At 49.5% G+C, this 122,727-nt stretch overlaps 2 protein-coding genes across 3 annotated transcripts; both read left to right on the top strand.

Annotated features, from left to right (window-relative positions):
* The first annotated feature begins 26,110 nt into the window (after nt 1–26,110).
* On the top strand, nt 26,111–30,893 carry AGRP (agouti related neuropeptide). The gene is made up of 3 exons (XM_073308439.2): nt 26,111–26,285; nt 27,800–27,894; nt 30,416–30,893. Exons 1-3 carry the CDS (start codon nt 26,111–26,113, stop codon nt 30,605–30,607), a joined length of 462 nt encoding a protein of 153 aa, XP_073164540.1. The 3' UTR covers nt 30,608–30,893.
* Nucleotides 30,894–34,899: 4,006 nt separating this feature from the next.
* On the top strand, nt 34,900–117,870 carry ATP6V0D1 (ATPase H+ transporting V0 subunit d1). Of its 2 annotated transcripts, XM_073307281.2 has the most exons (8): nt 34,920–35,151; nt 67,933–68,104; nt 103,317–103,495; nt 105,766–105,845; nt 112,237–112,314; nt 113,521–113,697; nt 115,010–115,087; nt 115,685–117,870. In XM_073307281.2, the coding sequence occupies exons 1-8, from the start codon at nt 35,022–35,024 to the stop codon at nt 115,844–115,846; spliced, it is 1,056 nt and encodes a 351-aa protein (XP_073163382.1). In that variant the 5' UTR covers nt 34,920–35,021; the 3' UTR covers nt 115,847–117,870. The 2 variants fall into 2 exon arrangements, with proteins under 2 accessions (XP_073163383.2, XP_073163382.1); XM_073307282.2 differs by lacking the exons at nt 112,237–112,314; nt 113,521–113,697; nt 115,010–115,087; nt 115,685–117,870 and adding an exon at nt 110,759–112,230 and having other exon boundaries at nt 34,900–35,151.
* The last annotated feature ends 4,857 nt before the right edge of the window (nt 117,871–122,727 follow it).

Genomic DNA, 122,727 nt, shown 5'->3' on the forward strand with positions numbered 1-122,727 from the left:
GCTGTCTTCACACCCTTCTCTCAGGGCTCTCTGTCGTCCTTGCTCCCTTCTCTGGACTCATGCCACCTTGCCAGCGGCTAGGGGAACCCAGGCCCTCCCACTACACTGGGTTCCAGCCCAGTGACCCTATAACCAGCCTGCAAGGCCTGCTCAGTACAACTCCCTGCTGCTGCTTCCCTGGGCTTCTTCCTGCTGTGGCCTTCTCACGCTTGTCCATGGCATCTCCAGCCTTCCCCTTCGTGCAGGGCTCTCCCCTGGAAACTGCCCGCTCTCCTGAACAACTTTTCCCCTCCCATTTTCTTCCCACGGGACCTTATCTACCAGGTCTCCGAGTTTGTTAAAGAATGGGGGGCTGTATCCTGGAAAGCAGTGACTCTGAAAAAGTTTTAGGGCTCCTAGTGGACAAAGAAACTCAGCACGAGCTCCTCGTATGATTGTACAATCCATCGGTGATCTTCCTGAAAACACCATCCTGGCCACTACGGATGCAGAAGCCCTCTACACCAACATTCCACACAAAGATGGACTACAAGCCGTCAGGAACAGTATCCCCAATAATGTCACGGCAAACCTGGTGGCTTAACTTTGTGACTTTGTCCTCACCCACAACTATTTCACATTTGGGGACAATGTATACCTTCAAATCAGCGGCACTGCAATGGGTACCCGCATGGCCCCACAGTATGCCAACATTTTTATGGCTGACTTAGAACAACGCTTCCTCAGCACTCGTCCCCTAGTGCCCCTACTCTACTTGCGCTCTATTGATGACATCTTCATCATCTGGACCCATGGAAAAGAAGCCCTTGAGGAATTCCACCATGATTTCAACAATTTCCATCCCACCATCAACCTCAGCCTGGACCAGTCCACACAAGCGGTACATTTCCTGGACACTACTGTGCTAATAAGTGATGGTCACATAAACACCACCCTATACCAGAAACCTACTGACCGCTATTCCAACCTACATGCCTCCAGCTTTCATCCAGACCACACCACACGATCCATTGTCTACAGCCCAGCTCTATGATACAACCGCATTTGCTCCAACCCCTCAGACAGAGACAAACACCTACAAGATATCTATCAAGCATTCTTACAACTACAATACCCATCTGCTGAAGTGAAGAAACAAATTGACAGGGCCAGAAGAGTACCCAGAAGTCACCTACATGCCCTGGACAGGCCCAACAAAGAAAATAACAGAACGCCACTAGCCATCACCTTCAGCCCCCATCTAAAACCTCTCCAGAGCATCATCAAGGATCTACAACCTATCCTGAAGGATGACCCATCACTCTCACAAATCTTGGGAGACAGGCCAGTCCTTGCCTACAGACAGCCCCCCAACCTGAAGCACACACTCACCAGCAACCACACACCACACAACAGAATCACTAACCCAGGAACCTATCCTTGCAACAAAGCCCGTTGCCAACTGTGTCCACATATCTATTCAGGGGACACCATCACAGGGCCTAATCACATCAGCCACACTATCAGAGGCTCGTTCACCTGCACATCTACCAATGTGATATATGCCATCATGTGCCAGCAATGCCCCTCTGCCATGTACATTGGTCAAACTGGACAGTCTCTACGTAAAAGAATAAATGGACACAAATCAGACGTCAAGAATTATAACATTCATAAACCAGTCGGAGAACACTTCAATCTCTTTGGTCACTTGATTACAGACCTAAAAGTTGCAATTCTTCAACAAAAAAACTTCAAAAACAGATTCCAACGAGAGACTCTGGATTGGAATTAATTTGAAAACTGGATACAATTAACTTAGGCTTGAATAGAGACTGGGAATGGATGGGTCATTACACAAAGTAAAACTATTTCCCTATGTTTATTTCCCCCCCACATCCCCCACTGTTCCTCAGCCATTCTTGTCAACTGCTAGAAATGGCCCACCTTGATTATCACTACAAAAGGTTCCCCCCCGCCCCCCAAGCTCTCCTGCTGGTAATAGCTCACCTTAAGTGATCATTCTTGTTACAGTGTGTATGGTAACACCCATTGTTTCACGTTCTCTATGTATATAAATCTCCCCACTGTATTTTCCACTGAATGCATCCGATGAAGTGAGCTGTAGCTCACAAAAGCTTATGCTCAAATAAATTTGTTAGTCTCTAAGATTTGTTAGTCTCTAAGATGTCTCTAAGTCTCACAAGTACTCCTGTTCTTTTTGCAAATACAGACTAACACGGCTGCTACTCTGAAACCTGTCGTATGATTCTGTGGCAAAAAAGCCTCACGTGGACATATGACTGGCCATACTGGTCAGACCAAAGGTCCATCTAGCCCAGTATCTTGTCTTCTGACAGTGGCCAATACCAGGTGCCTCAGAGGAAATGAACAGAACAGGTAATCACCAAGTGATCCATCCCCTGTCACCCATTCCCAGCTTCTGGCAAACAGAGGCTGGGAACACCATCTCTGCCCATCCTGGCTAACAGCCATTGATGGACCTGTGATGGTTGGATCCACCTATTGATGGATCCTTGGCTGTATAGACAGGGGAGCAGTCAGTAGGGCTAGGGAGGTCATTTGACCTCTGTATACTGCATTGGTAAGACCCGTATTGGAATACGGTGTCCAGTCTGGGGGTCTGTGTTTTACAAAGGATGTTGAAAATGGGAGAGAGTGCAGAAAACAAACACAAAAATCATTCAAGGGCTGGAGAAAATACCTCAGAGTAAGAGACTTAAAATGTACAGCAAAGAACTGATTTTTTTTCAGGAGCTAAACTGAAAAATCGGGGGCGGGGGGGGGGGGGGAACGGTTTTGATTGAACCGAAACTGGAAAATTTTCTTACCAAAACCAGACCCCCTCCCCGCAGTTTAATTTTGGAAACATCACCACATGGTGCTTAGAAAATGAAATTTGCTCAACAACACAAGCATCTGCCTTGGGTTTTCTGAAAGTTCACCAAACCAAGATATTTCAGGTGAAATATTTCAGGCTTGATAAATCGGCATTTTCCAACTAAACTTTCCAAGCACCTCTATTAAAGTGCTCTGCCTGTTTAGTTTATTACAGAGGTAAGCAGAGTCAGGATGAGCTCCACCCTGACATCTGGTGGCGAGGTGTGGCAAGTTGTGGAAAAGACCTTCAGGGGCCGATCTCATTTGCATAGGCACACCCACCCTGCCTAGCATGAGCCCATAGCTGCCCAAATGGTCACTTTGGCTGCTGTAGTATCCCCAGTTTCTCTGTTATTGGGGCAGGAAGAATAAATTGTTATTATCCTGATTATGTGAATCAAGGACAGTGGAACTATACTTGGCCTTTTGTTATGATGGAGGGACTCGCCATCAACTAAGTAGCACTCGCTAGGCAAGGGACATGGGTTCCAAAACTCAGTGAATAGACAGGGTGATAGGGCTTTTGTTTTTACATGTTAATTCTGCTACCATTGTGGAATAGCAGACCTAATATTGGTTCTATTAGGAGTCTAGTTACAGGCGCCTGAGCTGAATTCACTTTGTGCTAATGGTGTACCAGCCCTGAGGCTCCCCTACTATAAGCTGAAATCACTGAGTGTTGTGTTAAGTAGAGGGGGGGCCTGAAGAGATAGTGCAGAGCAGTTTGTGGGATGGCTCGTGGGATGCGGAGCGGAGTGGCTGGTGGAGTGGAACAGTTTGTGGGATGGCTGGAGTGGCTCACAGGGAGGTGCTGGCAGAGCAGAGTGATTTGTGGGACAGCTGGTAGAGTGGAGCAGAGCCCCACGGAGAGGTGGGGCAATTAGCTTTGGACCATGGAAAGTGCCCCTTAACCCTCCCATTTCCACCCAGGTTGGGAGGTAAAGCTCTGGAGATAAACTTTCAAACTCTGCACTAACAGAGATTTTTGGGTCATTGGACTTTTGGGACTTTGGGTGACTATTGGGTTGCTGGACTCAAGAACCAAAGGGAAAGAACATGCCCCAATTTGCTTGGGATGGGTTTTGCTCATGGGTTGTGATATGAATCCTGTTGGTGGTGTTTCCCCAACGTAATGCCACATTGTTTCTATCTGTTATTAAAAGGCTTTTGCTACACTCAGACCCTGTGCTTGCGAGAGGGGAAGTATCGCCTCTTGGAGGCGCCCGCGGGGGTGGTATATATTTGTCCCAGGTCACTGGGTGGGGGCTCGAGCCGGTTTTGCATTGTGTTATTGGAATGGATCCCCTAGATACTGATCCCAGCCCTTGTTGCTGCCAACTCTGACGGGCAGAAGGGTTACACATAGACCAGGGGTGGCCAACCAGGGGCTCCAGAGCCACATGGGGCTCTTCAGAAGTTAATCTGCAGCTCCTTGTACAGGCACCGACTCTGGGGCTGGAGCTCCAGGTGCCAACTTTCCAATGTGCCGGGGGGGTCCTCACTGCTCAACCCCTGGCTCTGCCCCCACTCCACCCCTTCCTGCCCCCTCCCCTGAGCCTGCCGTGCCCTCGCTCCTCCTCTTCCCCCTTCCCCCCTAGAGCCTCCTGCACACCAGGGAAGAGCTGATCGGAAGGCGCGATTGGGCAGGGAGGGGGGGAGAGGGCTGATCAGGTGAGTGGGGGGTGGCAGGGGAGTTGATGGGGGGCTGCTGACATATTACTGTGGCTCTTTGGCAATTTACATTGGTAAATTCTGGCTCGTTCTCAGGCTCAGGCTGGCCACCCCTGACATAGCCGATTGAGAGATGACTGGTTACAGTGTATAAGTACTTTCCCAGGGAGAAAACGGTGGGTACTAAAGGGCTCTTTAATCTAGCAGAGAAAGGCATAAGAAGAACCATAAGAAGAAGGCCAGACAAATTCAAGTTAAAAATAAGGCAAAGATTTTTAACAGTGAGGGTGATTAACCCTTGAAAGAAATCAAACTACCAAGGGAAGTAGTGGATTCTCCATCTCTTGATGCCTTCAGATCAAGAAGGGATGCCTTCCGGAAGACACTTTAATTGAACACATGTTATTAGGCTCAATACCTGGGTAACTGGGTGAAATTCTCAGGCCTCTGCTAGACAGCGGGTCAGAGTAGATGATCTAACGGGCCGCACTGGTCTGAAATTCTCTGAATCGAGGGAGGTGTGATGTGCGATGTGGGGTTGGTGTTCAGTGACGACGCACTGCTGATTCCTGTAGTATTTCTGCAGTGTCGGGTGAGGGGCACCGCAGGAGATGGGCCGGGGGATGCTGAGAAGGGAGAGGCGATGCATGGCGGGAGAGCGGGCTAAGAGGACGATGCTGAACAGTGTCAAGATCCCCAGCCCCAGGAGGGAGGGAGGGCATGAGAGAGTCAGCGCAGCCTGGAGCCGGCGTCCGAGAGAAGAACTCCCAAGGGAGGCCGGTGGTGACGGGGCCGTGAAGCTACCGGGGGCAGGGGGAGTATGTCAACCAGCCCTGGCACTCAGCTGCCCGGTTGTGGGGCTGGTGTGAGTCAGGGGGACCTCCCAGCTGTGCCTGCAATGGGGGCGGCTCCCGCCTGGTGCTCGGCTCCTTGCAGCTGCTGAGTGAGCGGCAGCCGGAGGCCGCGGGTCAGAGGGCCCTGCCGGCACAGCAGGGCCCTGCGAGGAGCCCTGGGGACACAGCTGGGAGCAGAGGCCCGGGGGAAGCGTTGCTGCGGGGGGTCAGCACGGGCCTCCCCTCCCCTTCCACTGGCTGTCAGAAAAACAGGCTGTGTTGACAAAGCCGGCGCTGTCCGGGGCTCTTCCTGGAAGCGGCGGTGGAGAGCAGGCCGAGGCTCATTTAGCTCGTTACCGATGCTGGGGAAGTGCATCGAGCGGACGTTTCTCCCGCAGATTAAAAAGCTTTCAGTGAAGTCCGAGGCCGCCTCCCTCGTTACTGCATTAATGTCTTCCCCGAACCCACTCCTCCCCACAGAACATCTGCAGCACGGGCCGAAAACATCCCTAATGAGCCCGGGACGCCGGGGCCACGCAGGGCGGAGCGGGAATTAGCCGTGCCCTGGGCTGCAGGCAAACTGTGGAAGTCGCAGGCATTCTGCATTCCTGGACAATGATCGCTGGCTCTTGCTCATCGACCCACAGTGTTAAGGCCAGATCACATGGTCTGGGCCCCAGAACACAGAGGCCTGAGTCCACCCAGCAATTCCCGCTTTGGGGAACTCCCCAGGGACACAGCAGGCCCAGTAGCTGGCACTCCAGCGAGGGACTATTTGCACTAGGAGGGCAAGGGCTTTTCAGTGGGCATGTGGGGTTCCAAGAAATCCCTCGTCTCTCCTGGGGGCACAGCCCTTAGTCCTCCTACCTACCTCCTGAATCCTGTTTCTTCACACAAACAACTGCCCCGGCACATCACCAGGTTGTTACGTCGGAGCAGAGGGGCCCCTGTCATGATTCGGGGAATCTCTGTCCTTGGTCATAGACTATCAGGGTTGGAAGGGGCCTCAGGAGGTCATCTAGTCCAACCCCCTGCTCAAAGCAGGACCCATCCCCAATTTTTGCCCCAGATCCCTAAACGGCCCCCTCAAGGATTGAACTCACAACCCTGGGTTTAGGAGGCCAATGCTCAAACCACTGAGCTACCGCTCCCCCCCACCCCCAAATCACACAGCGTTTAGTAAGGAACCAGCCAACACAAACAGGCTTCTGCCCCACTTGGGATTTAGCAGGGCTAGCATTGCCATCCTTCTAATTGCTGCTAACTGGACCCCTGAGGCCCTGCCCCCTGCCCCACCTCTTCCCCCAAGGCCTCACCCCTGTCGCTCCCTCCTCTCTCCCCCTCTCCCCATCGCTCGCTGGATCATCTCAAGGAGCCTGCCTGGAGGTAGGAGGTGGCCCTGGCTGAGCAGGAGCCGGTGCATGTTAATGACCTGGCACCTCCCCCAGCTCCGCGGTAACTGGGCTTTTGGGTTGGGTGCCATTTAGGGTTGCTCAGTCCCCAAAACCAGACATCTGGCCCGCTTAGGAACTCAATGCAGCAAACCAAGACGTGCAAGCCGCGATTTCCCACCCTATGGAAGGAATTCAGCTGCCTAATTTTTATCAAAGTGGAAGCAGAGTCAGGATGAGCTCTACCCTGACATCCGGTGGCGAGTCATGGTGGGTTGTGGAAAAGAACTTCAGGGGCTGATCTCATTTGCATAGGCACACCCACCCCGCCTAGATGGTCACTTTGGCTGCTGTCGGAGCCCCAGTTTCTCTGTTACTGGGGCAGGAAGAATAAACGGTTATTATCCTGATTATGTGAATCAAGGACAGTGGAACTGTACTCGGCCTTTTGTTATGATGGAGGGACTTGCTGTCAACGAAGCAGCACTTGCTAGGCAAGGGTCATGGGTTCCAAAACTCAGTGAATTGAGAGAGGTTGGGGACGAGTATTAATACTTGGGGGTGCCTGGTGAGGGACTCACATACCAGTTGCACCTTTCTCTCTATCCACTGTGGACTATCAGAGCTAGTTTGGGTTCTATTAAGAGTCTAATTATGGGCTGCTGAGCTGAATTCACTTTGGGTCAATGGCGTACCAGCACTGAGGCTCTCCTGCTACAAGCTGAAATCAGTGAGTGCTGTGTTAAGTAGTGGATGGGCCTGAAGATATATTGTGGAGTAGCTCATGGGAGAGCTGGTGGAGTGGAGCAGTTTGCAGAGTGGCTGGTGGAATGGAGTGGTGGGGCAGTCAGATTCTGACCGTGTAAGGTGCCTCTTAACCCCCCCCCCCCCCCCGCCATTTCCACCCAGGCTGGGAGGTAAACCTCTGCAGATAAACTTTTGAACTCTGGGGCTGCCCTGACCAGGGACAGAGACTTTTGGGTTGTTGGACTTTTGGGACTTTGGTTCTTGAGTCCAGCAACCCAAAAGTCACCCAAAGGGAAGGGGCACGGCCCAATTTGCTTGGGGTGGGTTTTTGCTCATGGGTTTTGTTATGAATCCTGTTGGTGGTATTTCCCCAGCATAATGCCACATTGTTTCTCTCTGTTATTAAAAGGCTTTTGCTACACTCAGACTCTGTTGTTGCAAGAGGGGAAGTATTGCCTCTTAGAGGCGCCCGTGGGGGTGGTATATATTTGTTCCAGGTCACTGGGTGGGGGCTCGAGCCGGTTTTGCATTGTGTTAGTGGAATGGATCCCCTAGATACTGAACCTGGCCCTTGTTGCTGCCAACTCTGAGGGGCAGAAGGGTTACAAATAGATTCATAGATTTTTAAGGCCCATTTAGACTATCTAGACTGACCTCCTGCATGACGCAGGCCAGATAATTTCATCAAGGGATTCCTGCAGTGAGCCCATAGCTTTTAATATATTAAGATCAGATCTTTTAGAAAGGAATATTTCATCTCAATTTTAAAAGACGTCACATGATGCAGAATTCTCTGCGTCCCAGGTCACTTGGTCTAAAGGTTAATTGCTCTTATTGTTAAAAATGTGCACCTTGTTTCCAGTTTGAATATATCCAGCATAAGCTTCCAGCCATTGGCTCTCCTTTTGCCTTAGCTAGATTTGAGAGCCATCTGTTCTCAGAAATCTTCTCTCCAGGTAAGTACTAATAGACTGTGGTCAAGTCATTTCTTAAACTTCTGTTACGTAAGTTGAACGGATAAAACTTCTTACATCCCGCACCGTAAGGCAGGTTTTCCAGACCTCAGATCATTCTTGTCGGGTTTCTCTGAGCCCTTTCTGATTTTTAACATCTTTTTTGAAGTGTGGACACCCGAAGTGTGGACACTTCAGTAACTGTCTCACCAACGCTGCGTACCGAGGTAACACTACCTCCCTCCTCCTACTCGATATTCCCATGTGAATACATGTAAAGATTGCGTTTGCCCTCTTAGCTACCGTGTCGCCTTGGGAGTTCCCGTTTAGTGCTTCTGCACCGTGCCCTTACCAGAATCACTGCGTTGCAGGATATAGCACCCCCCTCCTGTGTATATGTGTACGTGACTGAACTACATTCTTTGTTCTTCGTTGTATGACTTTGCATTTGGCTGTATTAAAATCCACAGATTGTGAATAAGCCCAGTTAATCAAATGATCCACATTGCTCTGTAGAACAGACTGATTCATTATCATTATTTACCACTCCGCTGGTTTTGATGTCATCTGCAAATGTTACTAGCAGTAATTGTATATTTGCTTCCAAATAATTGATAAAGGTGTTGAATAGCTTTGTAGGGACCCTTCTCAAACCCTCCCCTCCCTGAATGGTGATCCCTATTAAACAGTTACTTTCTAGCTCTCAGTTACCCAATCTCTAATCCATTTCATATGGGCTACACTGATTTTGTATAGGGCTAATTTTTAAAACCGTATTTTAATGGCATTTCTTCATTTTAATCCCCTGTGTAGCTTTGAAAAGACCCACCTTACTGGCTCAGTAAAATACTAAGATCAAAGACATCATATCTTCCTCCTTTGGGATTTGAACTCACTACAGATGCTAGGGAGATGGATGGACCTTAGTGAGAGAGACAAGGTAGGTGAGGAATATATTTTATTGCATTAACTTCTGCTGGTGGTAGATACAAGCTTTCAAGCCACACAGAGCTCGTCTTCAGGTCTGGGGAAGGAAGCGAAGTGTCTGAACTGCATACAAGTTGGGACCAATTGTTAAGCAGAAGGGGTAACACATGTGGAGGCAGTCACTTGAAATGAAGTGGGCAATTGCGGGTAGATTGTTATACTTAAAGGGCTAAAAATGGGCAATCAAGGGTAGCAGGCTGTGGAGCATGCTACAAATTGTTGTCATGAGCCATAAAACCAGCGTCTTTGTTAAGTCCACGGCTTTTGGTGTCTAGCAGAGTTATTAACTGATGTTCCCAAGCTCAACTTTTGAAGGTGTTGTGCAGGTTTCCCTTGAAGACAAGTATTGAAAGATCAGATATGGAGTGATCACTCTGTGAAAAGTGTCTGTGCACAGGTGGTAGGGTGTTTTTGTCTTTTATCATTTTTCTGTGTGAGTTCATTCAAAAGCATAGTAACTGTCTGGTTTCACCCATGTAGTTGTTGTTGGGGCAGCTGATGTACTGGATGAGGTACCCCACACATTGTGATAAGCATCTGTAGGACCGTGGGACTTGACAGGTGTGTTGTGGGGGATCATTGTAGCAGTGGAGATATGTCTTCAGGTTTTGCATCTTTTGGACTTAAGAGGGACACTGGTTTCATGGCTCATGACAACTTGTAACACGCCCCACAGCTTGCTACCCTTAACTGCCCACTTCAAACCCTTTATGCATAACAATCTAACCCCCAGTTGCCCACTTCATTTCAAGTGACCATCTCCCATGTGTTACCCCTTCTGCTTAACAATTGGTTCCAACTTGTATTTAGCTCAGACACTCTGCTTCCTTCCCCAGCAGTGGTGGATTAGCGACTGGGCCAATGACCAATTGGGGGGGCCCCTGGAAAAATGGGTACCCCTGCACCCTGACCTGGTCTTCCCACCCAGCGCTCCTGCTGAGGAGCAGGGGAAGCCCCTGCGCCATGAACCCACTCCCCAGCACAAGCACTGGGCAAGTGGGACAGGGCAAGCCCCTGCCCTCTAACGCCGCTTCCCAACAGGAGCGTGAGGGTGGACTGCAGGCTGAAGGGGTGGGGAGGGGCCCCCACTTGCTCTGGCCCAGGGCCCCACAAATGCCTAGTCCGCCTCTGTTCCCCAGACCTGAAGAAGAGCTCTGTGTAACTCAAAAACTTGCATCCGATGAAGTGAGCTGTAGCTCACGAAAGCTCATGCTCAAATAAATTGGTTAGTCTCTAAGGTGCCCAAGTACTCCTGTTCTTTTTTCAAAAACTTGTATGTCTCATCAACTGAAGTTGGTCCAATATAAGATATTACCTCACCCACCTTGCCTCTCTCATATCCTGGGAGCAACAACACTGCAAACCACGTGCCTTAGTAACAGCCTTGGGATCACTTACCCTTATCACTGTCCTATGTGACCCAGTTGCTTCTGTGCCATTCAAGTGTGCCTTACAATCCTTCCATGTGCAATTTCTACAGTAGGGTCAGAGGTTGCACAGTCACAAATGCTCTCTGGCTGCTGGGATCCAGCCCCGCCGGGTCTAGGCACCGGGCGAGCAGATTGTCGCCGGGTGTAGGCACCGGGTGAGCAGACTATCACCAGGGCAGGGGGAGTTTTTGCTCATTGCTCAGTGGATATTTTCAGTATCCCCATGCAAAAGAAGCCTTGCGTATCTCCAATCCCTCTTTACCGTGCTCTGGTCAGTCTGTGTCCAGCAGGATCTCAATTAAATGCTCTTCTCTCTCACTGCAGCTGAACTCACCCATCCCTTCTCTCCACCCAGTTCAGTTTTTACTGCCTCTTCCAGATGCCAACTTCCCTCCAGTGCAGTAACTGGAGCCCTCAGCTGCCTGCCCCGAAATGGGGCTGTGTTATCCAGCACAGTCAGAATAGCTCTGCTGCTTAATAAAGCTAAGGCACAGTCTTCCTGACACAGGGTTCCCTTTCTTGCCTGCCCAGCTCTTTCAGCATCTCCCCATGCTTGAGGGCAGTGCGGGAGCTGTGATGTGACCGTATCTTATCAGGAAAGCTTCACAATCCTGTGTGAGGTGCGGGGCAGCTTCTGTGATGAGCTCCACCCGGACCTCTCAAGGAACGAAGGACTGCTTTGGAACCCTTGCCAGCCCCGCCTGTGGGTGCTGGGCGGGACCACAGCCTGACAGAGGGCCCTTGAAAGAAGGGAGGGAGTCCCCCAGTGGACTCGCATAAGTTTGTTTGTTTTCAGGTGGCTCCTGCTGGACTCAGCTGAAGGGCTGAGTCTCCCCAGCCGGGACCTGCTCTCTGTCTGCCCAGACACTGAGGACTGAAGGCAGGGTGAGTACAGGACACTGCCGTATCAGAAACCGGCGCTGTGGGAGACCATGCCCCGGCAGTCCTGCTATCCCAGGGTGCTCCAGGGGGCCAGCAGGACATGGACGGACATACTCTCCGGGTAGCTCTGCTTATTCCTGGCCAGCATCCAGTCAGCCTAGCTCATTCATTGCACTGGCTAATTCCCTGCATACTACTCAAATGCTGACCCTTGGTGCTGAAGGCATTATTGTCCTGTTCACCACAGTGACAAGCCCCCAGACTCGCTTAACCAGTCTCTTGATTGGGCTCCAAGTTGCAGTGAGGAGACAAGTAGCAGGGTTGGGCTGAGACGGGTCAGGATACCAAGGAGTCAGGGTCAGGCACCAGGTTACAGACAGTAGGCAAGTTGCAGAGTTGGGGACAAACCAGAGTCAGGAGCCTGAGTCTAGGGGCCACAGCAAGACGAGGTCTGGAGCAGAAGCAAGCAGCCATGTGCATCATTGGTCAGACAGCTCCCCAGGCTGGCTTCCTGGTTTATACGGCAGTATGAGTCAATCAATGGGTTGCAGGGGGCTACCACTCAAGCACTGCTGGGCGGTACTTCCTGCAGTGCCTAGCTTCACAGGGCCCTCCAGCAGAACCCCAGCCTAAGCTTCCATTGGTGATGTGGAAGTGTTTGTGGTGCACAAGCCCCATGGTCCCAGGTTCCAGTCCTGCAGGTTCTTACATTGTTCTGCCCGTCAGGGTGGTGCTGGTCCAGACTTGTCTGGGTGAGTCTGGTGGAATTCCCCCAGCACGGCAGGGGCATGGGAAGTAGGTTCCCAAGTGTGCTTCTTGGGGCTGTAGCCTTCCCAGTCCACCAGACATTACAGGTGCCCATTGGGAATTGAGGACAGCATGCACTTTGTACTCCTCGTTACCCCTTAATTGAGGGGATGGTGTGGTTCAATCAGGGAAGGGGTTCTCAGCTTAGGGCTTCAGAAGAGAATTCTGAAAAAAACTGGGTGTGTTTGGAGCCTGGGGAAGCTGTGGTTTAAAGGTAACCAGGATGATCTGCTGGTGTATTGGACTGATAGTCCAATTTCCGGGAGGGCTGACTGCTCTGGAGGTGCTTGTCAGCAAACCACAACCTCTGCCCTACTGTGAACACAGAAGCTTCTTGTCCCTGATGGTCTGCATGCTTCTTATAAGCCTTCTTCACTTCTTCTAGGCTCTGTTGGACTCAGTTGTGGCGGCTGGGTTTGGGAAGGCTGCTGGTAATGCCAGGTGAAAACTAGGCTGGAACCCATAATTAGCGAAGGGGCTCTGACCTGTAGAGGCATGGTCAGTATTATTATATGAAAACTCTGCATATGGCAGGAGCATGGACAAGTTATCTTGGTGCTAATTTCCAAAACACTTCAAGGTCTGCTCCCGTGTTAGGTTCACCCTTTTGGCTTCCCTATCTGTTTGGGGGTGAGGTGTGTGGTGGTGGTGGATATGTGGATGTCCAGTAATCTGAATGCTTCATGCCAAAAACAAGAGGTGTACTGCAGGCATGGGTCCAAAACTTTGTGGTCTGCAAGTCTGTGGAGCTGGACCAGGTTTTGCACCAGGAGTTGGGCAGTAGTCTCAGCAGGGGGCAGGTGGTTGCAGGGATGAAGTGGGCCATTTTAGTTACATGATCCATGATTGTTATGACTGTGGTGTGGCCATCAGACAGTGGCAGTTCCACAATGAAGTCTAGGCTGATGGCAAACCCAGCCTAGCTGGGTCCTCCAGGGGTACTAGGCTGCCAAGCAGTCTGTTCTGGGGTGACTTGGTACATGCACAGCACTTGAGGAATCCACATAAGCTTGGACCTCAGCCTATGTGCAGGACCACCAGAAAACACAGGCGACCATGTGGGAGCTCTTCTGGCAGCCAAAGTGACCCAGGTATCATGACACAGCCATAGCTCCTCCAGTCTGGGGCATCAAGATGGACATATGTGTGCTCCAAGTGTGTTATACACACAGAAAGGTGCATCTCAGGCCCTAAGGGCACAGACTGTGTTCCTTGGGCAAGTGGGTCTTCTTTCAGGACAGACAGGGTGAGGGAGAGCAGGTCTTGCTGGACTGTGGCATTGACACAATTACTAGGCTTGAGGAGATAGGGGAGCTTGGAAGAAGGTTCCTTGTTTTCCCAGTAATAACCCCCCTTTAGCAATAGCATGTTGGCTTTCCCATTTTCCTTTCCTGTGTGGTAGGTAATTGTAAACTTGAATTGAGAAAGAAACAGGGCCCACTTTACCTGCCTCTGGCTCAGGGCTTGGGCCTTGTGGAGGTACTCAAGGCTTTATGTCAGTGAAAACCTGTACTGGAAGCCAAGCTCCCCCAAGGCGGTGATGCTATTCTTCAAATTCAGTTTTGATGGTGAGCATCTCCTTGTCCAGTATTCCATCGTGCATCTCTTCAGTGGTGAGATTCCAAAAGTAGAATACATGAGGGTGCAGAATGGACTGAGGTCACTGTGAGAGTACTGCCTTGCAGCCCAGGCTGGATGCATCTGCTTCCATTACAAATGGGTGAGTCGGGTCAGGATGTGCCAGAATCAGGGCTGTGGTGAAGGTGGCCTTTAGCTGATCAAAAGCGATCTGGGCTTCAGGCAACCAAATTAATCAAATTGCTTTACGAAGAAGGGAAGACCGCAGGCTGCTTGTTCAGAGAATTGGTGATGAATCGCCTATAAAAATTTACAAAGTCCAGGAAGCTCTGAAGTTCTCAGAAGGTCCAGGGCACTGTTCAGTTGCAGATGGCTCCCATCTTCTGCAGGTCCATCCAAATGCCCTTTGGGGAGAAGATGTAACCTAAAAATTCAATGGTGGATAGTGTACTACTCTAGTTTGGTGAACAAACCATGCTTCCGTAGTCTCCCTAGGCCTGACTAGACATGATGACAGTGCTGCTCAGAGTTCTCAGAACACCAGTATATCATCAAGGTAGATGATCGCGTACTGCTCCAGGATGTCCTTGAACACATCATTTATGAAATGTTGAAATGTTGTGGGGGCATTTGTTACGCCAAATGGCATTACTGTGTATTCAAAGTGCCAATATCAGGTACGAAAAGTGGTCTTTCATTCATTCCTTGGCCTTATGTGCACTAGATTGTATGCCCCCCAAAGAGCTAGTCTAGTGAAGATCCTGGCAGTCCTCAGATGTCCAACAAATCCAGGATGAGGGGTAGGGGGTACTGGTTATGAAAAGTCACTTAGTTCAATGCGCGATAGTCTTCACCGAGACATAGTGGACATAGACATAGACATAGTCTACACCGAGACCTTTTTTCACACAAAGAGGAATGGTGCCCCCACTGGCGAGGTAGATCTTCAAATGAAGCCCTTTGATAGATTTTCCTGGTTATACACACATAGTGCCTCCAGCTCTGGTTCAGACATGGTGTTTATCTGACCACTGGGTGCCTTTGCCCGGACTGTAGGTTTATTGAACAGTCATAGTCCCTGTGTGGCGGTAGTGAATCTATGTTTTTCTTTTCTAATACATTCAGGTAGTCTCAGTACCTGTTGAGAAGCCGAGGTTTTGGTCTGGAGCTGCTTCCTTCTGGCTAGTCCCCCTGTCTGGGGTCTCATTTCCAAGCATCTTATCCAATCCTGGGGCCTGTGGTGCAGATCACCAGGTTGGTTTGTTCGTTTGTTTGAGGCAATCTTTCTGGCAATATTTGGAGGGGAAGCTAATGCTCCTCCACCACCAAGAGAAAATAGGTCATGCTGCTCCAACCAAGCAATGCCAAGAATTATTGGGAAGAACGGAGAGTGGATCACATCAAAGCATATTGTTTCCTAGTGCCTTCCGCTACGGTCTCTAGGGGGATGGTTTCTTTGGTCACTAGTCCTGATGATACGGGTGACCCCATCAATCGCCTCCACCAGGTCTGGGATGGTTTTTGGCCAGATTGGGATTGGGAGGGTTTGGACTGCCTTAGACTCTGGGGCTACTGCCAACTTTATGGATGCTATCATCACCATTTACAGGGGGATCTACCACACCTGCCCCAAGACCCACAATCATAGCAGCAATTGGGAATGCAGACAGACCCCCTGGTTCCTGGGTTGGATTCTGCTTGGGGGTGGTGGTTCCAAAGCATGGAGCTCTGGTGATGCCCAGACTCTACCCCGCCACTGGGACAGGGCTGGTCCATTTCCCAAGCTCTTTTGAGGTGGGCAGGAGGCAAGATCATGTCCTCATGCTTCCGGAGAGCAGCCTCTGCACACCATATGTGATGTAGGTCATCAAAGATGGTTGAGAAGGCTTGCAGGAAGGCGTCCCAGTCATGGGGAAGCCCAATTGAGTGCTTTGTTGGTGAGAAGGCTGACGACTGCCCCCACCTTAGTTTAGACTATGGGGTACGCTTGAAGGTGGAGTGGGAAGAGCAATCTGCATTAGTTCAGGAGCCCCCAGAATTTCCCCAGAGGACTAGAAAAGGGCAAACACAGCACCCGTCTTTAAAAAGGGGAACAAAGAGGACTGGGGAATTATAGGCCAGTCAGCCTTACTTCAGTTACTGGGTAGATACTGGCATAAATTATTAAACAATCAATTGGCGAGCACCTAAAGGATAATAGGGTTATAAGGAATAGTCAGCATGGATTTGTCAGGAATAAATCATGCAGAACCTAATTTCCTTCTTTGACAGGGTTTCTAGCCTCGTGGCTAGGGGGAAGCAGTAGACATGTATAGGCCTTTTGGAAGGGGTGCTCCTGAAATACCATATGGATCATCTAGGGGAATCATCCCTGGACTACAGCAGCAATGGTAGCCAAGGTTCAGGACTCCATTTCCCAGATTGCCTAGGGTTCAGGGCAGAGACAGAACTACCAAAACCAATCATGAGCCAGAACTCAGAGATAAATGGGTTTGATTTTACTTTCGGTTTTGGCTGTGTTTGGAGCATAGCAAGGCAAGAAGCATCACAGCCAGAGAGGACCCTTCTCCCCTCCACATTCCTACCCCAAGGAAGACTTTGGGTCCTTTTGGGATTTCTGGGACATTGAACAGTGTCATCTTAGCGGAGACCAGAACCTCAGGAGGCTGAGGAGAGTAATAGTCAGGCTACCATGAGCCCGCCTAACTACACATTGGACTCCAGACCAGAGAGCCCCAAGGATGACCTCACAATCCTTGGTGGGAATACTTTGTAAGAACACCCTTGTTTATTCTGATATTTTGTTTTAAGCCCACCATCAACTTCAGTGCTGCACCACCCACCAAAACCTGAGCCTAAGTTTACTATTTGCCTGGAGAGGTGTGAGGAGGGAGCACAGCATGGTTGGTACTGGCTGTAAATGTTGGGAGGGGTAGAGTTTATGTATTGTTGTTTTTATCTTTTCTTATCCGGATTCTTTTTCCCCCATTGTCCTGTATCCCTGAATTCCCCAGACCTAATAAAGCTCTGGATACTGTTTTATTACTCTGGAGATTGTGATAGCTGTTTTATTCATGTGTGCTCTGGCTGACACATGACAAATCATGGAGCAGGTCCTCAAAGAATCAATCCTGAAGCACTTGCATGAGAGGAAAGTGATCAGGAACAGCCAGCATGGATTCACCAAGGGAAGGTCATGCCTGACTAATCTAATCGCCTTTTATGATGAGATTACTGGTTCTGTGGATGAAGGGAAAGCGGTGGATGTATTGTTTCTTGACTTTAGCAAAGCTTTTGACACGGTCTCCCACAGTATTCTTGTCAGCAAGTTAAGGAAGTATGGGCTGGATGAATGCACTATAAGGTGGGTAGAAAGCTGGCTAGATTGTCGGGCTCAACGGGTAGTGATCAATGGCTCCATGTCTAGTTGGCAGCCGGTATCAAGTGGAGTGCCCCAAGGGTCGGTCCTGGGGCCGGTTTTGTTCAATATCTTCATAAATGATCTGGAGGATAGTGTAGATTGCACTCTCAGCAAATTTGCGGATGATACTAAACTGGGAGGAGTGGTAGATACGCTGGAGGGGAGGGATAGGATACAGAAGGACCTAGACAAATTGGAGGATTGGGCCAAAAGAAATCTGATGAGGTTCAATAAGGATAAGTGCAGGGTCCTGCACTTAGGATGGAAGAATCCAATGCACCGCTACAGACTAGGGACCGAATGGCTAGGCAGCAGTTCTGCGGAAAAGGACCTAGGGGTGACAGTGGACGAGAAGCTGGATATGAGTCAGCAGTGTGCCCTTGTTGCCAAGAAGGCCAATGGCATTTTGGGATGTATAAGTAGGGGCATAGCGAGCAGATCGAGGGACGTGATCGTCCCCCTCTATTCGACATTGGTGAGGCCTCATCTGGAGTACTGTGTCCAGTTTTGGGCCCCACACTACAAGAAGGATGTGGATAAATTGGAGAGAGTCCAGCGAAGGGCAACAAAAATGATTAGGGGTCTAGAACACATGACTTATGAGGAGAGGCTGAGGGAGCTGGGATTGTTTAGCTTGCAGAAGAGAAGAATGAGGGGGGATTTGATAGCTGCTTTCAACTACCTGAAAGGGGGTTCCAAAGAGGATGGCTCTAGACTGTTCTCAATGGTAGCAGATGACAGAACGAGGAGTAATGGTCTCAAGTTGCAGTGGGGGAGGTTTAGATTGGATATTAGGAAAAACTTTTTCACTAAGAGGGTGGTGAAACACTGGAATGCGTTACCTAGGGAGGTGGTAGAATCTCCTTCCTTAGAGGTTTTTAAGATCAGGCTTGACAAAGCCCTGGCTGGGATGATTTAACTGGGAATTGGTCCTGCTTCGAGCAGGGGGTTGGACTAGATGACCTTCTGGGGTCCCTTCCAACCCTGATATTCTATGATTCTATGATTCCTCTGTATGAGATTGTATGTTAAATATTTTCTCCAGGGACAAGCCCTTTGTGTTCTATGCATTAGGAGGGGGTTCCTTGGGTGGAGGCACCAGGTGCCTTTACATATGAACTCAGGACCCATACCCCTGAGGAGAAAAGGGATAAGGCTGCAGCCATGATTCAGGGCTGGGTTACATGTGATTTTAGTAAGGCTCGTGACACAGTTCCACATGACATTCTCATAAACAAACCAGGGAAAAGTGGTCTGGATGCAATTACTATAAGGTGGGTGCACTGAACACAAAGAGTAGTTATCAATCGTTCAGTGTCAGACTGGGAGGGTGTATCTAGTGGGGTCCCACAGGGGTCTGTCCTGGGTCTGGTACTATTCAATATTTTCATTAATGACTTGGATAATGGAGTGGAGAGTGTGCTTAAAAAATTTGTGGATGACATCAAGCTGGGAGGAATTGAAAGTACTTTGGAAGACAGGATTAGAATTCAAAATGACTCTGACAAATGGAAGAAGTGGACTGAAACCAACAAGATAAAATTCAATAAAGACAAACTGGAACTAGTGCAGAGAAGGGCTACTAGGATGATCAGAGGAATGGAAAACCTGTCTTATGAAAGGAGACTTAAGGATCTTGGTTTGTTTAACCCACAAAATGGGAGGGGGAGATACGATTGCTCTCTATAAATACATCACAGGGATAAACACCAGGCAGAGAGATAAGCTATTTAAGTTAAGGGCCAGCGTTGACACAAAAGCAAATGGATATAAACTGGCCACCAACAGGTTTAGGCTTGAAATTAGACGAAGGTGTCTAACCATCAGAGGAGTGAAGTTCTGGAACAGCCTTCCAAGGGAAGTGGTGGGGCAAAAAGCCTATCTTGTTTCAAGACTGGGCTTGATACATTTATGGAGGGGATGGGATGATGAGGTTGCCTACCATGGCATATGGCCTACAGTGTGACTGTTTTTAGCAAATATCTCCAACAGCCAGAAATGAACCACTAGCTGGGGAAGGCTCTGAGTTACTGCAGATAATTTTTCCCAGGTGTTTGGATCTTGCCTGCATGCTCAGGGCCTAACTGATCGCCATATTTGGGATTGGGAAAGAACTTCCTGCTGGTCAGATTGGCAGAGGCCCTGGCCATTTTTTGCCTTCCTCTGCAGGGTGGGGCAAGGGTCACTTGCTGGTCTGAAACTAAAGTAAATGGATTCCCTGTAATTTGAAGTCTTTAAATCAAGATTTGAGGACTTCAGTATCTCAGCCAGAGGTTAGGGGTCTATTATAGGAATGAACAGGTGAGGTTCTGTGGCTTGCAATGTGCAGGAGATCACACTAGCTCAGTGGTTTTCAAACTTTTTGTTCACGGACCACTTGAAAATTGCTGAGGGTTCGCGGACCACTTAATACTCTTTCAAAATGTTGTTTGTACCGTTAGCTAACTATTGTGAAGCGCCTTGGATAAAAGCGCTATATAAAAAACTCAATAATAATTAACGTTTTTTTGTTCTATAAATAAAAGCACATGACTCATCTTTTAATATCAGTAGTCTTACCCGCCCCGGCAGCCCCCGAGCTGGGGCTGGGAAGGAGGGGGTCTCTCCTCACCACGGCAGCCCCCGAGCTGGGGCTGGGAAGGAGGGCTGTTTCTCCCCGGCAGCCGCAGCCCTGGAGCTGGGGAAAGTCTCTGGCTGCTACAGCCCTGCACATCCCAAATTCCCCCCAACCCCTCTTCTCACCCCACTGCCCCCTCCCACCTACCCCCTATTCCCCCCCAAGGCTACCACCTCATCTTACATGTGGGTCTTCTCCAGGGTCCAGGCACCTAATTAGCACAGGTGTGGCCCCACTAATTAGGGGGGTGGCCCTTCATTGTCTCATGTGCGGCCGCCCAGGTGCACACCCTAGAAGGGACTATCCACAGACCACCTGAATGGAGCTCACAGACCACTGGTGGTCCATGGACCACGGTTTGAGAACCTCTGCACTAGATGATCATAATGGTCCCTTCTGGCCTTAAAGTCTAGGAGTCTATGAGTCTAAGGGCCAGATCCCTAGTTGGTGTAAATTGAGGTCTCTCCTTTGGAGTCAATGGGGCCAGTCACCATTGGAGTTAGTGGAGCACCACTGATTATACCAATTGGGGTCTGGCCCTTAGCTCCTTAGATGTTCCTTCACACTGCCAATTTCTGTTGCTCTTTTCTTAACTCCCTCTGGATGACTCTGTATTTCTGGTTAGGTGGTGCCCAGAAACAAATGCAGGATTCCCAACAGGGTCATGGCAGGGATAATGCCTGCCTTTGGCATCATGAGGACCATGCTTCTGAGACTGCAGTATATCCATACATGTAGTAGCTGGTGCCGAGACGGGGCTTGTTTGAAGCAATGTGAGTCTGTGGTTGAATTTGATGCGTATGGCAGTGAGGGAGCCAGTCACCCTTCTTGGAGCCAGAGCTTGGCAGGGTGTAGAGAAGCAAATTCTCTCCCCCCCCCGGCCCCGGACTTCCCTCAGTTGGGGAAGGATATGTTCATAGATCTAATTGCAGAGAAGCCCACCTACTTGGTAGGTTAGCACAGTCATGTGGCTGAAGTACTTAATTACAGAAAGCCAATATAAACCCCACTCAGCTAGCAGAGGGGAAATCTAGACACAAAGGCACAGCATCTTTCCCAGAGAGATCAGCAGAGCAGAGCCTGGTAAGCCCCGTGACCATGTTAAGAAAGCTGTGTTGTGCTCTGTCTAGGACTTGTGGCATGTGAGGGTTATGTGGGAAGGTGTATGCAAACTCATGGTGACCGGGCTGTGGGTGCGGTGGTGTTACACTCCTGGGGAGATGGAGTGCGGGTGTGCATATGCATTTCACAGGGCTTTGCATGCTGCTCTCAGATGGTGACTTTCCTCAGACGCTCTCTATTGTGGAGGTTTCCTGGAAGCAGGGCAGAGCTCTGGGAGTTCTACAGTGAACGGGGTGGGGAAATTCTGCTGGGAATGGAAACGCTACAAGAGAACAGGTGAATTTGCTCTGAGACAGCTGGACTGCAGAGAGCCGGGGGCTCCGTGTGATTCCCACTCCAGTGCTGATTACATGGCTTTTCAAACCACCCCGATGTGCCGCAGCAAGGGAGAGTTAGTTCCATGATACCTGGGTGCAGGGGTCAAAGAAGTGAAAGAAAGGTGGAGTCAGCCCTGCGTGGAACCCTTTAATCCACCCAGGGGCAGCCGGGCGTTCTGCCACCTGAGGGACTTTGTAGTGTTCTCTTTGCAGTGCAGTCGTGCCCAAAAGGACTGGTCCAGGAGCTGGAGCCCATTGTGCCAGGTGCTGCACAGACAGACAGGGAAAAGCCAGTTCCTGCCCAAAGAGCTCCTGGTCCAGATCACAACAAGAGGCAACAGGTGACTGAGATGCACCCACAGGTGGTGGGTGGGAATGGGAGCTGGAGGGCTTTGCCTAGGCTTGTTTTACATATGCCAAGGAACTAGTCTCCCAATGCTTCCCTGAGGAGACAATTCACTGGCTCAGTACGATGCCCTGGCAGGAAGGTCCCCCCATATTCGGTGTCTATTTTGTTCCATCCCATTTTCTTCACCTCACTTCCTGGGTTCTTCCCTCACTTCCAATCTTAGAAATTCCTCCTCCACCTCTGGCCTGATTTATCTGCTTGGGAAACCGCCCCGTCCCGAGTGCTCTGTTACCCACGCTGCCAACGTTTCCTCGGTTTCCTCTTTAAGTAACTCCGTTCTGGCCCCCCATTATTGCTTTGCTCCCCTAGGAGCTTTCCCCACGTTGTTTGTGACACTCAGGCGCAGAGGCAAGCTGAGCCTCATCTGCACCTGCAGGGAGAGAAGCAGATGGGAGCCTTTTACCCTGCCTTGCCTTGGAGTAGGTGAGACGTGAGAGACCCAGGGACAATGTGAGGGGCTGGCCCTGGGGAATCCTGGACCACATGAAGGGCAGGGCACGGGGTATGGGGACGCTGTGGAGGGAAGGCCGCGGGGAATCAGGGATGATCTGAGTGGTGGGCTGTGTGGAATCAAAGATGACGTGAGGGGTGGGACAGGCTGCCGGGAATCACCCCATAGTCTGCCCCATGCCCCCTCCACAGCCTGCCCCCTCCCTCTCCCTGCCCAGTCCCAGAGCTTATCCTCTACCCCTCCTTGTCTGGTCCCACAGCCTGCCCCATGCCCCGTCTGCCCTGACCCACATCCTGCCCCATCCCCCTCCCTGCCCAGTACCACAGCTTATCCTACATCCCTCCTTGTCTGGTCCCACAGCCTGCCCCATGCCCCCTCTCTGCCCTGCCCCATACCCTTCTCTGCCCTGCCCCACAGCCTGCCCACTCCCTGTCCCTGCCCTGCCCCACAGCCTGCCCCTGGAAGAGAATGTGTCTAATTTATGGGAGTCTGAGGTGTCTCTGAGGGGTCAGCACTGAGCTTGGGGGCTGGGGCAATTGCACCATGGAGTCCTCTCTCAGGAGGGGGTGCAAGATGGGTAGTGAGAGGGACAAAGGCCGTGAAGCAGCACACGCACTCTCCCCGGCTCCACTCCTCTTAGGGATGGGATGAATGCCCCCATACTGAACCAGCTGTGCCCTCTGGAGAAAAGCAAGACACTTGTCTGGGAAGGGCGAGAACCCACTTGTGAAACAGCCGAAGTGGGCAAGAACTCTAGGGACTGCCCCAGATGAGCGCCCCCCCCCCCAAGCATTTACCGGCATTAGAACAGACCCGATGGGAGGACACCACCTCGACCAAATCCCCTGGGGAGAGGCAACTTTCACTGTGACGTGGTGCAAACAGGCAGAGAGGAGGCCTGTCACTGGCTGGCCACCCAGTCACTGTGGCTGCTCGAGGAAGGGGTGCTTGCAGCCTGCCCTGCAGTTGTACCTTAGCAGGAAACAACCCCCTTGCGTTTCCTCACTGAGCAACTGGAGGCTGCCAAGATCAGTTCCCTAACGGAAGGCTGCTGCTCGGGGTCTCCCACTGAATGGAGCTGTGAGGTCCTGGGTACAGGACTTGCAGTCCATATCCCAGGTATGGAGCTGAGTCTTTCTCTTCACAGCATCTGGGGAGAGCAGCATGACACACAGGGGACATCACACGAGATGTCCTAAAAAAGAGGCACCAAGAACCAGAGCGGTCTCTACTGTGAGTGAGTCGAGGTGTCTGCATTTGTCTTATTGACTCAAGTCAATGCCTGGTGACCCCAGTTTGTCAGGAAAATTGGGAAGAAAGGGTGCCTAGCCCAAGGCAACTCCAGGGAGAGTGGCCTTAGAAGTGATCACACCAATGGAATGGCTCTGAGAGCTGGATCGGAGGCCTCATAATCCCTCTTCACCAGCAGGTCTGTTTGCTTGTCCCATGGAGCTTTCTGGCCCACCAGGACAATAGCTTTCCTAATGAGGCAGGCAGTGGACACCAGCAAACATCTCAGATGTATCCTGTGACAACACGATGTGACTGAATGCTCCCCTGTATTCACACCTGACACACTAACCTTTGCACAAAGTATGCCTTGTAAGGTACCCTTTGAAAACTTGTAACTTGCTGGTCAGTATCGTCCTGGGAAAATATGTGTGGCAAGATTGTAAGTGAAGCTGTGAGCTTCCACTGTATGGTGTTATTAATACATGGGGTTGGCAAACGGGTCTGTTGCAAATAAAGGAACGTGTGCTCTGCTTAGTGTGCATTTAAGCAGTAAACTGAGTCATCAAGCAGGAAGGGGAGACAAAGGAAGTGCAAACAGGTGAGAACAAAGCTGCAGGGAACATCCTTCCACACAGACGTTTTGTCTCCTGGTTCTCAGCTGAAAATATTTTTCAAAATGGGTACTGAAACTATAAATAAGAGGGACCAACACCCCAAGGGACACCCCGCTTTCCCCCTGCCCATTGATTCACTGCACCTAAAGGGATATAAAGGAAGCAGCTGTTGGACTAGGGGTGGGCTCCTGCCATAAGAAGTTTGGTCAGTCAGACTGCTGAAAGCAGGTGGTGAGAAAACTTTGCTTTGAATTTAACATAGTTTGTTGAGTTAGGCACCAGTAGAGTTTTATCTTTATTTTCTTTATAACCATTTCTGACTTTTATGCCTCATTCCTTGTGCTCACTTAAAATCTCTCTCTCTAATTAACACACTTGTTTTATTGTTTTATCTAATCCAGTGCGTTTAAATTGAAGGGTCTGGGAAACTCCATTTGGGGTGGCAAGTTGTGTGCATAGTGTTCCTTTTAAAGAAATAACGGACCTAACATAGCTTGTATTGTCCAGGAGAGGGCTGGGTGGTACAGGACATACATTTCTGGAGGAAGATCTAAGACTGGGGTGTATTGGGGTAACCCTGCAGTATAACCAAGGCCACTGAGAGCCGGAATGTAACCCAAGTGTGGCTGTCAGGCTGCAGTCACACATGGACACTCGGGGCGTGGCTTGCATGCTAGAAGGCTGTTGGTGAGTTGCTATTACAGCAAGGCATTGTGGGGCACCCAAGGCTGCAGGGCACGGGTGCCACAGCGGCTCATTAGTCTGGATTGTATCCTGGTATGTTACACATGCGGGGTGAGCGGCACATCTTCACAGACACGGCTCAGGTGGCATGGTTCTCAGAGAGGATGAACGGTTTCCAGTGAAGAAATAGAGGGCTTCAGGAGTCCCCTACGCCAATGCTTGTTTTCTTTAGCGAGTCAGGGCTGGGGTGCCCAGGCCCTCTATTTCCTAGATTTGGGGATCCCTTCATTGGAAACTGTTCATCCTCTCAGAGAACAATGTGGCCTGAGCTGCATCTGTGAAGCTGTGCAGCTCACCCAGGCCAAAGGCTGCCTTCCATCAGCAGTGTGTGAATCACAAGGCAGGACTGGCGGGCAGCTGGCAAAGTCATGGAACCTGGAAGTAGCAGCTAGGCCAGGTGCCCCCCGCCAGAGTGGACTCCTCTCTAAGCCATGGCAGGCCTGTCTGGGTATTCAGGCAAACCAGAGAAATGGGATCTTCTCAGCCTGAAAACACCAGCCAGGTTCTTTTTATCTGTCTTCTAGTTCCTGAGCCTTTAGGGGAGTCACTTCATGGTTCCAAGGTTTTCTTTGCAACCAGGAAGGCTGGAAGCTTACTTTTCTTTTTTTGATGAAAGCTAAGATTCTCATGCGATCAGCTGACTCCAGCAGCTGGGGCTTTAAGAAATACAACACAAATCATGAGACTCATGATGAAATCAGGAGAGTTGCCACCACCGAGTGCAGGTACCGTATCCAGAGTCCATTCCCAGTGCTCAGGCTCTTCGTCTTTCGTTCAAGTGAATAAACATGGTGAGCGACTCTAGGCCTTGCCTGTTTGCCGTGCAGCCAGCCAGGCAGGCAGGCACCCTCCCTCTTAGTACAGTGTCCACCTGAGATGATCAGTTCAGTGATTAATTTACCAGGGAATGGAGCTTGTGTTTAAGCCATGTCCTATCATTCAGCCCGCAGAGCGGACTTTTTGAACTTCGGCCTTTGTGCCCAGCTCCTGATCCTCCTCCTGTTGTGCAGGTTCTGGGGGATCATGCTGAATATGCTGTTGCTGGGTTGGGGAGTGCTGCAGGGAATCCAGGCCATCCTCACCTCTGACCTCAGCAGCAGCCACCTGTCAGAGTTGCGCCCCATTCTGGATGGGGCAGAGAAGTCCAGCTACCCCAGCCTTCTGCAGAAATTCAAGGAGGCACCCGTGGGGCCCGCAGGTGAGTGTTGAGCTGCCTTGCCTCCCCGATGAGAGCAATGAGCAGTGAGCTAATTGGCACATGGCAGTGGCCACAAGCAGTGCTGCTGCTTCGTTCCAGTTCACTGGCAGGACGTCAGACTAGATGATCCTGACGGTCCTGTCTGGCTGTAAAGTCTATGAGCCTAGGAAAAGCGGAACCATTTAAAGAAACGCAGCCCCTTGTCCTGGGAGAGCCCAGCTTCCCTCGAGGGGTGTGATGTTCAGAACCACACCCAGGGTCTGGTGTGTCAGGAGAAATGGCTCACCCTTCTGTTCCTGCCCCAGCTCACTCACACAAGGCAGGAACACAGTCGGTCCCTGGTTGGCACAGCATCCCTCACAAGCTTAGTCATTTCCATGGCAACATTGCATCCCCTAATTAGCATAGCCACGCCCAGACTTGTAACTTGATACCTGGCTGACTCTGCAAATTACTGCATGTTATCCTATGAGGTAAATAGAGATCCTCCTGCCCTGCAGGATCCCCCCTTTTCCCCACGCACAGGCATCTACAGGGAAGACTGGGCAGTGATGGAGATCCCCTCCTGCCCTGCAAGATCCCCCCATCCCCTGTGCATGGGGATCTGCAGGCAGTACTGGGCAGTGATGGAGATCCCCTCCTGCTGCAGGATCTTCTCGATCCCCTGTGCACGGGGATCTACAGGCAGCTCTGGGCAGTGATGGAGATCCCCTCCTGCCCTGCAGGATCCTACCATCCCCTGTATGTGGGTATCTGCAGGAAGCACCGGGGGTGATGGAGATCCCCTCCTGCCCTGCAGAAATCCCCCCTATCCCCTGAGCATGGGGATCTGCGTGGGAAGCACCGGGCGGTGATGGAGATCCCCTCTTGCCCTGCAGGATCTCCCCTATCCTCCATGCATGGGGATCTGCAGGAAGTACCAGGCGGTGATGGAGATTCCCTCCTGCTGCAGGATCTTCTCGATCCCCTGTGCACGGGGATCTGCAGGAAGCACTGGGCGGTGATGGAGATCCCCTCCTGCCCTGCAGGATCTCCTTACTGCGTCTGTGACTGACAATAACTAAGAGTGTAACAATATTGGACTTTTTCTCCCTTGTTTGGCTCTGTCACTCCTGAGCCTGGGTTCTGAGTTGTTGGACAGGAGAAGTGCAACCGGCTCCCAGCTAACACAGGAAGGGCATGATCGAGATCTTGGGGGCTTCTTTCCCATGGGACTCAGCCTGGGGCATTGAGATCTGCAGGCCGCACCCAGTGAAGGTGGTGGGCAGATGGGAGCCGTTCTGTATGTGTTTAGACTTGTCCCAGATTGGTGAGTCCGTTGCACCTCTGAGGCTCATCATTGTTTAGTGACATTTGTGACCATTTAATCTCTCCCTGTCCCCCTTCACTCTGGATTGTAGAGAAGTGTGTGTGTGTGTGTGGGGGCAGGGGGTGTCGGGTCGGAGTGGAGCTCTGGCTCAGCCAGTCCCCAGGAGCCAATCAGCAGCGTCCTTCACCCTGTCTGTATTCCACAGGGACTTTACCAAGACCTGGGTTTGACAGGATGGCTATGGAGCTCCGTGTAGCTGATGAGGACCTCATGCAGGAAGCCAGTGTACTGGAGCCAGAGGTAACTTCCTATGACCCCTGGGGGGTTACTAACATCGTCTCACTGACTAGAATCATAGAATCATAGAATATCAGGGTTGGAAGGGACCCCTGAAGGTCATCTAGTCCAACCCCCTGCTCGAAGCAGGACCGATTCCCAGTTAAATCATCCCAGCCAGGGCTTTGTCAAGCCTGACCTTAAAAACCTCTAAGGAAGGAGATTCTACCAGACTAGATGAATTCTGAGACATGTCACAGATTCCTAGATTCTTAGGCCAGGAGGGACCACTGTGATCACCTAGTCTGACTTCCTGCAGAGCACAGGCCAGTGGTCTACCGCTGAGCAATTCACTCCCTGCCATGCTCTTGTGCTCAAGAAGCTGAGATTTCATTGCTACTTTTCATGGTTGTGAAGAAAATCTTACACATGATTCTAGTGTAACAGATGCAGGATTGTCTGCCTGAGTCTGTAGAGAGCCTGAGACAAGCGCTGTGTGAGGTGCAAATTACACCATTCAGCTCAATGACATGTTCATTCCCAAACCTAAAGATGACAGTTTAAATGTCAGTATTGGTCACTGTCTCACCGCTGATCATTTTAGTAGAAACATCCAGCAAATGACTCCTCACAGTCTCTGTGTGCCCCAAGCCCTAACTATCTCTATCATCCCCGATGCTAAAACCTTCAGCTCTCCCATGCCTGGCAACTGCTGAGGTGTGTTATGGGTTGTCAATACAGAAATCCACTGAAAACTAAAATGTGAGGCGAGTATAAAATAAATTGAAATCAATAACAAGATAACCAGTCTGGAGGCTGCTGCATGGATTGGGTCACTATCTGTTTACATGGTTAATTCATTATGTAACCCTTCTGCCCGTCAGAGTTGGCAGCAACAAGGGCCGGGTTCCATATCTAGGGGATCCATTCCACTAACACAATGCAAACTGGCTCGAGCCCCCACCCAGTGACCTGGGACAAATATATACCACCCCGCTGGGCGCCTCCAAGAGGCAATACTTCCCTTCTCGCAAGCACATAGTCTGAGTGTAGCAAAAAGCCTTTTAATAACAGAGAGAAACAATGTGGCATTATGTTGGGGAAACACCACCAACAGGATTCATAACACAACCCATGAGCAAAAAACCCACCCCAAGCAAATTGGGGCGTGACATTTCCCTTTGGTTCTTGGGTCCAGCAACCCCAAATCACCCAAAGTCCAATGACTCAAAAGTCTCTGTCCCTGGTCAGGGCAGCCCCAGAGTTCAAAAGTTTATCTGCAGAGTTTTACCTCCCAACCTGGGTGGAGATGGGGGTGGGAGTAAAAGACACCTTGCATGATCTGAAGCTGACCGCCCCACAGCTCCTGCTCTGCTCCGCTCCACCAGCCACCCCACAAACTGCTTCGCTCCGCGGCCCACAAGCAGCTCCCGCCATCCTACGAACTGCTCCACCAGCCTGTCCACAAGGCGCTCCAGCCCTCCCGCAAACTGCTCCACAATATCTCTTCAGGGTCCCCCACTACTTAACACAACACTCAGTGATTTCAGCTCTTAGTCAGTTCAGCTCTTTGGTGAATTCAGCTTGTACTAGGGGAGCCTCAGTGCTGGTGCACCATTAGCCCACAGTGAGCTCTGCAGCCTGTAACTAGACTCCTAATGGAATCAAAATTAGCTCTGATATTCCACAGTGGAGAGAGGAGGAAGTGCAATTAGCACGCAAGGCCCTCACCAAGGGGCCCATGCCACCAAGTATTAATACTTGCCCCCAACCTCTCTCAATTCAAGAGTTTTGGAACCCATGACCCTTGCCTAGCGAGTGCTACTTAGTTGATGGTGAGTCCCTCCATCATAGCAAAAGGCCAAGTACAGTTCCAAGCACAGTTCCCATAATCAGGGTAATAACAATTTATTCTTCCTGCCCCAATAACAGAGACACTGGGGATCCCACAGCAGCCAAAGTGACCATTTGGGCAGCTATGGCCTCATTCTAGGTGGGGTGGGTGTGCCTATGCAAATGAGATCAGCCCCTGAAGTTCTTTTCCACAACTTGCCACACCTCACCACCAGATGTCAGGGTGGAGCTCATCCTGACATTGCTTACATCTACAAACCTCACTTTTATCTGAAGCTACCACCCAATATCACCAGAGTCTGGGGACTTTGCTGCAGAGAATACGGGGCCTGGACTTCCAGGCCAGACTCACCAGGTTTGTGTACCCTTCCCTGGAGATATGGGGACATACCGTGACATTGTGGTTCAGACCCTCTGTAAATGGATATCATCTTCAGGGCACTCTCTTTCCCCCGCGGAGCCAGTTCTGGCATATGCCTGTGTACCTGCTCCATGTCCCTTTCTGGAGACCTGATGAAACCAACGTGCAGCACCCCCAAATCAATCCAACTTCAGTGCAAGCACAGCAAATGTTTAAACCTCCGCCCTCACACAGCATGCTGACGGGGGTCCCAAGGACACACTGAGCGGTTCGCCATTCATGTGCATGGTTGTCCTGTATGAAACCCCTTTTCTTTTGCTCCTCCTGCAGGTGTTGTCTGCTGCACTGGAGGCTCAGGGCCGAGAGGAGCGCGCTCCCCGCAGATGTGTCCGCTTGCTGGAATCCTGCCTTGGGCACCAGCTCCCCTGCTGTGATCCTTGTGCCACCTGCTACTGCCGCTTCTTCAATGCCTTTTGCTATTGCAGGAAAATCAGCGCCACGCTCCTGTGTGGCAAGAACTAGCGTTGGCGTGCTCCCCGGCCCCCCTTTTCTCGCTCCCTGGATTAATAACCGGGTTCCCTTACGCCCGTGTACCCTTTGCAGTTCCAATAAACGACCTGCTAGTAAATAGGGTCACCAAGTGCACTTGTTCTGCCCCTGGCTTTTTCTTTGCCTCTCACAGGGATATTCTCCTTTAGCAGGAAACAGCAAGTATCTTCATGCCCATTAGCGAGAAGCGTGTTACAGAGACCTCCCTGTGTCTGATTAAAAAGATCTTCTGTACTTTCCACAGTATGCATCCGATGAAGTGAGCTGTAGCTCACGAAAGCTTATGCTCAAATAAATTGGTTAGTCTCTAAGGTGCCACTCCTTTACTTTTTGCGAATACAGACTAACACGGCTGCTGCTCTGAAATCTCTCAGAGAGATGACTGCTGGGGAAGGCAGGGGCTATCAGTCTTGTGCGAGTGCTGAGAGCCAGGTCATATGTGTCCTGTTTCCACCAGATTGCCTGTGGCATGGGAGTCTGTGGAATTTCACAAAGTGCTCTCTCCACATTGGAGGTGGTGCAGCTGGAAAGCAGAAGTGGTTCCTGTTTCGGGGGAGCAGCAATCCTCCATGGCACACAGATGGTCTCATACAATAATGTCTGATAACAGATGACCTCAAGAAAATCCTCACAAGGCCACCACGGTGATGTAGAGCAGACCTGTCGGGCTCATAGACTGTGGCCTTTAAGACTAGAAGGGACCATCATGATAATCTGACCTCCTGCACATTGCAGGCCACAGAACCTCACCCACCCACTCCTGAAATAGACCCCTAACCATAGGCGCCAATTTCCCCTCTTTCCCCTGGGTCCTCAACCTCCCCCGTCCCGCCCCCACTCCACCCCTTCCATGAGGCCCCGCCTCTTGCCACCCCTTCCCCACCCCCATTCCAACCCCTTTCCCAAAGTCCCTGCCCCCCAACTTCATCCACTCCCTGGCAATATTTCGACTCCTTCTCCAAATCCCCACCCGGCCCCGCCTCTTCCCTGAGCGTGCCATGTTCCTGCTCCTCCCCCACTGCTTCCCCGAGTGTGTTAATGCCGCCAAATGGATGTTTGGCGGCAGCCGGAGGGAAGCACTGGGAGGTAGGCAGGGGAGCGGGGATGTGGCGCGCTCAGGGGAAGGGGAGGGGGAGGAGGTGGGATGGGGGTCAGGGGAGTTTGGCTGCTGGTGGGTGCAGAGCACCCACTAATTTTTCCCCATGGGTGCTCCAGGGCTGGAGCACCCTAGTAGTCGGCGCCTATGCCCCTAAACACTGGTTGAGTTATTGAAGTCCTCACATCATGGTTTAAAGACTTCAAGTTAGAGAGAATCCACCATTTACACTAGTTTAAACCTGCAAATGACCTGTGCCCCACATTGCAGAGGAAGACAAAATCCCCCTAGGGTCCCTGCCAATCTGACCTGGGGGAAAATTCCTTCTCAACCCCAAATATGGCGACCAGTTAGACCCTGAGCCTGTGGGCAAGACCCACCAGCCAGACACCTGGGAAAGAATTCTCTCTAGTAACTCAGATCCCACCCCATCTAGTGTCCAATCACCAGCCATCAGAGATATTTGCTGCTAGCAGTCGGAGATCGGTTACATGCCATTGTAGGCAGTCTCGTCATACCATCCCCTCCATAAACTTATCAAGCTCAGTCTTGAAACAAGTTAGTTTTTTTGTCTCCACTGCTCCCCTTGGGAGGTTGTTTCAGAACTTCACTCCTCTGATGGTTAGAAACCTTAGCTTAATTTAAAGCCTAAACTTGTTGATGGCCAGTTTATATCCATTTGTTCTTGTGTCAACATTGGTGCTTAACTTAAATAACTCCTCTCTCTCCCTGGTATTTATCCCTCTGATGTTTTTATATAGAGCAATCATATCTGCCCTCAGCCTTCGTTTGGTTAGGCTAAACAAACCAAACTCTTTGAGTCTCCTCTCATAAGTTAGGTTTTCCATTCCCCGTATCATCCTAGTAGCCCTTCTCTGAACCTGTTCCAGTTTGAATTTATCTTCCTTAAACATGGGAGACCAGAATTGCACACAGTATTCCAGATGAGTCTCCCCAGTGCCTTGTATAATGGTACTAACACTTCCCTGTCTCTAGTGGAAATACCTCGTCTGATGCATCCTAGGACTGCATTAGCCTTTTTCATGGCCACCTTGGTGACTCATAGTCATCCTGTGATCAGCCAATACACCCAGGTCTTTCTTCTCCTCTGTCACTTCCAACTGATAAGTCTCAAGCTTATAGCAAAAATCTTTGCTTTATCAAATGCATTACTGAAATCCAGGTAGATTAGACCTACTGCATTTCCTTTGTCTAGAAAAATCAGCTATCTTCTCAGAGAAGGAGATCAGGTGGGTCTAGCACGATCTACCTTTGGTAAAACCATGTTAAATTTTATCCCAGTTATCATTCCCCTGGATGCCCTTTCCTACGTTCTCTTTCCAGATTTTTTCCAAGACCTTGCACACACTTGGAGTCAACCTAACAGGCCTGTATTTTCCCTGATCGCTTCCCCCCCCTTTCTTAAAACCAGGAATTATATTAGCTCCTTGAGACTTAACCCAGGAGCCATATAATGAATCTACCAACCGGGCTCATTATACAAAGTGAGGATACTGATGTAAGCACCTTTAGATTGGTGTGACCGTGTGCACAGTAGGGGATGGTGCCAATTTAACTACATCGGTTTCTAAATTGTTAAAGTGGTACAAACGCTGTGAGAGATCCCCTCTCCCACAACTGCTGTTGCACCCAAGGCTAATTCTGCCAGGAAGAAAGAACTGGTTAGCATGTGTATAATATAAGCCAATGCTGCGGAGGACAAATAGTAATGTGCCTAATGTATTCTTGCAAGGACTAATCTAAACCGACAAGTGAAAATGAACTTAGTGTTTCTCTCACCCTATTTGTGTATGTCACAAAAAAGTCACAATTGACTTAAGAGAGGCCCAGACTGGGCACAGAAGATGCTGAGCATACTCGTAGGGGCACAGACAGGGCTACAGCATGGCAGGGAAGTCAATTTATTATTAATTATTATTATTATAGCTCGTTGGAGACACTTCGGAAGAACCACTTTCCACTGGAGAATGCAGCTCTGTTGAAACTGAAACGCTTTGTGAAATTGTGTCAATTTCATCAAAATTTTGGAGAACAAGCGGGAGGGGGGAAAATTCTAAAAATGCTGAAACATCCTTTTGGGACATTTTTTAACCAACTGTTTTCAATTTTTGTTTGAAATAATGAAGCCACATTTTGAAATCTTGAAATAGTTTGTGAAATGGAATTTCCGCCTTCTGCACAGCTCCGTTAATTCTCAGGGTCCCAGGAGGACTTTGAGGCGCCTCCAGGATGGGAGGGCTTTTGCAGGAGCTGCTGTACATGCTAATACACGGTCCCTGCCTCGAAGCGCTTACACGGGTGACGGACGGCGGAGCAGCTGATGCAACACGCGCACAGTGATCAGGGCACTGCGGGGAATGAGATGTTACTTCCACAGGGCAGGCAGGATTTTCTTGTGCTTCTCTAATACACACAAAGAGACACATAGAGGGGCATCCACATGCAGGCCTGAGCCTGCACAGCACAGCACAGCACAGCACACACCTCTGTTTACACCAGGGCGAGCGACACCCACCGCCCTCAACAACACCACCCCCGCCCCCTCCCCTGCCTCCACCCCGCCCCCTGCAACAGCCCCGCCCCCTGCCCTGCCTCCACCCCCGCCCCCATCAACCCCTCCCCTGCAACAGCCCCGCCCCCTCCCCTGCCTCCACCCCCGCCCCCATCAACCCCTCCCCTGCAACAGCCCCGCCCCCTCCCCTGCCTCCACCCCCGCCCCCATCAACCCCTCCCCTGCAACAGCCCCGCCCCCATCAACCCCTCCCCTGCAACAGCCCCGCCCCCTCCCCTGCCTCCAGCCCCGCCCCATCAGCCCCTCCCCTGCAACAGCCCCGTCCCCTCCCCTGCCTCCACCCCCGCCCCCATCAACCCCTCCCCTGCAACAGCCCCGCCCCCTCCCCTGCCTCCACCCCCGCCCCCATCAGCCCCTCCCCTGCAACAGCCCCGCCCCCTCCCCTGCCTCCACCCCGCTCCCATCAGCCCCTCCCCTGCAACAGCCCCGCCCCCTCCCCTGCCTCCACCCCGCCCCCATCAGCCCCTCCCCTGCAACAGCCCCGCCCCCTGGCCCCCCCTCCCTGGGGGCTCCTCGGCCAATGATTCTCGCACCTTCGGCGCTAGGCTGGTTGGGGGCGGCCCCGCGCGGCGCATGCCGGGATCTCTCCCCCGCCCCCCACTCGCCCTTCTCCGTCACGTGAGCGCCGCGCGTGTCACGTGATTCGCAGCGGCCGGTCCCCCAGTCCCCGGGAGCGAGCCGGGTCCGCGGCCGCCGCCATGTCGAGCTTCCCCGAGCTCTACTTCAACGTGGACAGCGGCTACCTGGAGGGGCTGGTGCGGGGCTTCAAGGCTGGCGTGCTGAGCCAGGGCGACTACGTGAACCTGGTGCAGTGCGAGAGCCTGGAGGGTGAGTCCCGGCCCCGGCCCCGGCCTCTGCCCGCTGGGCCCCTCCCCGGCCCCGGCCTCTGCCCGCTGGGCCCGGCCCCTCCCCGGCCCCGGCCTCTGCCCGCTGGGCCCCTCCCCGGCCCCGGCCTCTGCCCGCTGCGGCCGGCGGGTCTGTGCGGGGGCGCCCCGGGCAGCGGCTCTCTGTCGGGGGCCGATCCGGGCCACCAGCCGCGGCGGTTCCGCAATCCAGCCGCCCTCCTCCCCCCCCAAGACACGGGCCCGGCGAGGGGCGGGGGCTGCTCTGCGGCACGGCCTGTGCCCGGGGAGGGCAGGCCCCCGCCCGAAAGGACACCGGCTCCAGAGAGGTGGGGGGCGGGAGTGGCCTTCACCCTCCGGCGGGGGCTGGGGCAGGCAAGGCGGGTAAGGCCCTTGCTCCTCACCCTTCGCCTAACCCAAGAGCAAGGGGCCTTCGCAGAAACTGAAAGGAGCAGATTTTATAGCTCACCAAAGGCCACACGTGCTTGTGCAGTTAACCACTGGAACTCGCTATTAGATATTGGAGACCAAAGGCTTCACTGGAGCTTAAGAGCATAGGATATTTACAGTGCCGGGTTTACCATGGAGCCGGGCCCATGCTCAGAAGGGGCCCCAGCCTGCTCTGCTTGTACCCCGCTAACCCGCCCACCAGTTGCTTCTCTCGGCCTGCCCACTGAGGGCTCCTCTTCACCCCCTGGCCCCACTCGCGGCTTCTCTCTGCCCCTTGGCTGGACCCCAGGGCACCTCCCGCTCTGGGCAGTCTCTGCTTCCCACCACCTGTGGGGGCCCCCACCTGTTTCCCCGGAGCTGAGCCGCCTGGGACAGGTGCAGAAGCCTGGCCAATTGTGTGGGGGGCTTGACTGGGCCCTTTCAGGCAAGTGGGTCTTGAGGGAGCCTGGCCATTGCAGGTCCTGGCCTGGCTGATCGTACTGCTCCTGAGGGGCCGGAGCAATTTCCTGCCCCGGGATCAGCCCTGGCTGCACTGGCAGCTCAGCTTGGCAGACAGTTGCCTCCCAGCAGGGCTGGTGAGTGAGGCCGGGAGGCAGGGCTTGGGGGAGTGGGCCTCTGGAGGGCCTGTGGGGGTGCTGCTGGGCTGTGAGGGGGTGGGGAAGGTGTGGGGGGGCAGTAGGGAGTGGGGGTTCTGTGTGGCGTGCTGAGCAGTTGTGGTGGGGGCTGTGGGCAGGGGTGCGCTGGGCAGGGGTGGTGTTGTCCAGGGCACTGTGCATTTGTGGCAGGGGTCTGGGGGGGCGCTGGGCATCGTGGGTCCGGGAGGGATTTGGCCACAGGGAATTGGAGGGCTGTTCCAGTGTTGGGTGGGGTGCTCTGTGGCGTGGCATGGGCCCACTCCCAAGGGGAAGGGGCATCTGGCAGCACTGGGCTGGGCGGGCCACTGTGCATCTGGCAACTGCCGGTTTGTAAATAGTGTCCTCACACTGGGCTGGGCGGAGCAGGGCTACCCCTGCCATGCCCCTGGCCAGCCACTTGCTCCAGGGACTGACCCCCCTGCACCATGCTCCACTGCTCCCATGGGAGCCCACAAATATGGTGGGTGCTGGGCCCACAAAAGGTTAATCCAACTTGTCTGCATGGGGAGGTTATTCTGGAATCAGGTACTGTGAATTCAAAGCACTATCGCTATTCCAGAACTAGGGTATAGTAGTTTATTGCAGTCAGTTTCTTAAGTAGACAAGCCCTAACTGGTAGAAATGAAGAAGAACCTTTCTGTGGGAGTAGGTTATCCCACCGCTGCCTTTGGCTGGATGTTTGTACCTTCCTCTCAAGCAGTTAGTTTGGTCGCTGTTGGAGGCAGAATAATGGAGTAGATGAACCACTGGTTGGATCCAGTCTGGAAATTCCTATGTTCATGTGAAGCCCTAAAAGCTGGAAAAGCATTCACTGAGTTGCTAGTGTGTACTGTTCTTTCTCAGATTGACCTGTTTCTTACTGTCTTGGGTGCTCGTTAGGCCTGGTCTCTCAAATATATTTCTTCAGGTATGTTGGCAACAAGAAGAAAGCCAAGGAAAGTGTGGGCCCCTTAATGAATGAGGGAGGCAACCTAGTGACAGAGGATGTGGAAAAAGCTAATGTACTCAATGCTTTTTTTGCCTCTTGTCTTCACCAACAAGGTCAGCTCCCAGACTGCTGCGCTGGGCATCACAACATGGGGAATAGATGGCCAGCCCTCTGTGGAGAAAGAGGTGGTTAGGGACTATTTAGAAAAGCGGGACGTGCACAAGTCCATGGGGCCGGACAAGTTGCATCTGAGAGTGCTAAAGGAACTGGCGGCTGTGATTGCAGAGCCATTGGCCGTTATCTTTGAAAACTCGTGGCGAACGGGGGAAGTCCCGGATGACTGGAAAAAGGCTAATGTAGTGCCAATCTTTAAAAAAGGGAACAAGGAGGATCCTGGGAACTACAGGCCAGTGAGCCTCACTTCAGTCCCCGGAAAAATCATGGAGCAGGTCCTCAAAGAATCAATCCTGAAGCACTTACATGAGAGGAAAGTGATCAGGAACAGTCAGCATGGATTCACCAAGGGAAGGTCATGCCTGACTAATCTAATTGCCTTCTATGATGAGATTACTGGTTCTGTGGATGAAGGGAAAGCAGTGGATGTATTGTATCTTGACTTTAGCAAAGCTTTTGACACTGTCTCCCACAGTATTCTTGTCAGCAAGTTAAAGAAGTATGGGCTGGATGAATGCACTATAAGGTGGGTAGAAAGTTGGCTAGATTGTCGGGCTCAACGGGTAGTGATCAATGGCTCCATGTCTAGTTGGCAGCCGGTGTCAAGTGGAGTGCCCCAGGGGTCGGTCCTGGGGCCGGTTTTGTTCAATATCTTCATAAATGGTCTGGAGGATGGTGTGGATTGCGCACTCAGCAAATTTGCGGATGATACTAAACTGGGAGGAGTGGTAGATACGCTGGAGGGGAGGGATAGGATACAGAGGGACCTAGACAAATTGGAGGATTGGGCCAAAAGAAATCTGATGAGGTTCAATAAGGAAAAGTGCAGGGTCCTGCACTTAGGACGGAAGAACCCAATGCACCGCTACAGACTAGGGACCGAATGGCTAGGCAGCAGTTCTGCGGAAAAGGACCTAGGGGTGACAGTGGACGAGAAGCTGGAATTGAGTCAGCAGTGTGCCCTTGTTGCCAAGAAGGCCAATGGCATTTTGGGATGTATAAGTAGGGGCATAGCGAGCAGATCGAGGGACGTGATCGTCCCCCTCTATTCGACATTGGTGAGGCCTCATCTGGAGTACTGTGTCCAGTTTTGGGCCCCGCACTACAAAAGGATGTGGATAAATTGGAGAGAGTCCAGCGAAGGGCAACAAAAATGATTAGGGGTCTGGAACACATGACTTATGAGGAGAGGCTGAGGGAACTGGGATTGTTTAGTCTACAGAAGAGAAGAATGAGGGGGGATTTAATAGCTGCTTTCAACTACCTGAGAGGTAATTCCAGAGAGGATGGTTCTAGACTATTCTCAGTGGTGGAAGAGGACAGGACAAGGAGTAATGGTCTCAAGTTGCAGTGGGGGAGGTTTAGATTGGATATTAGGAAAAACTTTTTCACTAGGAGGGTGGTGAAACACTGGAATGTGTTGCCTAAGGAGGTGGTGGAATCTCCTTCCTTAGAAGTTTTTAAGGTCAGGCTTGACAAAGCCCTGGCTGGGATGATTTAATTGGGTATGGGTCCTGCTTTTGAGCAGGGGGTTGGAGTAGATGACCTCCTGAGGTCCCTTCCAACCCTGATATTCTATGATTCTATGATATGTCTTCCAACATTTCACACGCTTCCATCCTGTTTCACACCTAGTCAGTTGGCATTCTTCTGTGTGTGTGCCTGATTTGAATAAGGTTAATATTAGAACTATTTAATGTAACCTTAGTTGTGATTTGCTTAGGTTTTAATATGTTTTTAATTATGCGTAATGATATATCTTGTTCTGAACTGCATTTAGCAACCTGAACTACCAGTAATGAGGGCTCTTGTATGTGAATTTACTAGCTTTAAAAAAGGAATCCTGAAAGTTAAAATCAGGCAAGTGTATGTTAAAAATGCTCTGAGCATGTGAAGTTTTATACAGTACTAGGTATTGAGCATTTAACACAGAAAGCTGTTTACTGTAGACAAGCTTTCTGTGGCAGAGGAGTTTGTCCTGAAGAGTTTTTAATACCTTTTCCTGCAGAGAGGTGTGTGGAGGTTTTTCAGGTGACTCGGTGATAGGGTTCTCGGAAGTAAAGGGGAGTTACATACTAAAAGGTACTGGAATCACCTGAGGCACGGTGTACATTTTAATTTTTAATCCCCCTGCAGTGGGGCAGTTGCCCCATACCAGGAAGAGGAAGGGTTAAAGAAAGCCAGAGGGAGCCTGTGCAGAACCCTCCCATTAGAGGAGGGCTCATTAAGCGAGCCCATCCGGAGGTGGCTTGTTGCAGCGGACAGGCAGGGTCAGCAGGAGCCATATATAAAGGGCTGCTCAACAGAGCAGAAGGCATTCTCTCCCTGGCCGCCTAGGAGCACCATGGCTAGAGCCGTGCTGGGCAGTGTAGCAGAGCAGAAGGAGCTTCTGGCTGACCGCTGCCAGACTGAGGCCCTGGAGGAAGGGCAGATAAGGTGCTAGGGCTGCCCCCACTTGCCCTGAGGGAAGTGGCCTACACAGACTACAGTTTAGTCCCTTGCCCCAGGGACAGACTGGTGACTGCAGGAGGCTACTGAGGCAAGTGGCTGGATTATAGACTGCTGGGTCCCCTGAAAGCAGGGGAGACAGCGGAGTGGGGCATAGTCGGAGGGCTGTACCCAGAAGAGGACGCCGTGGTCCAAGAGTGGTGGAGACAGCAAAGCGGGAGTAGACACCAAGTAGGCAAGCAAGACGCCACCGGAGGAGGGCGCCTTGTGGAAGGACTTGAGATAATTCCAGAACGGCCAGCAGGAGGTGTTGCGGTAGGGAGTCTCGCTCCACTACTACACCCCCTTTCTACACAGTCCTTTTCCTTTGTGAAGCTGGAAAGCATCTGGTCCGCTTCACTCTGCTTGGGGTGAAGCTGGGGAGGATGACTCAGAAATGAAGAACGTGTGGGGAGAAGACCCCTTTTGCGGTAGCCAGGAGTGTTTGGGTGGGTGGGAGAAGGTGGAGAGAGAATGCATCTTCCCTGTATCAATCAGGTTGTTTGGGAAGTGAATTTTGCAGCACGCTCCTACTCAGACTCCGAGCAGCTGGAAGCTGATACAATACACAGATCCTCTGAACAGGTCTAGGAGCAGCACTCTGAAAGGAATCCCAGCAGCTCGGGAGGGTTGGCATCTTGCTTGGCTGATACCAACCCCCCACCCCCACAGACAGGGTATCTCTTGTATTGCTCTTGGCTAGCAGCCCTAGTTGAACTCTTACATCATGGAGTCTTTAAAATGAGATTCAGTATCTTTCTACAAGACCTGCCTTATTCCAGCTTCTGGGGAAAATTCTACAGCTTGCATATCCAGGAAATCAGTTTAGATGATCCTAGTTTAGACTGGGCCAAAAGAAATCTGATGAGGTTCAACAAGGACAAGTGCAGAGTCCTGCACTTAGGACGGAAGAATCCAATGCACCGCTTCAGGCTGGGGACCGAATGGCTAGGCAGCAGTTCTGCAGAGAAGGACCTAGGGGTGACAGTGGACGAGAAGCTGGATATGAGTCAACAGTGTGCCCTTGTTGCCAAGAAGGCCAGTGGCATTTTGGGGTGTATAAGGAGGGGCATTGCCAGCAGATCGAGGGACGTGATCGTTCCCCTCTATTTGACATTGGTGAGGCCTCATCTGGAGTACTGTGTCCAGTTTTGGGCCCCACACTACAAGAAGGATGTGGATAAATTGGAGAGAGTCCAGCGAAGGGCAACAAAAATGATTAGGGGTCTAGAACACATGACTTATGAGGAGAGGCTGAGGGAGCTGGGATTGTTTAGCTTGCAGAAGAGAAGAATGAGGGGGGATTTGATAGCTGCTTTCAACTACCTGAAAGGGGGTTCCAAAGAGGATGGCTCTAGACTGTTCTCAATGGTAGCAGATGACAGAACGAGGAGTAATGGTCTCAAGTTGCAGTGGGGGAGGTTTAGATTGGATATTAGGAAAAACTTTTTCACTAGGAGGGTGGTGAAACACTGGAATGTGTTGCCTAAGGAGGTGGTGGAATCTCCTTCCTTAGAAGTTTTTAAGGTCAGGCTTGACAAAGCCCTGGGTGGGATGATTTAGTTGGGGATTGGTCCTGCTCTGGGCAGGGGGTTGGACTAGATGACCTCCTGAGGTCTCTTCCAACTCTGATATTCTATGATTCTAGTGGTTTCTTCAGGCCTTGGTGTCTGTGAAGTTGGGAAGGAAAAACAGAAGAGAAAAGCTAGGATGGTGCAATAAGTGGGACTTTTTGAGTATTTGTCAAATACTTCCCCAGTGTCTGTCCAGTAATTCACATGATAAATGCTGCTTGTGGCATTCAACAGCTAGCTCTGGGAGATCATGTTTTCTGTTGGATTTATAATGCAACAAATGTGGGGGAAACTTGTCCGATGTATGCAGTGAATGTTAGTCTGGCCAGCCCATTAGTGAGATACATTATTGTACATGGCAGAGGACGTGGCCTTGAGCAGGGTATGGCACACAGATGTTAGTCTACTAGCCAGAGTAAAAAGTCCTCAGGCTAGTAAGGGTCAGATTTTTTTCAAACCCTGTTCATAACAGCACGATGCATCTCTTTGGCATATTTTCTTTCTTCCTCTGAGGGGTGCTCTGGGGCACCCATCACTGTACTGCCTCCCTTTGCTGTGTGCTCTTTCCCCATGTTCTCTCACTATTCCTTTTGTCTTCTGTCCCACACCAGAACCATGAAGTTATGCGCTCCCTTCCCTAGAGTTACTCTTGTGTCTCCCTATGCAATCAGGATTGGCAAATGTTGTCAAACCCAAGAGCCAGAGGAATGACCTTACACTGTTTTTTGGCAAGCAAAAGATAGGGGCTCCACTGCTCAAGGGAAGGGCTTGGTTCAGAAGCCCATTTTAATTCCTTCCCTCCCTCCCCCATTAAAGCTTCTGGGAAAAGGGAGGGATGCTGGGATTGGCTGAACCCAACTCAGGATTCCGATCTTGTATATCCACTTTCATCTAGTTTGTGTCAGGTAAACCTGAGTCCTCCCTCCCCTAGGTCCTGGGTGCTGCAAGGGAGAAAGGAGTATTCATTCTCTCTTTGCCCCTTCCCACCTCAGAGACCTCTGATGCAGGATGGAGGGTGCGTGACTACTACTCTACTTCTCTGTTTGATTTGAGGAGGTTAATCTCCTTCCCTGGGTTTCTGTTCTTAGATATTCTCCATTCTCTGCCTCTGGTCATTGCTTTGCTGAGCAGCAGCATAGAGTGAAATTGAAATTCATAGAATGAAATTGAGTCTTGTTGGTTTCACTGCTTCCTACCGAACTTTGAAAAGCAACAGCCCACAGCTGCCAGGACTGTGGCCAGTTCTGTGCATCAGTTGCACTCGGAGCGCACTGAAAGATCTTCATGACTCTAAGAGCTAAAAAACTGACTTTTTTTCTCAAAAATGAAAGCTTTAATTCTATGGTAGCTGATAACATTTGCAATGAGAAACTTCCTGTTCACTGCATGTGAGCATGCTTTCCTTAATCTTCAACAAAGGAACAGATTGTCACATAGGGAGTTCTAGAGCTGGGGTGGGCGGGTGGGGAAAGCTAATGTACTAATATTTAAAAAGAGTAAATGGATGACCTGGATAACTATAAGCTGATTAACCTGAATCAGTCCAGGACAAAATCTTGGAAAGACTGATGGGATACGTATTCTATCAGCATTTATTTCTTTTCTGATTGTAACATGGATTTATGAAAAATGTCATGTCAGATTAACCTGCTATGTTTTTTTTTTAAAGTTTTCAAGTATGGTGGATAATAGTAATTGTTGATGTAATATACTGGGACTTCTATTACGCTTTTGACTTAGTCCCACATGACATCCAATTGAAAATGAGCACCCCCCAAAAATGTAGCATGCTGAGTGGATTAAAAACTAGCTAACTGATAAGTCATTGTAAATAGGGAATCACCATCCAATGAGAGTGTTTCTAGAGGGGTGCCACAGGGATCTGTATCTAGCCCAATTCAATTCTATATCCAATTATCCTGTTTTCTTCCCAGGTGATAAAATTGGTGGAGTAGTAAATAATGAGAAGCCAGTTTAGTTTCATAGAGTTGAAGACCTCAAAAGGCCATCAGATTATCCATTTTGACCTGCACACCCCACACCATCAACCTCCCCCAGTGCCCCTGTGTTGAGCCCAATAACTTGGGTAGATGAAGGGATCTGAGTCTTCAGGAGGCTAAGTTCTTGTCGTAGGCAGAGGACAGGAGAGACCAAGATACCACCAAAGCCCGAGGCCTCTGCAGTGTCAGGGAAATGATAAGGTGAGAGATGCCCACGTAGTTCATACTCCATGCTGCGGAAGAAGATGGGTGTGGGGGATGCAAGGGCCTCACCAATCTGATTTGGAGGAAAATTTCTTCCCACCTCCAAATCTGGTGATTAGGTTGACTGAGCCAGACTCACCAGACAGACCTTTTCTCTTTCCACCTCAGAGCACTAGACCACCCTGTCCAGCATCCCATCTCCAGCTGTGGCCAGCCCTGATGCTTCAGAGGAAGGCAGGAAAAAACCCAGAACACATCTGACCAATTGTGCTTCAAGGGGGAAAATTCTTTCTTAACCCCTGTAGGGAACTGGCTGTAGCCCTGAAACCTGATACTGGATTGGAGTCAGTGTCTTAAGGCTGAGCTGCAAGTGTTCAGGGCATTGCAGAACTTCTGTTCTCTCTGTGGCCTATGAAGGGAGAGGATGAACAGGGGGGATTAATACAGATTCAGACTCCGAGGTCAGAAGAGACTACTGTGGTCATCCAGTTCAAGGCCCCATGCACGCAGGCTTTAGATTTCTTCCAGAAACTGGATTAAAGCTTGTCTTTTAGAAAGATATCTAATTTCAGACTCCAGCTGATGGAGAGTCCACCACCTCCTTGGTAAAGTGTGCCACGTTTAATTACTCTTGCTACTAGGAAATTGCATCTTATTTCAAAGCTGAAACATCCCCCACTCTCGGATCTCTTTTTTTCCATGTGTTTCCATGTGTTTCCATGTGTTCTCTTTTTAGCCCACAGTGATCAAATCACCTCTCAGCCTTCCCTTCAGTAAACTGACTAGACCGGGCCCTTCGTTTTCAGTTTGTATTTTGTTAAATTTTTCTTGGGAATTTCTCAGTGTTTATTACCACAACAACAAAAACAGGTGAAAATCAGTGCAAAAAACTATTACTTTTTCTGGGTAAATATCAGGGTTTTTTTTTTTTGTGGATGGAAAGATGGGGGGAAAAAGTATTCAGTCGATGAATGCTTTGAATTCCATTCACCAGTGTGGTTTGCTGCTTTTCCAGGACCGCAGTCTCCCTCCATGCCTTGTGCAGTCTCTCAGTACTTATATGGGGAGAAGGTATCTGACAGTAGGGGCTCTTTTAATTTAATAAAAAAATCATAAGATGGAGTGGTTGAAAGCTGAAGTTAGACAAAATATGGCACATATTTAACATTGAGGGATGTGGTGGATTCTCCCGTCAGTTGGAGTCCTCTAGAAAGACATCTAGTCTTGATTTAAAATACACTGTAGCTCAAAATGGAGTAATGGTCGTGATCACTGGGTGAAATTGTTTGGTTTGTCCTATGCATGAACTCAGACTAGATTCCAAGGCCAGAAGGGACCACTGTGATCATTTAGTCTGACGACCTGTACAACACAGGCCAGAGAATTTCCCAAAATAATTCCTAGAGCAGATCTTTTAGAAAAACATCTTTCTTGATTTTAAAATTGCCAGGGCGGAGAATCCACCACATCCCCTGGTAAATTGTTCCAATGCTTAATAACTCACTTTTTTTTTTAAAAAGCCTTAATTTCTGAATTTGTCTACCTTCAACATCCAGCTAATGGATTGTTGTGCCTTTCTCTGCTAGATTGAAGATCCCATTATTAAATAATTGTTCCACAAGTAGATACTTATAAATTGCAATCAAACCACCCTTAAAGTTCTTTGTTGAGCTAAATAGATTTAAGGAACTCAAATACTACAAAGCAGGTTTTCTAATCCTATAATCATTCTCATGGCTCTTCTTTGAACCCTCTCTAATTTATTAACATATTTCTTGACTTGTGGGCACCAGAACTGGATACAGCATTTCAGCAGCATTTGCACCAGTGCTAAATGTAGAGGTAAAATATCCTTTCCACTCCTACTCAGCATTCCTCCCTTTATGCATCCCAGGATCATTCGCTCTTTTGGCCACAGCATCACACTGGGAGCTCATGTTCAGCTCTTTATCCACCACCACTCCCAAATCTTTTTCAGAGTCTCTGCTTCCCAGGATTGTCCCCCTCCTATAAGTTTAGCCCACAATCTTTGTTCCTAGATGTAAACATTCGCATTTAGCCATATTTAAACACATGATGAGGTGATCATAATGGTCCCTTCTGGCTTTTACAGTTGTGCATTATTGTGCTTTCCATCATGTCCATTCTATCGTGGCCCTCAAACTGTGTACAGGCTTTGGAGGCCAGGGTGGTGGAACTGGAGGAGCTCAGGGAGGCAGAGAGGAATGTTGATGAGGCTTTCCGGGACACTGTAGATTTGTCCCACCTCCGGTCAGACAGCCCTGCTCTGTTAAGGAGGATGAAAGGCCCAGAGAAGGAGAGCAGCCAACGAGAGCAGAGGGAAACCTTCCCATAGTTGGGACCCTCCTTCCAGATGATGTTGGGGTATCCTCTCGCACTGAGGTTACCTCTCTGGGGGAGGGAATTCCAGTCATTAGGAAAAGGCAGGTGTTAGTAATGGGAGATTCGATCATTAGAAACATAGATAGCTGGGTTTGTGATGTCCGGGAGAACCGTGTGGTGACTTGCCTGCCTGGTGTGAAGGTTGCAGATCTCTCAAGGCATCTAGGTAGACTTATGTGCAACGCTGGGGAGGAGCCGATGGTTGTAGTACATGTAGGTATCAGTGACGTAGGGAAGGGTAGGAGAGACGTCCTGGGGGCCAAATTTAGGCTGCTAGGAAAGAGACTGAAATCCAGGACCTCCATGGTGGCATTCTCAGAAATGCTTCCAGTTCCAGGTGCAGGGCCAGGTGGGCAGGCAGAGCTTCAGAGTCTCAGTGTGTGGCTGAGCCGATGGTGTAGAGAGGAGGGGTTTAGATTTATTAAGAACTGGGGAAACTTTTGGGATTGGGGGAGCCTCTACAGGAAGGATGGGCTCCACCTAAACCAGAGTGGATCCAGCCTGCTGGCACTTAACATTAAAAAGGTTGCAGAGCAGTTTTTAAACTAAGGGTGGGTGGAGGGGAGAGGCCGATTGCTGCAGAGGCCCACGTGGATCAGTCGGAGACTTCTTAGAGGAGAGTCTAGTGATAGAGATCCTCTAGGCTTTAGTCACGAGGAGGGGATGGAAGAGGATAAAGTATGGGCCAGATCAGATGAGAAACATTCACATAAAGAATCTGACACATCAGAAAAGGGCAGACAAACAGTGACAAGTTTTTAAAGTGCTTGTACACAAATGCTAGGAGTCTAAATAATAAGATGGGTGAACTAGAGTGCCTCGTGTTAAAGGAGGGTATTGATATAATAGGCACCACAGAAACCTGGTGGAGTGAGGACAATCAGTGGGACACAATCATTCCGGGGTACGAAATATATCGGAAGGACAGAACAGGTCGTGCCGGGGTGAGTGGCACGATATGTGAAAGAAAATGTAGAATCAAATGAAATAAAAATCTTAAATGAATCCACATGTTCCATAGAATCTCTCTGGCTAGTAATTCCAGGCTCTACTAAGAATGTAACAGTAGGGATCTGTTATCGACCACCTGACCAGAACAGTGATAGTGACGATGAAATGCTATCAAAATAAAGAACTCAATAATAGTGGGGGCTTTCAATTATCCCGCTAGTGACGGGGTACATGTCACCTCAGGACAATGTAGAGACAAAATTTCGCGATATGACAAAATGACGGCTGCTTGGAGCAGCTGGTACAGGAACCCACAAGGGGAGAGGCAACTCTCGATCTAGTTCTGGTCCAAGATCTGGCGCAGGATCTGGTCCAAGAGGTAACTTTAACAGGACCGCTGGGAAATAGTGACCATAATATAATAACATTTAACATTCCTCAACAGCCCAGCCCTGGCATTTAATTTCAAAAAGGGGAACTATGCAGAAATGAGGCGGTTAAACAGAAATTAAAAGGTACAGTGACTAGAGTGAATCCCCTGCAAGCTGCATGGACGCTTTTCAAAAACACCATAATAGAGGCTTAACTTAAATGTATACCCCAAATTAAAAAAACACAGTAAAAACTAAAAAAGAGCCATGGTGGCTCAACATTCATGTAAAAGAATCAGTGAGAGATAAAAAGGCATCTTTTTAAAAAGTGGAAGTGAAATCCTAGTGAGGTAAATAGAAAGGAGCATAAACACTGCTAAATTAAATGTAAAAATGTAATAATAAAAAAAGCCAAAAAGGAGTTTGAAGAACAGCTAGCCGAAAACTTAAAAGGTAATAACAAAATGTTTAAATACATCAGAAGCAGGAAGCCTGCTAAACAACCAGTGGGGCCCCTGGATGGTCGAGATACAAAAGGAGCACTTAAAGACTATAAAGTCATTGCAGAGAAACTAAATTAATTCTTTGCTTCAGTCTTCATGGCTGAGGACGTTAGGGAGATTCCCAAAACTGAGCTGTCTTTTGTAGGTGACAAATCTGAGGAATTGTCACAGATTGAAGTGTCACTAGAGGAGGTTTCGGAATTAATTGAGAAACTGAACAGTAACAAGTCATCAGGACCAGATGGCATTCACCCAAGAGTTCTGAAAGAACTCAAATGTGAAATTGCAGAACTATTAACTATGGTTTGTAACCTGTCCTTTAAATCAGCTACTGTACCCAGTGACTGGAAGATAGCTAATGTAATGCCAATATTTAAGAAGGGCTCTAGAGGTGATCCTGGCAATTACAGACCTGTAAGTCTAAGTACCGGGCAAATTAGTTGAAACAATAGTAAAGAATAAAATTGTCAGACACATAGAAGAACATAAATTGTTGCGCAAAAGTCAACATGGCTTCTGTAAAGGGAGATCATGTCTTCCTAATCTATTAGAGTTCTTTGAGGGGGTCAACAAACGTGGACAAGGGGGATCCAGTGGACATAGTGTACTTAGAATTCCAGAAAGCCTTTGACAAGGTCCCTCACCAAAGGCTCTTATGTAAATTAAGTCATGTGATAAGAGGGAAGATCCTTTCATGGGTTGAGAACTGGTTAAAAGATAGGGAATAAAAGATAGGAAAAAATGGTAAATTTCTCAGAATGGAGAGGGGTAACTAGTGGTGTTCCCCAAGGGTCAGTCCTAGGACCAATCCTATTCAACTTATTCATAAATGATCTGGAGAAAGGGGTAAACAGTGAGGTGGCAAAGTTTGCAGATGATACTAAAGTGCTCAAGGTAGTTAAGACCAAAGCAGACTGTGAAGAACTTCAAAAAGATCTCACAAAACTAAGTGACTGGGCAACAAAATGGCAAATGAAATTTACTGTGGATAAATGTAAAGTAATGCACATTAGAAAAAATAACCCCAACTATACATATAATATGATGGGGGCTAATTTAGCTACAACTAACCAAGAGAAAGATCTTGGAGTCAATGTGGATAGTTCTCTGAAGACGTTCACGCAGTGTGCAGCAGCAGTCAAAAAAGCAAACGGGATGTTAGGAATCATTAAAAAAGGGATAGAGAATAAGATGGAGAATATCTTATTGCCCTTATATAAATCCATGGTACGTCCACATCTTGAATACTGCATACAGATGTGGTCCCCTCAACTAAAAAAAATATACTGGCATTAGAAAAGGGCAACTAAAATGATTCGGGGTTTGGAACGGGTCCCATATGAGGAGAGATTAAAGAGGCTAGGACTTTTCAGCTTGGAAAAGAGGAGACATGGTAGAGGTCTATCAAATCATGAGTGGTGTGGAGAAAGTGAATCAGGAAAAGTTATTTACTTGTTCCCATAATATAAGAACTAGGGGCCACCAAATGAAATTAATGGTCAGCAGGTTTAAAACAAATGAAAGGAAGTTCTTCACACAGCGCACAGTCAACCTGTGGAACTCCTTGTCTGAGGAGGTTGTGAAGGCTAGGACTATAACAGGGTTTGAAAGAGAACTGGATAAATTCATGGAGCTTAAGTCCATTAATAGCTATTAGCCAGGATGGGTAAGGAATTGTGTCCCTGGCTTCTGTTTGTCAGAGGTGGAGATGGGTGGCAGGAGAGAGATCACTTGATCATTACCTGTTAGATTCACTCCCTCTGGGGCATCTGGCATTGGCCACTGTTGGTAGACAGGATACTGGGCTGGATGGACCTTTGGTTTGACCCAGTATGCTCATTCTTATGTTCTCCCCATGTGTCTCTTCTAACTAAACAGTCCCGGCCTTTTCATTTCCTCTACATGGGGGAGGTTTTCCAGGCTTGTAAAGGGGTTCACTCACTGCAGGAGTGCCTACTAATCTCCAGGCGTGGCATCTTTCACTTTGGTGCCCCTGCTGACAGTTGCTCCTTGCTGCGCTGGTCTCTCTTTTAACCCGGCCCTCCAGCCAGGTCACGATCTTAATGTCCACCCCTTTTGGGGTAATGAAATTCAATGAATAATTCCAAGACCTTGCGTCAGGTCTCCGGCCCCTGACTCTGGGCTCATGCCACTTTGATAGTGGCTGGTTGGGGAACCCAGGCCGCCCTCCTAGGCAGGGTTTCAGCCCCGGGACCCGATAACCAGCAGCCAAGATTGCGCAATTGAAACAGGCTGTTATGAGCCCAGCATGTGACTGAGCACACACTGACCCATCACTTTGAAGTTTACATTCTATTTCCTGTGCGTACATTACATAAGGGGACTGCCGGTAGTTCATTATAACAGGGATGGATATGCTGAAGACAATATAGGTAATGTACGTTTCATACCGTGTCTCACATCTTTGATCTTAAGGTTCACTGAACACAATTGCATACATAATGTAAAGGCAATTAAGGCATGAAAGGGACTTGTCACCTACAAGCTAATTTGGTTATTTCTAACAGGACATAGGTAAACACACACAATGGTTAGAGACTGCTAGCCTAATTAACATTTCTTTGATGTCCCCACACAAGTGAATTGTCCTGATTATAATTGCAATGCCTCTTGTTAGGATGTTTTGGGTCATAAGGCTATGATTTAGTCACAGATGTCATGGCAATCACTCCCTGACTTCTAGGCCTTCAGGAGGAGGAGGCAGGACTGTGTGCCCCTGCCCTGCAAGTGAGGCTGGCTGGAACCAGGACCCTTTAGCCTCATCTCCGCGGCTTTAGCTGGGGGCTGCAGCTGGGGCTGTGTGCCTCAGCCCAGTGGCTTCTGCTGGGGTCTGCAGCCGGGGCTGCTCACCCTTGCCTGGCTGTGTCCCAGGCTTCGCGGGGGCTGCAGCTGGGACAGTGCACCTCCCGTTGTGGCTTCCCAGGGCTGTTGTGTGCCCCCCTGCTTTGGCAGAGGCTGCAGTTGGGCCCACGCACCCCTGTCATAGAATCTCAGGGTTGGAAGGGGCCTCAGGAGGTCATCTAGTCCCACCCCCTGCTCAAAGCAGGACCAATCCCCAACCAGCTCTGGAGTGGGGGTGTGTGTGCTCCACATGGCTGTGCCCCCCACTGTGGCCACTGGAGCTGGGACTATGCTCCTGCCATGGCGGGGGGCTCAGCCTGTTAGTCGTGTCCCCCCTCCGCCCCATGGGACTCCATTCCTCCCCCCTACCTAGCCCTGCCCCACCTTCTCCTCCCTGGTTATTTTTTAGTAAAGTCACAGACAGGTCACGGGCTCTGTGAATTTTTGTTTATTGCCCATGACCTGTTTGTGACTTTTTTTACTAAAAATAACTGTGATAAAATCTTAGTCTTATTCATACACAGGTTAGCCCCCTCTTTGCTTGGCTACTGTACCTCTCTGCCCCAGTGCAGAGATGCTGTAGCTAACTGCCTACTGCTCAGATCACGTTGCCACCTCCATCGTGTTCTGGTTTCCCCACTGGTTCTGCATCTTCACTTCCTAGGCTTTGTGCAGTGCTGTCTTTGCTCCTTGCTCATGGCTCTCTCGCTCCTGCTTGCACTGTGTTCTGCCACCTCCCAATCCCCATCTCCACTTGCATTTTGTCACACTGACCTGTATGTCTGAAACAGCTTCCTGGGCACACCCAGTGCTCACTTATCCTTCAGCTCACATGACAGGCTGACTTCTGATGCCTTTCCGTCTATTCTCCCTTAGTCTCTAAAACAGGTTCCTTACACTCATCTTAATTTAGTGACTCTTCTGGCTCTGCTCCCCGGTGCAATCCTGTAGCCTAGGCTGTGAACCTATGGCAATTGCCTCCAGAAGAAAGCAGCATCAGGAAAGTACGGGTGAATTTTTAGCTGTCTCTAGTGCAGTAAGTGTGGTGTCTCTTGAGGGAAGTTTATCACTCTGTTTCCTCTTCCTCCATTCTCAGATGAGCAGAGAGCTGGAGTGAAGATCAGCACTAGTTGCCATTCCGGTGAGGGGTCTGACTACAGTTTGGAACCGCTGCTCATAGACAAGGATATTTTAATTCCCCCTCCTCCTCTGCGCGATCCTAGGAAAAGACCTATTCGATTGTGCAGCTCCTCTCATGGCCAGGTCAGCATTGCATCCCTTTCATGAAAAAAGATAACAGGACACAAAGGGGAAGAGTGAGGGCACATAAGTACGTCACTGTATGCACCTCTGCCGTATGTGAATAGATATTCTCGTACCCCTTCCTGAGGCATGAGTTAGTTTTTTCTCTCAGTAGGTAGCTCTTTCTATGCTGAGTGGCTTAAAGTGTCCGGTCTCCATCTGTTTTCTCAATATAATGAGAGGCTGCAGCCCATTTCTTGATGTTGATCCCCAAAGCGCACGCACATCTGGTGAGCTTCCTATATGCTCTCCTAGTACCTGTGCAGCCTTCTGCAGGTGTGCTGAATCAGAGGCTGTTACAAGATCTGCCTGTAACAGGCATGTGGGATCCATCATAGTGTGTTTATAACGTTGAGAATATCTTAGTAGAGCTAATTGTGTCTTTCACATTTGGCCAGCTTCAGGACTAGTTCTGCGATATCTGCTTCAATATTCTGGTAGTGGGTCAGGTTTTAAGTCCCAAGTAAATAGTGCTTTTGGCCTGTTTCGGGAATGACTCCACAGCCGGATTCACCTTGCTGTTAGGTAATGCTTCCTGATGCTTGGCCTAAATTGTTCCTTCTTTATCCTAATTCCTGTGAATCACACACAATTCTTCTCTTCTTTAGTGTTTACATTCAGCCTGTATTTGTAGCTTTTTATCCATCTGTTCCCACTTAGCTATTGCTCAGCCAAGCTCTTTAAATTGGAGTGGTGCTTCCCTCCATACTGACTAATCATAGAATCATACCAATGTAGGGCTGGACGGACCTTGAAGTCCATGCCGGACCCCTGCGCTGAGGCAGGACCAAGTAAACCTGGACCATCCGTAACTGGTGTTTGTTCAAACTGTTCTTAAAAACCTCCAATGATGGGTTTCCACAGCCTCCCTTAGAGTTAGATATTAGAAAAACTTCCTAACCTAAATCTCCCTTGCTGCAGATTAAACCCATTTCTGCTTCCTTCAGTGGAAATGGAGAACAATTGATCTCCGTCCTTTATAACAGCCCTTAACATAATTGAAAATTCTTATCAGGTTCCCCCTCAGTCGCCTTATCTCAAGATGAAACATACCTAGTTTTTTAATCTTTCTGCAGGGTTTTCTAACCCTTTTCTCGTTTTGGTTGCTCTCTCCAATTTGTCCTTATCTTTCCTAAAGTGTGGTGCCCAGAATTGGACACACTACTCCAGCTGAGGCCTCATGAGTGTCAAGTAGAGTACACACAAAAGGGAATTTTCCTAACATGCAGTGCTCCTGTTAATCTACCCCAGAATATTAGCCTTTTCACAATTGCATCACATTGCTGATTCCTATTCAGTGTGTGACCCACTGTAACCCCCAGATCCTTTTCAGCAGTGCTACTGCCTAGCTAGTTGTTCCCCATCTGTAGTTGTGCAAAATGCATAGTTTGCTTTTTTCCCTTCCTAAGTGGTGTATTTTGAACTTTGTTTCTCTTTATTGAATTTATCTTGTTGATTTCAGACCAATTCTCAACTTTGTCAAGGTCATTTTGAATTCTAATCCTGTCCTCCAAATTGCTTGCAGTCCTGCCTAGCTTGGTTTAGTCTGCAAATTTTATAAACACACTCTCCATTACCTTATCCAAGTTCTTAATAAAAATGCTGAATATACCAGACCTGGGGCTGACCCCCTGCAGGATCCCACGGGTTCACCCTCGCAGAATAACAGCAAGGCATTGATAACTACTCCTTTAGTACAATCTTTCAACCAGTTGTACACCTGCCCTGTAGTAATTTCTTCTAGACCACATTTCCTTAGTTTTGCTTATGAGAATGTGATGTGGGACTGTCAAAAGCATAAATAAAATCAAAATATGTCACATCTGCTGCTTTCCCCCCACATCCACTAGGCTAGTGACCCTGGCAAATTCCAGCTCTCTGGTTTTCCAAGCACTACCTGGTTATGATCTTCTTTCTACTCATCCCTGGCTGCCTCTCTCTCCTCCTCAATGACTTTAATCCATTATTAGCCTTTGACTTCTACAAGGAATCCTACAAAAAGTAGAAACAGGGATAAATTGCTAAGGAGGAGTACAAAAAACTAATGTAAGCATGTAGGGACAAAATCAGACTGAGGCAAAAATGTTATACCGAGCAAGGGACATAAAAGGTAATAAGAGATTCTATAAATACATTAGGGACAGGGTGCATTTGATTTAAATCACTGATTTAAATCACTAGTCAGGAAGACTCTATTTAATCATGGATTTCTACATAAAAGTGCATTCTTGTTGGTTGTTATAACCTTAATACATCTATCTCTGAGTTTTGAAGATTATGTAGGTTTCATTTTTAGAAGGTATGCTATACATTTTTAAAGTGATTTATTTTGAAAACTTTTCAGATTAGTTTTACAGCCATATCAGAAAACGAATGATCGTTTGGTTACTTCATTTACCAAAGGCAATTGAAGCAGATAGTTCACCTCCCATGACTTCATAAATATATCCAATTCAACAGGTTAATCATTAATATTTGGAGGATTTTCTTGTCATGCTGTATTAGGAGGAGAACATCACCAGACAGACATTTAAATTGTTTTAGTTAACTAAAACAACAATGTTATGTGTTCTGGATTTTTTTTCTTCAAGAGCAAACATACAATATTTTAACAAAACAAGCATGTGAATTTTTGAATTTAAACATTCAAGTTTTTTAAACTCAGGTTTGTTTTTGTTAACTATTTTAGTTAAAAACAATTTTAAATGAAATATTAACCCCCCCCCCCCCCCAAATTAAATTGCCTATGCCAGCCAGGTCAACATGAGAAACTTAAAATACTGGCTTCTGCAGCTAACTCGGTCGTCTTCACCTTCATTTTTTGTTCATAATCTGGAAAAGAAAACCAAGCGTACCTGCTTTTTCAGGTCCCAAACGATTTCTCAATTTGGAATGAATGAGTCCAAAGGAAGAAAATATTCTTTCTACACCAGCAGAAGAAGCTACTGCTGTTAAAAGTGAGATTATCACTTCAGCAGTCTCTGAATCCAAGTGCTTAAGTGACTTCCATCAGTCTATTGGTGTGACTTTAAAACGTCATCAGCAAACATATATTTCTTGAATGGTTCTTATTCCCAAACTGGGTCTCTTTTACGGCCTGCTGCCGTTATAGGTTTTCCCCTCTAGTGAGAGAATGGTATGGTAGATCTCAAATCAATGAAGGCTACACTCAGAAAGACCTTAAGACTTCTGGAATATGCTGCTCAAACAGTTTCACTTTTGTTTCTACTGCGTGTCCCTCCCTTCTCACATTTATCTCCAGACTTCTTCTCCTTGTCCAGATCTGTTCCACCCCCAACAATCTTCTATTCGTTCAAACTAAACTTTGCACTTTTAGAGAGAGGTAAAGGATTGACTCTGTGTACACAAATTTGCAGAGGGACAATAGGGTTGAGGTCTGTTGTTTCTCACCTCTATATATTTATTTTAAAAACAACATGCTTGTTAACAGCAAAAATATGTCTGGAGACACACATCTACAGTTTGAGAACTGCAAAACTAAGCGTCTCTGATGGTATCTTCTAGTCTGGGGACTGAATCCCATTGCGTAGATAGAAAGATTAGCCTAAATAATCTATACAGAAGCCTCCATAAGATTGGGCCCCTAATCCATGAACTATTGGAATTCATTTACAAAACTTTTCTTAAACGTTACATGAATATATCGTCTCATACTCTAGAATTAGAATTTATAATCCCTATTCCATGATGAGATATCTTTGAGCTATAATGTATCTTTATCTTTAGATTGGATTTTTTTTATAAAATGCTTTTTGAGGAAAAAAATCCATTTTTTATTTTAAAAAAAATGGATTTTTTTTATCCACCCTGATTAGGAACAAGAGAAAAGCAATGGACCTACACTTTCCTTTGTCTATCAGGGAAAGAGCTAATAACAGATTACATCAAGGTGTTTAGTGCCTGTTTTGCTTCAGTCTTTAATAAAGCTTAATAGTGACCAGATACTTAACATTAACCACAGGGGGAAGGAACACAAGCTAAAATAGGGAAAGAATAGGTTAAAGAATATTTAGATAAGTTAGACATATTAAAGTCATCAGGGCCTGATGAAATTCACCTTAGAGTACTTAAGGAACCAGCTGAATCAATCTTGGAACCATTAGTGACGATATTCGGGAACTCCTGGACGACAGACAGGTAAGGTCCTGGAGAACTGGAGAAGGGCAAACATAGCACCTAGCTTTAAAAAGGGGAACACAGGACCTGGGGAATTATGGACTGTCAGCTAAACTTTAATACTCAGATACTGGAACAAATAATTAAACAATCTGTTTGTAAGCACAGAGAGGATAATGGGGTAATAAATAATAGCCAGAATGGATTTGTCAAAAACGAAGTATCAATGGTTTGCTGTCATACTGGGAGGACCTATCTGATGGGATTCTTCAAGGGTCTGGCTTGGGTCTGGTACTAGTCAAAACTTTTATTAATGACTTGGAGTGGAGAGTAGACTTATAAAACTTGCAGGTAACGCCAAGTTGGGAGATGTTCCAAACACTTTGGAGGATAAAAATAGAATTCAAAAGGACCTTGACAAACTGGAGAATTGGTCTGAAATCAGCAAGGTGAATTTCATAGAGACAAGTGCAAAGTTCTGCACTTCGGAAAGAAAAAATCAATTGCACAGATACAAACTGAGGAATCAGTGGCTAGGCAGTGCCATGTTTGTCGTACCTGGAGCCCTCTGGCGTTCTACTCAATCACTTTGTCAAAATTTCAGAACAGAATGTGTTGTCAGAGTGGTGAACAGGCCGCCTGATCTGCGGGCTCCTTGGTGATGGCATTGGAAATTTGTTTTGGCTTTAGTTCACTGCTGTTAGTGAGATGGTGAAAGGAGGTGGGGGACTTAGTTTCTGCTGCTGGGATTGTTTCAAATGCTGTGCCCTCTAGCACATTCAGACGGGATGTGTGGGCTGTTGATCCCATAGTGCCCAGCCTTCTAAAGTAGGCAACGGATCATTGTCTTCTCCTCCTGAGTATCCCCTGCCCTACGTAGACTTGTGTGTCGCGTGCAGGTGCACAGGGTTAATATCCCTGCTCTCTGCCCTTCTCACCAGAAAAGTGCAAGTTCTTGTGTCCAACACACGGTGGCACTCATGTACTACTTATCTGGCTCTGCCCCGTTCTCCTATGTGCTCAAACCAACCATATTGGACAGATGTTGTGTCCCTTTGGGGACCTCGTCACAGATAAGGGCGCTTGAATCTGCTGCCAGCCTCTGTTTCGTCAGAGGATTCCCTTCAGGGCTACTAAAAGCTGCTGCTTACAGATTTTGCCTGGAGCAACGATGTACGGTGCTCTCTCAGCATGCCCAGTTTTGGCTGCTCTAGAACTAAAAACATGTGGCATGATTGCAAAGCACGGTCACTGAAGTACTGGACTGCCTTCTGCTGTGCTGCACTGAGCTTGTAGAGAAGGAATTTCTTCAGGGAGAACCCCAGAAATTCTCCAACCCTCCTAGAAATCAGTTGCCAACAAAAGAAATTGCCTTGCTTAGAGCTGCTCTTTTGGAGAGGTGAGGTACACAGTATAATCTGTGTTGCAGTTTGAGTGATCTAATGACCCTAAAGCCCAGTGGAGAACCGTCTATAAAACCAAGGCAACTGGCGAAATCTTATTTTAAGCAGCATTTCTCTGCTTATTCCATATGCAAAGATTTCCTCCCACCATTGCTTCCCACTCACGCCTCTTCATTACCCCTTGCTCACAAAAGAGGGAAAGTTGCAGGCGGAAACGTTGTTTGGGTTGCTGGTGCTCAGCACTGCCCCGTCCTTTTGCCTATCCAGTTTGAGAGATGCAAATCCCAGAGCTCAAATACTGGCAAGCCAGGGCCTGCCAAGCTAAGGTGACCCCCTCCCACACGGCCTTAATTCTGCCTCTGTGCTCCCTGTCCTGGGGAGTCCCTCGGGCATCACAATACCTTTACCCCTCCCTCAGCCTCTGCCAGCCAGCAGCAGGTGTTGCCCAGCCCACGGCATGTTTCTGTGGGCTGTGGTGAATAGGAGGGCTGACTGGGAGTTGTGATGGGCCTGGACGGTGGCAGACTGCGTTGGGGAGAGGTGAACTGTGATATTCCAAGTTCCTGTTGCCATCCCCGGTGGGCAGAGTTAAGGCTGGGTTGTGTGGGAAATGTCACCCCAACTCAGTGTTTCCTGGCTTTGGTATGGGTGTTGAGTCAAATGCTTGTGCTCTGCGAGGGCACGGGGAGCATGGGTGGTGCTGGGTGGCAGCACCACCAACTCTAGTCGAAAGGGGGGGGGAAGTAGCCTGTCATTGTAATCCCCTCAGTGGTGCATCTGTCCTCACTAAGCAGTGCCCCAGGGCACTACTGAGTACAGATGCTGTTGATGCCTTCCAGTGGAGTCTGTCACAGGGGCGTGAGCCCTTGCGGGGCGGCCGGTTTTCAGTGTCTGGAACACTGAGTTCAGCAACACTCAAACCTCTGAACCAGGAAGTAGTTAAGATACACCCCATTCCTCAATGCAATATTAACTCTGCCACCCTGGAGCTGGCAGTAGTCACTGAGAGAGGCTTAGTACGGGCAGGTACAGTAAGTAGCTGTGAAGAATGACTGAGAATGTGCCATTGTTTGGTTTGGTTTTTTTTTTGCTCCATATTTGCATTGCAGCACTTATCTGCATGCACTCCAGCTGTGTCAGGTGTAGCTGTATTGAGTAGTGGAGGGGTTAGCTGGAGCAGGTTGGCCCAACCTCTTGCTGTGATATGATGACGGACTAAGTATGCATAACAATGAGGAGTCCTTGTGGCACCTTAGAGACTAACAAATTTATTTGGGCATAAGCTTTTATGGGCTAAAACCCACTTCGTCAGATGCATGTATGCTCCACTTCAGTAGGGAGGTATAAATACACAGCATATGAAAAGATGGGAGTTGCCTTACCAGGTTGGGGGGGAGGGGTGTCATTGCTAACTAGCCAATTCAATTAAGGTGGAAGAGGGCTTTTTGTCAACTGTTGACAAGAAGGGGTGGAAACCACTTTTTTAGTGCTAATGAGGCCAATGTAAACAAGGTGGCCCATTTCAAACAGTTGACAAATGGAGACTTTCTGGTTTGGCCAGTGTTCATGTGAGAGGGGCATTGCTGGCACATGATGGCATATATCACCTTGGTAGATGTACATTGTTTCCATGCTGAGTTCTCTAGGTTGTCAGAGGATCACTGGTGCTCGTGTGCCTTGTCCCCAACGTGTTCCGTGGCAGCAGTGAGGGCAAAGCACTAGCATGTGTGGTGTTGGTGTGTTGGGGCAGAGCTACTGTGTTGTGGGGATGGTGTTGCCTTAACTCTTCATTCGCTGGTTTTCAGATGGTTGCGCATAGCGGAAATCTGCGTTCTGGAAGCATGCAAGGCCCTACCAGGCAACCGCACCCCTGCATTAATGAAGCTTTTTGGGCAGTTAATTTCCTTGGTTTTTAAAAATAAATCTCAGCACCTCCATATTCAATAGTCCATCTCCTGCTCTCCACAGCCTGGAGCTCCTTGGCAATGAGAGAACCAGCCATAGCACGAACTGGCTGCATGTCAGCCCATCAGTGCCCCAGCATCGTCCATGTCTCTCTGCCAATCCAGGACACCCCAGCCCTTCCTGCCCGCAAAGGAGGGCACAGGCATTGGTGAGAGACTTGCAGGTCAAGGTGCCTGGCAGAGGGTGCAGAAACAGGGCAGGGACTGACATGGAGTCAGCAGGGGCATGTTTTAAGGGGAGACAGCTGACCCCCTCGCCCCCTTTTCTCCCCACACTCCCCTGCACTGCTCTGACCTCCTCCTTCACCTGGAAGCAACAGCACTGGGGGTAGTGTGAGCATGGTTTCCCTTCCCCACTACTGGAAGCAGATGGGGAAGGAGAGGTCTAGGTTCCTTCCCTAGCCTTGGGCAGTGGCGGTATGCATAGGAGAGATGGAGCCATCTGTGTCCTTAGCCACTACCACTCACTTCCCCTTCCCACAGGATGTCACTTTGAAGGGAAAATGACCAGCTGGTTTTGCTCTGTCAGCACTTCTGAGCTCCTGAAGGTCCCTTTGATCCCTTATTGGCTGAGGGAGCATAGAAAAATACAATTGGAAACCCAGTTCTTCATCAGCGACCAGCCATCAGACTGGATTTTCAAAACAGTGGCTGGATGGCACGTGGGCTGTGCTCTGGCACAGCCCTGGGGGCTTGTCTTCACATACAGCAGTGCCGCTGTAGAGCTTTTCTGAAGATTCGGCTATGCCAATGGGAGAGGCAGCAGCTCTGTCGATGGGAGAAGCTCTCCCGCCGATGGAGCGCCATCTAAACTGTGGCTTAGCTTGGTGTAACTATGTCGCTGAGCACTGTAGTTATACCAGTATAGGTCTGTAGCTTAGATCTGGCCCAGCTGACGACCCTTACTAGTGAAAGGTATCACTCAGTCACTGCACTGCTCCAACCCTCCATTTTCCCGAGCTCTGTCCCCAAAGTTAAGAATCGGAAAAATTTACCTTGAGTAACTTTTTTTCAATATTGGTTCCCCAAAGCGACAGTGGGTACAGTGCACTGGCTGAGATAATCCTGAGTGGGGGAGATCAGTTTGAGGAGGATCAAAGCTGCAGTTTGAGCCCCAGGTGTGGGCAAAACTGTTACAAAGTCACCTGGTTCTTATAAGTGTCTGATTTTCTTTTTCTGGGGAGGGAAGGCTGTATTTTGGAACCCCCATGCTCACATGGTTCCAAATTTGGACCACTAACCTTACCCCATGCCCCCATGTGGCACAGTAAATTTTAAGACCGTCTGAGTCAGCGTGTGGCTTTTAAAACAGTTGACTTTTAAACAGTAAACTTCTCAACCTTAGCTATATACCTGAGCTGCTACTTGGCTATAATTTAGTGCATTTTATCCAAAATGGTTCCAAGATGTACAAGAACCTTATTTGTAGAATGAGTCAGTTGATGCATTTACAACCTGAGTCCAATTAATGTGTGTGATAAATGAAAGGAGGTCCGGGGGGGGGGGGGGGGGGGGGAAGAGCTCCCTTTTATGGACACGCAGCCAGCCAGTAGCTATAAAATCCCTCTTAGTAGCTGTTCTCTAATTGCTGTACCTGTAAAGGGTTAAAAAGTCTCCCTGCTATGCACAGTTAAAAAGAAGTGAGTGGTCACCTGGCCAAAAGAGCCAATGGGATGGCTAGAACTTTTTAAAATTGAAACAAGGCTCCCCTTTTATCTGTCCGTCTCTCCTCAGGGAGAGGCAGACAGGGAGCAGTTATGCTGTGAGAAGTTTGGGCCAGGTATGAAAAATCATCAGTATCATACCTAGAAACTACTCCTCTAAACCCCCAGCTATGTAAGTAGATCAGGGAATGTCTAGGAAGATGCGATTAGGTTTATCCCTTTTATTTTGTTATGGCTTGTGGATTCCTCTGTGTTAACCCCAGGTGCTTTTGTTTTGCTTGTAACCTTTAAACTGGACCTCCAGAAAGCTATTCTTGATGCTTAATCCTTGTAGTTGTGTTGTTTAAAATCTAGCAGAAGCCTAAGTTCCCAGATGTATTTTCTGTCTTTTCTATTAATAAAATTTACTTTTTTAAAGAACAGGTTTGGATTTGTGTGTCTAAGAGGTTTGTGCACGTTGTTTAATTAGCTGGTGGCAACAGCTGATTTTCTTCCCCCCCTCTCCCCCTTTCTTTCTCAGCTCTTCCCCGGAGAGGGGGGGTGAAAGGCTTGAGGGTACCCCACAGGAAGGAATTCCCAAATGCGCCTTCCTGGGCTCTCAAAGGGGTTCTGCACTTGGGTGGTGGCAGCAGCTACCAAACCAAGGTCAGAGAAGAGCTGCAACCGTGGGAGTTTAATACAAGCCTGGAGTGGCCATATTAATTTTTTAGAGTCCTTGCGGGCCCCCACCTTCCGCACTCGAAGTGCCAGGGTGGGGAATCAGCCTTGACAATGTATGCATGCAGCAAACAGCGTATGATAAGAGTTGGGCAATTTAAAAAACAAACTAAACCATCAAGCTGCATTTTAAGTTGCATTTTGTGGAGTGTTGGCTCATTCTAAATTTCCTTGTAGTCTAGTTCCAATGCTGCTCTAGTGCAGGGGTAGGCAAACTTTTTGGCCTGAGGGCCACATCTTTTTGGCCCGAGGGTGGGGAAATTGCATGCAGGGCCATGAATGTACGGCTGGGGGCAGGGAGTTGGGGTGTGGGAGGGAGTGCGGGGTGTGTGGGGGGTGCGGTGTGTAGGAAGATGCTTAGGGCGAGGGGTTGGGGTGCAGGAGAGGTGTGGGGTGTAGCAGGGGGCTCAGGGGCTCAAGGCAGGTGATTGGGGTGCAGGAGGGGGCTCAGGGCAGGGTTGGGGGTGTGGAGTATGGGCTGGGGCTCAGGGTGGGGGGTTGGGGTGCAGAAGGGGGTACAGAGTGCGGGAGGGGGCTCGGGGCAGGGGATTGGGGTGCAGAAGGGGGTACAGAGCGTGGGAGGGGGCTGAGGGCAGGAGGTTGGATAAGGGTTAGTTGGTGAGAGCAAATAGGACACATGCCTGCTTTTGCCAAAAAAGTCAGGGCAATTGGAACAGGGCTTAAAAAAGGCCCTGTCCTGGCTAAAATGGGACGCCTGGTCACCATAGCATTACAGCTTCCCCTACATCCCTCTCCCTTCTTTCTGTGTGAAAGACCCGTGTAAACAGGGCAGAAATGGACTCTGTTGCACACAGCATTGTCAAAGGTGAACTGAAAAAATAAGTGACTACACTTCTCTGGTGTCCCTCCGTTTCAGTGACCCAGTTGGTGGGAAATGTGAGCCAGAAGTGTGCCTTCTTAAAGTGGAGTGTGCCCAGATCTTTAGGATATGTCAACCGCAATAAAATCCTGCGGTACTGAGTCTCGGAGCCTGGTCAGCTGACTTGGGCTTGTGGGTCTTGGGCTGTGGGGCTAAAAATGGCAGTGTAGCCATTTTGGAGTTGGGCTGAAGCCTGGACTCTGAGACCCCGCCAGGGGGTTTCTTATTGCAGTGTAGACCTACTCAGTCCATCACCCTGTAAAGGTATCTTCACCCTCAGTCCCTGGTAGTTGGCCTACCCCATCACTTACCCCCAAGTGCAGAGAACCCATAACTGGCTAGTGAACAGAGTGCTGCTGGCTGTGGGTTGGTTCTGAAAGGCAATTAGTCGTTACATGCCCCCATCTGACAGTGGGGCTAATGAACTAGCAAATGACCTGAAGAAGAGCTCTGCATAAGCTCAGTAGCTTGTCTCTTTCACCAACAGAAGTTGGTCCAATAATAGATATTACCTCACCCACCTTGTCTCTCTAGCAAGTGTTGATACAAACACAAAGGCCTGACTGTGCAGTGAATGAACATGATGCATTCAAGTTCTAACAAAAGAATGAAGTCAGTCACTTCCCAGAAGTAGGTGCCCTGGAGGGCATCTGTCTGGAGAATGTCCTACTGCTTTGTGGTCCTCTCAGTGCTTCCTTTTTACTGGAGTGCTGAATCCTGTTATTGTCTAGAGAGCCTGGGGTGACTAATTTTCCCATCGCTGGGGTCTATAGCATCCTGTGGCATTGCACACTGAGGGCTCTCTACGTCTGAGGGGCAGTGGAAGGGTTAAGCTTCCCCTTTATTCATGTACTTATGTGCTGCTTCTCTGTCCCTGCGGTTCTGGAGTTCATGAACCTTGACTGAGGGTGGTTCCGTTCTTGTAACACGCTCAGTGTGGTGCTCCCCAAAGCCCTTCACCTTCTATCCGTAGCTAGCATGTTGGGTTGATCGGAGGTGTAACACGGGGGCAAGCTAATCTCAGAGTTGTTCCAGTTGCCCCTTCCTTAACTCATCTTCTGGATTGGTATCCAGCCAGAGGGCACCAAAAATGGGGGATCTCTGGCTCCTTTTCCACTCCATGTGTCACTGCCAATAAAGCAGTCTTGAAGGAGAGTGGCTGGTGGGAGCTTGGGTTGTTGGGGGTCAGAGAAGCCACTTCCCTGGCGCACATGTGAGTGTGAAAGTGCTTTACCGCAGGAGGGAAAGGCTCCAGAGGGGCTAGAGTAGTGATGCTTAGACCTTGGGTTCAGGAGGCAAATTAGCAATTAGCATTCCCCAAACGAGCTACTGGTATGTGAATTGTCCTTTATTATTTATGTATTATCACATAATGGTGGTGGAGTCTGCTATAGACCACCGGATCAGGGGGATGAGGTGGACGAGGCTTTCTTTCGGCAACTAATGGAAGTTACTAGATCGCAGGCCCTGGTTCTCATGGGAGACTTCAATCACCCTGATAGCTGCTGGGAGAGCAATATAGCGGGGCACAGACAATCCAGGAAGTTTTTCGAAAGGGTAGGGGACAATTTCCTGGTGCAAGTGCTGGAGGAACCAACTAGGGGCAGAGCTGCTCTTGACCTGCTGCTCACAAACCGGGAAGAATTAGTAGGGGAAGCAAAAGTGGATGGGAACCTGGGAGGCAGTGACCATGAGATGGTAGAGTTTAGGATCCTGACACAGGGAAGAAAGGAGAGCAGGGAACTGATGGGCAGGATCCCCTGGGAGAATAACATGAGGGGGAAAGGAGTCCAGGAGAGCTGGCTGTATTGTAAAGAATCCTTATTGAGGTTACAGGGACAAACCATCCCGATGTGTAGAAAGAATAGTAAATATGGCAGACAACCAGCTTGGCTTAACAGTGAAATCCTTGCTGATCTTGAACACACAAAAGAAGCTTACAAGAAGTGGAAGATTGGACAAATGACCAGAGAAGAGTAAAAAAAAAATATTGCTCGGGCATGCAGTGGTGTAATCATGAAGGCCAAATCATGCCTGGAGTTGCAGCTAGCAAGAGATGTTAAGAGTAACAAGAAGGGTTTCTTCAGGTATGTTAGCAACAAGAAGAAAGTCAAGGGAAGTGTGGGCCCCTTACTGAATGAGGGAGGCAACCTAGTGACAGAGGATGTGGGAAAAGCTAATGTATTCAGTGCTTTTTTTTGCCTCTGTCTTCATGAACAAGGTCAGCTCCCAGACTATTGCACTGGGCAGCACAGCATGGGGAGGAGGTGACCAGCCCTCTGTGGAGAGAAAAGTGGTTCGGGACTATTTAGAAAAGTTGGACGAGCACAAGTCCATGGGGCCGGATGCGCTGCATCCAAGAGTGCTAAAGGAGTTGGCGGATGTGATTGCAGAGCCATTGGCCATTATCTTTGAAAACTCATGGCAATCGGGGGAGGTCCCAGACGACTGGAAAAAGGCTAATGTAGTGCCCATCTTTAAAAAAGGGAAGAAGGAGGATCCTGGGAACTACAGGCCAGTCAGCCTCACCTCAGTCCCTGGAAAAATCATGGAGCAGATCCTCAAGGAATCAATTCTGAAGCACTTAGAGGAGAGGAAAGTGATCAGGAACAGTCAGCATGGATTCACCAAGGGCAAGTCATGGCTGACTAATCTAATTGCCTTCTGTGACGAGACAACTGGTTCTGTGGATGAGGGGAAAGCAGTGGACATGTTGTTCCTTGACTTTAGCAAAGCATTTGACATGGTCTCCAACAGTATTCTTGCCAGCAAGTTAAAGAAGTATGGGCTGGATGAATGGATGATAAGGTGGATAGAAAGCTGGCTGGATTGTCGGGCTCAACGGGTAGTGATCAATGGCTCCATGTCTAGTTGGCAGCCAGTATCAAGTGGAGTGCACCAAGGGTTGGTCCTTGGGCCGGTTTTGTTCAATATCTTCATTAATGATCTGGAGGATGGTGTGGATTGCACCCTCAGCAAGTTTGCAGATGACACTAAACTGGGAGGAGAGGTAGATACGCTGGAGGGCAGGGATAGGGTACAGAGGGCACTAGACAAATTAGAGAATTCAGCCAAAAGAAATCTGAGGTTCAACAAGGACAAGTGCAGAGTCCTGCACTTAAGACGGAAGAATCCAATGCACCGCTACAGACTAGGGACCGAATGGCTAGGCAGCAGTTCTGCAGAAAAGGACCTAGGGGTGACAGTGGACGAGAAGCTGGATATGAGTCAACAGTGTGCCCTTGTTGCCAAGAAGGCCAATGGTATTTTGGGATGTATAAGTAGGGGCACTGCCAGCAGATCGAGGGACGTGATCGTTCCCCTCTATTCGACATCGGTGAGGCCTCATCTGGAGTACTGTGTCCAGTTTTGGGCCCCACACTACAAGAAGGATATGGAAAAATTGGAGAGAGTCCAGCGAAGGGCAACAAAAATGATTAGGGGACTGGAACACATGAGTTATGAGGAGAGGCTGAGGGAACTGGGATTGTTTAGTCTGCGGAAGAGAAGAATGAGGGGGGATTTGATAGCTGCTTTCAACTACCTGAAAGGTGCATCCAAAGAGGATGGATCTAGATTATTCTCAGTGATAGCAGATGACAGGACAAGGAGTAATGGTCTCAAGTTGCAGTGGGGGAGGTTTAGGTTGGATATTAGGAAAAACTTTTTCACTCGGAGGGTGGTGAAACACTGGAATGCGTTACCTAGGGAGGTGGTGGAATCCCCTTCCTTAGAAGTTTTTAAGGTCAGGCTTGACAAAGCCCTGGCTGGGATGATTTAGTTGGGATTGGTCCTGCTCTGGGCAGGGGGTTGGACTAGATGGCCTCCAGAGGTCCCTTCCAACTCTGTTATTCTATGATTTTTCATCATAACTGTTTCTAAGCCACATGAGATCCTGACTACTTCTCCCTGCTAAAAGCTCACTGAGGCAGGGCCTGCAATGAAGCCTGAGACCAAATGTCACGGAGTCCCTGGGCGATGCTCTGGAACTGCTCCCCATGAAGCCAGTCAGGACTCTGGGGTAGTCGCCTTTTTTGTGAGCAGCCTGTCTTCAGGACACACAGCTCACACAGCTTCCACCTTCCTGGGTCTGACCTCGGAGCATTCAGCATCCTCTGCCCCTCCGTGCGCTTCCCCCCAGCGAGTCCACTCAGGTGGGGCTCCTGGGGAAGCCAGAGGGTCCTGCACCCCAACTCCGCAGTCAGACATGACTCTCAGCCAGCCAGTAAAACAGAAGGTTTATTAGACGACAGGAACATGGTCTAAAACAGAGCTTGCAGGTGCAGAGAACGGGACCCCTCAGCTGGGTCCATTTTGGGGGGCAGTGAGCCAGACAACCACGTCTGCACTTCACTCCATGTCCCAGCCAGCCCCAAACTGAAACTCCCTCCAGCCCCTCCTCCTCTGGGCTTTGTTCCTTTCCCGGGCCAGGTGGTCACCTGATTCCTTTGTTCTCCAACCCTTTAGCTCTCACCTTGCAGGGGGGGAAGGGCCCAGGCCATCAGCTGCCAGGAAACAGGGTGTCGGCCATTCTCTGTGTCCAGACTCCTGCACACACCGGCCCTCTAGGGCTCTGCAATGATCATACACCCTTACCCCACCACCCAGATACCCAAGAACTGCCCAGGGGAAACTGAGGCACCCCCATACTATTCAGAGGAAACATTAAGAAGAGTCCCACTTCGTCACACCAAAGCACTGCTGGGCACAATAAAGCCCTTGGTTTTCAGATGTCGGATGTGCTTGTTGACACAGCTCTAAGAATGAGAGTAGCCCTCAAACTCAGGCAGATCACCAGCATGCAGGACTGTAAACATGGGGGTGCAAATTTAAATGGTTAAGGAGAGAGAGGACAAACATGCTTGAGACATCTGAATTTTTTTCTAGGGTAGAGGAGGAGGGCATTGCTTGAGGAAAACAAAGTTGGGACTAAGATAAATGGCTGGTCTCTTCCTGGGTTTGGATTTGCACTTGGCAGGAATTACAATGAGCTGAATTACAAAATACAAAAGCAGAGGTGTCTCTCTGAGCAGCAGGTGTCACTGTGTGCCAGTGTAAGGGGGGAATGCTCAGATCAAAGCACAGTGTTTGCTGGAGCTTTTCCTTTCCATAATAGTTCAAAACAAAAATTTCCTGAATAGTGGTTTCTGCTTTTCAGATTTGAAGCTGCACCTCCAGAGCACGGATTATGGGAACTTCCTGGCCAACGAAGCCTCCCCCCTTACTGTGTCCGTCATAGATGACAAGCTGAAGGAGAAGATGGTGGTGGAGTTTCGTCACATGAGGAACCACGCGTATGAGCCATTGGCGAGTTTCCTGGACTTCATCACGTAAGTACGAGCTGCTCCACAGTAGCACTTGGAAGCAGACTTTGCTGAGTCTTTCTCCCCTGATGGACATAACCGCTCTAGGCTTGCAAGTTTGTGAGTGAAATTGCCCTGGGATCCTGCTGACAGCATCCTCGTCGGCTGCACAGTGTCTTGGGCAGATGTGTATTCAAAAGGCTTCCACTCCAAAGATTCTCCAGTTGTCTCTCCCCTGCTAACACAACTGCCAAGATCTGCTTCAGTACAGACTGACTTAGTCTTCCTTTTTGAAGTTTTCCATGAGCATTGAGATCTTCTAGTTTAAAATAAACCCAAGGAGCTGCCATGCTAGCAGTATTTTTCCCCAGGAATTGAAATGGGGGGGGTTCAAATTTATGGGGCAGTGGGGAGGTCAGGGCCGATGAGGGGTGAGACCGTGAGGGTGAAGGTGGACTGTATGGCACCATAGTAAAAACTGAAAAATATTTCATGACCATTTTATTAGATTTTAAAATCATCACACACATTAAAGTTGGCTACTCAAGACTTCTATGAAGCACTACGTCTACATCCTTCTTGGTTTCTTGTTATAATTTTGCACAACTCTGTTAATGAACTTCTTGTATACAATGTATTCAATTTTGGTGGCTTCTCGTGTGTCAGATACTTCCATTCCTTCAGTTGATATGCTCATTAGTTCATTCACATGATCAGGCAGAAGGTGGCAACTTTCAAAACACAAAATTCTATTCAATGATGAAAAAGAACGCTCAATTGTAGCTGTTGTGACTGGGAGTAGCAAGAGATGAATTCCTGCTTCTTTCAGCCCAGGAAACAGAGTGTAAAGATCGGGTTGAGTCACTGGCGATGATAAAGAAGTTGAAGTCAAATCTTCCTTCATTCATAGTAGGATATTCCACTCTGTGTTCAAATTCTCTATTCTGTCCCAAGCACATGGCAGCTCCATTGCTGATCGTGCCTCACTCCACTCAACTGTTGGTGTTTTATAGGACAGGCATCTGTAAAAGCTACGTAGAAGTTGAGTAGAATCTAGAAGTTGCTGTTACAGATTTTTAAGAATCAAGTCTGTATACTTTTTCAGTTATCTTAACAAACACTTCTTGTCGTCTTCAATTAAGGATTCAATATAAATGCCTTCATTTGTCAGCTTCTGGATGGAAGTCTTTGCTTCTTCCAGTACTTTTTCAATGGATAGCTCTCTGATCCAAATGTAGCTTCTGTTGCTGGGCAAAGATCTACTACTGTTGTAGCAGATGCCTAGATGGTATTGTTTAATGACCCAAGTGGTTTCAACAGTAGACTTATGAGACAGAACGGCAATAGTCTTCTCTGAATGTAGTAGCAAAAGTAATCTACCAGCCTCGCTACTTTGATCCATCCCATCTTGGTAGATACTTTCCAAAGCCAGTAATAATGGCTGGAGTAATTTTAAGACAACAGCCAAGGATCGCTCATGAGAAAGCCAGAGGGTTTTCCCAGGTTGGACTAATTTGAACTTCAGTCCCAGTGTATCTTCTGTATTTTCCAAGATATTCAGTGTTTTTGGACTCTTGCTGAAAAAAGAATATAATGAAGACATTAAATTTGTAGCTTTTTAAATGTCTTTTGAAGAGTCTGCAGCTTATACTAGCGCAAGATGGAGTAGATGGCCTCTGCAGTGTGTATAGGAGAGACTAGGGTTACACTTTTCTCTGAGCAAAGCTTGTGCTCCACCATGTCTTCCAGAGAAGTGTGCAGCTCCATCAAATGCGCAAGCAGTCATCTGTTTGGAGTCCAATTGACAAGCATTTAACTCTTCTAAGATGTGGATTGTCACAGATGCAGCCAATCTGTCTTCTATAACTTGAACATCTAGAAATGCATGTACTGGCTTACCATTGACATCAAGATAATGTACACAATGACTTGATGACTATTTGCATCGGTGCATTCATGTAATTTTTTTGAATGTGGTGAGAGACTTCTTCACTTTTTCAATGGTTGAGTCTTCCACTGTTGCACCACATGTGTCTAGCCAGTCAGTTGAGTTTCCTGCAGAAAGACAGTGAGCATTTGCTGGTCTTGTTCGGAACCAGTGTTCAGCTTCAGGATGAACAAGTGACAGTGCATTTAACATTGGCCTCCAGTTTGTAGTGTGGTATCTCTTGCTTAAATAGAAAGGCCATGTTTGGTCACATGACCTGTGTTATGTAACAGCCTCATTAACACTCACCGGTGTTGTCCTTGGTCAGTGGAGACTCCGAGTTCAGAGCTGCTTTCATGTGAGTTCACCTCCCAGCTGGGGGGCAAGAAGGCACCTCGCTCATTCCTCCAGCTGCTCGCTGTTCGCTCTGGCCACTGTTGTTGTTTTGTGCCACTGTTCACTCCATCGCTCTGCTTTAAGGCCCTTCACAGTCCATAGCCATTCTACCTGTCGTCGTCTCTTACAATTTGAGATGTTGACTCCCACATCATATTGGCCCCTGATGCCAACCTCCATCGCCCCCTTGTTAAATTTTTAGGTGAACAACTTGGTGCTTTTTTTCCCGTGCTGCCCCACATGCTTGGCGAGATCTGCAAAACTAGCTCCTAGTTCTCTCCTTCATCATGAGGCCTACAAGAAACTTGAGCACCGCCTGTCACGCTGACCAAGATTGTCTGTTTCCTTAGACCAATGGAGGGAGTATGTCAGTATTGTGTCATTGGTCTCCTGTCTTGTACTTAATTGTAAACTCTTGGGGGGAGGGGCTCTTTTTTGTTCTGTGTCAGTCCAGCACCTGGCGCGATGGGGCCCTCATCCATTACTGAGGCTCCTAAGAGCTACCATGATTCAAGTAGCAGTCCAGCCACAGGACAGAGAATTTCACCTTGTGATTCTTTCATAGTCCAGTAATCTCCGGTTGAGCTAGAGGATCTTTTAGAAAGACATCCAATCTTGATTTAAAGACCTCAAATGACAGACTCAACCATACTGCTGATTTAGTTGTTCCAATGGTGGAATGCCTTCACCATTAAAACCTTGCCCCATATTTCCAGCTTTAATTTGTCTAGCTTCAGCTTCCAGACACTGGATCTTGTTATGCTTTAGTCTGCCTGATTTCAAGAGCTCTCTGCTATTGGGAAAACTTCTCACTATATGGGGGCTAGTAGACAGTGAGCAAGTCATGTCGTAAGCCTCTCTTGGGTAAACTGAATTGAACTTCTCTAATTTCACTGTCGAACTGGGTTTTCTTTGAATTGTTCTTTTGGTTCTTCTCTGAACCCTTTCCAGCTTTGGACACCAGCAGTGGACACGGCGTCCAGTAACAGTCTCAACGATGCTGTATGCCCAGGTAATACCTTCTCCCTGCTCCTTCTCCTGTCTATGCATAATGGTCACAGCAGCTGCCTTAGCACAGCATCATGCTAGAAGCTGATGTTGGCTTCTACCGTGATCCAAGTCCTTTTCAGAGTTGCTGCTTTCCAGCATGCAGCCCCCTCCACCTGTAAGTGGGCCCTAGATTCTTTGTTCCTAGATTTACAAGTCTGCGTTTAGCTATAATAAAATACATGTTTCTGTACTCCTTTTACTGTGCAGTCCAGATTGTGCTGTGTATGTGACCAGTCCTTATTATTTATCACCCAACCAGTCTGTCTACAAGCTATATCAAGAATTTATTTTTTTTCCTGAATATTTGATAGAGCTTTTGAATTGAGATTGGCCACGGCAGATCCCTGCAAGATTCCCCTTGAAACACCCCTATTGCCAATTGCTTTTTGAGATATGTCAGCTAGTTTGTCATCCCTTGAATATGTGCTACACTGATTTTATGTAGTGCTAGTTTTTAATCAGTCTTTCCATGCTAAATCAAAGTATTTCATTACCTTAATAAACCAAACTTGTAATCTCTTCAGATACCAAGTTCATTTCACAAGTTCTGTTTTCCATACAATCCTATTGATTGGTACAGATTATATTTCCACTCTTAGATAGTTCTGTATCACCCCCTTCATTGTTTTTTTACTTGGGGTTGGCTGTCTGATCAATAACTGCTTGGCTTATCCCATTTGTCCCCTTAAAATATTGGAACAATATTGGATTTTTCCCTGTCCCCAAGAGCTAACCCTAGTTCTTTAAGGTTTATTAAAACACATGTACAAGTTTTCTGTGCTTGCTGATTTTCAATGATCTAAATTGAATAGATGCTGTTTATAATCCTCTTTATTGTTGAAATAGAAAGTACCTTCTCATTACGATACAGCATCCAGCTTTTCCAAATACTGGTAATAAATATTTATTGAGCACTTCTGTCTTCTCGGCTTTATTACTGACAACTGACTATCTGTAACTTGGAATGGACCCATACCATTGTTAAGATTTTTTTTTTTTAAACCCTATAGGCCAAATATTTTTCACAGAAACCTTTGTAGCTTCCTTTATTAAGTGTCTGCTCTTCTTAACTTATAATTTATATTCATTGCCATCAACTGATCTTAGTTTCCATTTTCTGTGGTGCTTTTTAAGTGTGAAAGGGTGCAGGGGGGGTGTGCCAATTTTTTTGCCATCTTGGCAAATGTATTTTAGATTTTAAAGCTGAAATCTAACAAACTAGGTTTGCCAATTTGATAGTGTTATAGCCAATATTAGACTGAATCTAATAGGATAACCCCTTCTTATTGAGTCCAGGGAGCATTAGCTTACTAACTTTAACACTAGGTTCTTTTCAGGTCAACTTTTAACTTGAACAGTATTTCTCAAATCAAAACACTTTGTTGTTGTTAACCAATCAGTTTATTAATGCACCCAGAACCACATCAACATACTTCACCAATAAAGCGTAGACACAACCAATGTTCTAGGTGTGTACTGATCACACCAATACCAACTTGCAATCAATTATCCCAGACTGTGACTGCGGCTCAGCAGTTATACCAAGGAACAGTGCAAATCACCAAGATTTCTTATTGTAGTTAGTTATAATAATCATAGATTCATAGATATTTAGGTCAGAAGGGACCATTATGATCATCTAGTCTGACCTCCTGCACAACGCAGGCCACAGAATTTCACCCACCCACTCCTGCGAAAAACCTCTCACCTATGTCTGTGCTATTGAAGTCCTCAAATCGTGGTTTAAAGACTTCAAGGAGCAGAGAATCCTCCAGCAAGTGACCCGTGCCCCATGCTACAGAGGAAGATGAAAAACCTCGAGGACCTCTTCCAATCTGCCCTGGAGGAAAATTCCTTCCCGACCCCAAATATGGCAATCAGCTAAACCCTGAGCATATGGGCAAGATTCATCAGCCAGATACCACAGAAAATTCTTTCCTGGGTAACTCAGATCCCACCCCATCTAATATGCCATCACAGGCTATTGGGCCTATTTACCATGAATATTTAATTACCAAAACCATGTTATCCCATCATACCATCTCCTCCATAAACTTATCCAGTTTAATCTTAAAGCCAGATAGCTCTTTGGCCCCCACTGCTTCCCTTGGAAGGCTGTTCCAAAACTTCACTCCTCTGATGGTTAGAAACCTTTGTCTAATTTCTAGTCTAAATTTCCTGGTGGCCAGTTTATATCCATTTGTTCTTGTGTCCACATTGGTACTGATCTTAAATAATTCCTCTCCCTCTCCGGTATTTATCCCTCTGATATATTTATAGAGAGCAATCATATCTTAGGCTAAACAAGCCAAGCTCCTTGAGTCTCCTTTCATAAGACAGGTTTTCCATTCCTCGGACCATCCTAGTAGCCCTTCTCTGTACCTGTACCAATCATAAATTCTTTAGTACCTAACACACTTATCACACTTCCAGTATTTCTCCAAGGAGTAAGGATGTACTTGTCTTCAAGGCACTTGTGGGAATATGTGAGCCCTGCTATTTGAATGCACTGGTCCAAAAGGACACATTTAGAATATCAAAAGCAATTGCTTAAAGTTAAGGCTCAAATCTCACTGGGTCAATTTGCTTGGACTTATATAGGAGGGAATGCATACAGCACTAGTTAAAATCTAAAATATGGTCATGTGAGGTCTCACTAAAGAATGCAGACTCAGCAAGGTAGCCCTCAGTTATATATGTTAACGAACAAAAGGGGAAATACAGTCTTTGAAATCACAAAAAGAAAAGGAGGACTTGTGGCACCTTAGAGACTAACAAATTTATTAGAGCATAAGCTTTTGTGAGCTACAGCTCACGTCATCGGATTTTGAAATCACAGAATCATAGGACTGGAAGGGACCTTGAGAGATCATCTAGTCCAGTCCCCTGCACTCAAGGCAGGAGTAAGTATTATCTAGACCATCCCTGGCAGGTATTTATCTAACAAGTCTCGGTGAAATCTCCAATCTGAGTAATTACCTGTCGTGTCTTGCTTACAACACTCCTGCTAATACATCCCAGAATTATGTTCCCTTTTTTTTTTTTTTTTTTTTTGCAACAGTGTTACACTGTTGACTCCTATTTAGCTTGTGATCCCTATGACCCCCAGATCCCTTTCTGCAGTACTCCTTCCTCGGCAGTCCTCTCCCATTTTGTATGTGTGCAACTGATTTGTTCCTTCCTAAGTGGAGGACTTTGCATTTGTCCTTACTGAATTTCATCCTGTTTACTTCAGACCATTTCTCCAGTTTGTCCAGATCATTTTGAATTTTAATCCTGTCCTCCAAAGCACTTGCAACCCCTCCCAGCTTCTTCTAGTCCTGTTAACCCTGGGGTGAGGGTAGAGTCCTTTTTTCATATGGCTGGTCCAGGCATCCATCATACTGGGATTCTGCAACTTAGTGGGTTCAGTCAGTGCTTGGTCACGGGATGCTGGACAAAGGGCAAGGCTGTCCATGGAGGTCCAGTGAGCTCTGGGGTCCCACATGTTGACCTCAAGTTTATGCATCCTGACTCCACAGCTCTTGGGAGAGGACCACCAGCTGATTTCTGTTGGCTATTTTCCAACTGAGTTCTCAGATTTCATCTTGCTGCTTCTGTTGGCATCCAGAAGATGGTGTTAGTGTGTAACACATTTCTTCAGTCCTTGTCTTATCAGAGGCTTTTTATATTAGATTCATTTTAAGGATTGTATTTCTGTATCAGCTTGTGGTGTTAATTCAAATTAAGCAATTTCTTTTAATAAATTAAACTTTATACCCTGGTTTGGTGATTTTTTTGTGCTATTCAATGCCTGTCTCTCCTAGAATGCAACAATAATTTGTATTCCATACATTCTTTGACTGTATAGGAACTTCTCACATTATTTCGGGCTTACAATAGAATAATAAATGTTATTCATATAGAGAGAGTTTGTCTGAGTCACAGGGCAGGCAAATGTGCAGCTTCTGATTTTGAGGTGAAAGACATGACTGGAGAAAACATGGCGTATTAGATTTATATGGCAAACAAAGTATAGTTGGTCACTTGGGGTGAAAACATGTGATTTGCATTTCTTGGGTTAACAAGCAGTGCCTCCAATCTCACAAGTTACTTCTAGTTGGCTTAACTCACAGCTTCCCCTCCCATCTCTTGATCTACTCATAGTGGGCTACTTTTGCATTGCAAAGCATAGTGTTGGGTAACTTTTTTGGAGTTCTTTTCAGTTATGTTGGAAGGGTGAAAGAGATTTTATCCATATACAAACTATGAGACTCTTGCCAAGGCAGTTAATATTGAGCCATTTTATTTTCTGTTCTTGGAAAGTGGAACTCCTAATCTTAGCTGATCTGTGGGTCCTTAGACAAAGTGTCTCATGATGTGAATAATTTTCCTATTGTCTTTACTTACTAGGTAGATCCTAGTTTGGGATAAACAGAGGTGGAGAGCTTTTCTAACTTTTCAGGGCCAGGGGGAATTAATAGTTATTAGTCATTCAAGTTCTCTGTACTCCTTACAGCTCTTTTTTGGAAACAACATTTTTTGTGATTGAGGAATTGTGGATTTTCAGGCATCTCACGAAGTGTTATTACACAACTCTTGCTTTATTTATTTATTTTTTTAAATTCACACTTCTGATTAAACTTTTCTTCCATTTTTTGTTTGGGAAATTCGCTTCTTTTAAAAAATCAAAAAGTATGGATGTGCTTAGTAGCAACTGCATAGGTAGGGCTCCAAAACAAGTTTAATATAGTGCATTGATTCTAGCTTTTTCTTTTAGCATGAGGTCTTTCAGTCTGAAAACCCCCACTGTTGGTTTTATGCCCTTTGAATTTTCTGTACAGTCTTTCCTTTTCACGTACTTCTAAAAGGAAGCCCTTTGAAGTGGGCTCTGGCTGACATTTTGTTCTTGACCGTCCAATCTGTCACTGTTGACTGTCTTTTTAAAAAAACATTGTGTACACACAACACAGCAGAGATGGCTCTTGAGAAGATCTGGTGCAATGGGTAGCTGTCTCAAGAATGAGATTTGGGATAATATTTTAGCTGTTGTTGGTCATGACCAGAAGCTTGAGCTGTGCCCCTAAAGCAGACTGAGGGCCAGCTCTGTGAAACCTTCTCCATCAGCCACTACATCGGTCAGATTTTTTCCTACAGCAGAGGAGGGTCTGTGCGCAGTTGCTGAAGGACTGTCCTCCACCAGGATGGGGTAAGAAATTCAGCTAACTTAAGCAATAAAAAATCTCCAGAAAACTAAAACAGACTTGGTTGTGACATAGTTAGGCCTGTACAATTTACCTGTTACAAATCCACAGAAGCAGCGATGTGTAGGTGAGCCACCTAACAAACAATACGTTCCTTCTATTGTCCTTGGTGTCAGACACTCCTTACCACTAATGCAACTACTGTACACCCTAGACCAAACGCCATAACCTTACCTCAGCCCCACCAGAGGTGCCAGCTTTACAACACTACTGTAACTGCTAACAACCCTCTACCAAGCAACCCTCTCCCACACAACCAACTCCAGCACCAAACATCCACCACTGCTGTTGTTGGGGAAAAGTCAGGCAATGATTGATGTGGGCAGAGTTAATAGATTCATAGTTTAAGGCCAGAGGAGATCATCTGACCTCCTGTCTCTCACAGGCCAGAGAATTTCACCCCCTTATCCCTGTATTGAGCCCAATAACTTCATATTTGACTCAAGTCTCTTCCAGAAAGGTATCCCATCTGGATTTGAAGATCTCCTGAGATGCAGAATGCACCATTTTACGTGGTAGCTTGTTCCAGTGAGTGACACCCTCACTGTTAAAAATATCTGACACATTCAAATCAGAAATAAATCTGGCTTAAGGTTGCAGTGCACAGCTAGGGCTGTGACAATGGAAAGAGGTGGAGGAGTAAGGGGATGTCTTGTGAGAGGGTTTAAATATACACTTACCTGCTTCTGTGAGTATCTCAGGTATATTGGGTAGCAACTGGAACTGCTTCACAGTGGAGTTGTGTGCATATATGTGTTACTGGCTGGGATTCTGTTGACACAAAACAAATATAACCGTGTCTTAGTCACTCATCCCTAAGGCTACGGTTTAGTCACAGAGATCACGGCAATCATGTATTCCGTGACTTTACCAGACCTCGGAGACTTCTAGGGCTTCAGGAGGAGGAGGCAGGACTGTGTGCCCCTGCCCTGCAAGTGGGGCTGGCTGGTACCAGGACCCTGCAGCCCCAGCCCTGCTGCTTCCTCCAGGGGCTGCAGCAAGGGCCGTGCGCCCTAGCCCTGCGGTGTCCTGGTCTTGGCGGGGGCAATGTCCGAGCCCGGTGGCATACCGGGCTTAGTGGGGGCTCCAGCCAGGGCCGTGCACCCCAGCCCCATGGCTTTTGCCAGGGGCTGCAGCTGGGGCCACAAGCCTGCCCGGCACCCTCCTTGCAACTTCCCAGGACCACGTGTCCGTCCCCCCAGGGCTTGTTGGGGGCTGCAGTTGGGGCTGCACACCCCTGTCCCGCAGCTGCAGCCAACTCTGGAGCCAGGGCTGTGTGCCCCCTGCTATGACAACTGGGGCTGGGGCTGTGTCCCCCACCATGGTGCCCCTCCACCCCCAAAACTCTATTCCTCCACTCTACTTAGCCCAGCCCCCAGTTACTTTTAGTAAAGTAACGTACAGGTCACTGGCTCTGTGAATTTTTGTTTGTTGCCCGTGACCTGTTTGTGACTTTTATTAAAAATAACAGTGATAAAATCTTAGCTTTACTCATACCTAGGTGCCCATCGATTGCTCTACTAAAAATCAGTGGCCACCTGTATAGGAGAATGAGGTCTATTGTCAACTCACCCCCTGTTGGGAATAGTACTGCTTCAGTTAGAAAACTCACCTGGAATTGGCAGACAGGAAGGAGATTGTACTACTGGTAGCATGAGGTCTCCAGTGTGTGACCCTGGCTGAAGGCCCCCGTGATTTGCCATTCACCTTTAAGCACAAGAGATGGTGAGCCGCCCCCCCCCCCCCAATAAAGCTGGGAGTGGAGTAACTTGTGCTGGCATTTTTCTGTCTCGAAGTCCCACTTAGCTCAACAGAGAAATCTCAGCATCAGCCATGCTTGTCAAACCTGCCAGTGAGAGTGACCTGGTAAACATTCTTCCCTTGGGCCTGTTGTGAGCTGCAGTTGTGCATGCATCCCAGTGCCGGGGGGGGGTGGGGGGTGGTGGTGCTGCAGTGTCCCCTCTCGGGCTCAGACAGCATTGGGACAGGTCTGTGTCGTGTAGCTCCCAGTCAGGTGCAGGTGATGGTACGCTGGCCCCATGTCTGTGCACCTCTGGCTTCTGTACTGTGACTAGAGCTGAGCATGGGGATGGCTTTCTCCGTGGTCTGGGGCAGCCAGAGAATCATAGAGATGTGGGACTGGAAGGGTCATCTAGTCCAGCCCCCTCCACTGAGCCAGGACTGCTTATACCTAGATCACCCCTGGACTCTCTCCAGTTTGTACACATCTTTCCTAAAGTGTGGTGCCCAGAGTTTGACACAGTTCTCCAGCTAACGCCTCACCCATGCCAAGTGGAGCGGGATTATTACTACCTCCTGTGTCCTACTTAGGACACTCCTGTTAATGCACCCCAAAATATTTGTGTTTTTTCAGAGCTTCATCACATTGTTGACTCCTATTCAATTTGCGATCTACTCTAACCTCCAGATCCTTTTCATCAGTACTGCCGCTTGATCGCTTACTCCTCATTTTGTAGTTTCCTTCCGAAGTGTAGTAATTTGCACTTGTCTCTATTGAGTTTCGTCTTGTTGATTTCAGACCAATTCTCCAGTTTTGTCAAGGTTGTTTGAATTCTAATCCTGTCCTCCAAAGTGCTTGGTGTCACCCGCAAATTTTATAAGCATCCTCTCTCCACTCAGCTATCCAAGTCCTTAATGAAAATATTGAATAGGATCAGAACCAGGACTGACTTCCGTGGGATGCCACTAGATATGCCCTCCCAGTTTGACAGTGAACCATTAACTACTCTTTGAGTATGGTCTTTCAACCAGTTGTGCACCCACCTTATAGTGATTTCATCGAGACCATGTTTCCCTAGCTTGCTTATGAGAATGTCATGTTGAGACTGTGTCAAAAGCCTTACTAAAATCAAGCTATATCACATCTACTGCTTCCCCCATCCACTAAGCCAGTCACCCGGTCACAGAAGGAAATTAGGTTGGTTTGGCGTGACTTGTTCTTGATAGATCCATGCTGGCTACGTTTTATAACCCAGTTATCTTCTAGGTGCTTACAAATTGTTTGTTTAAGTATCTTTCTAGGTAATGATGTTAGGCTGATTGATCTGTAATTCCCTGGGTCCTCTTTGTTCCTTTTTTGAAGACAAATTTTCCCTTCTCTAGTCCTCTAAGACCTCACCTATCTTCCGTGAGTTCTCGAAGATAATAGATAACTGTTCTGAGGCCTGTTCTTTCCCTCTTTTGGCTTTCATTCCACCCTCCCTGCCCCTGTTAATATTGTTTTAAGTATGTGGTCACCATTAATGTTTATAGTGAAGACAAGCAAAATAGGCATTAAACACCTCCATTTTTGTGATTTCTTGAGTTATTAGCTCTCCTTCCCTGCTAAGTAATTTACCTATACTTCCTTCATCTTTCTCTTGTTCCTGAAGTGTTTATATAACCTTTTCTTGTTGTCTTTTGTGTCCCTTGCTAAAGTGTAACTCATTTTGTGCCTTTCCCTTTCTGAACTTAGCCTGGTGCAGTCTTGATCTTGCCTGATCATTCCAGATTTTATTTGCCAAAGACAGTACAGCATGTTCCTTTGCCCTGTCATTGGTTTTTTAATAGTTGCTTTGCCAGGGAATGGCTGCACTAAAACAAACATCTCTACAGTGAAAACATTTTACAGTTGGTTGCAAATTGATCTGAAGAGCGTAAAATCATCTTTCTTGGCCTGTCTTTCTTTAGTGTTAGTTTACTTTTGGTGCCCTCACGCTGGCCTTTGGCGTTGGTAGAAAGTGCTGCCTTAATAATATTCCCAGCCCCTGCCAGCTGGGGAGCTTGGGAATGAGTTGAGATGTGAATGCTGCTCCCCTGAGCTGGCCTCCTATTTTACACGGGGTTTTATCCTGCCCTTGTCGTCAGGGTATTGGACGGTCTTCCAGTTGTACATTAAGTGAGGTGAGACTCACCTGTCACCCGTGGCTCATTTTCTCCCTTCCCTACAGGGAGAATTATGTGTGTGTAGGTTTTGTTTCGGGGGATATTTTTAAATGTCCATACTGCTCTGTGTCTGTCAGAGAAAAGCAGTTGGAGATGTGAGCCTGGTACTTACAGTAGAAGGTGGGGAGGTTTGGGGTGGTTCTGTAGTTCCTGGGGTGGTTTGTTCCCTAGACTCAGACTGTCGTGTCTGCCTGCCCACCCCCACTCCCCCCGAAAGTGCTGTCTCTTGCCTAGACATGTTTTGCCCTGATGGTCAATAGGTCCCATGGTGCCTTAGGAACAGAGATGTTCACCAAGTTCCTCATTTTGGAGCTTTGATTTCTAAAGAAGACCACCAGCGAAGTTGGGTTGCGTATTAACATATCATCATAGCCAGCAGAGCTGTGTGTAGTCTGCATGCTGCAAAGCCAGCCAGGGAAGTTGCCATGGGTCTCCTGTGTGGACTCAGCGCTATGCAGAAGCCCTGGGAGGGGGAGAAGCTTCTCAGCAGCAGAACGCTGTAACGTGATCTTGCAGAGGATTTTTCTTATCGGATGATATTAAGCTACTTTGTCAGTGCTGGTGACCCGTTAACCCAGTGTAAGGGAGAGGGTGCTGCACGCTTCACACCAGCCACGTCTCAGTAAAAGTGGCCCCATCACTCAGCATGTGGCACTTGAGAGTTGATACCTGGTGGGCCTGGCCGAAAGAGCTGGCCATCTGAATAGACCAACATGGCAAGCAAAGGTAACAGGCACTGGGGTGGGTGGGAAGGAATGAACCTAAGTCATGTTGTGCTGGAAGTGAGTCCTGGGAGTGCTGAGCTGAAATAGAGGGGGATGTGACTGGGGAGAGATGCAGGCAGCATGGGATTGTGGTGGAAGTGAAGTGAGGAGAGAGCACTTGAGGCACTGGAAGAGGGGCAGGAGCAGCATGGGGCATAAAGATGACGGGAAGAGAAGGCAAAGAGGGGAGACATCGGGCCTTTCAAAGTGCAGCTTATCAATAGGTGGTGCCCAGCTGTCATGTGTCTTTGAAAATCTACCCCAAAAGGAGAGAGAAGACCTGAAGAATGGGCAGCATCCAGGGCTGAGGTGGGGAGTCTGCAGAGCCCCTCCTGAGGATCACAGGGTTCAGTTTTGTAATGTCCAAAGAGGTGGGGAGAAATGTTGACCCCGTCTCCATTGTTAAAAGCACACAATCAAGGTTAAACCGGAAATGTCCTTGTTCAACCATGGTTCTAGGCAAAAGGGCCAAACGTTGGGGGTCTCTTGGTCACTTCCAAATCCTTGCTTTTGCCCATCCAGCAGTAGTTCTCTTCTCCTCCCACTTAGGGGAGTAGCATTGATTTGTTTGCATCTCAGGAAATGCCCCTCTCAGAGACTTCCACGTGATGGGTGGGCCATTGTTAGTTGTGATAGCCTTTCAACACATGGCTTGTTGGAAATTTGACTTTTTTTCCCTTTTTTCTGACGTGACCACTGTAAACTCATTTATTTTATTTCCTTAGTGAGTGTAACAGCCGTGTTAGTCTGTATTCGCAAAAAGAAAAGGAGTACTTGTGGCACCTTAGAGACTAACCAATTTATTTGAGCATAAGCTTTCGTGAGCTACAGCTCACTTCATCGGATGCATCTGATGAAGTGAGCTGTAGCTCACGAAAGCTTATGCTCAAATAAATTGGTTAGTCTCTAAGGTGCCACAAGTACTCCTTTTCTTTTAGTGAGTGTAGTTTACCATCCTTGTCCGTTACCAGGGAGAAGATGATTTCTGACTCCAGAGATTAACTTTTATACTGTTCTTAGAAGGCTAACTGCAATCTCTGATAAAACTCCTGATAGCGTCACGTCAGGGCAAATTACCTTGTTAGAGAACTCCTCTGTGGTCAATAATCTCTTTTTGCAAGGAGTGTCTCTTCCTGATTCTTTTATGCCTTTTGTAATAACTTTCAGACTCAGAGGCACAAGCTGGCTGTCAAAATGCTAGCTCCAACACAAATAGCTGACTGTTCGGCTCAGAGTATTTATAGAGTCATGTTGTAGGGCAGCTACCGCAGGTATTAAGTGTGCTTGAAGCAGCAAAACCACTTCCTGAATTCAACAAATATCTATATGGACTTGCGGGATGGAAGTGATTTTAGGCGGTTCTCAGTGTTCTGCCGCACTGACTTTGTGTAAAGGCTTTGTTCTTTGTATTAGCCTGACAGAACGAACTGTCCTGGGTTTTGTTTGTTTGTTTTTTTTTTAATGTTCCTTTATACATTTTGGATAGATTCTTTATTTGTTGTGTGTTTGGGATAGCTCCCAAATAGTCGGTTTGAACCTGGTCAGGTTGTCCGTTGGGCTAAAAGCTTTTCTGAAGTGGATTGCACTTAGTGTGTCACTGTAACATAGGGCTGTCATTGGTGGATTCCCTCAGATACCACTGATGCTACAGAGCCTAAGGTTAACTCTCATGAACTGCCTCTTGCAGTTGCATAGCTTGATGTCTTCATCATAGCAGAGTCACCCGGTGGGGTCAAACTCCCTGTAATAGACAGGTTCCTTACTTGGTGTCCTCAGTCAATGGAACTGCCATCTCTGCTCGAAACTCCCATTGTGTCTCTTCTGTCAGTGCCTTCCTGATGTCCAGAGAGATGGATATCCCTGCCTCCTTGGCAGACCCAGGAGTTGGGGGTGGTGTGGAATCCCCTTGCTCTGGCTGGTCCTACATCCCCCTTCCTTTGGGCTGGGGCATTATCTTTCACCTAGGAGCCACGCTTAATATATTAAAGGTGTCTGAAAAGGGTGGGCAATGAGGTGGATAAATTTTCAAATCATGCAGTCATTTAGGTTAGTTGATTCTGGAGAAGACTGAGGCTAGGTTAAAAGGGCTCCCCTTGCTGGGCTCTAAGAAACACCCAGGGAAGGGACCTGGCATTGCCGCACAGCTCACAAAGAGCCAGCAGTCTCGCTGTGCATAAGAATGGGGCGGAGAATACAGAAAGCATTGCTGCTCCGTTCTAGAACCTCACCGGGAAGGCTGTTCGGCTCCAGTCACCGTCCTTCAGGAGGGGATAGAGTAGCAATAAATTGGTTAGTCTCTAAGGTGCCACAAGTACTCCTTTTCTTTTTGCGAATACAGACTAACACGGCTGTTCCTCTGAAATAGATAAATGAGATCCCTGGAAGGCTTCTGTGTGAGGGACAGGATGGTGTCTAAGCTAGCGAGTGGTGCCAAGGAGGGAGGCTGGGAACTCCTGATTGCTCTTTCCCATAATATACAAACAAAGACATTCACTGAAAAGCAGAACATGTTAAGAGAGAATGGGAAAGAGTGAGCCCATGGAACTCCTGGCCACAAAATAGAGTTGAGGCAGAGCTTAGCTGCATTAAATAATGAAATTGGTAGTAAAACTCACAATTAGCACTTAGAGGACTCAGATAAAGACCTAGCACCTCCTCACTGGAGCTGCTATGGAGAAACTTCCGCTCTGGGCAGGCCATGACACACAGCCGACTGTGGTGTTTCTTGCACCCCTTCTTCTGACCACTGTTGGAGATGAGCTCGGTGGGCCATGGCCTGAGAGTTCTGTGCTTACAGGCCCCTGGTTTCTCTTGTATTTGTGTCTCTTCCCCTTTTCTCTGCCACAGGTGTGTATTGCCATAGCAGGATCTCCTCTGCACCCTCCAGCCCCGCCATTTCTCATTCTCACTCCTACTGCTCTGTTAAAGGCTGCCAGGAGAACGTGTGACTGAAGCCCAGCTGTGGGAAACAGCCGGGGGATGGGGTGGGTTCTAGCCCATGGAAGCTTTTGCCCAGATAAATTTGTTAGTCTCTAAGGTGCCACAAGGACTCCTTGGTTTTTTTGCACATCCCTGTTACTCTTGTGTAACTTAGGAACAGTAATTCCTGCCACTGGTGAGTAGGCTTTAAACTGAGTGGCTGCTAGAGCCAAGTGGGCTGTCTCTGGTCAGTGAACGACAGATACTTTCTAAGCCCCACCCAGCAGAGACTACCGTTTTGGGCTGGCATGGCCACTACCCCACTCCCCAACTTACTTCTGCTCCTCCTCTGCGCTGGGCAGACGTGGGTTCTGCTGCTCAACTTTGAATTGAAGTTAATCTTACAACAGTGCTATTGGATGGAGCAAAGGTCTTTCCATGGCTGCCTGGGTTAAGAGGTAGTGCTCCCTGTGACGAGCAGACCTTTCTTGACACTACATGGGCTACAGGGCACATCCCAGTCAATGATCAAGAACCTCCAGCAAGGGGAAACCACGCTGTCGCTAGTGTAAAATGAACCCCAGATCCAAAATTCTCGGGAGGCTTTCTTAGTGACGCCATAGTTAAGGCTGCCTTGAAGTTTTTCCATTTAGAAGAGGGATTTGAGTCTTTATTTGGGGATGAAAACAAACATCATTCTAGGAGCTCTGCAGATCTCGGAATAAAAGCTTTACAAGCCACTTTGGCAGAAATGAAGAGACTGATTTAGCTGGCTGAAGAGGGGTGGTTCAGGAGAACTGTGGAAGATGATCCAAGGACTTTGAAGGAAGAAGTAACAACAGTGTGTCAGAACTATTTGCATAGGCTTTGAAAAGGCTTATAGGACCAGCAGTTCTCTGACTATGCCATCCTGAATGGCAGAGACCCCACTCCTTCCACATCTGTCCAAAGGAAACCACGTTTTCATGGACATTAGGAATGAGCTTCAACATTATGTGCTGGAAATTGTTGTATAACCCAGCTGCCTCTAGAACTGAACGATGACTTAAAGGAGCTATTTCTCCTGATGGGTATGAGAGCAGGCATTCCAGTTTGCTATTACAGTGGCTTTTAGTTCTTTAAAAAGGGGCCATGGAATTTGTGGAGGGTTCACTTCCCTTCCAAGGGGGAGGACTGTATGACAAGTGCATGATGAGAGGAGAGTTTTACACTTCTCACTACCAAACTTTCAGCGCACAAATGGAGAATTGGATGGAAAGTATTGGCCTGATCCTTCAGTCCTGATCCTGCTTCTTTCTTAGAAACACACGGTGTTGGTGATGTTTGTTTTCACCAAGGTACAGTGGGGCAATAAAATTACATAATTCAGTTCAAAGTAAACTTTGAGCGCATTACCTATGGTAGTTGGTAAATACAGAGCAAAGTATAGTTCAAGTTATTTCTTTAACAAACAACACTGTGCCTTGGTAACGAGCTATTACAGTACCAAGAACAGGGCTTGGCATGTTAACTGCAAGCCATCTGAGGTCCCGAAGGTGCGCTGCTCTCCCTGGAGTGCCTGCTCACCTCCGCGTCTGACTCTTGAGATGGGGCAATGGTGCGTCCAACTTTTCTCTGCAAGATCAATTTCTTATGCCTGGAGGTCAGGCTCTTCGACGCCTTCCTTTCGTCTTTTCTGCTCCTTTAAAGCCACATCACAGTAGCTGCTTTTTGGGTTTACAGCATCACTTCAAGCATCTTACACTTGTTAAACACTGTCCATACATGCTTGTAAAATGTTGCAAACATCCCAAGGGCCTGCATGAGGGTGCCAGCTCAGAGCAGGTCAAATACCTGGCTTTGCCGGGACCACGTTAGAATATCCCTGTTCAGTGCTGGGATAGACTAGAAAGTCTTACCCGCAGAGGTTCTGCCAACAGTTCTTTGGGCAAGAGTGTTCGCGTTTGGCTGCCTTTATCGGTGCAGCGTGTCCTCGCAACGCCAGGTAGCACCAGCAAAAGACATGTGGCACTGTGGGTATGCCTCCCAGTGTTTCAAGCACCACCATCGGGTGCTTTATGTTGTGGGAAATTTTTGTAGCATATTGTGGGATAACACTCTGCTCAGAATTGTGGCTGTTTAGGTTAAAAATCCCCACTTCCCTCTGGTCCATCCCCAAATCTGCTCTTTCATACCAATGTTCTATTTGCCATCTTGCTGTCAAACACAGATGTGAAACCATCAATTGAGCGCTTATCTGTTTTAGAGACATGGTGACTGACTGGGGTTTTTTTGTATTTGTGGAACCGCAGCCCCCAGCAGTGTACTGAGAACACTGAGTGGATGATGTGGACAGTGAATTAAACTAGCCAGATGCCGCAGGCATTCACTGACCAGCTGCACGGACAGCCATGGTTCTGAGTCAGTGAAACAAGCATGCAGTAGTGGGATCAGATCATGATGCAACCCTGGGATGACTGGGTGGCTGCAGGACTTTCAGATGCAAAAGGCCACGATTTTGGAGTTGTACAGAGCTGCCCCAGCACAGAGACCAAAGTGAGAGCTGCTTTGACAGTGGAGAAATGGGTGGCAATTTCACTCTGGAGGCTTGCTAACATACAGGCAGTTGTCATGCAGGTATGCAAGGCCATTAAGTGTATCCTGGTGCACAGGATTGTAATTCTAGGCAACACGGAAGAAATAAGAGAAGGATTCAATTAAATGGACTTCCCTATCTTGGGGGGTTGGGGAGGAATGGGGGGACACAACTTGATTCTGCTTTCCTCTTAGTAGTAAACAAAGGGGTGCTTTTCCCATCGTTATGCAAGCATTGGCGATTCACCGGCTGGGGAAGGTGTATGACATTGCATCTTTAGGAAGATAGGACTGTCTGGTAAGCTGCAAGCAGGGATTTGCCAGACTGGCATATTCATATGAGTGGGGTTGCAAAGCTAGCTGTGATTCTCAGGGACCCAGTCTGCCCTCTGCTTCTCTGGCTCCGGAAGCTGTATACCGGGCACTGGAACAGCAGTAAATAAATACTGCCTCTAGGATTGTAGAGTTTACAATTGTTGGGCAGATTAAAGGGACAGTGCAGATGTCTTATGATGACTAGGCTGTGTCTCAGGGAGCCAGATATTCCTGTTCTTGCTGCGTGTTGTGTTCTGCTGTGAGGTAAAATGCGACAGGCAAGGGAGAGGTGGACAGGCCGTCACTGCACTTTGAGCAGCCAGACACAAGGCTAATTACTAGCACCAGCTGAGGGGCTGTGTGAATTGAGGTGCGGGCTGGAAATCTCTTGAGGCTTTGTTTGTATTCTGCAGAGCCTTTTGAAATACCAGTGCTATGTCTTATCAGATGCATGGTTATATTTCAGTACGCTGCTTCCTGGGAATAGTGTCTCCTAACTGGGGTGGCAGGTATTTGTAGCAGTGGTGGGAACTTTAGGGCAGGTAACTTAGAGAATGTTGGTGAGGTAATATCTTCTATTAGTGAGAGACAAGCTTTCAAGCCACACAGGTATAGGCTGTGTGTAATAGAGGCTGGGAGAGGTTAAGCCTCCCCAAACCTCTGCTTATGTTCCCCGCCACGGCCCTGGGGCTGGGCTGCGGTGGGGCTCCTCCAGTGGGCCGGGGATTGGGGTGGTTTGAGTCGGCAGGCCGGGGCTCCTCAGGACTCCTCTGGGGAAGGGAGTGTGGCCTCAGGCAGAAGGGGTGGTGCGGGGGCGGGGTGGGCAGGGCTAGCCTCCCCAAACGGGGGTGAGGTGGGGGGAGAAGTCGCGTGCTGCCCATGCACACAGAGCTCTTCTTCAGGTCTGGGAAAGTTACTCACAGCAAAATGCAAGGTGGGTCAGATTGTTCAGCATGCGTAGTTAGCATGTATTGTAAGGGACCATTCAAGGTAGAGTGGCCTGGTAACACCTCTGCAGTCATAAACAAAAAGAGAGGGTTAATGAGTTATAGATTTATTGCAATAAGCCATAAATCCAGCCTCTGTAGGTACCTACCATCACAGACCAAAAATATACAGATATGCTAGAAAATAGATTTCAGAACACACCGTGTGGCATCATGGCTAAATATAAAATAAAGGAGAGAGTCTGATATATTGCCAGAGCAAATTCAGGTGTTTGGCCTTTTAAAAGCCTAGCCCTACAGAAGGCTGCCATTTTGCAGAGCAAAGGGGAGAACAGATAAGCACTTATAGAATCCCTTGCATGCCAGCCTGTCTTACTAGTGTAAAAGGATTCAATGTGTCCAGCTATTGACTGAGCCTTTGGATTGTAAAAAGAAAAGGAGGACTTGTGGCACCTGCCCTGCAATTCTAGGCCTGGACCACTTCTGGAGCAGATACATGATGTGTGTATAAAAGGTCTGCTTTCCAAAAAGTGTGTAAATTTGGGCAGGGATAGAATGAGGGGCATAGGTAGCAGTACTCACAAACGCCACCCCAAAATAAGCAGTACCCACCTGAGAGGTCTCTTGAAGTAAGCTGCAGATGTTCATATGCATATTCTCTGGGTTTTTGGCCTCAACTCCCCTCCTTAACTGGGGGAAAATAAATTAATAGATTTTTTTTTTAAGGCCAGAAGAGGCCACTCTGATTATCTTTTCTGACCTGCCTGATGCTAGCTGGAGAACTCATCCAGCAGTGCCTGCGTTGAGTCCCATCACTTGTGGTTGAACTTAAGTATATGTAAGTGGTGATATCTCCCCACTGCCATTTATCTGTCACACAAATGAGCAGCAGATTGTGCATATCTTCACATGTGTATTAGTGTCATGCCTGGCAGCCCCAATCATGAACCTGGACCCCATTGAGCTAGGTGCTGTATGTATAAGCACAACAAAGACTGTCCCTGCCCCAAGGAGCTGACGAGTGTAAGATGAGACAACAGATGGAATACAAGGAGTCAGATGTGCTATGGTCTCTCTCACCAGCAGCCTAACCATTGTGATGTTTTTGTAGATGCCACAGCAAAGGAGACTCGAGGAGGGCTGGGAAGGAAGGATGTTTACAGGAGCACCTCCCAGGTCTAGGGGCAGCATGGGAGAAAGAGAAGAAGGAACCAGTGGAGGGGGATACAAAGAGAGGGGTGACATGGTCAAAGTGATGGGCCAGGAAAATGATCACTGCAGCAGCATTTTGAATGGATCTGAGCAGGGCACGATGGTGTTTGTCAAGGCTAGAGATGTTGCAGTAATTGAGAAGTGAGAGGTTGAGAGCTTGGATGGATAAGAGAAGGCTGGATCTTACAGATGTTATGTAGGAAGAATCTGCAAGATTTAAATGCAGCTTGGATGTGGGGACCTCGAAAGCAGTCTGAGTTGAAGATGATGTCCAGCTTGAGAGCCGGAGTCACAGCAGGATGGTGGCGGTGTCCGCAGAGATCAAGAGAGGAAGGTAGTGGAAGAGGGGCTCCTCTTCTTTTTTTCTGTCATGTTGTGATCAGCAATGAAATGGTTAATGTTGTTTAAATTCTCATTCAGCATCTGAGTGTGCCCCCAGAGAGGTGAACAGGGGTGTCTGCACCTCTCCGAGCAAGCATCTCCGGCTCTTCGTTGTTTAACCACTATGGGAATCTCTCTTGTAATGAAAGCATTGATTCTGGAGTGCTAGGCAGGAGCTTGAAAGAAGTGGTAGTGTGCCATACTGCCAGATACGCCCCTGCCCTTCTTCCACCACAAGCACCCGGGCCCCAATTCACGCCCTGAGTTTAGGATGGTCTCGTTACTCTGGAGTGTGCGGATCTTCGCAAAGCAAAGCCGAGTGAGCTCTCCCATGCCGTGCCATCTTGTACCAGCCACAGGAAAGCTATTGTACAAATGTTTGAGGGATTTTCTTGTAATTGTAGTGACTTTTCGTTGTATCCCTCTGTCTGTTGAGCCAAGGACCTTAGTTCCCATGAGTCGGCTGTGCTGGTTATACGGAAGCCACATAAAAGCACTAAAATAGCCTGTCTAGACACTAAAACGTCATGCCTTCAGAGCCTTCTTTAGGGCATTTCCAGGGCTACGGCATCTGGGGTGTGGTGTTCTCCCTGGAAAGTGGGGAATTTCTGATCATTTGCAGACCTACAGGCATGAGCTTGGGCTCTGAGGTCATGTTTTTATGCCCAGAAGCGTGTGTGTATGTAATCGTACACGAAGGTTCAGGTTGCAGAGTAAAACACTGGCATTTCCTGGTTTGAGAGTTGAGTTGCTTGGTCAGTCTCAATCTGACCCTTGCGCATATGCTTTATGATCCGGTGTGAACGTGTCATTATCAATAGATAAGTATTCCCATCCTTCAGCATGCGGACTGTGCAGTAGTGGGATCAGCTCCCTCACAAGGCTACGTGTGTACAGTCGTCTGTTTGGAGGTCTGGGGTTTCCATTGCTTGCTTAGGGTGGTCATGGACTCACATTTTGGAGGTCTCCTGGACAACAAACTAACTCCCGTGAGGCAGGTTTTTCTCCTTCCAAGTGCTGAGGTGGTTAGTGACTTGTTCATGGTCTCCTTCAACAAGGAGATGTTGGTAGTTAGGTGACTCTAGACTGCTCCTGACTGCATCTTGTGCCTTAACAGCAGCCCCAACCTTCCTATGCCCCAGTTGAGCACAGCCTCCAGCTTTTGTTGGATTGTCGTTGGTCCTCGTCATGCCTTCCTGGAGGACAGTGCTTGGGACTGTGGAATATGGCAGCTGTTCCAGTACCACGTGGCCGGATTCTCAGAAGATTCATGAGACGCACGCAACTCATCCCGTGTTCTGTCCTTAGTCATGCTCTGCAGCCACTTGCAACGTTGTTTATACATTACCTGGTATCCTGGGGCAGGGAGCAGTTTAAAAAATATCCGCCTGTTGTCCTGACTGGGGATGAAACTATATTACCTGATGAGTTTGAGACTGAGCCCTATGTGGGCTTGGAAGGGTCAGATTTTGGGTTGATTTCACCGTACACACATCAAAAAGAGATTTCCATCGACAAAATTTTAAATTTGGGAGAAGTAAGAAAAAAGCTGCTTGCAAACTTAGTCAAAATTCAGTGATTTAGGCTTAGACAAATGGGCTAGTGAATGAATAGTAAAAATAGGTATGATTTGCTGACTTAAGGGTATTTCCTTTGCATATTTTGATGCGATGTTGACAGGATTTTAATGTTTACCAAACTTTAGCTTTTTGAATCTTTTAATCTTTTTGAATGTCTGCTGTCATTAAATTTGTCTGACCCGCCCATCATTTCCTGCTACGGTGAAAATTTAAATAGATAAAAATCTGAGAACTTAATAATAAACATCAATATTATCTATCAAAGTAAAATAAATCAAACTCTGCCAAGCCTAGCAGTAAGTGCTGGGATGTCTTTGGTCACATGTAGTCTCCTCCCTGGGACCAGTGCAATATTACGTTCTCCAGTGCCTTTTCCAGGCCATTTGTAAGTGTCCCAAGCCATGGGGCTCTGTCTGGTTCACTTGGGAGACTGCACAGTCAAATATGCTCCTTGGTTACAAAGCTTTTTCTGATTGTTGCTATATTTTCTTCTGCTTGGTTTTATCTCTTTACACCACTCTGCTCATCTCAAATAATCCTTCTCTTTTGGACACTTGCATCTTTCTATATTTGTACACAGTTATTTCTTCCTTTTCTCAGCCTAACTGCTGTTTGGCCGAGGTCCAGTTGTGGACCTCTCTCCACTCTTTAAGCTAGTTTCTTCAGCCCAATACCCACATAGCTTTGCTCCTTACTTAGTGATCTCTGACATCTTTGTTTACTAGGTGCAGTCTCAACAGAGTCCAAAAGACAAGGACGATCCTCTCCTTTTCATGATGTGTTGCTTCTGCTGTGAAGCACACTAGGTCTTTTCCTTCGGCTGCTGTATGTCATTACAAGCCTGTCTAATCTGCTGCCCTTCCCTACGTCTGATTCAGCATTGCTGCTTTCCAGGTTTCTCCCATGAACTAATAGCTTTGTGCCCCAATGGTCTCTCCAAGTCCTGTTACCTTGCATTCTCCCACCATTTGTTTTCCTGTCCACGTTTACACAGCTTGGACCCTTTGGATCTCTCTCCTCTCTGGCCACAACATAATTTACCTTGCTCATTTTATTGTGCTCTTTGTATCTTCCAGAGTTACAAGGTTACTGGAGCTGGGACTCAGCACCAATCCAAAAGGCAGTACCTCAGATGGCTCCTGGGGATAAGTCCCGGTATTTGCATTAGTGCCTGTGGATTGACTGAAACATGACCGTGTTGCACTCCTGGTGGATTAGCTAGTGTGGCACACAGTTTAGTGGAAATAGCAGCTCTCTGTCACAAACCAGTGCCTACCACTGGAGCAGAGGCCAGCATTTGTCAGCGAGCAGGCGAGGTATGGGTTGATGTGATGTGAGAAAAGGAGCCAGGAGTGGGTCTCAGCTGGAAGTTGTCTGTTGTGGAATGCACTGGTTCTGATGGCTGGTGAAAATTACAAGCTTACTTGCTGGCTTCTCTGTGCTGTAGTTCATCTTTGCGTTGGGATGGGGGGTGGGGGGTGAGCCTCAGAGCCTGGAAAGCGGAGAGCTGGAGCATTGCCAAGCAGACACCTCCTCCAAGGGGTGGTACTGTGTCTGTAACATGGCAGTCACTGCTTGTGTGACTTCTAGGTAGTGAACAGAGCTCTCTAGCAGGTTTGATTCCTGCTGTCAGCTGACGGCTGCGGCTGTTGCGACATGAGCCATGATGCAGGGAGGGGGAAAAACCATTCCATCTGGGCCAGAGGGGGGCAAGACTGTACCCTGCTGGTGCGGGGAGGGATGGAGATGGGGGTAAAAAGGGAGGGGGTGGTAATGGGGCATTGAAGTTCACCCTGGTAGCTGCTTCCTCTGTGTATGTTGAGATGATAGTGTACAGAGAATAGGTTGAACCTGCAAGACAGAACTCCTGGGTTTATTAAGGGATTGCCCTGAAACCAGAAGTGAAGCTGATTTCCAAGGCCATTTGGTCTTCATGCTCCCTCTGCAGTGATACTGTGTACCCAAACGGATAGAGGGTGGGGGCACACACTGCAGTGTTGAATGGGGCACAGAAGTCTAAGCCACTGCTGTGACAGTACACGCAGAATTTCAGTGGCTGGCTAGGCCAGTTCCAGTGGGCAGAATGGCAGTTTGTTAGCTTACTTAGCTGGCTAGCAAGCTGTCTGTCTGTCTGCCATGTCGAGAGAGGGTATGTTTGCTGGACTGGGAGCTGCAGGCAGTGTTGCATGTGGCTGGACCACCTTCCTTCTGGGCATTACTTGTTTTTAACTAGGTCTTTTCAGGTGGACCTAACCTTGGTGAAGGAGCTGAGGTTCCTGAAACTCCACATACCAGGTCTCCTGGCTATGGCTCTCCAAAGTGATAAGTTGCTTGCTTGGCTGGAACACGGATACATTTTTGTTCTGCTCCTGTAGATTCTTGGCTGCCTGCCCAGAAGGTCAAAGTGAAGTGGAGATGAGGCTTACCAGTTCGTGTTCTGCTGTCAACATTCACTGCAACAGGAGAGCTTTGTCAGCCAAGAACGTTTAAAAATATGTCCCCTTATGATCAAAGTTGTTTATGAGGCTGCGAGTCTGAAAAACGAGCTGCTGCCCTGTGATCTGTGGCTTTTGTGAGCACTGCTACAAACCCTACAACTTCTCGCGTAGACTAGGAGCCGCTGCGACTTGTCTTCACCACATCCAGCGAGCTTCCCCAAACCATCTGTCCCTTACTCTGTGGCCTCCACTGCCAGACAACTAAATATTGACCCATTTTATAAGTGCTTGTATATAAATCCTAAAAGTCTAAATACTAAGATGGGTGAACTTGAGTGCCTGGTATTAAATGAGAATATTGATATAACAGCATCACAGAAACATGGGAAATGACAGTCCTTGGGACATGGTAATCCAGAGTGCAAATATATCGGAATGACAGAGTAGGTCACCCTCGTAGGGGAGTGGCACTATATGTGAAAGAAAGCAAAGTCAAATATAGGGGGAACCCCCCCGAAAAAACCCTTAAATGACTCAAACTGTTCCATAGAATCTCTATGGATAGAAATACCATCTTTGAATAGTAAAAGGATAACAGTAGGAATATACTACTGATTCACCTGACCAGGATGATGATAGTGACTGTGAAATGCTCAGGGAGATTAGAGAGGCTATAAAAATAGAAAATTCAATAATAATTGGTGGTGTCGGCTATCTCCATATTGACTGGGTACATGTCACCTAAGGACAGGATGCAGAGATGAAAATTTCTAGACACCAATTTCTGCTTCCTGGAGCAGCTATTCCTGGAACCTCCGGGGGAGACTTAATTCTTGATTTAACCCTAAGCGAAGCACTGGATCTGGTCCAAGAGGTGAAGATAGCTGTACCGCTTGGTAATAGCAACCATAAAGTAATTAAATTTAACATTCTTGTTTGGGGGGGGACGACCACCAAAGAAGCCCACTACAGTAGCATTTAACTTCAAAAGGGGGAACTACGCAAAAATGAGAATAAAAGGAACAGTCACACGAGTGAAATACCTACAAGCTGCATAGAAACTTTTAAAAAACATATAATAGAGGCTTAAATTAAATGTATATCCCAAATAAAAATATGCCATCATGACTAAATGACTGAGTAAAAGGTGGTTAGAGGCAAAAAGGCATCCTTTTAAAAACTGGGCATCAAATCCTATTGAGGAAAACAGGAGCATAAACTCTGGTAAATCAAGTGCAAAAGTACAATTAGGCAGGCCAAAAAAGAATTTGAAGAGCAACTAGCAAAAGACACAAAGTAACGGCAAAAAAAAGTTGAGTACATGGGAAGCAGGCAGTCTGCCAAAAAATCATTGGGGCCACTGGATGATCAAGGTGCTAAAGGAGCCCTCAAAGACAAGACCATTGCAAAGAAGCTAAATTAATTCTCTGCTTCTGTCTTCGCTGCGGAGGAAGTGACGGAGATGCCCACACCTGAGCCGTTTTTTCTAGGTGAGGTACTGTCCCAGATTGAGGTGTCAGTAGAGGTGGTCTTGGTACAAATTGATAAATTTAACAGTAATAAGTCACCAGGACTGCCAGATGGTATTCACCCAAGAGTTCTGAAGGAACTCGGATATGACATCGCAGAACCACTAACTGTGGTATGTAACCTGTTACTTAAATCAGCCTCTCTACCAGTTGACTGTCAGATAGTAAACACGATACCAATTTTTTAGAAAGCCTCCAGAGGTGATCCTGGCAATTACAGGCCAGTAAGCCTAACTTCAGTACCAGGCAAATTAGTTGAAACAATAGTAAAGAACAGAATTCTCAATCATGTAGATGAACACAATATATTGGAGAAGAGTCAACATGGCTTTTGTAGATGGAAATCATGCCTCGCTAATCTATTAGAGTTCTTTGAGGGGGTCAACAAACATGTGGACAAGGGTGATCCAGTGGATATAGTATACTCGGACTTTCAGAAAGCCTTTGACAAGGTCTCTCACCAAAAGCTCTTAAGCAAAGTAAGCAGTCGTGATAAGAGGGAAGGTCCTCTCATGGATCAGAAACTGGTTAAAAGATAAGAAGAAAGGAGTAGGAATAAATGGTCAGTTCTCAGAATGGAGAGAGGTAAAAAGCGGGGTCCCCGATGGACCTGTACTGGGAGCAGTACTGTTCAACATCTTCATAAATGATCTGGAAAAAGGGGTAAACATTGAAGTGGCAACGTTTGCAGATGGTAGAAAACTACTCAAGATAGGCAAGTCCAAAGCAGACTGCGAAGAGTTACAGAGGGATCTGACAAAACTAGGTGACTGGGCAAGGAAATGGCAGATGAAATTCAGTGTTGGTAAATGCAAAGTTACACATATTGGAAAACAATCCCAACTACACATACAAAATGATGGGATCTAAATTAGCTGTTACAACTCAAGAAAGATCCTGGAGTTATTGTGGATAGTTCTCTAAAAACATCTACTCAGTGTGCAGCGGCAGCCAAAAAGAAGCTATCCATGTTGGGAACCATTAGGAAAGGGATAGATAATGAGACAGAAAATGTCATAATGTCTCTGTATAAATCCATGGTACATCCACACCTTGAATTCTAGGTGTAGTTCTGGTCATCCCATGTCAAAAAAGGTATACTAGAACTGGAAAAAGTACAGAGAAGGATGACAAAAATGATTAAGGGTATGGAACAGCTTCCATATGATGCGAGATTAAAAAAAGACAGGGACTTGTCAGCTTGGAAAAGAGATGACCAAGGGGGGATATGATAGACGTCGAAAAATCATGAATGTTGTGAAGAAAGTGAATAAGGAAGTGGTGTTTACCCCTTGTAATAAAAGAACCAGGGGTCAGCCAATGAAATTAACAGGCAGCAGGTTTAAAACATACATAAGGAAGAAGTACTTCACATGGTGCACAGACAACCTGGGGAACTCATTGCTAGGGAATGTTGTCAAGGCCAAACGTATAATGGGGTTCAAAAAAGAATTAGATAAGTTCAGGCTATTAGCCAGGATGGTCAAGGATGCAAACCCATGCTCTGGGTGTACCTTTGACTGCCAGATCCTGGGACTAGATGACAGGATGGATCACTAGATAAATTGCCCTGTTCTGTTCATTCTCCTTGAAGCATGTGGCATTGGCCACTGTCAGAAGACAGGATACTGGGCTAGCGGGACCATTGGTCTGACCCAGTGTGGCTGTTCTTATACATTGATTCTTGCCCTCAGGCATACATCTGCTCCTTGCAGATTTCTTAGTTTGCAAAATCTGCTATAGACCTAGAAGGGGGTTAAGTTAGGTCCTAGTCCTACCTAGTCATCCCCATCAAATTCGTCACCCCTGGTAAGTCTGCAACAGGTCCTCTGGACTTTATTCTTGCTCTCCTTCCCAACTTTGCCGCTTTTCTAAAGTTATGGGGCAAAGAAGGCTGGAGAACGAATAGCTGGCTTCAAAGTCTGGCTGGGAGCGTCAGAGACCATGTGACACTCCTAAATTCCTTAGGGTTTCATGTTCAGTTTCCTCCCAGTGCATGCCAAACCATTTAGAAAAGGGTAAAAAAAACCTCATCTAGTTCAAAAGTTTCCCAGGATGGGCGTTAGGGTTGGTCGACTGTATCAGTAACTGAAGGGTGAAAACCCATCTCAATGCATTACTGAAATGTACACACTATGTGATTGTGCAGCTCTCCAATGGCCACGGCAACAAAGGATAAAAGGCCCAGCAGTGGGAAATCTGAAGGGCGGAGGCAGAGGTCTGTGGTTTTTATGGCTGTAGGAGCAAGGTTCTGCTCATCTTAGTTTTTGGGCAAAAGCCGCTGTATATGCATGATGACCAAGCTGAGGGAACTCTGACATGCAGTGACATGCATGCTTCAGTTCATGCCAGGACTCCAGGTTTACTGTATGTAACCATTAGCATGTCTAGGGTGCTGCACCTTTTCAACCGCATGTCACTGCAGCAGCATTGAAACCCGTAAGTACAAATGTCAGTTAGAACCTATGGCTTCCACCGAGCACCTGTGTTAAGGGATTCATGTTAACACCAGCCACAGTGATAAAGGTCCTGCTGTCCTGCAAGAGAAACAGTGCCATGGCGCCATGAGCCTGAATTGTTTGAATTATTCAGTGTGTAACATCTCATCATTGACCTTTCGCTTGTGGGCTGAATTTAATTGGTATCTTTTGTATAATTCAAGGTGACTCAGGGACTTGTCCTACATTACTGTACAAAAACATTAGCAGGCTCTGGGTGGTTTGCTATCAGATATGCTGTCCTCTTGCATCATAGCTTCCTCTCTCCACACACACACAACTCTGGGGGCTGGAGAGGGTGGGAGGGGAGGGTTTGCTGGGCTGAACAAGAGACTCTCTTTCAAGAACAAGGGTCTCCCTCATGTCAAGTGCAGGATCTGGAAAGAGCTCTTCCAGTTGTTGTGAATCTCCATGGTTTCTGCTGTTTTGGCCCTTTTCTTGTTCTGCTAACGTTGGTGTCTGAGAATTTCCATCTTAGACATCTGACCTGTTCTCAAGGACCGCCAAGAAAATATTTCTGAGTTCAGAGACTAATTACAGGTCTGTGGATGCAGATGATCTACAGCTGGCATCTTATGTGCTGCAAGATACAGGGGTGTATTCCTCTGGATGTGCCAGTGACTCTATATCCAGAACTTTGTGCCTCTGGCCAAGCTCCTAGCTCTGTTGACAACTGCTTTCACAGCTGCAGGCAGATTCCTGTTCTGTGCCACTGGAAACCTCATTATGCCCTCGGCGAGGGTTTGATCCTGACTTCAGAAAGGGAAGCGATTTAAGTGAAGAGTTTCTGTCAGGTCCTGATTCCTGTTCTTCAGTCCCCCGCCACAACCTTATCCCCTGTACAGATTTACCATTGCCAAATACGCTACAGGGTGACATCAGAGTTTAGCTGTTGTCTAATGTAATCTCTCCCGTTTCTTGCTGCTTGCCTGTTCTTATTTAGGTCTCCCTAAACCTCTTTTGCTAGCCCTCAATACAGCTTCCTTGTTGTTTACACTAGTCTTTACGCTCCCTAATTAACTCCTGGTGCCTGTTACCATTTCTCTGGGGGCGATTTTCTATCTTAACAGATGTCACCACCTCCCCCTCTTCTGCGGTGGCTTTCCTGGTTCACGTCACAGTTCTTGGGGAATCCCTCAACCCAGTGGCCCACTTCCCAGCACAAGTGGGAAGATTGGGTGTCTTCCCTCCAAGCCCCTGTATTATCCTTGCTGGTTGAGAACCTTGATGTTCCTGAACTGTTGTTCCTCTTAAGAGGTGCAGCATAACCTGACTTGTTAAAGGGAGTGCTGTAAGGAGCAGTCCCATATGACTAACATGCTGCTCCCATTGTTCTTCACATAATAAAACAGGGGAAGTGATTATCCTCCGGTGGCACCTTTCTAGGCGTGGAGGTGTGAGCACTGATTAGCTCTGTGAAGCCGCTGCGGAATTCTGTAACCTTGGACAATCTGGTTATACCTGTGCCTGGCTCTCACCAGATTAGTGGCGTTGCCTGCTGGAAAGCCTCTTGTTCCAAAGAGGTGATTTGAGCACGACCTAAGAATGACACGTATGCAGGTGCTGAAGCACTCAAGGCCCCGAGGAAGTTGTGGGGAGGGAGGTGAGGTGCATAAACAGGCACACCATGTTCGATGGGCATTTGGGGGATCACTGCTACTCTGTAATAAATCAAACCAACCAAACCCCGTAGGGCTGGTGGAAGAGACCGTAGCAGAGGCGAAGGAGGTACTGCTGGTTCGCTGCCCGTGCTGTAACTGGCATACAAGAAGGCCGCTGCACCGGAAAGCAGGTGCATCCAGGCATGGCTGGGGGGGGCTTTTCTGACTGCATCCCAAACTCGGTCAGTGTGTTCTGGCTTAATTCTCTTGTTTAGTCAGAACTTCGATGGTCACCTGGAACAGGAAACATGAAGATCTCAGCCTCCAGTTTGTTTTATCTGGAACGAGCGAGAGAGAGCTGGCATAAACACAGCCCGGGCTTGCTAGAGAGTGGAACTGCAGCTCATATTTAGCCAATGCTATTGCTAAGGCGTGTACTCGAGCTGCTGCTGGACGGTTGGCCTTTTCCGGACCGTTACGTTAGGTCCTCTACAGCACGTGTCTTCTCATATCTGGGTTTATGTGCTCCTCCGGGAGAGCTGCAGACAAACAAAAGGCCAGTTCCTTTTCCTGTTGCACCGGTTTCGCCCTAGGGGATTGATATCCGCACTAGTATTCTAGCCGTGAATGGGAACTGTCGGATATTGAACATTGCCTTGTTTGCGTGAGCCGGCTTCTTATCTCCTGGGCTTGCCCTGTGTCCTGTTGTATTGGGCGTAGATTATAAGCACTTCAGCCTGGAACCTTTCTCCTCTCTCTCCCGGTGACGTGTCATGCACACCTATGGCTCTGTGCACATAGCCTGGGACCTGTGCATGCACATTGTGTACATACGAAGCTGGTCCCAGGTGAAGTCTGCCTGGGGACCAGTAGTAATAGGCAGACTTGTGAGTCTGAGGCGCTCGATTTGGTGTACAACGTCGTGCGATGAATTTCTGTCGTCGGAGAGTGGTGCAGGAAACTGGAGCAGGTGACAGGACCCTTGAAATCGAGAGTGGGAAGTAGTGTAGGTGTGTGCTTTCACACTTATGCTCCTCCCCCAGCAGAGCATGTGTGTGAGTGTGAAAGATGGCCCATCAGCCCAGCTCTGCATTGCCCGGTGCTTGTCGGTGTCGAACACAACCTCAGTTTGTTTCTAGCAAAGCTGGATCAGAGAGCGTGGTTCTGGAGCCGTTTCTGTGTTCACAAGTAGCTGTAGAAGTGTTACCTTACCGTTCCCATGTCTGTGGATGGCTTGGGTCTAACTCCTTGCAGGCTGCCCTTGTCATGATGACAGCAGGACTTGAGGTGAGCTAGGGCAGGTCAGGAGCCGTTCAGCACGTAATTGGTAGGTGCTTGTGCTGGCAACATCAGAGCGCTCTATCTTCCTTTCCCCTGCCTGTTCCTAGTTGCAGGTTAAGCTCAGGAGGCTTCTGGCTGAATGGATCTCATGCCTTGCGAGGTTCAGCGTGCTTTGCCTTGCTGTGCGTAGGTGATGCCCTAATGCAGCCTTTGCAGAGTAGGGGCGTTACAGATGGGCACGTGACAACCTGTCAGGGCTTTTCCTGAAAATCATGGCGTGCAGTCTTGGCTTAAGTTGCATTTGTTTGTAAACAGTATAGCCTGGAAACTGCTGCCGTCGAGCCCCTGCATGGTGCTGGTCCTAGCAGTGCATGCTTCAGCCAGGGCTTGGTCTGTGTGTTTCACTGAGATGTGGCTTATGGCCTCTCATCCAGTGCTAATCGCGCTCCTGGGTTACAGCTCTGTCTGCTGCTCTTCTGTTACAAACAAGTTGGGGGTAGGGGGCTTCCCTTCAGGTGGCCTTGACCATGTTCTAATCTCCACAGTGGGGAGGGGGCTCTGGTCTAGGGTGCTGTGGAGGCAGGGGAGGGGTTGCCTTTGAGCTGGGAGACTGTTAATAAAGTCATGCAGTTGTGCCAACATGCAGTCTTGGTAAAGTGAACCAAATCTTAACGTCCTTTGTCAAAGTCCTTTGTCATAAGGGGAAGGCAGAGGCAGAGGCAGAAGCACGCGGGGAAGTGGAGGGCAATTGGAGGGGTAGTTACCCACCCCACCTGGTATGGTGCTTGATCTTGCTTTCTGCTTATTCCCTGAGACACGGCAGCCCCCAGCTTCAGCAGGCCTTGAAAAACTCACCCAGCCTCTCCTAGCCAGGCTGAACTAAGTGCTCGAGCAGAGCCAGGCCATGTCCTTCCTGCTTGGTTTCTCAAACCCCATCTCTGCCCTCCCCTCAAGTCCCTTCCCCTCAATAATTTACTCTCCGGCCATCCAGAGAACGCCCTGGACCCCTGCTCCCTGCCAGGCTGGGCCTCCATTGCCATTCTCCACTTACCTCTGGACGCGCTCAGCTTGCCTCCTACACCCGCTCTCAGGAGTCCAGTACAGCCCCACTCCCCTTCGCCTTTTGCCCTCTCTGCTTCCCCAAAACAGCTCTCGCCAAGGGCTCTGATGGCCTCTTTCCGGTCAAAAACTTGTACTCCTCCTCCTAGACCTACCAGCTTCCTTGGAGACTCTCCACCATGCCCATCCCAGTCTTGTGATCCCTCGGCCTTTGGCTCCATCCTGTCCCTGTTCTCCTCCGACCTCACAGATTGCTCCTTCAGGACCTCGTCATCCTCTGTGCTCGCTGAGGTCCATCAGGGCACCATGCTTGGCACCCTCCTCGTCTCCCTTACTCTCCCTGGGTGTCTCTGAGCAAGGTTTGCTGATAGACTCCTGCCGTCTCTCAATCGGCCTCTACTTTGCACATGTCTCCCTCAAACTGAAATTTCAGCCTGTCTTCCTGACCTCCTTGTGTATTTCCAGCTCTCAGCTGAAATGCAACATGGCCACAGCTGAGCTGCAGCTCTTCCCCAAAGCCCTTCCCCCTCCCTGCCTCTGTCATGCTGGGCAGCACCAAGCCACATTCTGGCCTTTTCCCGCCCTCTAGCCCAGCATCCAAGCAGTGTCTAAATCTCACGTCTCCTTCTGTATAGGCAGTCAGTCAAAGCATCTCTCGAAGCCCTGACCTTGCTTCCTGATTGCTGCAGCTTCCGCCCCTCCAGCCTGTCTTGTCTTTCAAGCTAAAATCTGTGTGTACAGTGCCTAGCGCAAGGCAGCCCCTGTTGGGGTATGGCCTCTGGCCTCTGCTGCAGTGTAAATGATTCGTGGGTTAAGGACCGAAAAGCCCTTTTGGATCATGCAGTCTGAGCTCCTGCAATAATGCAGCCACAGACCCGCACCCAGTGATTTCTCCATCAAACCCACAAATTCCGGTGGAGCTAGAGCAGGTCTTCTGGAAACCTCCAGTCTGGAGCTAAAGGCTGCAAGGTGATGGTGATTAATAACCTGCAGTTTTCCTCTTACTGGGTTTTTAATAAGGCTGCCCAGCGTATGTGCTCACAAGGTACAGGGGCCAGACTTGGCACAGGGCTGCAGGAACGCTGCAGTCTCCCCACTGCGCCTGTACAGTGCTTTCCCAGATGCAGCAGCTGAGCTCAGCCAGAGGGATGAAGACCTGTCATCCTCATCCCCATCAGTTCCCCTGGCTCCTACTGGCCTTGCTGAGGCAATGCTTTGTACAGCCACAAACGGAGGAGTCTTCACTGGGGCATGTGATATGAGGGGGTCCCAGTGGCTTGGGAGAGGGAGGGGAGTGGCAGGAAGAGATGTGTGGTTGGCAGGGGTCTAGCTGGAGTGGTTTAAAGTTGGGCGTAAGCTTGGTTCCTCTCCCCCAGGCAGGTAGACCTGTGAGTGTTGGAAAGGAGGCTCCTCTGCTCCCTGGAGGAGCTGGGTGCACCTGGCAACTTGCTAGAGAGCCTTCAGGTGGACTGAAGAGCCAGCAGTGACTGTGATGTATCTTCAGTGGGCCAACACATGCACCCACCCTACCGCCCTCATGTCCGTATCAGTAACACGTTCCCCTCTCCTGTTCCTCCTAGTTACAGCTACATGATCGATAACGTCATCCTGCTGATCACTGGAACGCTGCACCAGCGCTCCATCGCGGAGCTGGTGCCCAAGTGCCATCCTCTAGGAAGCTTTGAGCAAATGGAAGCTGTGAACATTGCTCAGACCCCTGCGGAGCTCTACAACGCAATCTTGGTGGACACGCCCCTGGGTGAGCAGCGTTTATTCAAAGTGCCTTTCAGCTGGGCTTGGAACCGGTCTGCCCATTCATGCACGAGGATGGGCACAAACCCGTGTTTCTGAATCTGGGACTACAAACTGTTCTAACCACCCAGACAGGCCTGGCGGGTTTTTCTGCCTTGTATGTGTTACTTGAACTATCTTGTGCAGCTACAACTCAATGATCATATAGCGACCTCCTTAGTTCCCCATCAGCTGCTGTACAAATGGTCTTATGCAGAAACCTGAAGGTAGAAGGTTGAGGCGTGTTAAGAAATGTAACCTTCTTTTAACACTAGTTGTCTTGACTGACACAGGTAATGCACGGCAGTTTAGTAAATAATCTGAAATCCCTCTGAGGGAGTGAGGTAATTTTACTTAATTTAGCAAGTTTGTAGCATAGATTTACTATTCCCACTGGAACACTGAGCAGTTTGGTTGGTATGCTGGGCAGTTTTCTATGGGCATCTTTCCCAATAGCTACCACTTCCATTGCTCTCTGCCTTTACTTGTACCGACAGAGGCAGTAAATACAAGCAGTCGCTCCATAAATCATGAGTGCTGTAAACCAGGAGTTCAGGTTGGCAAACTGACTTACCTTCTAACCACCTGTAGAAGGTGGACTCTAGCAGAAGCGTTACTGTTATGCATCACGGCTTGGCTGGAAGAATGGCCAGCAGTGAGACATAACTGTAGAGGGGAAAAGTAACTCGAAGTGGGAGATGCCACTAACTTTGTTAAATGTTGGTAATTGCTGTGGTCTGCAGAGCCAGACTTGTGTATGTCCCACTGTGAAACAAGTACTTGAAACTCGTCCCAATGGTACCTTATCCCAGCAAGAGAGACAAGACCTAAGGCCAGCAGTGGAGCAGTCTGGGAGGAGATGAGCGAACGCTTCCACTGTGCACTGTGGCTGTCTGGGCACACAGGCCTCCTGGGCTAGTGTTGGCAAACAGAGTTAATGGAACATAATCAACGGGGTGATCCATGAGCAGTTCTTCTAGCTGCTCCAGAAAGGATCCAGTTCCCCAACAGACTGAGTCCTGATGGTACAGTTGGTAGCCGCCTAGATTTTCTTAGCTGGGAAAGAAAGTGCTTCCCACAAACACGGCCTGGGACAATGAGGCAGAGAAATAGTCGATGGGAAAATGACTCATTAGACAAGGAGCCAAGAAATTGAACAAAAACTGAACCATTAGCGACAGCTCTTGCTCCCATATATTGAGTGTTCAGATAGGGAAGGGTCACCTGCAGCAAAGCCAAAGCATTTACATGCATTCCCTGAGCATGGAACACAGCATGGGAAACCAGAAAGGGAGCCCTAGCATAAAAGGGGCAGCAAGATGGAAGCAGAATGAAAACCAGGACCCTTAATGCAAATAGCGACCTCAAGTGTAACGGAAGGTACTGCAAAGCGTCGTATTTGGGATGTCCAATTCCCAAGGCTGAAATGCATTGTTTAAAAAAGTCTGACCAGCTGTGCAGTGTGTCCATCTCTCGGCTCTGTGTCCAGGGTTTATACTGAATGAAAATGACCATCTCTTGCTGAGAAATAAGGCGGTGTAGAACATTCTTGTAGGCCAGAGTCTTTAATCCAACTCTTTACCTTCCTAAAAACTTAACATCAACTGCCCCCATGAATGTCCCGTCACCATTACAGGCATATGGATTTCCCTCTTGCCCCACTTGATTGCATATGCCTTCTTTTTGTCTACTTCAGCATTTGTTCACCACCATGTCTGATGCTGGCCCAGTCCAGGGGAATACTGTAGTGCTGCCTAACAAACAAGCCGCTAACGGGTCCTGCAGTCTGACTTGCGCCCGAGTCTGGGACCTAATAGCCTTGCAGCTCAAGGCACTCTAGGAAATTAGATTTCTAAATGGCACTATTGTCACCACCATAAAACTGCTGGTTAAGACCCTGCCCCGTCCTGCAGAGCTCTGTGGGACGCCTGGTGGTTCACTGGCTATGCGGCACCAGAACTCCCGGGGACTAGAAAAGTCACGGCCAGTCTTTTTCAGGAGAGTTTGGCTCCCATCTAGGCACCAGAATACAGGCCTGATTACTCCCAGCTCAGCCCCCAGGACGAGCGCTTCTGAACATCCAGCCGTAAGGGTCATGCTGGGTGCTGAGCCTTTGGAAACCTGGTCTCCTACGTGCCAAGGTCTTACACTCCACTCCCTCTCCGAGGAGCACAGTGTACAACTCAAGCAGCAGGAGCACCCTGCAATGTGGCTCATGGCTTTCTGTGTCTCTTTCAGCTGCCTTCTTCCAGGATTGCATATCCGAGCAGGACCTTGATGAAATGAACATCGAAATCATCCGAAACACGCTGTATAAGGTAAATGTGGCCCTCTCGGGGAGGGAAGGAGCTAATGAAATAGCTTCCTGGAGTAACACACATCAGTGACTCGTGCTGTGAGGGGGTGGGGCATTGCTGTCTGCCTGGTGGTTTCCCACCACACAGGGGGAGCGCTCATGGAGCCCTATCCTGGCTGGCTATTTCCAAAGACAGCTTTTCCAGGCTGGGTAAGGAGGCAGTTGTTAATGTGTTCACTGTATATTATAAAGCCGGCTAGAAGAATCTCCCCCAGGGAGCAATAATGCAGTTAAAAAGTGACCGAGAACAGGGTCTGTGTCCAGGGTGGAATGAAGCAGTGTTCCGGGCTGGGGGGTCTGGAGGCTGGTTCACACAATGCTATTATATCCAGCTTGCTAGTTCCAATCTCTGCTGCCGTGTCAGCCGGCTGGCAGCGAGGGTGTCCTTTAAAGTATCCTTTGACCTTGCCCCTCTCTGAATAACCTTGCATGAGTTGTGCAGGCTCTGGCAGAGGGCTGCTCCTTGGCTGACAGAGGTGGCCACAGAATCCATGTGAAGTGGAGGCTTGACCTTGCCAACGTGGAGAGACTGCTCCCTCGGGCCTGATTCCGAGATCATGGACCAGTAACGTGCTTTCTTAAAAAGTGAAGGTTTACTTGGGAAAGGCTTCAGAGCCCCAGCCAAGCTGTTGGAACAATGGATACCCCAGCAACGCAGCAGCTTAGAGGAATAAGGAGATGGCATGTAACTTTGAACCCAGAATCCCCCTCCTTGGAGGGCAAAGAGGTCTTTACTCTGAATAAGCTTCCCTTGTGGAGGGCTGGAATAGGCATGGGGGCTGCAGGTGTGGATTGAAGGGCACCGGCAGAGCTGTGTGTGGGGAGCCCAGAGAGGGAATGGCTGTGGGGGCTGTGGGCCTGCATTGAGGGGCACCGGCAGAGCTGTGTGGGGGAGCCCAGAGAGGGAATGGCTGTGGGGGCTGTGGGTCTGCACTGAGGGGCACCGGCAGAGCTGTGTGGGGGAGCCCAGAGAGGGAATGGCTGTGGGGGCTGTGGGCCTGCACTGAGGGGCACCGGCAGAGCTGTGTGGGGGAGCCCAGAGGGAATGGCTGTGGGGGCTGTGGGTCTGCACTGAGGGGCACCGGCAGAGCTGTGTGGGGGAGCCCAGAGAGGGAAAGCTGTGTGCGTGGTGGATCAGGATTGAGGGGCACCAGCAGAGCTGTGTGTGGGGAGCCCAGAGAGGGAATGGCTGTGGGGGCTGTGGGCCTGCATTGAGGGGCACCGGCAGAGCTGTGTGTGGGGAGCCCAGAGAGGGAATGGCTGTGGGGGCTGTGGGCCTGCATTGAGGGGCACCGGCAGAGCTGTGTGTGGGGAGCCCAGAGAGGGAATGGCTGTGGGGGCTGTGGGTCCGCATTGAGGGGCACCGGCAGAGCTGTGTGGGGGAGCCCAGAGAGGGAATGGCTGTGGGGGCTGTGGGTCCGCATTGAGGGGCACCGGCAGAGCTGTGTGTGGGGAGCCCAGAGAGGGAATGGCTGTGGGGGCTGTGGGTCCGCATTGAGGGGCACCGGCAGAGCTGTGTGGGGGAGCCCAGAGAGGGAATGGCTGTGGGGGCTGTGGGTCCGCATTGAGGGGCACCGGCAGAGCTGTGTGGGGGAGCCCAGAGAGGGAATGGCTGTGGGGGCTGTGGGTCCGCATTGAGGGGCACCGGCAGAGCTGTGTGGGGGAGCCCAGAGAGGGAATGGCTGTGGGGGCTGTGGGCCTGCATTGAGGGGCACCGGCAGAGCTGTGTGGGGGGGAGCCCAGAGAGGGAATGGCTGTGGGGGCTGTGGGTCCGCATTGAGGGGCACCGGCAGAGCTGTGTGTGGGGAGCCCAGAGAGGGAATGGCTGTGGGGGCTGTGGGTCCGCATTGAGGGGCACCGGCAGAGCTGTGTGGGGGAGCCCAGAGAGGGAATGGCTGTGGGGGCTGTGGGTCTGCATTGAGGGGCACCGGCAGAGCTGTGTGGGGGAGCCCAGAGAGGGAATGGCTGTGGGGGCTGTGGGTCTGCATTGAGGGGCACCGGCAGAGCTGTGTGGGGGAGCCCAGAGAGGGAATGGCTGTGGGGGCTGTGGGTCCGCATTGAGGGGCACCGGCAGAGCTGTGGGGGGGGGAGCCCAGAGAGGGAATGGCTGTGGGGGCTGTGGGTCCGCATTGAGGGGCACCGGCAGAGCTGTGTGGGGGAGCCCAGAGAGGGAATGGCTGTGGGGGCTGTGGGTCCGCATTGAGGGGCACCGGCAGAGCTGTGTGGGGGAGCCCAGAGAGGGAATGGCTGTGGGGGCTGTGGGTCTGCACTGAGGGGCACCGGCAGAGCTGTGTGGGGGAGCCCAGAGAGGGAATGGCTGTGGGGGCTGTGGGTCTGCATTGAGGGGCACCGGCAGAGCTGTGTGGGGGAGCCCAGAGAGGGAATGGCTGTGGGGGCTGTGGGTCTGCATTGAGGGGCACCGGCAGAGCTGTGTGGGGGAGCCCAGAGAGGGAATGGCTGTGGGCCTGCACTGAGGGGCACCGGCAGAGCTGTGTGGGGGAGCCCAGAGAGGGAAAGCTGTGTGCGTGGTGGATCAGGATTGAGGGGCACCAGCAGAGCTGTGTGTGGGGAGCCCAGAGAGGGAATGGCTGTGGGGGCTGTGGGTCTGCACTGAGGGGCACCGGCAGAGCTGTGTGGGGGAGCCCAGAGAGGGAATGGCTGTGGGGGCTGTGGGTCCGCATTGAGGGGCACCGGCAGAGCTGTGGGGGGGGGAGCCCAGAGAGGGAATGGCTGTGGGGGCTGTGGGTCTGCATTGAGGGGCACCGGCAGAGCTGTGTGGGGGAGCCCAGAGAGGGAATGGCTGTGGGTCTGCACTGAGGGGCACCGGCAGAGCTGTGTGGGGGAGCCCAGAGAGGGAAAGCTGTGTGCGTGGTGGATCAGGATTGAGGGGCACCAGCAGAGCTGTGTGTGGGGAGCTAACTGCAGCTCCTACTCGTATGGTCTGGTTCTAGCCAGCACGATCAGGAACGTCTCATTAATATGAAAACCAAGTCCTGTGTTTGTAACAGTGATTGCTGCCATGAGGCTGTCACTCCATCTTGAGTGTCTGGGTAAAGGGCAGGATACAGATTATATCTGTCTTCCTTGTTTTCACTACAGCTGGGGTGTGACCTCTGCTTCTGATGGATGGTAGTGAAGGCCAGTTTCAGCATGGAGGCTAGTTAGGGGAAAACCTGCTAAACTGAGCAAATGTGGACACGTGTGTATGTGCCTGATGTAAGCAAACAGCTTAGGGCAGTGTATTTGTGTAAAAACACACACATCTCTGCATGTACCCTGGTCCTTCTCCGTGCTCTTTTCTGAACCCCTCTGGTTCTGCAGAAAAGACTTAGGGGTTACAGTGGACGAGAAGCTGGATATGAGTCAGTAGTGTGCCCTTGTTGCCAAGAAGGCTAATGGCATATTGGGCTGCATTAATAGGAGCATTGCCAGCAGATCGAGGGAAGTGATTATTCCCCTCTATTCGGCGCTGGTGAGGCCACCTCTGGAGTATTGCATCCAGTTTTGGGCCTCCCACTATAGAAAGGATGTGGACAAATTGGAAGAGTCCAGCAGAAGGCAATGAAAATGATTAGGGGGCTGGGGCACATGACTTACGAGGAGAGGCTGAGGGAACTGGAGTTATTTAGTCTGCAGAAGAGAAGAATGGGGGGGTGGGGGGATTTGATAGCATCCTTCAATTACCTAAAGGGGGGTTCCAAAGAGGATGGATCTAGACTGTTCTCAGTGGTAGCAGATGACAGAACAAGGAGCAATGGTCTCAAGTTGCAGTGGGGGGAGGTCCAGGTTGGATATCAGGAAACACTATTTCACTAGGAGGGTGGTAAAGCCCTGGAATGGGTTACCTAGGGTGGTGATGAAACCTCTATTCTTAGAGGTTTTTAAGGCCCGGCTTGACAAAGCCCTGCTTGGGATGATTTAGTTGGGATTGGTCCTGCTTTGAGCAGGAGGTGGGACTAGATGACCTCCTGAGGTCCCTTCCAACCCTGATAGTCTATTCTAAGATGTTTTTGAAAATTTTACCCTCCTGTTAATTCTATTCTGTTCTATCACGGGGCGAGAGGCAAAGTATGGTCACGGATCAAAAACTGCCGAGGAGACAGAAAGCAATGAGTAAGATTGAATGGCTTCACCACCCTCCTAGTGAAATAGTGTTTCCTAATATCCAACCTAGACCTCCCCCACTGCAACTTGAGACCATGACTCCTTGTTCTGTCGTCTGCTACCACTGAGAACAGCCGAGCTCCATCCTTTTTGGAATCCCCCTAGTTCCCTCAGCCCATGAACTGCTTAAACATGGGCACCCTTGCCACCCTTCGGTTCTCTGAAACAGTGGCTGTTTTAATAGATGTTTATCGTGCCACCAGGTTTCCCTAATGCCAGGGATGTCAAGGACCTCAGTCAACTGTCAAACGTTCTACGTCTTCTTATTTTGCTTTTAAACTCCTTGCATTTGTATAGAAATTTTTCTAGCTTTTGTTTTTGACTAATTGTACCCAGCTCCTGTAGGGTGATTTTTTTTGTATTTTATTTTATTTTAAGATGAGGCGTTTGGTTTGTATTTAATTCCTTTATAGGACATTCTGAGGATTTTACAGACATTGCCCGTGTTCTTCCCTCTTGTGGCTGCCCTAATATTGGAGGGAACACTCCTCAGCACGGGGACCGTCTCTTGCTGTATGTGCACGCAGGATGGAGCCCCTTGAGACCCTTGGGAGGGGGCTGGCTGCTTGCTCTGGCCCCTGAGCGGGCAAGGGCTGGGGGTTGCCCAGTAGCTCTACTGCACTGGCTAGCAGAAAGCTCTAAAATGCCGCAAGTTTGTCCGGCTCGTGTAACTCAGTAACTGGAAGGATTTTCCTCAACTTTTCTCCCCAGGTGTGCTTCCAGGCTGAGGCCAAACATGGAGCAGGGAGCGAGCGCGCTCAGGGAGCTGGTCAGAGAGCTCTGCGTGAGATCTGGGGCTGCCATGGGAGTCCTGGCCCGAGTGTGGTGAAAGGCAGAGCTGAAGGCAATGAGTGTTGGGCAGATGCCGTCACCCTGGGGCCCAAGCGAGAGCACCCCATTCTGGGGCATGTCGCATTCTTGACTTCTCGGTTGAAAGCCCTTGTGGAAATGAGGGACACATTTGCCCAGAGCAGCAGCTGTGCAGGGCAGCACTCCCCACGGCCTCCCACTGGTGTACCTTTCTCGCGCCCTCCCTGCTGAGGTTTCCTGGCACGTTCCAGTTGTGAATGTGCAGCGAGGTGACTCCCTGTGAGACAGCATCTTCCTAGGAAAAGTTTTACTTTAAGAGCACTTCTCTGGTCTCTCACTGGAGTCTGAAGCGACAGCCTGGTATCCCAACATGTGTCTAACCCCAGAGGCACATTAATCTCTCCAGCTGGCATTCCACAAGGACACACCATCTTCCCCCCACCCCCCTCCACGGCTCCCTTGGGGAGAGGGGTGCGGGGAGCTTGTTTTGATACAAAGGGTGGGGTGAGGGTGTCTTGCATTTTCTCTTAGCAGCCCAAACATAGATGGCACTGCACAGAACCAATGAGCCTACAGTCTGCGCATAGATCAGGCCAGAGTGATTCTCAGCTACAACAATGAGGTTGCGGTTCCTTTGGTTTTCCTGTGGCCATGAGGCCCTCAGTGGGGACTTCTTAGTAGTGACCCTGTGTAGTGCAGCGGAGCTGGATAAGACAGTCCAGGAGTTTACATCACTGGTCCTGCAGGTGGTTGGTGTTGCAGTCCTAAGGCAGGTGTAGCTTTACATCTCTTGTATCTTATCAGACAGCCTGGCCCGTGGGAGGCACAGGACCTTCAGCAGGAAGTGCCTTCTGACCTGGAAGTGCTATGCTATGAACTATGACGTGTGTTAGCACAAATTCGGGCAGCCTATTACTGGCTAGCTGGGGAGACCAGCGAGAGTCACCCCACACGAGGAACTCCACCATACCCTGTGTCATTGCCTGTTTGTTTGGTTCATAGACTGGAAGACAGGAAGGAAGCAATTAGAGGAGCCATAGATGTATTCACAGCTGTCAGGGCTCCCCTTGGATTTGAACTCAGAACCTCTGGCAATGCAAGTGGGGCCCATGCTGCCAGGCTGCCGAGCCACTTCTGAAATCAAGCGGCAGCCTTTCTTCTCTTTAGCCTCCCTCCACGTCCATGGAAGCGTGGTCATTGGAGTGGGTGGAACTTAATGGGGATGTACCAGATGAGTAGTAGTGAGACGTGTGCCAGGATGCAGAGGTCCTACTGGGCTCATGTCTTGAGGCCATTTGACACGTTCAGAAGTGCTTGGGGATCATGTGGGCTGTAGATAAGTGTCACTCATCCTTTCGTCTGCTTGGCTTTCTGCTCAGGCATACCTGGAATCCTTCTACAAGTTCTGCAAGATCCTGGGAGGCACAACTGCAGACGCCATGTGTCCAATCCTGGAGGTAGGCTGCAGACGGGACACCCTTGCACGTTCTGCACAGTATAATGTAACCATAATCGCACTGTGCGCTGCTCAGCCAGAGCAGATCAGAGCTGCCCATTGACTGCAGATAAGTTGGTTTCTAAAACTCCTTTGCACCTCCGTGCATGTGGCTAGCTTGCTTGGTTGGGGAGCCAGGAGAAGCTGTTGCCCGCACTGGGAAGCAGGTGATGTCATCACAGCAGGCCCCACAAACACCTTCCCACTTCGCCCTCAGCCAGAAATGTGAAAGACTTGGGAGATGGCGCGTTTTGGCTCGGAGAGGAGCCCACATATGATGCCGGGGACAGAGTAAGTTATGAAGCAGCTGGAAGGGCAAGGGCTGGTATGTGGCTTTCCCCATTCCTGGCAGCCAAGCCCATGAGTATTCCTTCCACGGGTCTCTGCTCAAGTGGCCCAGCGCATACCTGTCCTTGGGTGCACTCCGCCCCTCAGCCAAAGGGACTGGTGGACACCTCCTGTGGCTGAGCTTTCACGCACCTTGTCTCCATTGCGAACTAGCACTGGAGTGCAACGCTGGGCATCTTGCAAGGCTGTCTCCACCAGTTCAGCCTTGTACCCTATGATTATTGCACACTAGTGCCGAGGAGCCAGAAGATGCATGAATCTGACCAGTGATTCTGCAGACAGGCTGCACAAATCTGTGCCTGGCTTTAGAAAATCAACCCTGGGGCAGTGATTGCATGCGGCACACGAGCGCCCGAGGGCAGTAGGTGGGACAAGCAGTTCATTTGCTAGCACAGAGACCAAACCGATTAGTCGAGATGTGTTCCCCAGGTTTTCAGACCATCCGTCAGTTACTGAGTGCTCATCAGCCCGGCTTCGAAGCCATGTTGCCCAGTAGGAACGGTGACTCTCCTCTGCACCTGGCATTCTGCCCCACAAACGGCAGCTGCATGGGGGCTTTGGCCACGTGTGCCGGGCTTGTGCCATAGGCTGTGGTAGCCTGGCCCTGCTGAGGGTGGCAGAGGTGTGGCTGGTTTGTGCCCTCTCCAGCGCGCTCGCGTGCCCTAACGAAGCCAGATTTCTCTTTATCACTGTCCTGGCCTTGCTCCATTCGTCAGCCTGCAGCTTGAGCGCTGGATTTGCCAACTGGCAGCTGAAGGTTTGCGCTTTACCCAAGGGGGACGGGCACAGCACTGCCTAATGCGACTTGTCTTTCTCTCAGTTTGAAGCTGACAGGAGAGCCTTCATCATCACCATTAACTCGTTTGGCACGGAGCTCTCCAAAGAAGACCGAGCTAAGCTGTTCCCTCACTGCGGAAAGCTCTATCCTGAGGGGCTGGCCCAGCTAGCCAGAGCAGATGACTACGAGCAAGTCAAAACAGTAGCGGACTACTACCCTGTAAGTACCCTCGGGGGGTCACAGGAGCTGACTGTGGACCAGGTTGGACTGCTCTCTGCAGATTGATCAGCGAGTTTGTGGCACAACAGCCACGGAGGAGGATGGGGGCGGGATACCCCTGGTGCGTTTCAGGGTTCGTCTGGCAGGGGCTCTTGTCACAGCAACGCTTCCTTTGGCTGAGAGAGGCCTGGACCGGGCTCCCTCCGGCGTCACTCGGTGCCGTGCTGGTTGCAGGGTGGGATACAAGGTGCTGTTTATTTTTTTGCCCCTGCTGAAGAGCCTGAGTCATCTGCTGCATGGGGGCATTCAGACCTAGTTCTGAGCCCCCATGTCTCCATCCGTGCCAAGAGGCGCTGCAAGGCTGTTCTCCCAGACCTGGCTGGTGTCACGGAGCAGTGGAGGTGGTGGCTGAAGGGACCCCCTGCCGTACAATTGGACCCTAGCGTTAGAATGCTGTAGGGCGAGGACCTGGAAACCTGCCAGGGACCTGCTCAGATGGCATGAAACTTGTTGAGAGCCGGGGATGGAGAGACCCGTCTCCCCTAGAGTGATACACCATGGCAGGGATCTGTGCCCAGGGCTTGTCTCAACACACACTGCCCTGGTTTACCTGTTGCCTGAGTTAGCTTGTACCTGTAAACTCTCCAGGAGCCGGGTTTAAACCAGTGAGTGCCCACACAGAGTAGCCCTGGTTTATTCATAGACTCCAATGCCAGAAGGGACCACTGGGTTCATCTAATCTGACCTCCTGCATAACACAGGCCAGAGACCTGTCCTGAATTAATTCCTGTTGGAACCAGAGCAATGAAATCAGTTTCATATTTACACTTGTCTACACCAGGTTCCAAATCTGCTGTCCTTGACACCTGTAGTTTCAGCACAAGCCTGTGTGGACACACTCACTCCAGATTAGGTGCCCTATATCTAAATAATATAAGTGGGTGGTAAATCATCAGTGCTTGCTGCAGAGAATCCTGTCCTTCCTCCAGGAGCCAGCCCAATGCCCTGCTGCTGGCAGCCTGGCAGAGGGACGAGAGTCTGCTTCACTTCTGATCGTGGTTTCTTGCCGTCTGTGGTGAAGGCTGCTGTGAGAAATTGCCTGGGATGAAAGGGTTTCTGTCTGGAGCTGGCACTTCGCTCCTTTCTGCAGGGTGGGAAAGAGGCTGACAACCCCCCACCGGCCAGGAGGGCTGGCTGATGGATAAGCACTCTGCAGGAAGCCTGCTGCTCCAGCAGGACCGGGAGGGATGATGCTGATGCTGTGCTGGGTTCTTGCTTTGATGCATTCCTTGGCCCCTTCCTCTTGCCATAGGAATACAAACTGCTGTTTGAAGGAGCCGGCAGCAACCCTGGAGACAAAACCCTGGAGGACCGTTTCTTCGAGCATGAGGTGAGGGAAGGACCCTCTGTGGTGAGCCTTAGGAGCTGCTGCTCAGTGGAAGTCTCCAGTGCGTCTGCAAAGGGATGTCCAGCAGCAGAGTTAGTCACATGGGTGGGCGGGGGGACTGGCTCAGATGTTCTGTGTCATGCCACCTGCCCCAGCTTTCTAGGCCTGGCTTGGCAGCTGTGGGGAGCCCTGCTTTTCTTCCCACTCCCTTACTCCCTGCCAGATGATTCACTGTAGAGTCTAGGGATCACCAATGAAGCTTGCAAAGGGCTCTTGGGGCTTTCCTGGAAAGACAGTGGCAACCCAAACCTGGTGGGTATGTCCCTGTTCTCCTCCCCACACACCACCCCCTGCCCTGGCAGCAATGGCTCCTGGTGCCCAAGGATAGGCTTTTCCTATGGACTCCGCGTAGCCACTGAGCCTGCACTGCTGGTTGCAACAGGAGCTCCACTCTGGCTGGGGCCATTCACCCTCCCAGCAAATACCCAGGAGCCCCATTCTCCAGAGCTCTGGGTGGCTTTGCTGGGGGGCTGGGAATGGAGGTTTCTGAGGGGGGAGGCAGTGCTGCAGGGCACTGACCCATGCCCTTTGCTTTCGAAGGTGAAGCTGAACAAGCTGGCTTTCCTCAACCAGTTCCACTTCGGGGTTTTCTACGCCTTTGTCAAGCTAAAGGAGCAGGAGTGTCGCAACATCGTGTGGATTGCCGAGTGCATTGCGCAGCGGCACCGCACCAAGATTGACAACTACATCCCCATCTTCTAACCGCCCTCGGCCCTCCTGCTGCCGGGTGGCGCCCAGTGGAACTGCCCATCCCCCCGCCCCCCCCAGTACATTCTGAATGGGCGCTGTCCTAGCTCCGGGGATGGCTCCTCTCTGGCACTGATGGAAACTGGACAGTCTGTTGTTCCGGAGCGGCCATTGTTTGCGTGAGTTGTGTGTGCTGTGTGGGTCCAGTGGGCCCTGGGAGGCGATGTAGCAGGAGGGCTCCAGTCCCTGTATTATCATTGTACCTGTGTCACTGTACTGATCCGCTGTGTGTGCGTACGCTGAGCGAGCCAGCGCTGATCTCTGAGGGAACTGGCATCTCTCAGCAATTAACTCCTTGCTCTAGAGTGACTCATTAGATGTGTGTTGCCGGAGTTTAAATGTCCCCTTTACCAAGGCTAAGACTCGAGCAGTCTAGCTCCGGTAAAGTGTTGTCCCCCAGAGGCTTCCTGTGAGCGTGTTTCTCTTGCCTCCCTTCGTGCGGCAGATGCTGCTGTGTAATTCCTGCATCATCTTGTGTCTGAATCCTCCGAGGGCAGAAAACCGAGCAGCCCTTGTCCGGAGAGCAGAGGCAGAGGTTCCTGCTGGCTATTGCAGGGCTCTGAGCAGCACGCAGTGACCCCGTCCTTCCCCCACCCCCCCGTTGCCAGGCTGCACTTTCTTCCTGTGGACCTGCTGGTGCTGAGGCAGGCCAGTCACTGAAGGGGGGACCCAGCGAGCAAATGCCTTTGCCCCTGAAAGATTCTTGCTAACCTGCCCTCAACCTGGGAACAGGTCTCGAGCGAGGCTGGCCCTGCAGTGGCTGTGGGGACAGTACGTGCCTACTGCTGAGTGCAGGTGCTAGCCAGCCTGTCCAACCCCCATGGCTACCTCAGGGTCCCCTCTGCATTGCTCACCTGGCCCCACTAGCTGCTACTCTCCTTCTGGGAGCCCCTGGCCTCTGCCCATTCCTGTGGGCTCTGAGCTGGCTGTCCTGCCAGGCTGGCTGCCTGTATCCCAGGAGGAGCCCACTGCTTCCTTTACAAACTGCAGTGACAGGCCATCTGCGAGCATGTCCAGGTGTGCAGTGAGCAGGCCCCACACCCTTCTGCTCCATGGGTAGGAGCACGTGTCCCCATAACTGCAAGCTCATTCCCAGATTCTGGGGGCAGGTGAGTGGCTGCTGGCTCGGTTTCCCCAGGCGGTAAGATGGTCATTCAAAGGGATCCAGAAGGCCACTGAAGTGACCTGTTGCTCTTTCTGGGCCAGGGGTTTATGGGAAGCTGCCAAACCCCATCCTACCCCTGCTGGGTGTCTGGCACGAACACTGGGTAACTGCCTCGGCCTGTAATCGCCCTGCGCAGGCAGGCTGGCTTGAAGAGCACACCTGCCTTCAGCGACATGGTCTTTGCAGCCCGTTAATGGAAATTGAGACGGGGCATGGGAGACCTGAGGAGCATGGACTTTGAGCTTCTCCTACCTTCCCTGCTGCTGGCTTGGGGTCGCTGCTGCTCTGCACATGGAGGGAGAGAGGGTGACGTCTGGTGCCCTTAGCTGCCTCCCACCCACCCACCCACTTGCTCTCTGCTCAGAGCTCCCTTGGCCTGTGCTGAACTCCACCTTCCTGGCCCCAGAGCACCCTTCTTTTCAGTCTCTGCAGCCCAGGCCCTGCTCTGCTGGGACCTGGAGTCAGGTTCCACTGCGTCTCTTTCCTTGGCTTACAGATGAAGGTTGCAGATGAGATCCCCTCGCAGATGAAGGTTGCTGGAATTGCACTGTCCCCAAAGCAGGGCGCTCAGCAGGCGGGGGGCGGTCGTGGTTCCTGTCCAGGGCCTGGCCCAGCTGCTTAGCTGTCAAGCTCCAAGCTGGCATTAGAAGGCTGTCTATTCTCTGCTGCTGTGAAGCAAGCTTTGTGCTGCTCCTACAAGCATGTGTAGGAGACTGGTAAGAACAGCCTGGCCGCCCTGCTCCGTCACTCTCTGCAGAGTGGTTTGCTGTCCTGGCTCCCCTCCCCCTGTGACAATAAATATCTGCCTAAAGCACCCCGCTGCCTTGACTGGTTTCTCGCCTGCAGCTCCAGGAGCCCTGCCCGTCTGCAGCGGTGAGACGGGCGGCCCTGTGCTGGGATGGCCGGGGCAAGGCCAGCACTCAGGGCCTGCAGCATGTCACTGAGCCCCTGCTTTCCCCCTGGGGGCTTGAACTGGGCTTTGAGCCACGTGTCAGCTCACTGTGGGGCCATCACAGCCCCGGCAATCCTTGGGCATGGTCAGTGCTGCTAGGGTGGTGCAGGCCTGCGTGTATGGGGCCGCAGCCGCCTCCCGTGCTCGTGCTGGCTGGGCGAGCGTCTCCACAGGCCCCCAGGCCAGGCAGCTGCTTTCGCTGATGCATGGGCTGTGGCTGTAGGTGGGGGGTAGGCCAAACCGTCCTGGGGGATGGGCACAGGCTGGGGGGAGCTTGGTTGAAGCCTTCAGCTTCACCAGGGTCTGAATTGGTGTTTGGAGCCATCCGAGGGTAGGTAAGCATGGTGCAGCTGCTGCTGTTACCCCATGGCACCTGCAGGGTCGGTGCTGCCTGCACAGATCTGACGCCTGGGGCCGCAGGCAGGATTATCCCCATGTCACAGGTGAGTGACTTAGACTAAAGATACTAAGGTCAGAAGGGACCATTATGATCATCTAGTCTGACCTCCTGCACAACGCAGGCCACAGAATCTCACCCACCCACTTTTGCGATAAACCTCTCACCTATGTCTGAGCTATGAAGTCCTCAAATCGTGGTTTAAAGACTTCAAGGAGCAGAGAATCCTCCAGCAAGTGACCCGTGCCCCATGCTGCAGAGGAAGGCGAAAAACCCCCAGGGCCTCTTGCAATCTGCCCTGGAGGAAAATTCCTTCCCGACCCCAAATATGGTGATCAGCTGAACCCTGAGCATGTGGGCAAGGTTCACCAGTCAGCTATCCAGGAAAGAATTCTCTGTAGTGACTCAGATCCCACCCCATCTAACAGGCCATTGGGCCTATTGACCATGTATATTTAAAGATGAGTTAATTGCCAATACTATGTTATCCCATCATACCATCTCCTCCATAAACGTATTGAGTTTAATCTTGAAGCCAGATAGGCCTTTTGCTCCCACTGCTTCCCTTAGAAGGCTATTCCAGAACTTCACTCCTCTGATGGTCTAACTCTCAAACATGTTCCTCCTAGGCCCTAGCCGTTCCCACCAGCCTGCCTATCCCCTGTCACCAACCTGTCCCACTGCAGGAATCTTGCAGCAGCTGTTGGTCAATCAGCAATGCCCATGATGTTTCCCATGTCAGTAATGGCCTAGTCCCGGGCTGTGGCCACGCAGGGAGACTGGCACTTGGGGGTGGAGCTCCTGCAGCCTGGGCCAGCACATCAGCCACAAGCCCATCACTCCCTCCCTCACTCTACTCTGGTGTAGCACCATGTCCTGCTGATTCTGTGGGGTCCTCTGGGCTAGGGCTGCCCTCGCTGCTCCTTCCGCCACACTGCATGCACTGGCTGCTGCTATGCTGTCACCTGGCGAGGAGCATTCACATCACTCCAGGAGAGTCAAGGAGCTGATCCTGAGGGATTGTGCCCTCCCCCCTCCTGGGGAGACTGGAGCCAAGTGGGCCCCCAACCTTCCTCTGCCCACTGCCCTTCCCAGGCCTCAGCTGGTGCCCCAGCCTGGCACTCAGTGGAACGTTTCTCTGTGTATCCTCAAAGGGTTGAGTGTAGCCAGTGACTGCCAGCTAGGCTCCTGGCCTCACTGGGGCTCCTGCTCTTTATAGGACATGAACGCTATGAAGGAACCACACGGAACTAGACCCGAGCAGGCCAGGCCTAGGTCCGGCCGCACACTGCTGCTCTGGCTGGGTTCTGGTGTCCTCTACAACCCAGCTGGCGCTGGCCTGGCCACTGAAGTAAGCGGGACTGTCTTATTTTGAGTCTCAGCTTTACTTCCACTGTTCCCCTTTGGAGGGGGTGTGTGGGCTGGGGTGCCAGCAGTGTGATTTTGTATCATGGGCATTGGAAGAACGGTGTGGTAATCCTTATTCTTTACTTTGTAAGACCGTGACATGGTTCGCTCACCAGTGCCTCCTGCCAGCAATCTCTGGGATGAGCTCTCTTAGGGGCATGCCCTCTCCTGGTGGTGCCTCTCCCGTGGTCATCTCTGCCTGCAGACCCACATCAGTCCGGGGCCCATGGTGTCCTCCTCATGCCTCAGCCCTCAGGCTGTGTCACTGTGTTTTCTCTCTGCCGGGGGAGGATTTTACCTCCGCGGGCGGGACTGGTGAGACAGAGTGGGATACCGCCACCAGGCCTGGGCTATGTTTTAAGAAAGGTGTGGAAAAATTGGAGAGGGTGCAAAAAAAAGAGCCACGCAAATGAGTTGTGGGTGGAATGAAATGCCTCAAAGGTAGAGCCTTGAGGCCGCCAGCACGTGCAGCTCTGCAGAAGGAAGATGGATGGGCGTACGGTGCACGAGGGGCCAAGTGGGTGCTTTCATGCGAGTGGAGAACGGCAGCTGAAATGGCCAATGGCCCAAATGTTGAAGTGTGGTTCAGCTGCTGGATTGGGTGGATCGGCCAGTTCCTGAAGGCTTCACATCACAGCTGGCCCCCTTTCTGGAAGATGCTTTAGCCCCGGGGTTGGTCACCTATAGCACGCGTGCCAAAGACGGCACGTGAGCCGATTTCAAAGGGCACGCTGCTGCTGGCCGGGTCCCAGCCGCTGGCCCCGCTCAGCCCGCTGCCGAACCCAGGCCGGGACCCTGGCAGGCAGCAGCGAGCCATCAAAAATCCTGCCCACCCTGCCCCACTCTTCGCCGCCCCCGGGGCAGGGTGAAGAAGCTTGGTCCTGCCGGCTGCTGCTGCAGGGCAGGCAAGCTCCCCCTCCCGCCGCGGTGCTGGGGTCCTGCCCCTCCTCCTCTCCCTCCCTGCTGCCAAGATCAGCTGATGGCCCTTGCGAGGGAGCGGGAGAAGCGGAGCTAGAGCGTGTTGCTCCAGGGAGGAGGTGGAGAAGAGGTGGGGATGGGGGCGGGAAATCGGGGCATATCCCCTCCAGCCCCCTACCGTGAGCCGCTCTGGGCAGAGGGCTGGGAGCACCCCCATGACCCTAGTCCCCCCCAGCCCTCTGCCCTGCACCCCCCACAACCCCAGCCTTTACTCCAGCACCTCCCACACATACCCAGCCCCCCCATACCCATGCCCTGACGCTTGCACACCCCCCCACATTCCTGCCTGCACCCCTTGCACCAAATGGGAGCTGCCCAGGTGAGCACTCCACACCCAAACCTCCTGCCCCAACCCTGAGCCCCCTCCCTCATTCTAGCTCCTGGCCAGACCCTACACCCCAACCCCCAGCCTGCTCCTTCACCCCCAGCCCTGTGCTCAGTGCACTCCCACCCTCAGCTCAGTGCAGCGCGAGAGGAAGAGAATGAGCTAGAAGCAGGGAGAAGGTAGGTACCCACTCTGTGTGGGCAGGGCTGGGATCCCAGACCAGCAGTGGGCTGAGCGGGGCTGGCAGCCAGGACCCTGGCTGGCAGGAGCCGGTGGCTGGAACCCCAGACCGAGAGCGGGCTGAGCCCTCAGCCCACTGCCAGTCTGGGATCCCAGCTGCCGGCCCCGCTCAGCCCGCTGGCTGCCGGCCCCTTCCCAGCTGGGGTCCTGGCCGCCGGCCCCGCTCAGCCCGCTGCCGGCCTAGGTGAACGGAATCCCAGGCTGAGCAGGCCGGCGGCGTAAGATCAGCATTTTAATTTAATTTTAAATGAAGCCTCAAACATTTTGAAAACCTTGTTTACTTTATATATGACAATAGTTTAGTTATATAATATATAGACATAGAGAGGGACCTTCTAAAAAACATTAACATGTATGACTGGCACGTGAAACCTTTAAATTAAAGTGAATAAAGGAAGTCTTGGCACATCACTTCTGAAAGGTTGCCGACCCCTGCTTTAGCCAAACAAGTTACACTTGAATCATAGAATCTCAGGGTTGGAAGGGACCTCAGGAGGTCATCTAGTCCAACCCCCTGCTCAAAGCAGGACCAATCCCCAACTAAATCATGCATTTGAGTCAAATGCAAGTTCCTGGGCGGGCTCCAGCCAGGGTGAAAAGGTAACAGGGTCTGTAACAGGTCAGACCAGCTGAGCGAATGATCTCTGAGCCTGCCATCCAGCTGTGAAAGCGGGGAGCGCTCTATGCACACGGTGACCTAGCCCTGCCTGATGAGACATGGAGGGCCGGGACTGTTCTAGGCAGGGCAGCGTGGGGCTGCAGGCTTGTCTGCAGATGCAGTGTGGCCCAGGCTGGCACGGGGCACTAGTGCAGCTGCCTCATGTTTGGCTTGTGCCCAAGAGTAGACAGTTGTGCTTGGGCTGGCATCCTGGGCACTCCGCCACCCCCCACACCTAGGCTACTGGAGGGCTGGGTGCAGGCTGTGCAGTGAAGGCCGTCTAGGACCTGGTGAGTGGACTCGGGGCTGCATGGCCACGCTGGGTTATGGAATGGGCAGTGAGCCAGTCTGGCTTTGCGCTAACAGCAGCACTGTGGGGCAGCGCGTAGGGAGGACACAGGGCATTGGGGGGGGGGGGGTGAAACACCTGTTGGCGAGCCGCTCAGGAGGCTGCGAGACCAGGCCTGACGCATTAGCAGGGATGAGGCTGTTGTGCCGGGGCAGGGAATGCAGCAGGGGGCTGCGCAGGAAGAGCAGATTGACACAGCGGTGCCTGTTTGGGCGGGGTGGGGGTGGGGCGGGGGATGAAGGCACCAGGCCATTCTTAAGTTTACCAGCGCAGCGGGGCGCTAGGTGAGGCCTACAGCCTCTTTAGCCCAGTAGAAGCCTTTTCACTCAGGCTTTGCCTCGTTGCCCACTGTGATGCTTACCCAG

This window comes from Lepidochelys kempii, chromosome 12, assembly GCF_965140285.1.
Source record: "Lepidochelys kempii isolate rLepKem1 chromosome 12, rLepKem1.hap1, whole genome shotgun sequence".
Lineage (NCBI taxonomy): Eukaryota > Metazoa > Chordata > Testudines > Cheloniidae > Lepidochelys > Lepidochelys kempii.

What these genes read in the sequence shown, in the direction of transcription:
- AGRP (XM_073308439.2), top strand. Translation starts at nt 26,111, where the DNA reads ATGCTGAATATGCTGTTGCTGGGTTGGGGAGTGCTGCAGGGAATCCAG. An exon ending in GGCACCCGTGGGGCCCGCAG is followed by an intron (nt 26,286 to 27,799) that starts GTGAGTGTTGAG and finishes TGTATTCCACAG; the next exon opens with GGACTTTACCAAGACCTGGG. An exon ending in CCAGTGTACTGGAGCCAGAG is followed by an intron (nt 27,895 to 30,415) that starts GTAACTTCCTAT and finishes CTCCTCCTGCAG; the next exon opens with GTGTTGTCTGCTGCACTGGA.
- ATP6V0D1 (XM_073307281.2), top strand. Translation starts at nt 35,022, where the DNA reads ATGTCGAGCTTCCCCGAGCTCTACTTCAACGTGGACAGCGGCTACCTG. An exon ending in GCAGTGCGAGAGCCTGGAGG is followed by an intron (nt 35,152 to 67,932) that starts GTGAGTCCCGGC and finishes TCTGCTTTTCAG; the next exon opens with ATTTGAAGCTGCACCTCCAG. An exon ending in CAGTAGCGGACTACTACCCT is followed by an intron (nt 113,698 to 115,009) that starts GTAAGTACCCTC and finishes CTCTTGCCATAG; the next exon opens with GAATACAAACTGCTGTTTGA.